Source organism: Seriola dumerili, unplaced genomic scaffold, assembly GCF_002260705.1.
Source record: "Seriola dumerili isolate Sdu_G_001 unplaced genomic scaffold, Sdu_1.0 BDQW01000050.1, whole genome shotgun sequence".
Lineage (NCBI taxonomy): Eukaryota > Metazoa > Chordata > Actinopteri > Carangiformes > Carangidae > Seriola > Seriola dumerili.
The window spans coordinates 2368838-2513016 of NW_019174305.1; the positions used below are offsets into that span (position 1 = coordinate 2368838).

The 144179-nt window shown below is 40.4% G+C and overlaps 5 protein-coding genes across 12 annotated transcripts; 4 read left to right on the forward strand and 1 right to left on the reverse strand.

Moving 5' to 3' along the window:
• Nucleotides 1–6968: 6968 nt before the first annotated feature.
• LOC111217908 (perforin-1-like) lies at nt 6969–29177 on the reverse strand. 4 transcript variants are annotated; one of them, XM_022739933.1, is made up of 5 exons: nt 29164–29173; nt 28422–28957; nt 27413–28187; nt 16182–16526; nt 6969–7236 (listed from the first exon to the last, which is right to left on the reverse strand). In XM_022739933.1, the coding sequence occupies exons 2-5, from the start codon at nt 28955–28957 to the stop codon at nt 7150–7152; spliced, it is 1743 nt and encodes a 580-aa protein (XP_022595654.1). In that variant the 5' UTR covers nt 29164–29173; the 3' UTR covers nt 6969–7149. The 4 variants fall into 4 exon arrangements, with proteins under 4 accessions (XP_022595654.1, XP_022595653.1, XP_022595652.1 ...); XM_022739932.1 differs by lacking the exon at nt 16182–16526 and having other exon boundaries at nt 6969–7581; nt 29169–29177; XM_022739931.1 differs by lacking the exon at nt 16182–16526 and having other exon boundaries at nt 6969–7581.
• A 6135-nt stretch (nt 29178–35312) lies between these two features.
• LOC111217969 (myeloid-associated differentiation marker-like) lies at nt 35313–36949 on the forward strand. The gene has a single exon (XM_022740035.1). The coding sequence runs from the start codon at nt 35555–35557 to the stop codon at nt 36452–36454; it is 900 nt and encodes a 299-aa protein (XP_022595756.1). The 5' UTR covers nt 35313–35554; the 3' UTR covers nt 36455–36949.
• Nucleotides 36950–37673: 724 nt separating this feature from the next.
• On the forward strand, nt 37674–69862 carry tex2 (testis expressed 2). 2 transcript variants are annotated; one of them, XM_022739944.1, is made up of 13 exons: nt 37674–37857; nt 38371–38462; nt 53725–55300; nt 57196–57396; nt 57702–58026; nt 58255–58493; nt 58795–58956; nt 59539–59638; nt 64210–64336; nt 65723–65836; nt 66125–66334; nt 66801–66921; nt 67671–69862. In XM_022739944.1, the coding sequence occupies exons 3-13, from the start codon at nt 53750–53752 to the stop codon at nt 67818–67820; spliced, it is 3300 nt and encodes a 1099-aa protein (XP_022595665.1). In that variant the 5' UTR covers nt 37674–37857; nt 38371–38462; nt 53725–53749; the 3' UTR covers nt 67821–69862. The 2 variants fall into 2 exon arrangements, with proteins under 2 accessions (XP_022595665.1, XP_022595666.1); XM_022739945.1 differs by having other exon boundaries at nt 38374–38462.
• A 778-nt stretch (nt 69863–70640) lies between these two features.
• On the forward strand, nt 70641–81454 carry ccdc40 (coiled-coil domain containing 40). 3 transcript variants are annotated; one of them, XM_022740004.1, is made up of 19 exons: nt 70641–70748; nt 70858–71006; nt 71365–71458; nt 71844–71977; nt 72325–72408; nt 72819–73038; nt 73638–73795; nt 73901–74023; nt 74964–75085; nt 75365–75608; nt 75748–75930; nt 76278–76523; nt 76712–76925; nt 77188–77357; nt 77439–77530; nt 77875–77995; nt 79040–79228; nt 80197–80355; nt 80869–81454. In XM_022740004.1, the coding sequence occupies exons 2-19, from the start codon at nt 70863–70865 to the stop codon at nt 81118–81120; spliced, it is 2949 nt and encodes a 982-aa protein (XP_022595725.1). In that variant the 5' UTR covers nt 70641–70748; nt 70858–70862; the 3' UTR covers nt 81121–81454. The 3 variants fall into 3 exon arrangements, with proteins under 3 accessions (XP_022595725.1, XP_022595726.1, XP_022595728.1); XM_022740005.1 differs by having other exon boundaries at nt 77875–77944; XM_022740007.1 differs by lacking the exon at nt 80197–80355.
• A 3595-nt stretch (nt 81455–85049) lies between these two features.
• Nucleotides 85050–100240, forward strand: card14 (caspase recruitment domain family member 14). Of its 2 annotated transcripts, none has more exons than XM_022739979.1 (20): nt 85050–85424; nt 85890–86027; nt 86121–86446; nt 88109–88267; nt 88410–88529; nt 88805–88930; nt 90951–91100; nt 91195–91317; nt 91972–92072; nt 92793–92848; nt 93051–93111; nt 93690–93906; nt 93985–94111; nt 95220–95460; nt 95625–95688; nt 95781–95901; nt 96015–96179; nt 96876–96994; nt 98130–98245; nt 99086–100240. In XM_022739979.1, exons 1-20 carry the CDS (start codon nt 85208–85210, stop codon nt 99291–99293), a joined length of 2955 nt encoding a protein of 984 aa, XP_022595700.1. In that variant the 5' UTR covers nt 85050–85207; the 3' UTR covers nt 99294–100240. The 2 variants fall into 2 exon arrangements, with proteins under 2 accessions (XP_022595700.1, XP_022595701.1); XM_022739980.1 differs by having other exon boundaries at nt 91198–91317.
• Nucleotides 100241–144179: the final 43939 nt, after the last annotated feature.

Sequence of the window (144179 nt, forward strand, 5' to 3'; positions counted from 1 at the left end):
AACCTGACACGCTGGCCTTTAGCCAATCACATGTAAGCCGTCAAAGTTTAAAAGTGTTGTCTCTCTCTCTCTCTCTGCTGTCATTTTAGCACGGCGAAGATTTGGTTGACTCACCTCCACCCCTTCACCACCTCACCTGTGGATGCCTGGCCATCTCCAAGTTTCCCTCTCACAAATACCTTCCCGCCCTCGAGCTCCATTCCTCATCACCGGCACCAGTGTCTCGGCCCAGGGGGAAGTTTCCTGTTATTGCGAGCATCTTATTCCTACGGACCGTTTCCCATGGTGATCAACTTCCTGCCGGGGTCTAAGGGCCAAAGTCTATTCCTCCTGTTCACAATAGAATCTATTTTACTTCAAATTTCTCATTGCCTTTGTTCCTCTTATTAGTCTCTCCTGATTGACATAGCGTTATCAGCCTGTTGAGATGTGAATGATATGATGTGCACTGAAATGTCTGTTTTCTATCTTAGGTAACATTTTCAAATCTGAACAAAACCTTTTATTCTATTGAAAGATTTGGAACATAATGTGTGACTGAAAGAAAAAAAAAAACCTGACTGATGCCAGTCTGCACAGCATCAACACATCACCAGCATATACTGCATTTGTATAACCAGTGCTGTATATAACAGTATAGTATGGTGACATTCTCTAAACAAGTACAGCGACACTTTTAGACACGAGGTACCTATTAGAGCTGATGTGTATCTTACTTCACTGGGGGACCACCTATAGGTTGAGAAAGATACTTTGTGCCGTATCCTTCACTTATTCACTCACACACACCCGCACGCTGTGTTGTTGTGCCCATCCGTGGTGGCTGAGTCTTAATAAAGCCTAATCCCTGCCGTGCATCCTCTCTCTGTTCCCCAACTCCTGCTGATCGTCTGTCTCAAGAGTGCCGTAATTTACTGTCACAGAACTCCTCAAACCGGCCACCACACAGTGCACTGAGGGGGACGGCAGACTTGGTAACACAGATCATCGTCAAAAAGAAGGGAGGAAAAAAAAACATTCCTATTTCCCTTTCTGGAAAAAAAAAAAGAATAAAGTCTTAAAAAAATAATGGAGTGGGGGGGGGGAGAAACAGTTTTTCACAGACTCAAACACACCCAGCAGTTCGCCCAGCTTTGTTTAGGTTTCCTATTTTTTTTCTGAGAAGAGAAAAGGAAGGGGGGGAAAAATTGCTAGGTGGTTGTCAACGGTTGAAGCTGCAGCCGCACCTGGCATCGCGCGACTGGTCTTTGATCACTTGTCGAGTGAAATTCCGCCACTGGATTAAAGTGAAGGAGGGGGCAACAGAGGGTGGGGGAGGACTGAAAGAGTGATAAAGAAGGGAAACAGAGAGAGGACGACTTGTCTGAAATGTAGCCTGTGTGTTTTGTGCCTTTAATGTCGCGTGCACCGCCCTGTTGGCTGTAATTAAAATCAGCATGAATTGTTGAATTTGTCTAAAGCCAGCCCACTCTATTCAGGCCCTACGTACTGCACGGGCTTTATGTTTGGACTCGCATGCAGAGTGATGAATGTCACCTTTGCGAATAAAGAACCAGACTATTTAAATACCTTTAGTTATTATTCTGTTTATGCTAGTATAAATGTTGTGCTCACTCACATACTGCAGAAGTAATTCACAAACTAATTCACAAATAAAGAGAAAAAGATGAAGATTTTGAAAAGAGCGAAACAGAGAGGGGATCAAATCCAGATGAGAAACTCCCCTTGAAAAGAATTTAAGAGGCCCAAGACAGAGCCGCTTCACATTGTATGATCATGCATGTGGAAGTACGAATATGTGAGTGCATCTGTAGATGTGTGCGCACTCATGTGGCTTCATTTCCAAGAAGTTAAAATCTTAACCCTGCAACACATGTTGTTGTTTTTTTCCTCCTTTCCCCTCTAAAGTAAAGTAAAACCCAAACCTACAAAACTTGCTTCATGGCTGCAAAATGTCTCAGATGGAAATATTCTAGATGTCTTCCGTGTCATTTAACACACATTTGTTCCTGCTGAAGATGTAATTCTGTATATCACAGCACAAATGTACAGTATAGTTTCAGTTTTTAAATGAGGCTGAATAATTTCCTTAAACATCTGGGTACAAATTGCTCAGACGTGAGTAACTAGTGAATTTGTTGAGCACTGTATTCAGCAGCGGATCAATACACATTTGGTGCTCTGGTACGTGCTCCAGTGCTTCAGGATGGTGTTTGTGGGGATGACTCACAGTAAACTACAGTGCTCATGTCCATGGTAATAAAGGAACATCTTAGCTAGTGCAATGATGTGACTCACTCTGTGGCACAGAGGTGGAAGCTTTATTAGGCTTTGACTATAAACAATACTTCAGTATTTATTGTTGGTTTTAGTATTTCATGGGACAATAACGAAAACATATAATAACAATATATCCAGCCTTGTGCACCGAGGGGTTACCTTGAGGACATCTGTGTTTAAAACTGTGTTCAACCAGCTTTTACCATTTTTCCTTAAATAGCAGTGTCTGTGTAGTGATGCTATTCCTCTCTCCCGGTTGCCTTCGCTGTGACCTCCTCATAAGACACTGTGTTGTGTGACAGGTGACGATCACACACTGCTGTGTGAATGTAAAGCACCAGTTAAGACCCTCTTTCAAACATGCCAGGACATCCAAGCTAAACTGTTAGCGATACCGAGTTAACACCTAGCGTGGGAGCCATGACTGAGCACCGTTGCTTTGAATGGTGGGAGCGACCTTGAGTGAAGCACTAGGAATTCCCTCCACTTGACAGCTGGCTCTGACGTACGCCCTTGACTTAGCATGCGTTAATGCTGTCAGAGATGTTTGGGGAGAGAACTGCTGGCATGCTAATCTGCTCTATGTTTGCCACAAGGCTAAGCTGAGCTGTCCGTGGCATGTACAGGGAGGTGTTGACAGTAGTGCTACCAGTTGTTCGATCCTCCACTGGGGTGGTACTGGAAGATGAAAGGGACCAGAAATTTCCCAGGTTGCTGTGGCTGTCCACGGCAACTGGGTGAGTCGAGGGTGGGAGGGGCAGTAGTCATGGCAGCTGCTTCGATGGCGATATCACCATGGGGCTCCACCAGCATAGGACATGCAAGCTACACTAATACACTCATATACCCACATGTACAATAATTCAGAATATGAGGGTTTCTGTATAACAGAAGTCCCATCCTTTTCTTCACAGTAACTTAATAAAGTTCACTCACACATGAGCTGCCACTAAGATGAATAGGCTTATGAAATAGGTGGTGGAATTTTTCTAAATCACAATACACGATACAATAATAAAAGAATGAAAGAATATGTGCTCCTGTATGCATACGTGATATACAGCCAGGTCTAGTAAAACACTTTCTGTCACAAAATGAGACAGTAACACATGCATGTTCCTAATATAATCTGAATTATTTCAGTTTGTTAAGTAGCACATCAGATACTGATGCTCCTTTAAATGAATAGTGCGGTTGCTGGTGAGCACAGGGTAAACACATTTTTTTGACTTTGAAAAGAACAAATCTAAAATGGTTACAATACCAAAAAGTTTGCCTCAAAGTTTGACCTTTAAATTGACCTGAACTACTTACTGGAAAATTGTGAGGGGATGTTTCACCAGTTTCTTATTTGATGCACAGATGATTGCACAGGATCAGCTCATCAAGGACTGAAGGCATGTTATTTATTCTGGTCTAAAGTTGTGTTGAAGAATGTTCGCTGTCGCCAGTCCTCAAACACATTAAACATCTTTGGGGATATCTGAAAAGAAAGAAAGGTAGTAGCCCATGTAACAGCTGTCAAATTCAGTGAAAACACATACAGTCAATAAAAGTTGTGGAGGAAAATTAACTGACATATTTAGAAATTTTTACTTTTATTGGAAATTTCAATTCAGTTTCAAAGATTTTGTCTTTACCTTTGATAAATAATAAAACATGTGAAGTTTGTAGCTTATAAACTCATGGTGAATCCTCCTCGACAGTTCAGTAGTTTTTTGGTTGGCCCAGCAGATGGCAGCAGCCACAGCTCATAAATCATTAGTGTCCTCATCCTCTTACTGTGTTCCTCTGAGAATAGCTGCTGTAAAATATTAGACAGAGCCCATGTGTAAATGAACATGTAATGTGAATCTTATGTTATCAATTAATACTGATTTGATAGTGGAATAATCATAGTAATAATGAGTTAGTGTGTTTGTCTGTTATCAGTGAGGTGACTGAGTAACTTCTGGTGTCTGTCATAGTAACTTAGCATCTAAGGTTGATGTAGGTGTGTGTGAAATAACAATTATTTTCATTATGGATTAATCTACAATTTATTTTCTCAATTCTTTGATCGATCAGTTGATCTACAAAATGTGAAACATGTCCATCCCAGTTTTAATAATTCGTTTTTTCCAACCAACATTCAAAAAAACAACGTAAACCCAATATTCACATTTGAGAAGTTGAAGCCAGAGATTATGGACATTTGCTTTTTCTTTTGAAATATTTTGATCATCAAAATAATTGCTGATTAATTTTCCGTCACAACAACTAATCAATTAATCGCCTAAGTGTTAAAGTTCTAGTGTGAAAGAGAAAAGAAAGGAGATCAAAGTGACAGTCGCCCTGACAGTGTGACTATGACAAATCCACAACCCTGAACCTGAGGCAGCTAAATTCAGCCATCTTGAATTTTCTTATTTATTTATTTTATTATTTTTATTTTATTTATTTATTTATTTCTTATTTAATTTATGTTTTATTTAATTTATACCAGTGCTGCACCCTCCATGAAAAAAGGCCACTGCTACCATGGAGACTTAAAACTCAAGTCAGCAAAAATGTATGTTATCCTCAGCCTTTCAAGAGTAGTCTCCAACCTTGTTTGTCATTTCAAATAAGGCAGGGACAACAGGCCTCACAGGCTGGATGAAGCAGTTTGAAATACAGAGCCATGCTAAAACTCACCAGTGTCTGTGAAATGATCTTTTCTACCACATCACTGGGTGGAGAGGTTTGCTCAGGAGGAATTTCTCCCGATCCACTGGAAACATGACATGTTAACAGATATAGCTCATCCTATCATCATACGTCACATTTTATCTTTTATAAATGTACGCGGGTGTTTATTCTCATCAGTGATATTTTACAGTTTGGTTTTTCGATGCATCAAAGTGTCTATATATTGTTGTGGTAAAATAAAATACTTAATTACCGCAGGATTTAGCTCAACCCACCTACTGTAATCTCAACATGTCTTCACCCATGAGAATATACTTTGAGGACAGGTGCATATTCCTGTGTGTGTTTACGTGTTCTGTGTACATACTTTTGTGCATGCGTGTTTACGTGCATGCATGTATGTGTAGTCATGTGGTAACCTCTAAAAGCCCTCTCCACCTCGCCTACGTTCCATGGGAACCTGTGTGCAGCTAATCCTCCTTTTGGCTGGAGACGGCTTCTCCAAACAAATCATCCAGCTCTAAGACCCACTGCTCCTCAAGTGGGCTCCTAGCTCTCTTTGCCAAGCCTCACCAAAAAAAACCTCTCTCCTTTCTTCTCTCTTTTCTCATATGCTTCACATAAAACAGCTACCTACCGTGAGGCAAATCCCCTTGTCTCTGTCTCTTTTCTTCTAGGAGTAAGAGAAGGAGAAAGGAATGGGGTGTGGATAAGCCAGGCCAGCAGGAGATTGTCAAGTTGAAGAACTAAGATGACCTGTTTTGGAAGAGGAGGTGAGTCTGAGTAACGGCTGCTGGTGAAGGGGTCATTGTTTGATAGCAGGCGAGAGGAAAGTGAGCATAAAGGGGTGGATCTCAATACTTTGATGTCGCTCCTCCCGCTTTCGTTTACTATGCATAACAGCATATATACAGGAGGCTTTGGATATGTATGTAGGCCTATCTATCTATCTATCAGGATAGCATTTCTTTTGCTTTGTGTTGTTTTTCACACTGGGACACCTTGGAGTGTATCAGTGACAGTATTAAACTGTAACCACTTTTAGGCCTAAAGATGAGCACCTTGATTTATTGCCATTTAAACACATGGTTAAGTCCGTGTCACCAGTGCCAGTTGATAATTAATATACATTTTAGAAAGAAGTCCTGTTAGTATGGTTACCTGTAGTTTACTGTCATATATACTGCATGTGTCATGATTTAGAACAGTGGTTGAACTATTGACCAGAATGAGTGACACAGGATGAGAGTCAGAAGTCTTTATCTTCTGTAATGTGACTTTATTTCCAAGTGAATAAGGAATGGGATATATGGGTGGGTGATAATCATTCATTAAAGTTTTTTTACTGTTTAACCTCCCACTTGAGATTGGATTTTTTTTTTTTTTTGTGCTATACCCTACCCCATGCAGGAGGGCATCATTTTCCTCTTTTACACTTCAAACATGATTCATTTTTCTTAATAAGTGAGCTTCAGAGGTACTGCATTGGTCAGTATATTTTTTTATCATTGCACAGATATTTACTGTACATGTGAGTGGTATCAATCTTTGCTTCTAACTCTACAAGTAGGCCCTGAGCATGCGTCTATTTCCCAAATGTCCCAAAAAAATATTTCTTTAAAAAGCTTACCGTCCCAGCAGCTACACTTTTCACTTCACTTCATTCGAAAAAAGAAATGTATGTATGATACCTGTATTGATGTCTTGGAGGAGTGCGTTGTTTGTGCATCAGTTTCAGTCACTTCTTTCTTAAATAAAACAGATGGTGGGATGGTGAAAATCCAGTATATGAACCCAAAAAATAATGTTTTGGATAACTGCGTGTTATGGTTAAAGGGCAGGTCATTGGTTTTCCCTCAACAGCAGTAACTTTAAATTGTTAATAAAGGCTGACCATGGTAAGTTCAGTTTGCACACCTCTCAAACATCATGTGTAGTTTTAAGTGTCGGTTTTTTGAGACTTAACTAGAAAAGTACACATTAAGTTTGAAAACAACAAAATCACACAGACGCCAGTGTTGTCTTTGTTGATGCTTTACTGGCAGATTTTATAACATACATGTTACAAGAGAGAGAGAAGCAGAAAAACTTGTCAAATTATTTTTGCACACAGAAGTCAAAGAAAAATGAAGAGTAACAATTTAAAAGCAAAACAGATACTAGCAACATATTCATTGTGAAATCACACCTTCCATCACCTCACATCAGTAGCTCTCCTCCACCTGACTGACTGACTGACTGACTGACTGATTTTGCATGCTTCTCCCCTGACTCTCCAGCGAGGACCCCATTTCTGGTGTAGAAGACCGTGGCCAGAGAGGCACTCATGGGGGAAGGTATATACTCTTGACATTGCTGACCACCAAGACTTGGTGCGCACTTTACTATGTAGGAGAAGAAGAGGGTACCATGATTTAACATGCAGCTGTCTGTCACATTTCCTCTACGCAGATCAAATGAACACTTACCAAGTGGATCGCTGTTCCAGTAAGTATCCTCATCATAAACACGGAACGTAAGTTTGCTTTTCTTGTCAATTTTGATGGGTCCGAATTCAAAGGTCTCTTTCCATTTAGGATTGTCATTGTTTAGTATAATAGCAGTGCGCTTTACCTGATCACCATATCTGACCTCCACTGAACCATCTGTCTGAGTCCACTTGTCACCATACAGACCCTGTGCATAAAGCTTGAACACCTTTAATGTTGCGAGACCTTTCCCAGCAGGACAGCAGTTTGACTTGATATTCTGATTACTGTTGCAGACACAAGCACAAGGATCCCTCTTGCCTGATCTCTGCCCGATCTTACAGGTTTCTGAACATTTCTTCAACACTGCATTTTTCTTAATGTACTTCTCCACCTCTCGCTTCAGTCCGGCTCTTGCGGGATGAGCACTTGGCAGTATGGTGTGCAGGGGCTTTAAGTTGTATCGGACCACATCAGGTATGTTCCTCAGTGAGTTAAGCCAGTTATTATAGACAGAAGGATTTGATTGGCCTTCAAACAGGATATCAGCTCCATCAATGTTTCCACCAATGACCTCTGTGTTACGCTCATTAAATGCACCGCTGAAACTTGGGATCGAAAGCTTCTTCCTCTTTGTCGCACAGTGTTGCATCATTGACTTAATGCTCTCAGGACATGCAAATCTAGCTGAGGCCTCAACTAACAAACAGTCATTGATTTCTGTTGCTGACAGGCCGTTCATGGTTGCCTCGCAGGTCTTGATAGCCGTGACTGCCTTCATTTCACCTCCCAGAAACACTTGTGTGATGTAATGTGTACCATAGGTGTCGATCACATTGCGATATAATGGTTCGGTTTTATGTGAATAGGAAGGAAGAGAGTTGACAGCGGTTTCAAAATCATGGCTCATTGGGGGATTTGCTGCCAGTCTGTAGCTGTAAAACACAGGGATCATATAGTTGAGTTAAAGCAAAATCACCATCCTCTTCATATGCTGTACTCTTAAAGTATATTAACAGTATTTGGGCACAGGTTCATACAACACAACATAATTAAAAGTGACCATCACTCAGAACTGAACCAAAAAATTCAGACTTAAAGAACCAATGTGTAAGATTTAGTGGCATCTAGTGGTGAGGTTGCAGACTGCAACCAACTTACCCCTCCCTTTCCAAGTGTGCACGTGAAAGGCTCTCTCTCTAGAGCCAGTGCTTGGTTTGACCATTCTGGGCTATCCCTGTATAGATATGTAGGACTCATTCTGAGCTAATGAAAACACATTAAGTTTTCATTTCCGGTGATTATACACTATTGAAAAAGTAATTCATTTCTGACAATAGAGCCCCCTAAATCCTACACACTGGTCCTTTAATGGCAATGAGCCAAACGTCTGTCCAGATACTCACCGGTAGAAGTTACAGTAGACAGAATGGTGACAGAAGGTGTAGCGGTCCTCTTTTGACTTTTTCATGGCAAAGGTTGCTTTTTTGGAGTGGGAACCTCCATAAATTGGCACAAAAACTGTGGTGGGGTCTACAGTAAAATTAAGGCCAATTTTCCAATCATTAGACACAAATGATGTGGAGTCATTGATAATAGATTCGACAGAGTCATAGACTTTACTGGAGACCTTTAAACTGCACTTAGGGAGGGTTCTCCAGTCCACCACAGTAACTGGGACTTTCTGTTTTTTCTTCATGTAGCTGTTTCTGTATAACTTGCAAGTGCCATTTTCAAGCTTCCATGTCTCAATATCGATCACATAGGCACCTTTCCGCTCCATTGTGACGATGTCGAAGCCTTCTCCACCCAGATTGTAACCGGGGACAAAGTGAGCCTTTTTACACTCTTCTGGTGTTCCAATGAAGCTTACACCTGATTGCTGAGACAGAGGACTCCATGCCCAGCACAGGAGCATGAGTTGCCACAGCACTGCCATCTGGATGGTGGATGGAAGAATAAAAAGCGACACAGTTAATTGTAAAGTTCCAGTAAAAACTGTCCATTACTTTTAGTCATGAAGAAGATGAAAACAAAAGCCTAATCAACACAAACAGCTGGTTAAGGAAAGGGGAAAGACTCAGGTGGATTACCTTGACTGTTGACGGCAAGCTCCAGTCGGCGGCTTTCAAAGTCTCACTGATGTTATGGTATAAATGTCCTGGGGGTGGAGTCTTTACTGCCAACCTCGTCTATTAGATTCTAACAAGTTTTATATTTAACCAACTACATTCACACATCACCTACTCAAGCGATGAGAGATAAGATGAAAAGGGTTTTTTGCAGTGACATGTTAATATTGTATGCCTAAGAAATAAAGCAATATAATTGAAAATGGAGCTAAAGAGGGCTGGTTAAAGGAGTTTTCAGCACTGATACGAAAGCCAAACCATCAGCACTATGTCATTACACCAAACCGTACATCATGAACGAAATGCTTTGCCCTCGTCTCTCTACAAATACAAAATACAAATAACTGGCCCCCTCTCAAAACACATATCAAACCTTTTACAAACATGCACCAATACGGTATCTGCAATGATGGTTGATAACTTGCAACTAATCATCTTCCTTTTCATCTCTCTTTAGCAGATGACTGAGTAATGTCAGCTAGCAGCAATGAAGAGATAAAACAAGAGATTTACCAATTCAAGCAAACCGTTTTCTGTTTTTGATAAGCCAAGCAAAAGCAGCACTACTTCAATCATCAGCTCAATGCACTGCTGTGGACAGCCACATAGAGCCACTAGCATGGCCACAGACACATGGTCTAAGTGACAGAAAGCCTATGTTACACACTGGAGAATGGAGTGTGACAGACAAGAACTTTTACCAGGCAGAGAGAGTCTAACAGAAGACAGTGGCATTATGGAAATTGTGGGTTCCAGTATTTTTGCTTGACCTGCTAGGAACTAACAGTCAGGATAAAGCCACTGCTTTACTGATTTTAGCCACCATTGTTTGATTTCTCTCTGTAATCTGTTTCTCGAAAGTTCCCCAGTTTTATGGAATATCACCCGGTTATCTTATCTATCAACAAAAGAAGATCACACAATATATATTGAATTGACTCAATTGCTGTTTCTGGCACAGGTGTGAGTAAGAGGATAAAGCTAGTAGATTTTATAGTGTGTGAATATGTTTGCAGTAGTAGAACTTATATGGCTGTGCTGCAATACTCTCTAATCCAACACATGCTGAGGTAGGCGCCAGCATTATTCTACAGAGTAAGTAAATACAGAAAATGGATGGATGCATTAAATATAGACCTTTTGGGAAGCTGCAGTTATGTAGTGAGTTTCTCAAAATTAAAGCTGGTAGTGAGGATATGCTGCATATGCAACTATCATAAACATGGTGTGTGAAAAAAAAGAAGAAAGATTTTCTCAGCCTGGCCTCACTACTCATCACTATATGAATATAATGTTATTATATGATATACTGTATCACACTGTATATAATAGTGACTATAATATCACTAGATTCTTATCATATTTTTGATGTATGTTCTATCACTATTGAATTGACAGGATGTCATATAAATGACATAAATTATGATATTTTTATTGTTCTCATATTGTTCTAGTATTACAGTCTTCTTACAATTATATTCAGGTTAGATCATTTACTATCATATCTATAATTTATTTTTCACTCATGCATGCCGCCATGCCAGCCTCTTTACCCCACACAGCACTCATGATCACAAAACACAGATACATATGATTACACCCCCACACACACACGCATGCATGCACGAACACACACACACACACACACACACACACACACACACACACACACACACACACACAGACTCATACCATACACATCATACTGTCATTTTTACTCAACATACATCTCTATATTTGTTTTTGTTGTCATCTGCATGTCCATTATGCCCTACGGATCCTTCATATCACACTTGTTTCTGTTACGTTATCTAGCATATAAAGGGAAATACAAGAAAAAAACATTTTACTGTTCGTTTGGAGGTTCTGCACTAACAGTGAGAGTTCACACCAACAACACCCTATTTACGATGAATGACAGGATGCTGTTCTTTTTCTGAAGATTATGTATAGGCGTGATACCACTTGCTACAAACTTGTTGCACGTCTGAACATCTATTGATGAAAAAAAAACATTTGTGTAAGTATATTTATGTGTAGATGTTCACAGGTTGCAGAGTGCCAATGTGCCATAGCTGAAGGTGCTAGTCCCACGCCCCAAGTTCCAAAAAGCTGATGAGAGCAAGTGAGCTCAGCTGAAAATATCCATAGTTTGAAATGACAATGTTTTTGGCAAGAAGTCATGATCTGAGTGCATATAAAAATAATGATTTTACAACACTGAGTTTTGCATTTCTGCTAGACTGGTAAGTAAACAGCTGTTAATGCTGACGTTGGCTATGTAGCGATAGCATGCCTCACAAATGTTCCTTTAAGTAAAGTACAAGTACCTCAAAAGTACAGTAGGTGAGTAAATGTAGGCTACTTTGCTACTTTCCTCCACCACTACTGACTAACAAAGCAAGCAACATCCAGTATTAACAAAAATCTTTCATTTTTTCATTTCCCCCATCAACAGTCTTCACAATCACAACATTACTACTACTACTGAGTGACTGGTTTTCCAAAATACCAACTATCAGGAAGTAAAATTAGTGGCCTTGTTTTTGTCTTGACAGTCATGCAATTAAAGATGATCTGAAAATCAACAATATTGTGCTTACAAGATTTTAAAGTGACAGGGAAAATTATAATAAAATGTATCAGATTTGTCCTACAAACAACATACTATTTGGTGGTTAAAGCAAACAAACATTTATGGAAGTACAGTAGCTACAGTACCTAAGTACAGTTATGAGGTACCTGTACTTAAGTATATCAATTTTATGGGACTTTCTACTTATGTTTCACCACATTTCCAGGAAACACTTTACTTTTTAATTCACTAAATTTATTTGACATATGTGGTTACATGTTACTGCAGATTAAGGCTTTACATACAAAACACACTCTCAGCTCATATAATACTACATACACTACTGGGAAACCGTCCATCTTCCTACTCCATATGTTCCATATAAATGACCTGGAAAGTTGCAGTTCATATTGCTACCACACGCAGGTGGTAGTTACATGCAAAAAATAACTACAAATGTCAAATTTTCATAGCAGCAGTTTTAAATTAGCCCTATTTTGTGTCAGAAAGCACATCTTATGATATGTATATCACAGAAAACTTTCATGTCAATTTTAATTATTTTGGAGAAATAATTAAAGATCAAATCAAAACTATAATAAACCATTAAAAGAGAAATTGTAATATCCCTAGTTTCTATTGGGGAAATCATTATTTTTGAATATCAGATGCTGATTGAAATAATCAGTTAGCAAATTAATATAAACAATGCACACATCACAGCCATGAGTCTGTAATGGCAGGCTACCACTGTTTATCAGCTGTCTTTGTGGAGTGTGTCTTCTCTTTCTGTCAAAACACAAGTTTTTGTACTTGAGCTGTGTGACACGAGGGAATTGATGTATCCACTGTCTATTTATAACACAGAGAGCAGGTGTGCCGATACACAGAGGGAAAGTGATTGGCTGGGATCCTCAGAGGACTCTTTGTGCTTGTGTAAATACGTACACACACACACACACACGGGGAACATACTTGTATCTGCCCTGTGAAAACACGTAGGCACACAAACATACACACATGCATTGATCTACTGTATATACATCAAACCTTATGAGAGTGTAGGCGCATATATGCAGGCCTGTATGCATACAAGTAGACAACTGTATCTACACGTATGTGCATGAACACATATACATTCAGACAATAAAAGATTTACAGCTTGCTGCTGGCCCCCACAAAAACAACCAAACACTCATTTTCATTCAAGCAACTCAAAGATATTTCTAAGTGTTATCATACGAAAAGGGAGACAAGATTCTCTTCACAATATCAGCTTCTTCTCCCCTGAGGGTAGAGCAGATCCACACCCACAAACAGATCAACTGAGCAACACTTCACTCATATAAAATATACAGCACTCCACAAATCAACAGATCTTGTCTTAACACAAATGCACCACACACAGCTTCAAACACCATGTAAACAACTATTCAGAGAACAGCCTGTGACCATATTTTATGCCTTCAACAGTGAGGTCAAAGTGGTTGAGAAGAAGTAGGCAGGAGGTGGTAAAGTAGTGCGTGTCGAGTCAGAAGAACCTGTACCCACACTGGTTTATTACTGGCACCACAGTAAAAAGTAAAATGGAACAGCCTTTCATGAGAATCAAAGGTGGGAGGAAGATAGCTTTGTTTGCATTTTATTTTTATTGTGGTCACTTGCACCTACCTTCAGTGAGACTCAAAGCACTGCTGCAAATTCAAAAAGGAAGTACACTACAAAACTTTTCACGTTTAATATTAAAAGAATGAAGCACTAATGAGAAATACAGAAACCTACTATTATGTGTGACTAGATGAAAATCAGGTTGTTCACAATTAGATAAGTTCTACATAATAGAGAAATGATAGACTCTGCATATTCTACCATAACCGGAGTTTTTGTTTTGAATGGAAGAAAATGTGGCAGGATGTTGAGAAGGGACATTAACTCTCACCTATATGTGGTGTTGGGGAATCTACCTTGAAAGCAGCTTTGGAAACTACCAATTACTTTACACTGGAAGAAGTTGAACTAGACTCTAGTTCAACTTCCTTTTCACAGCAAAGCTACTCTAGGGAGAAACTTGTTAGGTTAAGTAAAGCTACTTAGTTCAAACTTAGTTGAATTAGTTCAAACTACCTTGTAAGAAAAACAATGAAATTGACAATGTATATGTAATACGAAATTGTGCCCATACTTGATCACAGGTCATTCATAAACCAAAAAATAAAATATCCCACTATTTATGGAAAAGTGCTGGAATATCATCTCTGGTTTTGTTTACAATAATTGCCTATATATGGCCATGATGATTCTTCGTCAGGTTGAGATTCAGGAGGTGTATCCATGATGACGTAGCACTGAGCAACACCCACCTATGGCTTTTCCAAATACACTATGCAAAGGTCAAGTGTGTGGTGGTGGCGGCTGCCTGACAAGTGCATTTGTTGTTAATATAATTCGTACATTCGGCTGGTAAAAGGAGGTTCAATTGGAGTAGAGAGGCAATGGTAAAATAAACATAAAAAATCTTTCCTTTCCTTTCATGGCCCAAAATCGTTTGTAGTTTCAGTTAGTTAACTACACAAAGATGGGACAAAAAAAATCACTATGCACATATGAATGTAGTTGAACTACCAGGAAGCTACTGCAAAATGTAGTTATACTGTATCTAGCACTGCAAAACATACAGATGACTTATGCGAAGGATTATGGTTGACCCTTAAGTCGGATCAAGTGCAACAATTTACTTACAGACTTAAATCCCTGACGATACAATTTATATGTATTTACATATAAATTGTATATATGTATTTACATATAAATATATAAATTATAAAATATAAATGTTTTGAATACATTTCAACTTGTGATTTCTTACCCACACCTGTTCTCTCTCACACACAAACACACACATGCACACACACACACATTTAACACATACACACACACACACACACACACACACACACACACACACACACACACACACACACACACATATAGCCCTTCCTCTCTGTGCACACTCTGAAGACTGTAGCTGTAAGCACTCACACACTGTGTTTATCTAACCATCCAGCCCAAGATTTTACTTTGGGTTTGAGCCCCTATAACATTAATTACATGGCTACTAGTACCAGACTCATGACCAAGCCCCCATTAACTATTTACTCTTCGCTCTTTGTTTCTTGTTATGACCTTTTGACCTTGTGATGCATTGTTCTCTCTTTCTCCTCTATTAATCAAGAGGAGAAATTGGGTTTCAGTTCCCTCCTCTATTCCTTGGTTGACATGTGCCTTTCCTTCAGTTGCACCAATGTTACTATGTTGTGTTTAGCAAGAGAAACCGGAAACTCAGTTTCAGTCCTATTCATACTAATGCATCATCCCTTGAAGCAATATTTGGTCAACTGTTCCTCACAATATTCAGTTAAAGGGCAAGTCATTTGAGATAAAGCATGTGTTTAATGATGATGATGATGATTTTCTCTGAGCAGTAATCTATCAAGAGCTGTTAGTACAGATGAAATGCATCATTTATGATGATATCTGTGGTGTTATCTCACCATGAATCTCACCTTTACACCTCAGCCTACAGCAGAGGGAAGTCTACTAACTACTAAACAACTAAGTACTAAAATATCCTTCTCTGTAGTAAATACTTAAGCTGTATCTATAAAAATGTATATTTTCATTGGTGACTTTACTTGACAAACTTAAGCACACACACCTCAAATGCCTGAGCAATCTATGCATGCTTGTTCACCTTTGAGTATTATAGACAGTAGTTTTATTAAGCAACATTTTAATAACATACAGTCAGACACCAGTGTTGTTTTTGGAAATGCTTTATTTGCAGATTGTGTACAGACATACTTGTAATTCAATTTTGGAAATTAAGAAAAAAGAAAATTACAGTTGCACATGAAAGAGGCAACTACTACTACTGCTTTACTACTGGCAAAGTATGCATAATAAAATTAAATCTCTAAAACTCTAATTGCATGTCATATTACCTGCTGGCTTCAAACTGGCTGACTGATTTAGCACACCAGTTTCTCCAGCGAGGACCCCGTTTCTGGTGTAGAAGACCGTGGCCAGAGAGGCACTCATGGGGGAAGGTATATACTCTTGACATTGCTGACCACCAAGACTTGGTGCGCACTTTACTATGTAGGAGAAGAAGAGGGTACCATGATTTAACATGCAGCTGTTGCTCACTCTGCCTTTACGCAGACCAAATGAACACTCACCAAGTGGATCACTGTTCCAGTAAGTATCCTCATCATAAACACTGAAAGTAAGTTTGTTTCTCATGTTGATTTTGATGGGTCCAAAATTAAACTTTTCTCTCCATTTAGGATTGTCATTATCTTGTATAATAGCAGTGCGCTTTACCTGGTTACCATATCTGACCTCCACTGAACCATCTGTCTGAGTCCACTTGTCACCATACAGACCCTGTGCATAAAGCTTGAACACCTTTAATGTTGCGAGACCTTTCGCAGCAGGACAGCAGTTTGACTTGATATTCTGATTACTGTTGCAGACACAAGCACAAGGATCCCTCTTGCCTGATCTCTGCCCGATCTTACAGGTTTCTGAACATTTCTTCAACACTGCATTTTTCTTAATGTACTTCTCCACCTCTCGCTTCAGTCCGGCTCTTGCGGGATGAGCACTTGGCAGTATGGTGTGCAGGGGCTTTAAGTTGTATCGGACCACATCAGGTATGTTCCTCAGTGATTTAAGCCAGTTATTATAGACAGAAGGATTTGATTGGCCTTCAAACAGGATATCAGCTCCATTAATGTTTCCACCAATGACCTCTGTGTTACGCTCACTAAACATGCTGCTGAAACTCTGGCCAGAGCCCAACTTCCTCCTCTTTTGCTTACAGTGCTCTTTCATGGCCTTTATGCTGGCAGTACCTGCAAAGCCAGCTGAGGCCTCAACTGACAAACAGTCTTTCACCTCTGTTGCAGACAGTCCGTTCATGGTTGCTTGGCAGGTCTTGATAGCCGTGACTGTCTTCATTTCACCTCCCAGAAACACTTGTGTGATGTAATGTGTACCATAGGTGTCGATCACATTGCGATATAATGGTTCGGTTTTACATGAATAGGACGGAAGGGAGTTGACAGCTGATCCAAACTCATGACTCAGTGGAGGTTTTGCTGCCAGTCTGTAGCTGTGAAGCACAGGCATCAAAAGAGTAAGTTGCAGCCAAAAACAAAGTTTAGATGTTATAGTTCCGTGTATATTTTTCACTTCAAGCAAAGTTACGGTGATTGTATATAGTGAACTAATAAATTCTGACTTAATTACAAGAAGACAAATATTTGTCCACATACTCACCGGTAGAAGTTACAGTAGATAGAATGGCGAAAGAAGGTGTAGCGGTCTTCTTTTGACTTTTTCATGCCAAAGGTCGATTCCTTAGAGTGGGAACCTCCGAAGCCAACACCGACAGTAACACTGGCGTGTACAGGGATATCAAGGCCAAATCTCCAGTTGTTCGACACAGATGATGAAGAGTCATTGACAAGAGTTTCGACAGAATCATAGACTTTACTGGAGACTGTTAAACTGCACTTAGGGAGGGTTCTCCAGTCCACAACAGCAACTGGGATCTTCTGTTTTTCCTTCATGTAGCTGTTTCTGTATAACTTGCAAGTGCCATTGCCAAGCTTCCATGTTTCAGTGTCGATCACATAGGCACCTTTCCGCTCCATTGTGACGATGTCGAAGCCTTCTCCACCCAGATTGTAACCGGGGACAAAGTGAGCCTTTTTACACTCTTCTGGTGTTCCAATGAAGCTTACCCTGGCTGACAGACACAGAGGACTCCATGCCCAGCACAGGAGCATGAGCTGCCACAGCACTGCCATCTGAATGAAAAAGTTACAAAGTGAGAGGAGATAAAAAATGGCATGGACAAAAAATCAATCACAATGAAATACAAATATGCATTAATTCAAAGGCACTAAACAGCTGACTTCATGCTACTTTGAATACAATGAATATGATGCAAGAGACTACTCAACAAAAGCTTAGTGTCACAGTAGGAAGGTGTCAGGTGTTGTACCTCAATTTAAGTGTCAGCACCAAGCTCTGTTCAGTGGCTCACAAAGTTCAACTTAAAGTATTGATATTCAGGAGGTGGAGTCTTGTTTACATTCAACTAACGTCATTCACTCATTTTTATTCACTCTACACCCTAGATGAAATTTTCTCTACCAAATAAGGAAACAGGGCTTTTGCAGTTTCGTATTAACAAATGATATAATGATTTAACTGAAAAGAATTTTACTAAAGAGGACTGATTGGGAAACATCTGTCATTTGCAATTATAATATAACAATTGGAAATGTCAAAATTAATGTATTGCAATATTACAGTGTGGTACCAGAATTAACAAATCTTTTTGTAGCCTTTGACAATGTTTAATGTGTTTCATGTTTTATGTCACTCTTTTGTAGTGTTGACTACATATGCAAAACATATGACATCTTAAATCACAGAGATAAATCTAAACGAAAAAAGAAAAAATTGAGACATGAGACATCCAATGCTGCAATATTGGTATAATGTCGTGCTGTAGTTTTACACTGGACTTTAACACAGTTTTCAAGGCCCACAAAAACAGATCTTGTTTCAATCTTCTAAAAATGGGAAGCTCACGCTATCAGCAAACTATCTGTTCTAGTAATAAAAGAAAGTGCCAAATTCACACCAGTTCACACCAACACTTCACAACTTGCCCCTACAAGTTCACAAACCTCCTGTTTATGATCACAGTAGTTATGTGATGTGTGAATAAATGGAAATATGATGCTTTACAAATTTGTTGCACAGCAGAACATCTGCTGCAAAAATATGAATATCAACATAGTATGTACATTATAGCATGTTCACGGAAAGTCTGTCGTGGTGCTGTGTGCTGGATCCTTGTTGAAGGTCCAAAAGCAAAACCTGAGGATATCAATAATCTAGGTTGAAATGATATGTTTTTTGATACTAGATACAAGTATTCATGAAGTGTACTCACTTTTTCTTGTTTAACAACACACAGGATGTGGTATACATATTAAATAAAAGATCAGCAATGATACCACGGAACCAGAGATATTGTCTTTATTCCATGGGTCCTTCTTCCTTGTCAAAACTTGGTAGCTATATTACCCACAATGCAACTCCCTCAGGTACTAGACAAGGTTTTGTACAACATTTTTAACACATGCAGTTGTAGTGCCCAAGACCTGTGAACAGACTTTTATGTGTAAATAGTAATTAGTTCACATGGGTTAAAACACCAAATACACAGTTGCAATTCGTGAAAGAAGATGTGTCACAGAAAAAGGACATAAAGCATTACACAAATGGAGCAACAAATGACAGAAAAAATGGCTGGTGAAGAAATTTAAGCATTGAGGAGGTAAGGAGCCAGTTATTTCTCTCAACAGTGCAAAGAGACCAGAACAGACCTACAGGCAAAGAAGAGTTCCACTTAAATTGTCTACTGGGCAATGGTATGCATGAAGAAAATCAAGATTTAAAAGAAACATCACACTGGGCACTCCCTCAGTGTGTCATGGCAAGGATACACTGGAGACACCTCTTCTTTGCAACATAGATCACCTCTTTGGGTCCAATTGTCCACTTGGATGGCTTCTTATATAACTGCTATACAGACGACACCCAACTATACCTGTGAGATCTGGGCCTGTCTCTCTGACGTATCCACATGAAAGAATGCTCCCTTCAACTATTACATCCCTCTCTAAGACTAAACTCCTAGTCATCCTGGCCAATCAGTCTCTCCATCACGATATCAGAATCAAAATCACCTCTTCATCTTTTACCCCAATCAAGGTCACAAGAAACCTGGGTGTCATGTTTGATGACCAGCTCTCCTCTCTGACCATGTTGCATTTGTCTCTCGGTAGTGCTCTATATAACATAACATCAGAAAAATCAGGCCTTACCTGATTCAGTACGCCACCCAGCCCTTGGTCCAGGCCATGGGTGTCTTTCACCTCAACCACTGCAATGCCCTTCTGGCAGGCCTCCCTTCATGCACAATGAAACCTTTGCAGATCATCCAGAATGCAGCAGCCAATCTGGTCTTTGATGAGCCCAAAAAGGCACATGTCACTCCACTACTCATCGCCCTACACTGGCTACCCATGGCTGCCCGAAATTTCCAGTCAGTAATGCTTACCTTCCAAGTGACTTCCATCTTTAACATCCTAACATGCCGAACTAGCACTTACTCTGACCTTTGGTGCACTTCTTTACCTGACCTCCTTGCACTTATTAAATAGATGTAATACTTACACCAAGGTTTCCTATTGCACTGAAGCTTTAGTGATGTCCCTCAGTTGTAAGTCACTTTGGATAAAACCGTAAGTAAATGTAATGTAAATGTAATGTAAATGTAATTCAAGTAAAAATGATTGCCAAATAACTGATTACAAAATTTTCAAAATTAAGTAGAGAGCCTTGAGTCTGTAGTAGCTTTTAATATTTTCCCCGTTCTATTTATTAAAACTTCTCAAGATCTGTGATGCATACTACAAGTGAACAGCTTGAAGTCCTGATATCTTTGGTTTGTGGTCTTCCACGTCTTGCTACAAAATAACTTGGTTGTCGCCGTTATCATGCAGAAAGCTGCAGGTTTTTTCTCCACTTTTTGCCCCTCTACCTTCACAATCCTGGGCCTGTTGTAGAAAAACAACCCCGCAGCATGTTGCTGCCACCACCAGGCTTCATAGTGGGGATGGTTGTTTTCTGCTGATACACAGTGTTTGCATGTTTTCAAAAGAAAAAAGATGGCCAAAAGCATGATTTTAATGTCATCAGATCAGATAAACTTCTTCCACATTTTCTCGGTCTTCCAGATGCATTCCTGCAAACATTTGCCCCGATATGAGTCATGAATTTTTTGAACAGCTACAAGGCTGTGACAAATAAAACACCAACAGGAGTGCTCTTAAATGCACAATATGACCCATTTCAAATCCTGTAAAGTGTTGTTCTTTGATGTCCTCAATCATGGATACCCCTTTTACAGACACTCAGTTTTTGAAGACAGTCAGAAGCAGATTTACAGATATCATTTTTATGATATAGCTTACTGTACTGCTTACAAATACTTAGGGATATTCTTTGCTTTTGCCTTTATGTGACCCCTGATTAGTATGTTTCAATAAACACTTGTATTTGTGTTACTGCATGAGCTTAATACGTTTACTGTGCGGTAATTGATTTTTTGGCCACCTGAGGGCAGCTTAAATTTCTAATGAGAACTTCAATGGCAGACTGCTTTGCTGTCAGAGTTTTGCCTTCCAGGCTGCACTGCCCTCTGATTGGTGGAATTATATCCTCACCCTGACAGGGTGACCTGCTGGCAGTAGTCAGGGGTGTAAAAAATGCAATCTCCTTTAGTTTTTCAGGTAAAAATGATAGTTTATTGTATGTTATTAAGTACTTTCTAATAAGCTACTGAACCTCAGTTGAAATAAGACATTAAGGGACAGGGCTCTTTGAAGTAAAGAAACAAATATACTATTCATATAATGTATCAGGTCTCCATTAAAAATCACTTTGTGAATTCAATTTCTTTTCTTCTTAGACCACTACTAGACTACTTTTTAGACTACTGACATTCATTTTTAATAAATCCTGATACCAATTTCATTATTAGTTAGTTAGCTGCTAGATTGATAGACATAAGAAGTAGCATTCACATATTAATGTTCTCTACTAAATAACTGCATGTGTTCTGAAATACTTCTGACTCTCAAAAAGGTTTGTTGAAACTTCCAGTCACAGATATCTGCATGACATTTAGTTCATAAAGAGGTTTCTCTAATACACCTAGATTTCTCACAGTCCTTCTGTCATGTCATTAATTCCATGATTGATCTGTTTGCAGCCGCTGGTCAGAACGTAACAAACTGCTCTGAGCAGCCAGCTCAGCAAGCAACTGGAGTGAATGAATGCTCTTTATCTTTGAATTAAACAGACACAACATGCAGCACACAATCACATAAAAATGGTAGGTAGAATATCAATATCAAATCTGTGGGGTCCCACTTTGTCCAGAAGATGGTGCCATTGATGTGAGTATAGAAATTGAATTTCTGATCTTGATTCTCTATCTCTTCCATAACAGGAGGAAAACAGCAACTCCATGTTTTTCTTAAGGTCTCCTTTTAGCTGACTATATCCAACAGTTCATCTACAAATCCCCAGGGTTTAGCTCAGAGCTGGGAGAGTGTGAAATCCAAGTCTGGGGAGCTGAGTGTAGTGAGCTGGAAATGCCTCATTACTACTGTCCACTGGGCTTTTTGAATTCTCACAAACAAATGTGAGAAACTAAAAAGACTTGATTAGAAAAATTATGCTGTCACTGTCAAGTCATGGGAAAAGATTTGACCTCCACCTGACTGACAGTCTGATGCCCCTGATTCTTCAGCAAAGACCCCATTTCTGGTGTGGAAGACCTTGGCCAGGGAGGGACTCATGTACTATTGACATTTATCAAGACTTGTTACTCACTCTACTATGTAGGGGAAGAAGTTACCATGATTCAACATGCAGCTGTTTGTCACATTTCCTCTATGCAGATTAAATGAACACTTACCAAGCAGATCACGGTCCCGGTAAATATTTTCATTAGAACGTAAGTCTGTCTTTCATGTTGATGCTGATGGGTCTAAATCCAAAGGTCTCTGGCCATTTAGGATTGTCATTGTTACTTATGATGACAGTGCGTTTTACCTGGTCACCATATCTGACCTCCACTGAACCATCTGTCTGAGTCCACTTGTCACCATACAGACCCTGTGCATAAAGCTTGAACACCTTTAATGTTGCGAAAGCTTTCCCAGCAGGACAGCAGTTTGACTCTGATTACTGTTGCAGAAACAAGCACAAGGATCCCTTTTGCTGGATATCTGCCCAATCTTACAGCTTTCTGAACATTTCTTCAACACTGCATTTTTCTTGATGTACTTTTCCACCTCAGGTGGATGACCACTTGGCAGGAAGGTGCAGAGGGTGCTTTATGATGGTGTGTCAGCACCATGAATGTTTCCACAAGTGACCTTTATATTACATTCATTGAATGTGCTGCACAGAGTCAGGACTTTCAATCCTCACTGGGGCCTCAGTTGACACTCCCTGGCCTCTGCTACTGAAGAGTCGACTCATGTGTGAGGTTTTGTTGCCATTCTGTAGCTGCAAACATGTAAGTGTGAGAATATAATTAGTAGTATACAGTTATAGTCCATCAAAGCATTGTGTGAGTCCCCCCATAGCCAATATCAACAGTGTCAGAGGTGGTCAACAGAGAGGGGTCGGAGGGGTCATCCATTGAATACTGGGATGGGCTCCAGCCTCCTTTGACCATGACCAACATAAACCACTACAGAAAATCGATGAATGCATAAAGTGTATTCATGCCTATTTGAATAGCAAGTTCAGCAGTGAGGATGTGATTTGCATTGCTAGAACTGATAGGAACAATTCAATAATGTCTGCCTTAACTCAAACCTATTTTTTGACTTTGGGACATTTGGGAGAAGCACTGAGTTATAGTTCACACATATACTTCTCACTGCTCCATTACAAATTCACCAACAGTCTGTTTTTGATCACAGAGCACAGTTCTGTCAAAGACTGGGCAGAGATGTGATACTATGGCTGGCTGTGGTTTTAAAAACCTGTTGCATGACTGACTAACTGTTGCAATCCAGTATATCTGTTGCAATTCACAAATTTCTGTGCTATGGGCTGCTGCTGGCCGCATGGTCTGGACTGATAAGCAAATATAACTGGTGGGAAATGACATATATTTTACAGATGATTATTTGTAATACAAGTGACTATAAAAAATATTCCCTCCAACGAAGACCTAATAATAAGTAAGAGAAGAAGATTTCCGTACGTACTTTGTCCAACAATGCCACATTTCAAGTATGACTTCGCACATAAAGTACATGTAATCTTTAATAGCATTTAATGACATGGGATGTTTCCTATTTTAAGTGCACACATTGCACTAAATAACATCTGTCTTTACCAAGGGGCAGTGCTAGTCTAATGTATGTGTGTACAGAGCAAACCCTTCCTGTGAGTCCTTTGTGAGAGCAGTAACAGTGTGTTGAGTTGAGTGCTCATTTGCTTTTTAGTTGATCTCACTCTCAGGGCCATCATGTCCTAACTGTTCCTACTTTACCTATTTTTGCATTTTGAATAATTTGCTACATTTGTTCCTTACTTAAATCATCCACTGTTGCGCCTCACCCTTGGGCAGCACACAAACCAAATCAACCACAGAAGACACCTCAAAAACAACCAAAGTTTTTACGGTTTATTATCATGGATATATAAAACAACCAGGACACTAAATCAAGATGACAAAAGAGACAAAATCAGAACACAACAGCAACAGAGAAAGCCCAGGCTGAGAGGCAGCAAGACCAGCAGTCCCCATGCTATAAGTCTCTCCCTTTTGATCCTGGCACCAGAGCTTTTAAAGGTCACATATTTTACACTTTTCCAGAGTTTTATTTTAAGTGTCGATCCATAACAAGATGTATTTGTGGTTTGAAGGACCAAAAACCATCTCAGTGTAGTTTTACATCTCCTCTCTCAGGCTTCTCTCTGGAGCTCTAGTAACAACAGGTCGGTAAGCCAATCAGAAGAGAGGAGGCTCTGAGCCTCACCTCTGGATGATCAAATAAAAATGTAGCAGATTTCAGGTAAACACTCATAAACCAAATCTTGCAAGGTTAGACGCTGGGTCCTCGTGGGCGGGGCTTGGGGCATGGCTGAGAGCAGTGACTGCTGTGTTGTGACATCACAAAGTTACAGAAGTCCTGACAGCTCATTATCAGACACAGTTTCTGACTATGGGCTGTGTGCATTACTCCTGATACTTTCACATAGAACCTAGACCTGCTTCATAATCAAAAAAGACATGGAAATTTCACTTTAATTAAAATGGGACCTTTAAGCACTTAATTCCCAGGCCAGGTGCACCTCATGGAGGACTCATCAGGAAGCTACAGAGAAGACATGAGAAGAAAAGGAACTAACTAAACACCAGGAAATCATACAGCCATAATAACACACACTGTAAAATTGTTGGTGCTGTACACCTTGAGTCCTTCTGCTCCAGCCTCCTTTGACCATGACTAACATAAACCACTACAAATCGATGAATGCATAAAGTGTATTCATGCCTATTTGAATAGCAAGTTCAGCAGTGTAAAAACAACACACACTGTAAATCGTTTCATTTTAGTGTTATTCATATTTCCTTCATATAAGTAGGGAAATATTTATTTCCATAATACAGTGGCAAGACATTACTTGGTTGTGTAAACCAGCCACCACATTTATCTTTTGTTATTTACACAGACACGTAACAATGTCTCCTCTGATATTCAAGGTGAAGGTCAGTTACTCCAACTAAAAACGTATAGAAGAAATTACACTTTGTTTCTCTCAAGACAAGGGTATAAAAACTGACATGTGATTACAGTATGAAGAACATGTGGTAAACTCTAGAACCAATGTTGTACTATAATTCATAGGAATATTATATGTATTGTTTTGGAAGTATAGAGATTAATATCAGTGTGCTTATTAACATGAAATGTGTGTGTGTGTGTGTGTGTGTGTGTGTGTGTGTGTGTGTGTGTGTGTGTGTGTGTGTGTGTGTGTGTGTGTGTGTGTGTGTGTGTGTGTGTGCGTACTTGTTTTTATGTCTTTATATTTAAGTTTAAAGTTAACACTCCTTTGTGGGTCATACTTTCAAATTATGCCCATCAACCAAAGGACAGCACAGTGTGAGCACACATAAAACATGCCGCTACTGTACACTGTAACAAAGCCGTAATGACCAAGCTGACAGTATGCACACACAGAAACGCACACAGCTGTATACATACAATTTTATCAGTGGGTGTATCATCAGTGGGTTTTAATCTGGGGGGGGCGGGGGGGGCTGAAAGTCTGCAAGCTTTAACTTTAAATTAGGGAGCTGGAATGCTTTGATGGTGCAGCCACTGATACCAGCATGAGGAGCAAGGCCCACCAAAAACAACCTACTCGTTATTCTGTCTTTCTTGTTTTGACTTATTTTTTCTTGTTTATTGTCCTTACTCTTTGCCCTCCTTCTTTTATGCAAATGTGTCTCTCTTCCTTTATTTTGGGTTTCAGTTCCTCCCACTCTAACACATTTTATGACTCCCGTGGTTGTCATGTGCATTAACTTTAGACACAGCAGTGTCACCATGATAATGTATTGTTGGTTAGTAGAAGCTTCTTCATTGTAACAGTGTAGGATCAGTTTTAGTGCCTTTCTTCCTAGCTTTAATAATTCAAAATTTATTAGAGAACAAAAATACTGTGCAAAATAGTGCATGACGACTTTGTGGTGTCTCATTTAAGACACTATAGTTACTCTTAGTAAAGTAAGTATCTAAAAAGATATATTTTAATTGGTTCATACTCTTGACAAACTCCTCCATTCTAATACATCACTGAATACACATTTTAGTATTACATCTTAAACACAAAACCAAACTTTTTTAACACACATTTTTATAAAACATAAAATCAGACAACACCTGTTTTGTCTTTGTTGATGCTTTATTGGCAGGTTTTGTAACTAACAAGGGAGAGGCATACACAGTGGATTATGTGTCCATATTTGGATTCAATTTGAGAAACTCACATGTCTAATTCTTTTTTCACAAAAAAGTCAGAGAAAGAAAGATAAGTAATAGTAACAGTGTAAAATATGCTATTGACTACAAGCAAAATAACGGTTATCCTGTCATCACCTTATGTCATATCAGTAGCTCTCCTCCACCTGACTGACTGACTGACTGACTGACTGATTTTGCATGCTTCTCCCCTGACTCTCCAGCGAGGACCCCATTTCTGGTGTAGAAGACCGTGGCCAGAGAGGCACTCATGGGGGAAGGTATATACTCTTGACATTGCTGACCACCAAGACTTGGTGCGCACTTTACTATGTAGGAGAAGAAGAGGGTACCATGATCTAACATGCAGCTGTCGCTCACTGTCCCTTGATGCAGATCAAATGAACACTCACCAAGTAGATCACTGTTCCAGTAAGTATCCTCATCATAAACACTGAATGTAAGTTTGTTTTTCATGTTGATGCTGATCGCTCCAAATTCAAAGGTCTCTGGCCAAATCGGATTGTCGTTGTTACTTATGATGACAGTGCGCTTTACCTGGTCGCCATATCTGACCTCCACTGAACCATCTGTCTGAGTCCACTTGTCACCATACAGACCCTGTGCATAAAGCTTGAACACCTTTAATGTTGCGAGACCTTTCCCAGCAGGACAGCAGTTTGACTTGATATTCTGATTACTGTTGCAGACACAAGCACAAGGATCCCTCTTGCCTGATCTCTGCCCGATCTTACAGGTTTCTGAACATTTCTTCAACACTGCATTTTTCTTAATGTACTTCTCCACCTCTCGCTTCAGTCCGGCTCTTGCGGGATGAGCACTTGGCAGTATGGTGTGCAGGGGCTTTAAGTTGTATCGGACCACATCAGGTATGTTCCTCAGTGATTTAAGCCAGTTATTATAGACAGAAGGATTTGATTGGCCTTCAAACAGGATATCAGCTCCATCAATGTTTCCACCAATGACCTCTGTGTTACGCTCATTGAATGAGCTGCTGAAACTTTGGCCATGATTTAACGTCTTCTTTTTTTTCTGACAGTGTTCATACATGGCCTTTATGCTGGCTGTGTCGGCAAAGCTAGCTGAGGCCTCAACTGACAAACAGTCCTTCATCTCTGTCGCTGACAGGCCGTTCATGGTTGTCTTACAGGTACTGGCAGCAGTGATTGCTTTTATCTCCCCTCCCAGAAACACTTGTATGATGTAATGTGTGCCGTAGGTGTCAATTAGATTGTCATACAGTAGCTCAGCTTCATGTGAATAGGAAGGAAGAGAGTTGACAGCAGTTTCAAAATCGTGACTCAGTGGAGGATTTGTGGTCAGTCTGTAGCTGTGAAACAGAGAAAGTATATAAAAAGTTAAAAGCAAGTGCATCATACTCTGATTTTAATCACTTGTTAACATTCATGTTGTTTGTTTTAAGTAAAAATGATTCTTGATCATTATTGTCAGCTACCAAAAACCATTGCAAAACAAAGCATTTGTCTGTTAACTGGTGGTTACCAAGTCGACAAGTAACTTCACAATTAATGACAAGAAGACAAATATTTGTCCAGATACTCACCGGTAGAAGTTACAGTTGACAGAATGGCGAAAGAAGGTGTAGCGGTCTTCTTTTGACTTTTTCATGCCAAAGGTCGATTCCTTAGAGTGGGAACCTCCGAAGCCAACACCGACAGTAACACTTGCATGTACAGGGATTTCCAGGCCGAGTTTCCAGTCATTGGTCACAGATGATGTGGAGTCATTGACAAGAGTTTCGACAGAATCGTAAACTGTACCGGAGACCTTTAAACTGCACTTAGGGAGGGTTCTCCAGTCCACAACTGCAACTGGGATCTTCTGATTTTCGTTATTCATGTAGCTGTTTCTGTATAACTTGCAAGTGCCATTGCCAAGCTTCCATGTTTCAGTGTCGATCACATAGGCACCTTTCCGCTCCATTGTGACGATGTCGAAGCCTTCTCCACCCAGATTGTAACCGGGGACAAAGTGAGCCTTTTTACACTCTTCTGGTGTTCCAATGAAGCTTACCCTGGCTGACAGACACAGAGGACTCCATGCCCAGCACAGGAGCATGAGCTGCCACAGCACTGCCATCTGAATGAAAAAGAGCAAATTATTAATAGTAATTATTTTATGTATAATTATAACTATAACTAATAATACAATTTTTTATAAAATAATGCAAATTTCTAATATACTGTATAATTTCAATATAAATTTGCTGGAACTAAGGTAATGACAAAGATAAGGAAGAATATGATGTTAAAGATTACTCAGACGGGGGAGCTCAGAGGTCTTACCTTACCTTGACTGTTGATAGCATGCTCTGTCCAGTATCTCATAACATCTGAGCTCTGTTATAGTTTTCATGTGGAGGTGGAGTCTTGAATGTCAATGTAATTGTCACACCTTAAACTATTGTGTTAAAGTTTGTGTGAGGGTGGCGTGATATGACATACTGTATTCTCATGTCACTTGTTAATGCTACTTTAATGTAAAGCACATTGTGTTTACCTGTAATTAAACTATAAAATAACTATAACTATATCATGAATTTACCTTGCCTTGCCCAAATCTCAAAACACAGGGACATCAATATATAATGATTAATCTAAAACTGTAATTTGAACTCAACATATTATGAATTGATATTTGTGAACTTTTTGAAGTATGATTGCCCAGTTTCCCATTACTGCATATTATAATAGAGAGAAATAATTCTGACGTTAACGTAAAATGAACTTCAAAATGCTACACTTTCTACCTATATATACAGTTAAGGCTTAGTAATTTTGGCTAACATATGCACTTCATAAGATTTCTAATTCAATTTGTAACAATTTGTAATTCTAAGTTCCCACCTATCCATCCCTTTTCCACTGCTGTCTATGGCAACAGTGACAGCAGTCTATGGAAAGTGGCTTTAATGTCATTCTCCCCTGCCATATTCTCCAATTCCTCCAGGTAGATTCCGAGGTGTGGCCAGATGAAATACAGTTTATAATCACACCAGTATGTTCTGGGTGCGCCTCTGGGTCTCCCAGTCGCACATGCCTCAAGACTACCCTCAAAGGCTTTCACAAGGAGTAAAGTAATGTTAATTGCATTAGTTATGTAGTACTGTAGGACTGTAGATGAAAATTAGCCAGTAGCTAATCTGCTACAATAAGTCTTTTCTTTTTGTATGAGATTGACTGCCTCACAGTTGTATGCCTCCACCAACTAGCCAAGTTGCAGGAAATATGGTCACCTCCCCTTCCTGAGTTACAGCATTGAATACTAGCCAGAAGTGCTTTTGCAGTATGTTATAATGTAAAAGTGAAGTTGACCTTTGACCTTTTGGATCCAAAATGTTTACTTACACGACAGTCACTGCAGTTCTAGAGGGACCGATTGTGTTAATGGCTCCATATTCCTGCAGTACCACCAAAACATTACCCAGAGTTGCATGTGTAGCAGGATGGTCTTCTGTCTGTCCCTTCCCCCTCCTTCTTGCTTGATCCACATCAGGTGCTGTTGGCCCGTCCTGTTTGGTTCACTCTCCTCAGCGTTTAACCGCGGCCTGCTGCTCTCCCTCTCCTCTCTGGCGGGAGCTGTGTTGATGCTCCGTGGCACGTTTGGGCCTGGCTGTGCGCGCGGTGCTCCATTCACTGTGCGCTGCGGTGCGCCATTCCCTGGCTCTACGCCCTGGTGCACCGGGACTCTACTGCTGTCTTGTCTGTTTCTTGTGAAGTTTGCTCCCATCTGGTCGTGGCTGTGATATCGCCACAGGTCTGTTTTATTCCCCTGTCTCGTTGATGATCACCTTCAGTGACGCGCTATAATTTTACTGTTTTTCATTGTCACTGTTTCTTCAGCCTATGATAACTTTTATTATCTTAACTGGTAGGTGGTAGGTGTCTGCAGATGTGTGACTGATGGTCTGTCCTTGCAGGGAGTAAACACATGTAGTTACTTTCCAAAGGCTGATAAGCAGCCGCTGAGTTCTTTCAAATTAAACTGGTATATTCATGCTAATTAAAATAATGGAACTTGTCACCTGAGTGCAGAGGTATAGCTCTTGTTGACAGTAATAAAAAGATAAAATGATGCCTTACTTATCCTTTAAGTTTGGGAGTAAACAGCATGCTTCAGCCATGCATTGATTTACCTGTCAAGATTACTCACACTTGGCTAACACACCCTGTTAACACCAGCGATCTTGATTGACTTAATGTAGTTGCATTTTCAGAGATTTGTTTTTTTTTTTTTTTTTGGCTGTTCCTAGCTTCACCCACTGTGATTCAGTGCAAACCAACAAAACATGAACTCCAAGACGGTCAATAATTTATAGGCACTGTAAATACCTGGTGACTGGATAGGCACTATATTGGATTCTAGGCCTTAAAGCACATGCAGTAGAAATAGTGATTGTGGGTAAAGAACAGTGACACTCATCTCCAGAGATGAGCAAACTTCCTGTGTCACACGTGGTCGTTGTTTTGTGCTGCAAGTTTGCAGATGCATCCCACCCTAAAATACTACAAAACTATTTCCAGATTTATATATTGAATGATAGCAAACTAGGTTTACAAAATCTTTCAAGATATCACCACGAGAAGATAATTTTTTGTGTAAACTTGTTTCATGTTGGATTGATCATAGCTGTGACATTTCAGCTGAATGAGAACAGAACACATCGTTTTACTGTTTGAACGCTGCTCGATCACAGCTACCCCATCACACCTCGTTTGACAAAAATGTCACACGTTTGTCTTTGTTCCCTTTTGTTCATCTGATGTATTTAAGACTGTGTCTCATGTGGTCAAACTCCTTTCCTTGAATGAAGAAGCTTCATTTTGCAGATTTATTGTAATAATATATCTCTCATCAGCATTCAAGGTTCATCTGAGAAACACACAATAATGAGACACCCAGAAATGAGCTGTCTAATCATTTTTACCCTTTCCAGGTAAAGACTTATGCACTAATCCACTTTTATCTCCAAGGCCATTCTGCAAGTTGTAAAATATACGGAATAGGCTTTGTAGATATTTAGATAAATAACCAAGTCATTAAGTTGCAGGATGCCTTTTCAAGTTCAGCACTTTAAAGCATACTACATATATATTTTCACATATACTGTATGTATAATTGTCATTGGTTTCCATTCATTTTTTTCTGTGTTACACTTACAGTTTATGGGAAGATTTATATGAAAATGAAAAATGGATCATATGACTTCCCCACTCCTACATCCATCAGTCCTCAACAACTAAATGCTACAGCCACTTCATTATAACTTTATAGTGTGTGTAAAACAATTTAACATGAACACTTATAAGTGGGGTGAATGTTTTGACTTTGTGCTTCAACAAATGTCTCACTGAATTGTAATGACAACTGATGACAGTGACAGTCACCTCAAGAGGTGCAAGACTTCCTGTGTCACATGATGGGACTGTGCTCTCTATCAGCGCTGCAAGTTTGCGGAAGCATCCCACCTTAAAATACAACAAAACAATCTCTAAAAGTATATACTTACTGATGAATGTGAAATGACCATAAAATCTTATTTTGCAAAGTTTACCATGTTGGATTAACCATAGCATTTTAGTAAACAGGGCGTGATCAGAGCCACCCTGCTACACCACATTAACCAGAATGTCACACATGTGGTCTTTATTCAGTTTTGCTTATCTGATGTGTTTCACACTTTGTTCCAGTGGTCAAACAGGACTTTGCTTGGAATGAGGAAGCATCATTTTGAGAAGACTTTTTTCTATCTTTATTGATTAATCTATTTAATTTAAAGTTTCATGTGTTAAAGTTGGTCCTGTCACTTTAATTCCAAAGGCCACACTACATGTGCTTCCTTTTTATTTCTACCATGGCTCCATTATTGCAATTGTATTTGCTGGTTTTTATTTTGTTTTTATCTTTTAAATTGCTCCTTATTTTCTTCTTTTTTATTTGTTTTTTATTGCAGTACACATCTGTTGGTTTTATGTCTTTTGTGAAGCATTTTGTAACTTGTTTTTGGAAAGTATTATATAAACAATGCTATTATTGTCATTATTCTTATTATTTAGTCGTAGTAGTAGTATTCAGCTAGTATATTATCATATTATTATATTATATGATTTTTAGATATAAATGAAAAGTTACAGAATATGATGCAGAGAATAATAAGGTATTCAAAGTACAGTAAGTCAATTTGTTAATGAAAACCTCAAAGCGTTTTTGCGCTACTGTAGCTCATTTAACAGTTTTAGCTATTTATTCGGGAGAGTAGCACATCTTTGTTCCTACTGAGTTTGAATGCCACTTACAGCATCTGCTATGGAATGCAATGACACAAAAACAGTTTTAGTACTTTTTCTTTCTGTTTCAATGCGGCAGCAGAGGAAAGCCACATGTTTGTGTCTGGAGAAGTGAATGTGTATGTGTAGACTAACTAGACTGACTAGACTTTGAGTAGCCATCATATGCCAACATTGTTTTATGTTTCAGTGAGTTGATATTTAATTAACAGGACAGTTAAAACAGCTGGGTTTAAGTATCCTAATTACTACACTGCTATCAGAGATGCATTTAAAAAAAATGTGATTGGGTTATCTTAGGGCCTAGTTTTAGTGATCTTTACAGCAACATTCGATTTTAAAAAATCTAATTTGATTGCAGTATTTAACAGCATTACTGCAGTGGGTACAAATCTTTTAGTTTTTCCAAAATTAAAGCTTAGAAGCCTCAAACTGTCAACACAGAGAAAATAATATGTATAACATACACTATTACACAAAACAGAACCAGATTTTTGTCAGTACATGGGTGAATGAAACTAAGAGGCACTTGTAGTACAGATGGGGTTTCCTTCTACTGTATGTTTGTTCATAACTTGAAGACGTTCAACCTCTGCCGCTGCTCTCCCAGTGCTACAGGCAGCCTACTCCACTATTTTGGTACCTCTGAAAAGCTGCAGTTTATGTGTTTTACCACAGAGGGGCACTAGTTTCAAGGAGAAATGACTAGAAATGTGAGCTATTCATAACAATTATAAATACATTCATTCCAGAAAATCTGTAAGCTTATCAGTCAGAAACATCCTGTACAAGAATTACTAAATTATTATCAGTAATGAGGGTTACAGGGTTGCTGTCTGGCAATTTGGTCATAAAAATCAGATAGAAATACTGTCCCAATAATGTAGTTTTGGGGATTTTAATTTCTTGTAAATTACATTGGTAAGTAAATAAAAATCTTGTCCCAAGGAAAAAATGAAATGATTGACTGAATGAAATTAATCTAATTTTCTCTCAGTGTTCGATGACTGAAAGAATCTGTTAACACAACTGAATCTTACCATGGTGAACTGATAAGGTTACATTTTAACTTTTATAAAGCAATATACAGATGAATACAAAACCCTTATACACACATCACAGCCATGAGTCTGTAATGGCAGACTACCACTGTTTATCAGCTGTCTTTGTGGAGTGTGTCTTCTCTTTCTGTCAAAACACAAGTTTTTGTACTTGAGCTGTGTGACACGAGGGAATTGATGTATCCACTGTCTATTTATAACACAGAGAGCAGGTGTGCCGATACACAGAGGGAAAGTGATTGGCTGGGATCCTCAGAGGACTCTTTGTGCTTGTGTAAATACGTACACACACACACATGGGGAACATACTTGTATCTGCCCTGTGAAAACACATAGGCACACAAACATACACACATGCATTTTTTTATTAATTGGAAACCTTCTTACAGTGTATGTGCATGTGCATTCCCATATATATGCAAGACGAAATTATTCACATGCAAGCATTAAGACAATAAAAGATTCAAAGCTTGCCACCGGCACACACACAGATAACCAAAATCTCATTTCCATTCAAGAAACTCAAACATATTTCCATTCGTTGTCAGTTGCAAGAGGAAAAAAAAAGATCTTCACAATATCAGATTTTAGTGTAGAGCAGATCCACACCCACACACACAGATCCTCTGAGTAACACTTCACTCAAATGATCTACAGCACACCACAAATCAACAGATGTTATCCTGATACAAATGTACCACACACAGCTTCAAACACAATGTAAACAACTATTCAGAGAACAGCCTGTGACCATATTTTATCCCTTCAACAGTGAGGTCAAAGCAGTCAAGAGGAGGCAGGCATGTGGCGGCAAAGTAACGCCTGCAAAGTTGGAAGAACCTGCACCTTTTGTAGTTTATTACCTCAGAAAAAGGAACAACATTTCATGAGAATCGAGAGTGGGAGGAAGATAGCTTTGTTTGCATATGCTTTTTAATGTGGTCATTTGCACCTACCTTCAGCGAGACTGAAAGCACTGCTGCAAATTCTAAAAGGAAGTAGGCGAGGCCTATTTTGACAGCAGCAGTGCTCCAAAATATATATATATGAGTTACTATTTTGAACTTCCTTTGTATGTAAAAAGGATGAAGCACTAGTGAACAGAATATAGAGGAGGGGTGTTGTCAAAGTTTTGTCTGAGGTGGCTGTTTCCATGGACTCTACTGGACTGTTCTTCAGAACTCAACATTAAGTGGATTGACAAGCTTTTGGGACAACAAGATTGTTTAAACATAAATCTAGAGGAACTGAGACTGAGGTGTAATTTGACACATCTAAGGATATCTTGCCTTTTGGATACTGGATCACTCAGATTCAACTCTGTGACAATGCCTGTGATTGTACTGGAGGCCAAAGACTTCACCAGTCCTCTTTTTGTGGTGCGGACATGGGAAGTCTTATCCAGTTGTACCACCTTCAGTCTCGTGGCTTCGCTGGACTCTTCGGAGTTAAACAAAAATCTGTCTTACCTAAACACATTCAGGATCTTCTGCATGTTTACCTGGTGCTTCTTCTTCACCCTCACTCTCCTCATCCACATCCTCAGCGTCATCCAGTTTCACAGCCTCATCCCTATATCATGGAAGAACCTGACTATGACAGTGGCAGTGTTGGGTGCTCTGATGTGTCTCAGCACCTCTGTAGTTTTCCCTTGGATCATCATGGATCACCAAAAGCTGTCGACACACACTGTGGCAGCTGCAGTGCTCTCCTGTCTCACCTTCTTGGCCTACACTTCAGAGTCCTACGTTCTTCGCACCCAGGCCCATGAACAAAGAGGGTACATGGGCAGCATGCCTGGTCTCCTCAAGATACTCCAACTGTGGGGAGGCTGTCAGATGATACCCCTGGTTATGGATGTGGTCTGTGGACCGCCTAGCGGAGTACACTGTTGGCAGCGATGGGTTTCCTGCATGTCATACGGTGTTTGTATCTTCATGTCTCTAGTCACACTGGTGGTAATATTAGGTGACTTTGCTGGGCGATGTCTCCTACCTTTTGACAGATTTTTGGCTGGCTTCAGTCTGATTGGGGTGTTGTTTTACATGGTGGCCACAGTGATTTGTTTTACCAAGATTCTGCAGCTGAGAGACATCAGACACAGCATTCCCAACAAAGGTGTAGAGCTGATTATTGCAGAAACAGTTGTTGCCAGTATCACACTTTTAGCTTATACAGTGGACCTTGCCTTCTCAATTAAACTGTTGTGTGACAGGAGTCATGCATGAAATAACACATCACATTAAACGAATTATGTGTGTGAAGTGTATATGTATAGTCCTGAAAATTTTAGGAGAAAATCATGTCTTTGGCAAATATGTAAATTCAAACTGAATAGATGTTTTTGCTGTTAATCATTGCTGTGTAATCAAACTTTCTCTCTCTCCTATATAAGTTGTTTAAATATTAAACTTGAAGCCAGAAAAATGTATGCAACTGATCACCTTGATCGCACTGTATTGCGGTTTTACTGACATGTGAAAGTATGTATGACATTTACAGACCTATTCACTATGACTCACGTATTGAACAAGCACTAGACCTGAGTTATGTGACAGGTGCACTGACTCATAAGCACACATCATCGTTTAGGGACGTAATAACGTGGTGTGAAAACTGTAGTGGTAGCTGAACAGCAGCCATCACTGATACAAACTCAATTACAAACTGTGAGCATATCATTTTGAATATAAGGTCTACAAAAGTGAAGAAAATTTATATCAAATATGCAAACTTATAATAAAAATATTTGTCTTATCACTGAAACATCGTGAACATTTCAAGTCTAATGTTTTCTCCCAGATCATACACTGTAATGCCTACAAACGGAGCCTCAATTTGATATAGAAGAGTTGCCATTCACTAACACTAGATGGCAGCATTCTCATTACCACCCCTATTTAAATCAGAGGACTGGACTTAATGTGTAAAATATACTGAATGTTTTCCTATGGCAGAAAAGCATCCGTTTCAACAGTGTTTTGTTGTGAATGTCTTTAACCGGATAAACAAGCTTCAACATATAGTGTGACTAAATATTCCAAGGACCAGCTAGGCCTCACAATAATTAACCTATTTAAACGTGATAAGGTCAAACCAGGGTAAACATCTAGTTTGTTTATTTGTTTGTTTGTTTGTTTGTTTGTTTTGCAGGGCAAGCTCATTAGCTCTCTTAAATTTTAGCACCTTTTGTCTTTTGGAAATATGAACTAACTTTGCTGTTGCTGTTGCTGTTGTTTCCTACATTGATAAGCCAGAAAACGCTGTTTAACATTGTAATAATTTATTTGCATTTTACACTGTTTACCTTCTCACATCTGCCTCATCTGCTCCAGGCCTGTTCAGCAGCTCCATCGAAAAATCGATCGTCAACCCCTGCCCGCATAGCAGGCCCGTCCTCCTGCTGCTCGCTCTCGATTACTCTGGCCTTGATAGACTAGCGTTTTTTCTTTAAGGAACTGAGTCCAGTTAGTCAGTTGTCAACAGGCTGAGCAAGAAAAGGAGCGAAACAACTTGGTACGTGGAGCTGAAAAGACAGACGTTACTGTACGTCCCAGTGTCGAGGGAAAGCCGTTGTGGAAGTTCAGTTTTGTTCGGTGTGTCCTGACAAAAATGAAGTCTCCGTAACACGGTAAGCTATCGTTGATTTGTCTCTTTTTGAACAGTCTGTGAGTTTGGTGAGATGACCTCGTCCAGCACAGTCTTTAAAACAAATTTGTGATTCAGTTTGTAGCAAGCGAATTTTTCTTTTCTATGAATCCTTTTAAATCGCTTAATATGGAGTCGCATTTCAGCTAATAAAGGCTGAGAAAGTGTCTCAGTTAACGTTGTTAGCTTGTGATGTTACCTGCAACACATAACAGGCTGGTTTCACTAGTTGTTGCTGTTTAAGCTTGACAAATCTCTGTTTATAGCCGTTAGCATGTTTATTAGCCAACTCCTTACAACAACACCCATATGTTTACTACTACAGCAAAAGGTTTTTATTGTTCGCCATATGATTAGGTCACAGTCCACATCCAATCTACACAAAGACTACCAATGTAGAAGGAAATACTCCCTTTGTATTGTTTGCCTATGTGTTTCTATATGTACATCTTTAATGATTAAATAGCATTTCTCTTCCTGATGGTGTGTTTCTCAGAAGCCCCCTGAGCATCATGGACATGTGAAACTTGACTCTTCAGTAGGCAGATGCAAGTCCCAGGCTGGATTGAATGGCACTGAGGATACAAGGTAAGCACTTTGCCAGTAAATCTGAACTCATTATTGATCCGATTCTTGAGCTACAGATGACCTTAGTGGAGGCAAAGTCCAGATAGACAGAGAGAGGAGGGAGAGGGAAGGGCAAGCATAGCTCAGGAGAATGATGATCAGAGTAGAAAGACCCAAAGCATAAATGGGAACCTTTGCATCCATTTTTATCATATATTAAGTAGCCTTACATTTCTAATCCAATGAAACACAGAGAAACAGGTGGCAGACAGCAAAATATTGCAAATAACGGCTCTGACATCTTTATCAATCACCTGCAATGATGCAGGTGCATAAAACTCAAATTGTAGTTGGCTGATTAGTTGTCAAGAAACCTGGCCTCCAGATGGCTGACCATCTTAATGGCTTTTAGAAGCCTGAGTGAGCGAGTGGTGAGACTTGTTTTGTATTCAAACATTTTAAAAAATGTTGTCAATGTTGACATATGTTGTCAAATACCACCCCCCACCCCCCCAAGCCTTCAAGTGAAGGCCCTGAGGTGTGTTGATGGTTAAAGTCAATAGCAGCAAGGTGTTTTACAGGTTTCTTTGCACACAATGACCTCAAGGTATATTTTAAATGTTAAGCAACTTGCTCTGCATACTGACCCCCCACCCATTTAACCAATTTAAGACTGACAGTGGTCTGTCTCTAGTTTTCTTTTTTTCAGTTTTTTTTTTTCTTCACATTTTGTTATAATGAGTAAGTGAAAACAGAATTTTACAAGTTTTTGGAAATTTATTAAAAATTAAAAACTGAAATATCACAGACCCTTTGCTATGGCACCTGAAATTTAGCTTAGGTTCCTCCCATTTCTCTCATGTTTCTATGTTTGTGAGTCCACCTGTGATAAATTCAATTAATTGGACATGATTTCGAAAGACTCAACAGTCTGTATAAGGTCTCACAGCTGACAATGCTTATCAGAGCAAAAAACAAGCCATGGTGTGAAGCCACCTGCAAAGCTCAGAGACAGAATTGTCTGAGCCTCTCAGTGAAAGTTTGCAAAAAGGACCTAAAGGACTGCGAGAAACAAGACTGGTCTGATGACAACTGTTTGGCCTCAGTTCTAAGCATCACGTTTGGAGCAAACCAGACTAGGAAGCCTAAAGTTCAGCCCGAGTGACCATCAAGTTCTTGGTCACCTCTTTTACCAAGGCCCCTCTCCTCCCGATTGTCAGCTGTGAGACAGGTTTTTGTCTTTCCAAATCATGTCCAATCAGCTGAATTTACCACAGGTGGACTCCAATCAAGGTGTAGAAACATCTCAAAGATGATCAAGAGAAATGGGAGGAACCTGAGCAAAATTTCAAGTGTCATAGCAAAGAGTCTGAATATTTATGTCAATGTGATATTTGAGTTTTTCCTTTTTATAAATTTGCAAAATTTCAAAAATATCTGTTTTCACTTTGTCATTATGAAAATATAATATTTTTTATTCTAGCATAAGGTTGCAACATAGCAAAATTTCAAAAAAATGAAGGGGTATGAACACTTTCTGAACACAGTCTATGCCTACAAACACATTAAAAAGCCATACCTGTACATTGGCGGACATACTCATTACAATCAACACGAAATAAATGAGTGCATTTTTGGACTCAGTCATCGATCATTGCATATACTTTGAGACATTCTTCCATATTTACATGGACAATGGTTTGATAGTTTTTTTAATTCTCAAAAAAGGTTTGTATTTAGTGGATGCATAGTGTTGTATGAGCCAAAGTATTCAGAGGAAGAAATACAACAATTATGAACTGAAAGAAAAAAATATGTCCAAAATATGCCATTCAGCTGTAATGGTTCAGAGTTCCCTGTCAGGCTTTGGCCAAACAGAAAAGACTTGTTAATAGCCTACTTTTATTGTTATTTGATCATAATAAAGAATAAATGTTAGTTTTACCTGACATCTGTCACAGATAAGACACAGCAGCGATACACTGTGTGTGCTTAGCTGCCATGTTAGAGAGGGTGAGTGAGAGGGGAAGGTGTCATTTTGTCTGCAAAAGGAAAAGCAAAAAAAATAGGATTCTAACACCTGCAAGAGACAGAAGGAGGTTTAGGGTTTGAGCAGCAGGTGTGGTGAAGGGAGATGTCACACTTCTGCAGCACAGCCGGCAGCATATCGAAATTATTTGGAGAGGATCAGGCCTTCATTTCCTGTCTGTGAAAGCATGTTAAAAATAAATGTGTGCTGAATGTCAGCTTAAGGAATCTCAATGAATTTCACCTTTGGCATTGATGGAAATGCCTAATCTTTCACTGACTGTTCATAGCCTGTTTGAGTTGAGGATGTAGTGTCATTTGTCATTGCTTTGAAGAAGCCAAACATTTCTGTCTGCACTTTTTGCCAGGCAGTAAAACAGGTAGTGGCAGAGCTTTTTATCTTTTCACCTGTGTTATTTTCCTCAAACGGAATTTGTTGTGTTCATCTCTCACTGTGAAAAGAACCTGTGCTGCTTATCATTGTCGGCGTAGGAATTGGCCGACACCCCTGTTGACTGTGCACCTGTTCATAGCTTTGACTCATTCTGTGGCTTCCAAGTTCTCACCAGGTCTAATCTATTTTTATACAACCGAAATTTTCATGTTTTGATCGAGGCTGAGTGATGGCTCAGACCAGCTGAGATGCAGACAATCTAGTATGTTTCTCATAAAGTGAAAATGTTAAAATAAAGATGGTAATAATAATGAAAATAATAGGAGGTTTGCTTTCTGTTTAGCCCTCAGATGATTGCAATTAACATGCTAATTGCACTACTTGTACTTACAGCATGGTCTCATCTTTTCTGAAATTGATATCATTCCTCCACAGTGGCCCTTGACAATTCAGTACAATGGCCCCATATGATATCATTTAATTTTAGCTTACTCTGGGAGATCATTTAGCTAATTGATAAAAAAAATAATAAAATAAAATAAAATAAAGCTTGTACATATTGGTAAAAATCTGAACATTATTTTTCCACTGTCGTTAATTTTTTACCTCTGACTGAGTCCTACAGGATAAGGAACTTTTAGGCATTTTTAGTTGAGTTTGTTTTCTGTCTTATGCTGCTCTATTTGGCTTTCAGCTCTTAAATGTGTCACAGTTTTCAGGCTCATAACTCAAGGCTTATTTGGTTTAAAAGAAATACAAACCGAGCCTCCTCTTCTAATATGATCTAATCTTTGGTTAACGTGGCTCTTTGATTGAATTAATAAGGGGTGGTTAGTGTCTTGCTTCAGGGCTCCGTGCTCACTGCTTGTTCAACCATCTTATCACGCTCCCTTTGACAAGTTTCCCAGTCTACATGTATACAGAGCTGTTCGATTAAGAGAATTCATCCTTCATTTTTTTTTTTTTGGTGAAATGATGGAAAGGACAGATAGGTGAATGTGTTTGTCCCTGAACACTGGCCCAGCTTGACATAGTTTGCAATCTTTGCAACAATGCAAAGGCATTAAGAACCAGCCTATTGTCACATGAGCGTGTGCTTGTGGAGGCAACCTGGGTTTTATCAGAACAACGTCTAAGGCTTTGTTGGACATGTGATCTTTTCAGAATTCCACATAGGGGTGTGTCTTTGTTGATTTTCAATACACCACTGTAGATCTCTATAGACAATAGTGGTCAGTAAAATACTGGTAGTGGACAGAGCAGAGTTACGTATACAAAATCAAGATAACTACATTATATTTGTTGTACTAATAAACAACTCCAGAACCAAATCTGTGTTGACATTATCAGTTTCCCACATCAATAATAAGATCTGCCATTCAGTGTTGAAGGATGTTGTTATGCGGCTGAGCATTGCCTCTCCTTAGCTCCCTCCTCATTCATGCAGGTGCAAGCAAACATCACTGTTGTTACAGACAGGTACTGCTCCCTCACCTGTCCAACCAATGAAATAATGACCATTATTGAGACATCAGGAGAATGTGCCTGCCTGCCAGGCAGCAGCGCCTACAGGCCTGTTTCAGGTGCTGTCTCCATTCTCCACTGACAGTACCATTCATCTCACTGCCGTCATAATAATCACTTGTTACTAGAAAAGAAGGATAGGGAGGAGGTGGGAGGTGGGAAGATGCATAAATATAGCTTGCCTATAAATATTACTTCAGAGTTTCTCGCTTGAAAGGGAGACATTCACAAAGCTACAGTGCTTTCACAAGCAGCATTTTGTGGGAGAGCAAAAATGCTGGAATGGAATAAAAATTAGATATCTGAGCATCCGTGCATTCATTTTCAGTTTTAAATTGAGCCCTGAGGAATAGTGCAGCTGTCTTTTATAAGATTAAAGCCACTCCTTTCAAATTTCAAGCAGCCATTCACCATGATCTGCAGATTAGTCTGGAACACAATGATATAACACAAACCATTTCAGTCTCCCATGAGCTGCTCTCACTCTTGATAACAATGTAGTCTTTTGTCATTAGAGTTTGGTTGAGAAATACTTTCCTCAATTCCTTTCACTTTGTCCCGCACTGATAACAATACATGTACGATTATTGCATTCCAGACTTTTAGTTAAGTTGCCGTTTGACTTATTGTTGGATAGGGAGTCAAAACTATTGCAAGAATTGAGAATCCTGATTAATTTGAGAGATGCATTTGAGAAATTGTGTTGCTACACTTTACATTTTATTTTAATTACTTCAAATATTGTAAATGAAATCTTTCAGTTCTGTAAAATCTGTTTTACTTAACTATAAATGTGCAGCTCTGTCTGTAATATGTAATTCTTTGATTTTGTTTTATCTTTTATGACCGTGTGAAGTAGCTTCTCATCAGTGTTTGATGTCGTGTGTGTGTCTCAGAGGCCTGCTGTTGTGGAACAGTGTTGAGTGCCATGAAAATTTTACTTACTCCAGACATGACAGATAAAGCAGTTAGTTACAGATGTGGTGAATGTCATCACAAAGGGGAAAAGCCACAGCTCCAATTATACAGAGGAAAACTCCTCCAGTTCAATTGTGCTCTGAGACAATCACATAAACCGTGGTAGTTTATGTCATTGTTTTTTTTTTTTTTCATTCTGTGTTTGTGGATATTAATGAATGTAGTATGTTGACATTTGGCAAGGTCTGCAAACTATTTGGGGAAACAGAAGAGTCTTTGTGGAAGCAAAGCAGGAAGTTGGTCTCCTAGGTTCAACCAGATGTGGCTAGCTGGGCAGATGGCTGCCCCAAATTCCTGTACCAGTCATCTCCCTACTGAGGCCCGGCTCTCTGTGCCATTGGCATGTTCTCGTGTTGGTTAGAAGGCTTTGTGATTTGTTTTTGGATACATATTTTGGTACCTGCTCGGCTTTTGATAATGTGAACTTGTGCAAAGTCCCAGCTGACTGACGCTATCAGTTTTCTTAGAAATATAAACCATAACTAAACCAAGCACTGGGTCAAGGCCTTATGAAAAGAGCTCTGGTTTGTGTTGATAGGCTGTCTGCAAAACATGATTACATGGATGACCTCTTGCTCTCAATAAAAACAGAGATCTTTGTTTCTCTAACTAGTGCCTTCTTTTTAATAGGAAGGACTGCACATGTGACCAGCTGCTACAAGGTTACTGAATAGTAACTGCGGAGGCTAATGGTTAACTTTGTACTTTGTAATTAGAAGAAAATAAACTAACTAGAAAAGTTAATATTTCTGGGTAATGTGCTGTTAAAAAGACGAATCAAAATTCCTTAGTTTAGAATGATTAAAACACACATCTCCTGTGGGAGCCGGTTTTGAAGCTGAGTCGGTCTCTGTAACTCGAGCAGCGAGGCAGATCTCTGCCTGATTTATGTCACGGTTTTGTCACCACTGCAGCCAAGGAGCTCATTCAAAAATAATGGGGGCTTGTTGATGAGGTTAAGCAGTTAAGTGAGGAGTGCATTATTTAACATGAACAACTTCTGGGTCAGTGAACTGACATGGAGTGAGATGGGCTGAACTTTACAGAGTATTAACTGCATTCTGAAACACAAGGCTTCTTTATGTTCTTTGTAAGTAAAAGCAAGTAGTAGTGTATTGTCGGGGTAGTTGTGGTTGTGTAAAGCCAGGGTCACAGTGTTATGAACGCCAACTGTTACAGTCTCTTTTTCTGTCTTTCTCTCTCTTTCTCTGTTTCTAAATACAAGCTTCTTCTTTTCTTCCTACTCTTGGTGGACTCTCTGTCACATGCTCTCCATGAGCCAACGCGTTCTCACTGTTGTGATCCACATCTGCTGCGTCATTGCAGGCACTAATTGAGCAATCCATCCATCCTGATGACCATTTGACAACAAATATTAACTTTTCCAAATCTGTTATAACTACTACAGCGTGTCAGGGCCACTGTAGATAAAATAAAATAAAAAACACGTGTCAGGGCCACTGTAGATAAAATAAAATAAAAAACAAACAACCAAATTGCAGTGCAGAGTGGGACATATGAGAAAAAACTCACAAATTATTATTTTTTTTCTGATACACCCTCATACATAACTTTGTCACAAGAAATTTAAAGATGTCTCCATGGCCTCTAGGACTCACACCATTAGATAGCACCATATAGTCATCAGAAACATGAGCCATCTCTATTTGATTTTTCAGTTATGTATTAAAAGCAGGCTTAATGTATCATGCTTTATTTCAAATATCATTTACATTTGTCCCATTAAATTCACCTTTAGATAAATACATGGACATAAAGATTTTGAATATTAAGCCGAATGGCAGCGTTTAGTAAATCAACAGTTCAGTAACAATCCCTCATTCAAAGGTGTGTTTATAATGAATTCACACTTGTAAACAATAGGCCAATCTTTTGGACAGTATCTCTTACTGTCACACAGCATTGTCTATTCAAATCCTATCTTGGGAGAGAGTTGATTGTCTGTCATGTATTGTGTTTTTTCCTCATCCATTGTCTCAGCATGAGGCAGCAGATGTTCCCTGATAAAGCACTGTCATGGGACAGAACCTTGTATCTCTAAGTCATTTTTATGGACATTATATTTTGGCAAATTATGCACTTATGCATCAGTTTATCAGTGTTAATGAGCCCAAGTGTCACAAGATTCACTCACACATTTGCAACTATGAAATTTCAATTCAAGGAAGAAGAAGCGGCACAAGACGAGCCGTGAGGTGGTATCAGCAGCGATAGTGACAGAGGCCTGAGCAAAAGACAACGCCGCCGGCTTTTGTTTTCACGCTATGGAAAATAAAAGTGGCACCTGGTGGTGAACTCCCAAAAACAATTACATAATTTTGTCGGCGAACTATGTTGTTTATCCTGTTTCAGTGGCAATGTGTGCTCTAGTTGGCAGAGGAAGACTGGGAGATAGTTGATACCCATGATGATCTCACTGCCTAACATTTCAGTCCCTGCCTGTCTCACCAGTTTGTCAGCATTCTTGAGAACAGTTTCAGTTCTGTTGGGCTGCTATTGTTTATTTGTCCCAGAACCTGAAATCTGAAAGGATTCTGTTGAACACATTTATCAGTTCACCACAGCCCCTTAGTCACACACACATATACACACAAACACAAACAGGCTCTCACACACCTTGGTTTCAGCTAATTCAGTTAGCCACATTAAGCACTACTATACTTCTCTGCTTACTCATCTACTCTGTGTATGTTTCTATTGTAAGAGAGACAGAGGGAGTGTCATTGTATAAGAAACTTGACAGCATTTTGAAAAGGTCACTGCTTTAAGCACATGAGGAGCAATCGAAGTGTTACCATCTTGAGAGAAAGCTCAAACAGGATGTTCTCCAGAAATGTGGTCAATCATGTTAAGCTTTCGTTTCTCCCACCTCAACATCTGCATCTTAAAAACAACCCTACACAATGGGGCATATTGTGAAGCTGCCTATGTATCTGTAAATCATCCTTGCCTATAGGGTTGTTAACTGTCTGCTACTACAGATGCACTGTTGGCTGGGGCATTAATGTGAGAACTGGGCCGTGTGACAGTTTGCAAGTCATTAGGTAAATTGTCAGTGTAAACACAGGGAAAGCCATTACTGCTGCAAATAAACAGCAGGATTTAAAGTGGGACTTCTTCTAATCCCTTCCTAGGCAACCTGGTTAAGGTATAGTGGTCTGGGATTTGATTAGGCCTCTAATGGGAAAATGTGTGAGGCGTGTATGCATCTCTTTTTTACAGTCTTTTTCTCTCGTAGTTTAATCTCTGTCCCTCTGTGAGTATCTTCTTAATGCCACTCATCATCTGAAACAGTAGAGTATGACATTTGAGATACTCTGAAGGGGCTGGCATGTGGTGATGTATTGGCAGGAAGCAACTGGCAAGATGACTTGCAAAAATACCCTCAGAGTGATGTTGTGCTCTGGTAGGAACAGCTTTGTTTATGAGCAAATTAATAACAAAAATAGGTATAATTACTCATAAAAAAGGGTATGAATCTGAGCACTGACCATCACGATCCAGCTGTTATCACAGGGAGTATCCACAAAAATTTGCAAACGACTGCTTAAAGTATAACACAACAATAGTAATATTAATCAACAATCAGTTAATTAACGAACCTCTGTCATCCAACTACAGCTACAACAACAAGAGACTGTGAGCACAAGCTACTATACTACCAAACAATCAGAGGTAAACCCACAGATGTCATGCATGTGATGTGTGTGTGTGTGTGTGTGTGTGTGTGTGTGTGTGTGAATGAGTGTGTGTGTGTGTGTGTGTGTGTGTGAATGAGTGTGTGTGTGTGAATGAGTGTGTTTGTAGAGAGGGAGGAAGGGTGAGAGAGTGTTATGCCACACTGTCTGTGCACCAAGGGTGTTTGTGAATGTGTGTGAATGTGTGTAGGTTGGCCTAGTAAAAATCATAGAGCAAAACAGCAAAGAAGATTCTAATCGCCACAAAGAGATGCAATCAAGTGTCCTATTTTACCACAGTAATAACACGGCAGGTGAACTAGTGTTCCTCAGGCATGGCACTGGTCTTTTAACCGGCAAAACTGCCATGGGAAAAATAGCTCATTGTCTTTACTCGCAGTGGTGAGACAACCACAAGCCGCCCACAATGTGAGAGAACAAAAAACAGCAACCTCACCTCCCCTGAACTTCTTCAAATGACCACTTGAGGCTGGCTCCAAAACCAAGTCAATCCCCATAAAATCCCATGTTAATATGTTCAACTTTACAGCAGAAATAAACATGTGTCCTGTATGGGGCGTGAATTTTTATAAAATTTGCCCGTTTAAATTTTATTAAGGCTTAAAGTTCCGCATAATTGAGGGCGTGCCGCTTTGAGGGACAGGTGGGTGAGCGTATGCTTGCCAAAAGCCGGCATGAACCAAAGTCTCAGCTCCACACGCAGCCCTCCTCTTTTCCCATTATCGTATTAGACAGGAGTTCAGCACAGTCAGGTACTGGCAAGACGGCGACGGCAGAGCAGCCCACTCTGAGCTTCATAACTGCTCTTCAGAAACCCATGGGTGACATCAGGGACGCTACATCCATCTTCATTTAAAGTCTATGGAAAAAACAAACCAACTGTAATGCACTAAGCACAGTCAAAACAAGGAACAAACAATGGTAAATATTCCACAGTATTTCACACAATCGCAGGACAAGGCGTTCCGTCCTTCACAACATTAGCAATACAGCTTACAAACCATGGCGCTTACAATACACAATAGTAATAACTAAAGTCTCTGCCCAGACACAGGTCTCTTACTTTTAGCTGCTTCAGAAAGCAGTCGAAGTGTGTGTTCATCTGTCCAGTGTGACTTTAGTGTCCTTAGCTGAACACTGGTGGGGCCGTTTACCTCGCTCAGTCGGTCATGGCGAGCTGCTTTCTTCAGTGGCTGTGGTAAAACAGTGGAGTCAACTCAGTTGTTTCAATGTATTTTTTCTAAAATAATAGATTAATAATTATAGAACGGAATTTTAAAAGGTGCATTCTACAGTGTTGTGAGTCCACATTGCAGGGCAATACGCCTTCTGTCATACATGGGGGCAAACGGAATAGTCAAATGGAATAATAATCAAATGGGTTTACCAACACACGGTTGTGCCCAACCGTAAACACAAGAAGTGATGGAAGTTGTTATGTGAGGACTGAAAGTGCTTGAGGGAGAAGTTTGAATGTTCTCACATCCTCACACCTGGCCAATCACTACATGAAGTAGGTCTGCTTTCCGACACAGGTTTCACGAATTCCAATAGCGGAAAGATGTGGAGGGAGGGGCTTTAAGACGATGTTCAACAGTCCGACAAGCCTTTGCCAAGTTCTTTTTTTTTTTTTTTTTCCTTTGGCTCGCTCAGTGGTCAATGTGACTTCTGTTGATTAGGATTTAATGGTGGATCCAGGAGTCAGTATTTCCCCATTGTTGGATACAAAACGAATGCAGAGCACTAACATGAGTACAGCTCTCTGAGTTGATTTCTTACCAGACTACTCTCTTCACTAATGTGTTACGAGGAGGTGAAGTGTCATAATGACACATGACGGGGTATGAGGGAGGGTTTCTTTCCTTCCTGACAGTCACGTCCGTGGTTCCAGACTGGCTGACAAAGTGTGATTTGGAGCATGAGGTCATTGGGGAGGTGGTGCCACTGTGGGATGATGAGTCATGCTATTTGGAGAACTGTGGTTATTTAAGGAACCCAAAGTTTCTCGAACAGCACGGTAATATTTATTACAAGGAAATAAGAGATAATAGAAGAATTTCTCTTGTACACGTGTCCAATGTTACAACATTATTCTATGATGGTTTAAGTGTTTCACTGAACTTGATAAATTTTGTAAATTCATTTCTTTTTTTGTTGGACTCACTTTTACTCATCTGCCTGGATTTAGCTACTTCTACTTCAGTTAGGAACTTCCTACATTTCTTATTGTGACACAGTGAAATCCCTGGAAAATGGATGTGAACAGCAAGAGGTCATCTAGTCAAGAAAAAAATTACACTTGCACTACTGATTAATAAGCCAAATGGCCTTGCTGTGGCGCTGTCGTTGTTGAATCTTCAGTAATTTATGTTAAATAATTAATCAGCAATACATAAAAAATAGCAGAACACTTAGCATTTCATCTTAACTAATGTTAATTTAAGTTGTGTATTCATGTTGGCTTGATTTGTTTGCTCTGTTTTCAAATATTTGTTATATATATTGAGTTATAGCATGGATAAAGATAGGATGGCTAAACTATTTTATATCTTAGCCGACAAATGAAAACATTGAAGACACTAGGACTCCCTGTGGAGTTTTGGACCTGTCATAGTGCTATGGGGCTGTTTTCATACTAGTGGGTCCAAGTTTTGTTTATCTCTTGCACACACATGGGCACACACATGCATATACACCCCTTTAAGAATTTATACAGGCTATGTTAAGTTGTGAAGGTTTGAAATGTTCCCATTCAAATTCATAATATTGTGCGTATACAGATGATACTGGAAGTCTTCTTTTTCTATAGATTTGCACCTTGATTTTCCACTGTAATATGTTTTACTGCTGAGACATTGCTTTAAAATACCACACACATTTTATTTATAATAATATAATAATATATAATTCAGAAATTTAACTTTACTCTGGATTAATCCATTTTAGGCTAGTCCACATTTTTCTTTATAAGACATCAGTGTGTCAAAATAGATTTTATACAAAATGACAGCTTTTAATTGCAGCCGCTGTGTTCTCACATCACCGGCGAGTCCTTCTCCAGTTCATTTGAACAATACATTGAACAGCTAAACCAGGTACCACGTATAGCATCTCAGTTCATTGGCGTGGACACATCTTCGTGTGTAATAGCTCTGTGAGTCTCTTCTCATTACCAGTGTGTGCTGCTTGATACAGCAGAAGAAAGCTGTGAACACTTCCCTAATGAGTGCAAAGCATGAGGGTTAATGAGGCTGGCTTGCTTCTGTAATTAGCTTCATCAGCATCAATGGTAGGATATCATTCTGCGCTGTCCTCTTAAGTCTGTTCACCGACTCAGGGATACAAGACAAACAGGGAACTTCGCTGTCAGTGTGTACATATACACAAGTATGGACAGCCAAATCCAATAAACCTGTAGATATACATGCCCAGTCGTTTATTCCATTTCCATAGTGTTTAAATGGAAGACAGAATCATCTTTCAGACCACTCACACAAACACATATATACTTCCCCACCTCATCACTAATCCTAATTTGCTGCTGGCAAATACTGCTGGGTCCTATGAGTTTTGTATGTTAAAATGAAATCTGTGTCCAACTGGCCATCCACTAGAATGGCTTCATTGTGTTGCTGCTGACCGAAGGCTGGATAGCTAGGGACAGAGGTGGCTGGCAGACTGCCTGGCTGGGGTTTGCTCACTTGTGACCCATGTGACAATGAGTGGCCAAGTTGAGTCTGTATATGAGTGAGCCAGCATGACCTCATGCCACCTTTGTTGTCGGGACAAGGCACGAGGACACCAGTGCCAAATGTCAACAAGACATTATCATAATTCTATTTTAAGTACCAGAGGATTTCACATACAGTAAATTCAAAGAAGAAATCATGTTGCGCTGCCAGATGTTCGGTATGAATTTACCAAAAAATGTTTTTGACAGTCGATTCACCAAACATTTATTTGAGTGTGTTTGGAATGGGGAAGTATGAACTGAGTATGTAGAGAAGGAAAAATTCAGCTTAAGAATGACTGTGCATTATTCTGCATTGCACTTGGCAGCTTAATCCAAATGCTGCACAGATTTTCTTGTGTATTTGCTCCAAGGCTTTTGTTTTTATTGACATCAGCAGCTTTGATGAAGTTGCATTACTTGGGCTGAACTGATATTTTTCAGGTATCTCTAAAAGTAGCTGCACTTTCCACTGAAAGCTGTTTGTTTCTATAAGATCATTATGGTTTGGTTCTAAACTATCTTAAAAAAAAAAAAAACAAGCATAAAACTATAAAGTTACTAACATACTGTTCAGCATAAGCATGTGGAATAAACTCAGAATGTAATTACCTAATTAATTTGTTGACTTTTGGACTTTATTAATGTTCCCATTATAAAGTAGAATCCTTTTTGTTATCCCATACAATTACACCTGATACTGTGGTCAGTTGTGGTCACCCAAACTACTTCAGGCATTAGGATACAATATTACATCATAACAACCTGAGGTAATTATCTGGACTTTGTCTGATGTCCGTCATCTCTGGACATACGCCCTCGATGCCTCTGTTGCAATACAGTTTTGAATATACGACGCACAGTGTAATTAAGTGATAAATATTTGTGAAGACTGTGGGAATATTGTGGCAGGTGATGAATGCTTGTTAGCAAAGCTTTAGAACAGGACTCACAGTGACAAGACAAGTCTGTTTTTATGTGGTTAAAATATTCACAATCTAATATGCAAGAGCTAGAGCTTTCATCTACCTGTGTAAAGTCCCGTCCAGATGTCAGTGACGCCAGGTGTGTGGTTTGTTTTCACAAGGCAGCTGTATATTTCATTTACCTAGTTAGTGTTGATTCTTGTTGGTGGCCTTGCTATCTCTGTTTGTGAATGCTCCATATTGGGCTCTTTGATTTTGCTAAATATTTAGGTGTAGTTTGTGGCGGGTATTTGCAATCCCACTCACTGCCTGCTAACGAGGTGGTGAGCGGGACTGGGGGATCTAATCACTAGGTGTGTGTTTGTCAGTGTCTGATTTAAGATGCTTGATTTCTGCTGGACTAAAGTCTGACACAACCTGGTTGAGCAATACAGCACCGCATTTGTGAACACCCACACAGTCACACATGCAAATACATTTTGTGGAAAGAGATGGTTAGTGACTCACTGTTGTATTGACATCAATGATTATCTGTCTCTGCTTATTTGTAATTTTGGATTTTTCATCGTTTTTCCCTTCAAGTGGGAATGCCAAATTCTCCTTTTGGGGGACAGTGTAGACAGCGATTTGCTTCCTCTGAGATACATGGTGTTGTCAGTCAGTAAAGTAAGGGGAAGCAGTCCCAGTCCCCCTGTGTGCAAATGCTCAGACTAACCAGTGGGATTTGCTGGTGCAGGAACAAGGATGTGCTACCTCACTGGCTTCCCACCAGGGAATGCTACCACCTATGTTTGTGTGTGCCCTTTTGAATTCTTCTTGCACTTTCTTGGTGGGGTTGGAGATGTTGATTTCGAGAGACTGTGAGCCCTGTATTGTAGGCTGTTTGTAGTCTACCACCAAATACTACGAGCAGCAGTAGTTCTCTGCACATTTTCTGTTACAAATCACAAAGAAGACAGATCCACAGCTACCACAGATGCTTTCACTAATTTAAATGGCAGATTTTATGGTTTCTTTCTAAATATAACAAACAATCCAAATGATGGATTATCACATGACACAGTGATTTGATTAGATGACTTCCTTAACCAACTGCCAAAACAGTTTCAGCATTAGGTTGGACTGTCGGTGAAAACTTATTTGAATCTAGGGTTATTATTATTATTTGAACCATACCAGCTTTTCGCAGCTTTCAATAGCAACCCATGGTCCAACACTGTAACCAAAACTGATGTTGGCTAGTTGCCTGTTGTCTGTAAGCCTGTTACACATGAAATAAGAAGTCCAATTTTGGCCTTCCTAATTTTTTTACTTCAGAAAATGACTGATTACTTTCTACCTTCTTATTCAAATTTATAGTACCTGAAAACATTTTTTTCTTTATAATGTGAAATAATATCACAACAGCATTTGTAATAATTTCAACAAATAATGTTCACCACAGCATGAAGAACATATAGCTTCAGAGTTATAGGAGACTAGAGTCAATATTGCTCCCAGACATCTTCAGACATCTTGTTTTGTCCAACAGTCCAAAATCCAGAGATATTTACTATCAAATAACATATTGTTTAACATATATTATTTACTTATTTACTTACTTATTTATTTATTTAAAAGGGATCATGTACAGCTTTAAAATGTCTCCATTTGATGCGCTGCACCAGATCATAGCTTCAAGCTAATTTGTATCTGCAAGTATACACAGTACTCTTTACAGAGTAAAGACAACACACAAAGCTATGCAATCACAGTGTTTCCAACTATCACACATTAATTATGAAACAACATAACAACCTCGATGTTGTTTACAACATACTGTAGTTGGCTAGTGTCCCGGGTCATGCACATGCATACATGCACTGCTGTATCGCTACGTGGCGGTCAAAGTCACCAATGTAGCAGGTCTCCACAAATAAATCAATGTATGGGAAACACTGTATCATATGTGATTAAGAATGTCATCTCTTCTCCGTCTTTGCAGACTGTGACTGAGTGGGAGTACTGCAATGACCAGCCGGCATCCTAGCCATGCAGAGAGCGCTCACTCCACAGACAAACAACCACCTGCCGTGGCCCCCAAGCTCCATGTGCAGCGATCGCTGTCAAAGGAGACAGTCACCATCCACTTCTCAGCTTTTGGGAAGGAGGAAGAGGAGGAGGAAGAAGAGCTGTACACTACAACTGCCTCCACTACCTCAGCTGCTCAGGATGACTCAAACATTGTGACAGCCTTAGAAGCAAGCGAGGAAATGTTTGAAGGGGTGCCATTGGACTCTGCAGCCGAGGTTGCTGTCATTCCTGAATCATCCAGACTTTCTCCCATTTCTAGACATCACACTAACAGTTCTTCCACACAAACTCTGTCATCACGTATTGCTGAGCAGAAAAGCTCAACTTCCAGCTCCTCTCCTACTAAATCTTTGAGCTTTCCCTCCAGCGACAAACCTTTTCTAAGTCTGGTGAAGTCTCTTTCCTCTGACACCGAGTCTCGTGACGGGGTCTCTTCTGTTCCTGCTCCGTCAGTAAGGCATAGGCATCTCATGAAGAATCTCGTCAAATCCTTATCTTCAGATACATCCCAGGACTCATCCTCATCCTCCTCCTCCACACCCTACCGTCTTCCAGAGTCCCGCCTTAACCTACAACTCTTCAAACAATTCACACAGTCCCGAATGCCGTCTGCTACTATGTCGTCGGCTGGTGACTCTAAAACGGCCCCTTCCTCTCCGTTAACCTCGCCAGATAACCGCAGCTTCTTCAAAGTCTCAGATGTCGAGGCACGAATTGAGGACACCAAGCGTCGTCTCTCTGAAGTCATCTCCGAGCCACTCCAGCTGCTGAGTAAGATCATGGATGAAAAGAGTGGCAGCTTAGTTAGCAGCGGCATTTACCGACCAAAGGCCCTCTCTGTCAGTGCCTCAGAACTCTCCAACATTACTTCTATAAATGGTCACCTGGAGAGCAACAACAATTACTGCATCAAGGAGGAAGAGGGAGGTGACTGGGAGGCTGAGAGCCCCAACAGTGCGGCCTCAGGTCCACCTGAATCACCAGTTTCCTCTGCTGTTGACACTAAGAGCCCCAACAGATCATCTTTACTTTCCATGTCACTGGACAAATGCTCTATGTCTGCTCTTGCTAAACAGGAGGATGAGGACTTCTGCATCTTGTACAGTGATGACTTTGACACTTGTACTGACACCGATGGTGGTGGTGATAGAACTGATGAGACAGGAACTGGTAGTCAAACTAAAGTGCCACTAAGTGGTAGTACTGAACCATGCAGTGAAGATGAATCTGAAAGTATTAACCCGGTATCCAGTGTTCCACACTATACTCTCATCATCCTCACTGTACTGGTCTATGGCTATTTTGTATTACCTCTGCCCAGTTACATTGGAGGAATGCTGCTTGGGATTGGGCTTGGATTCCTTTTAGCCATCGGTGTTGTGTGGCTGACGGGACCAAAACCTTCTGGTGGCTTTAGACATTCCAGAATCAACGGGAAGCTGTGGAGTCTGACCAAGTTGGACATTAAGGAACCAGAAATTTATAAGGTCAGTGACTCTTTCTTCCTTTTTGGGTTCATTTCAGACTTCCTTGGGTTTATTCTGTCATGTAGACTTTAGCTCCTTTAAAAATGTGTCTGTTTGATTACATCTGTCTTTGGACTTCTAAAGCACTGATCATTTAGATGATTTCATAAGATGAAACATAATGACCCGTTTATAAAAACTGATTTGAAGTGTTTTAAATCCTGTCCAAATTTTTCTGACCCTACAGATAGACAGTGAAATTACAAGTGTCTTCATCGACAATATTATAGGCCACTGTTGAAAATAATATAGGAAACCAATGAGGGAAATGTGTGATGTAGGCTATATTTTACAGTTTTACTAATTTGTACTAATTTAGGCATTGTGGAATTGTATGTAGGAATCAGTTTAAACTAGATTAAATAGGACCAGGATCAGGGGCCAAACAGACTTGATCAAAACATAGGGCAATGTGAGTAAAACGAATTCAACAAGAAATTCATTTTTAAGGACATCAAATAAGGTTGTCACTTCTCCATATTTTTTTACTTTGATCCAAGTTTGGAAATATTAGTTTGGGTTGTATTTTAAAGACGCAACCTGTTGCCCTTGTTCCTGAAGAATCTGTCCATCTGACCCTCAACAGCCACAACACAACAGTGGGCTGGTCTTCCAGGAGTCAGTGGCCGCCTTCCTACTGATGCCACTTTTGGTTAATAGCAATTAATCGATTAGTTGAAGATATATAACAACATATAAATGTAGTATGATTTATAAATGTGTCAAAGGCACTTGTTTTTATTTGGATAAAAGTTAAGCAAATTTGAAAAAAGGAAGCGTCCCCACATGTTGGTGCGCACAATTAATACTATGCAGTATATATTGGTATTGTGTGTGCGCAGACTGTAAATGTTGAAATCGGTTCATGTCCAGAACTATAGGGCCCTATGTAAAAATGTGTTTTGTCAGAATGTTTTGTTTGTTTTTAAGATTTTTTTCTTGCATTTCATCTTTATTAGACGGGACAATGTAGAGGTGGACATGAACTGTGGACATTGTGCCTTAACTATTAGGTCATTGGGACCCTCCGTGATGTTGAAATGTTTAAAAGAATCACGCAATATTGAATTTATACATCCATCAGTCCATTCATTATTTACCCAGTTTTCCTCTACAGGGTCATGGTGGGCTGGAGGTGGAGTACACACAGGACAGGTCACCAGTCACAGAGCCAACACATGTAGACAAACGACCATTCACCCTCGCATTTACACCACCGCAACTGTAAATGTTGATATACAGTACCAACAGTGAAAATATATTACCTGCATTTTATCATAAGAAGTAGGATTTTTTTTTTTTTTTCTTATTTAATTTATGGCTCTGTGTACAGCTGCATCTGTGGGATGCTGACTAGAAAGGCGTACATGCAGTTTAAAAGGTGCGTTTCCTTGACAGTTTTCCCATTGAAGTGACAAAGCGGCAGATAAGTTAGATGTGGATCCTCAATATAGCCAGATGCACTTGAAAGCTCACCACAGAAAGCAAATGACAACAAACTGTTTATGACTCGACTTGAAAAAAGACAGTGAATACAAGACACTTTCTTATCCATGTGAAGTTCATAGAAAGAGACAACTAACCTTTTCTGTCACTGCAGAAGCATGTTAACATGGGTGACAACACACTGTGAGCCGATATTTACGGTGTCCTCATTTTCCAGGCACCGTGTCAGATTGTTGTCATCTCTATGTTTGCAGTTGTTCAAACGTGTTTCTCTCTTCATATGCTCAGAAGCAGACACAGTACATAAGAACTGAATTTTTCAAAGAGAGAATCGTCTTGTTTTAGACATCAAACCTTGAAATGTAATCTACATTACGTAAAATGGTTTTCCATTTTGGTCTTCCTTCCAGGGCTGGATGAATGAGATATCGAACTATGACCCAGAGACGTACCATGCCACGCTGACACACTCTGTGTATGTCCGGTTGGAGGGCGCCATCATTCGTCTGTCTAAGCCCAACCACAACATCGCCCGCCGTGCTGCACACAACGAACCAAAACCTGATGTCAACTACGTCAGTCAGAAGATCTATGACCTGACCAACAGCAAAGTATGTTGTTACATAACTGACCTGTTAACGTAGAATTATATATATCTTTCAAAATTTTATAGAAATGTGTTCCTGAAATTTCTGTAACTTGAGTAAGCGTTGAATGTCAACACAATTTCTCAATATTTATGTATAGACTTCACTATTTCATTAATATACTGAATGCTATTCACCAAACAGTGGTACATGTCTAAAGGGAAATCATAAAAAACTGTCCTCTTCTTCTTGAATATGGTTGTGAAAAAGTTCTGAAATAAATGGAAACCAAACTTTATTCAAAGTGTTTTTCCTAAATCTTCCCTCAGGTGTATCTAATGCCTCAGAGCCTGGCCAGGAAGCGTGTATGGAACAAAAAATACCCAATCTGCATCGAGCTCGGCAAACAGGATGACTTCATGTCGAAGGCCGAAGGTGACAGGTGTGAGGCCGGTGAGGGCATGAGCATAAGGGACAGAGGAGAGGCGAGTGGAGGAGTGCAGGAGCGAGGGTCTTCGTCCAGTAGAGACCTGACCCTTTATCTATTTGGAAGGACTGGGAGGGAGAAGGAGGAGTGGTTCCAGCGGTTTCTTTCAGCTTCCAGGCTCAAGGCAGACTTGAAGAAAACCTCCAGTGTTCCTGGGAGTAAGAGCGGTGAGCAAAACTGATGTTTGTGTCCACCTCCTCTGCAGTTGTAGAAGGCAGGGATTTCTTTTCTTTTTCCTTTGTTGTGTCTTTTGTCCAAGACTGAAATTGTGAAATTACTTTTTTCTAAGGATAGAAAAGTGGCTCTTCCAAAATAAAGTTTGGGTACTTTGGAAACAGTAAAAACTTCTGCATCTAATTCCTCACCTCTTTTCTGATGTTTGCTGTGGCCCACAGCTCTGAGCTCTCACAGTCGCAGCAGCAGCCGAAGCAGTCTGGACGAGGCGCTGCTATCTCAGCCCAGGTCAAAGGACTCGTCGGTCTCCTCGACAGCAGCAGGCGGTGCCAAAACCAAGCCGCTACTGGACTACAGTGTCTATATGGCCTCTTTACTGCCAGAGCAGGTGACAGTCAGCCCTACAGCTGCCAGCCCTGTTCTCCAGAGTCCTCAGAGCAGCCCTGGAGCTGACAAGAAGGTAGTGCATGCTCATCTTCCATTTACACTATTAAAACCTTTTCTTTCTTATTTCCTCATTATGATTACAAACTCATCTCATTTGCAATTTTAACCTCATGGTGTTACAAGCAGTGGAATTATAAACAACAACAACAACAACAACAAAAAAATAGCTGATGTTGTGGCTCAACCTTGTAAAGATTTAGTCAGAGGGGTGGAATTAGTTTTATTGTTGTGGGGTTAAATATCTCCTGTACAGATAAATTAGATTTACAGTATTTCCTTGTAATGTTTTGTGACCTTGTCTGTTGTGTCTTTAGCTCCAGAGCACCACTTCAGCTCAGGTGCAGCCCAGGGGGGAGGAGGAGGCCGTTGCCTGGGTGAATGCGGCTCTTGGTCGGGTCTTCTGGGACTTTCTGAGTGAGCCCTACTGGGCTGAACTGGTCTCTAAGAAGATTCAGATGAAGCTCAGCAAGATACGGGTGAGTGGAGCAAGGCCCATGGCAACCTTTCCCTTTAGAATTGGTTGAAATTTAAAAGTAGAGGAGAAGTAATGTCATGCTCATCTTCTTGCTAAAAACAGTGTGTCCACACACACACACACACATACACACAAGTAAGCTCTCCAAATATCAGTGTGTATCTGTATGCAGCTCTTTAAAGGCCCCAGCAGCCCCACACTGGGTTTCGAAGCAGAGGGAGAGAGAGAGAAACACCTCATCCTTCATTTCTATCTCTTCATCCCACTGTTTCTGTCTGATCCTGTCTCTCAGGCCAGACTATTTTGCTTCATCTTTTCATATGTTCTGGTTGCTGTGACTGTTCACATTATACTCTGTTCTATAGTACAATGGTGGAAAAAGCACTATTCAATCCACGAGGGACAGAGACAAAAGCTGTTGTTTATAAGTCGTGTTTAAGGGCAGAGTGTATCACCAATGCTCAAGTGTGTATAGTATGTGTGTATTGTAAATGCTTTTGCAATTTGCTTTTATCATATTCTGCAGATTAATTATTCATGTGCGATGTGCTCTGCTCAGTTGTATGCTTGTCTCTTTTTCCAGTTGCCTTACTTCATGAATGAGCTAACCCTGACAGAACTGGACATGGGCTCAGCCACTCCCAGAATCCTTGGGGCATCCAAACCTTCAATTGACTACAGAGGCAAGAGAGAAATCAATTTCAAACAGTAACACACACAAACACAGTGTGATACTGGCATGTCTAGCCAGTAACATTAACTGCTTCATCCACTGAGCTCTATACACTATGAAGTGGGAAGTCTCCATTTGTTGTGCAGTATTTGCTGAGCTTCGTCACCAGTCAGTGTGCCATGTCCCTATGAGAGATAACAAAGATAAACAATGTAAGCCAGTTATCTATCAGGATACATTTTGCCATTGAGTTTCCTCTTACTAAGTAGATACAGTGTCAGCTTTCCCCAAGAAATTAGTTGGTGCAGGTCATAAGGCTGCACCCTGTTTCCTGAGTCAGTGCATTAGCTAAAGTGCATATGCATGTATGCCGTCAAATACACACACATACAACCAAAAGAACTAGCTAGAAAAACAAGTATGTAAAATTATTAAACTTCCATGGTCATTTTCTGAGCCTTTTTGATAATTCAACAGAGACACAGAAATGCAGCAACTTCAGTTTGCCTATTGCAGCTATAAAATATGAATCAATCCCTTTCTTAAATATCTTAATATCCTACAAAGGTAAACATGGACTAAATAAGTTTACTGTGGAAGCAACATTGTCATGTAAGTTTTTACTAGTTCTCTCTATGTAGGTTGTTGTTGTTAGGCCAATCAACCGCCATCACTTGGACTTTCTCATGAACACAGATGAGTTGCATATGTTGTACCCTTGCACATGCATGAAGTCTAGTTGTGGTTACATAAACATTCACAGGAGAATGTGGCTAACCACCACTGGAGTATAGATTCATATACTGTAGCTTTGCATGCAGCGTAAACAAGACTAAGCTCCTCACAAGAGTAATACCACATTTCACAATTTCACAATTAAACCTACTGTCTCCACGGACTGCTTTAATGCCCTGCTTAGAGGCGCGAATATGGGTGAAAAAAAAAAAGAATTTGAACTTGTGTAACAGTGCAAATGGTTATTAGCGAGTATCAGTATCAACATTACATCACTTTACAAACACTTTGAAACTAATAAAAATGCATAATGCATTTTTAAATACAGCAATGGGGATGTCAAGATAAATGTTTTTTCTCTAGCTACAAGAAGTGGGTAATAGTTGGAACCATAGCCAATAACAACAATAAAACAACAATTTCATTCAGTAAGCATACAGGCAAAATGAGGTTTATTGTGCTTCACACTGTGGCGTAACGTGCACTTACACCCACTCAGCTTGTCAGGCAGCTGTATCCTCGAGGTTAGAGAGACATGCTTGTTTCTTGTAGGCTCTCATCTGGTTAAATAAAGTACAAACCTTTCCCATCCTCTACAGCTGCTGCCAGAGTGTCTGACCGATGATAACACTGCTCAGAGTTCAGCACGGTCTTGTTGTTAACTGGACAATTTGAAGCGTTACGAACAGGCACGTGTGCTGAATTAATATAAAGAAATCATCTTTACCAAAGATGTTGTTTACTATAGATCCTGCAGAGGTCTGATAGAATTAGACTGGTTAGGGAACTCTTAGCCTAAGCACTTTAGCAGGTCTTATGGTTTTCTGTGGATCAGAAAAAAACGAGGCTTAGCTACAGTATGTGAGGTCTTAGCATTGTGAACGCTGAAGTTTTCAGCTAACTCTGCTCCAGTTTTGATCAGGAGGAGCATTGTACATCATTTTTAGAGGAATCCTTCTATGTTCTTTCAGACATGCATCAGCAGTGAGCTCTCCATCCCTTTCTACCATGTTGCTTTTCTCATCCTCCCTCAGACTCTGTGACAGGTCTGTCTCTTCATCTGTTTCACATGTACAGTCTCCTGCTCTCTTCCTCCTTTTCTCTTCCCCTCACATTCTCTTTCATATCATCTTTCTCTTTGTGTCCTTACTCACTCTTTAGTTGCAGTATCTCTTTTCCTCCCTCCTGTTCCATGAGTCACAGCCTCATTTTTATCACTGCATCCTCACATAACCCTGTAATGAGAGCAGGAATTGATTGCTTCTTCAACTGAGATGGCAACAGCATCTCTCAGATCAGTTCCAGGCAAAACACACCTCAATAGCCACTCCAAACACAATCAGTGTGCATGGGACAACATTTTGATGAAAGGTCATCTGCTTTAATTGCTCTTTAATTTGGAAACTGCTACATGTTTTGACTTCTCTCTAACAGTTTGCAAGTGAATTGATCCACTGTCAATCTAAAACAGCACAGTGCCTTGTTTTTAATTGTATTTCTTGGAAGTGAGAGACAGTAGGAAGCTGGAAAGAGGTGCATGCTTCAAACAAAAGATTGGACTAAAGATAACAGAAGGCGTTTACTGATTATTGTTCATGCTTCCATTTTCTACATCTGATACTTCCGCAGTGAATGTTTCATTCCTCTTTTCTGCTGTGTGTTTCCATGATCAATGCCCTTTTTAATTTAAAGTGGTAGTCCTAAAACTTGCAGTGGATACAGTCAGTTTAGTTTCCCCTTTTGAAATTTCCAGTGATGGTACAATGGATGTATCCTCCATGCATCTCAAGTTCTGCTTTTACCTCGTCTCACCCTGCTCCTTCCTGGAACAAGCATGCTGAGTACAGTGGATCGATGAACCTCTCCAACTGTGTGTGTGTGTGTGTGTGTGTGTGTGTTATTGTGTGTGTTATTGTGTGTGCGTGTGTGTGTGTGCGTGGTTTCGCCACATATGTCCACAAACAAAACCAGCTTTTCCCATACATTGATTTATTTGTGGCGGCCGACCACAATATGGATTGATCGCCACATATTGATTTTCTATTGACAATGGCCCTGTCAATGCCCCCCCCCCAACCCACTCAGACATAGAATGTAATTCTGTGGGAAGCATTGTATTGTCTCTGTATGCTTGTACATTTGTGTCCATGCATGTTAGTTTTTGCACGCACGCTGCCTTATGCTCATGCGTTTCTACACTGTAATGTCAATTTTAGGATGCATACAAGCGGTCACCTTGCATATGTGAAGGCATTTCTTTGCAGTATGTGCGACACACTGTCCCGACTTTTTGCCATGTGGCTTCACCCCAATTAAGGAAGCAGTGCCCTGATCCCGCAGCTTGCACGGAGGCTCTTCTCTCCTCTCCCCAAACTAACAAAGCACAGTGCCCTGCATAAATCCCTGACCCAGCCAGACACAGTCCTATTATCCACCACGCCTCTCAGGACAGGCGGGTGAAGCAAGGCCCACTGGGCTCAGCAGACCCAGCATGTTCACTCTGCCTCTGTCTTTCTGATTGCCTAACAGTCTATTTTTACTTGGTGCTTTCTCAAACCTTCTCTGACTTTCTAACCTTCTGTTCTTTCTTTTGCCGAAAGTTTTTTTTTTTTTTTTTTTTTTACTGCCTTCATTTTTTCCCGACTTTTTCTCATTCTCTGAATGTTTTTCTCTCTGGTGCACTAGACTCATTACATTATCACGTCATTTAGCACAGCCAGCTGGTGTTCAGGCAACACAGCAGTGAGGAAAGGGCACCTAGTCTCAGTGCTGTTTATCTCTGCAGTGTTTGCCTTCCCACACAACTTCTCTTGATCTTAACTAAAAAAAAAAAACTTTCTCTTTTTCACTTTACCCACCCATATCCCCATTGTCAGGAATGCTATCTAAATCTAATTATAAGGACTTGCTGTGCTTTAAATGTCACACCGTCTATTTGTACACACTTTATGGACTTAAGCATTGCATACATGCAAATGTGTTGCATGGTTGCAGCTAAGTGCCGTGTGTTTTGGTTTAGAATCTCTTAATGGCTTTCATCATCTGACTGGCTCACTCCTCACATAATTCATCTTTCCTGCATCATCTCTTGTCCTTTGCTGCCTCCCAGTGCTGTACAGAGAAACCACACCCATGGTTATGGTTAGCTGTTGCTCTTTGTACACAGGAACATGTGATCTGTATTGTAAAGGGAGAAAAAAAAAAAGAGAACTAGAGAACACATTTGTTTGCCCCATACAAGCCAGGCTTTCGATGGAGGCTTTTGAGGAGTTTGTATAATCCAGATTACAGCAGGTATATCAGAGCAGAGGTAAAGGGAATAGAGGGAGAGCCCTGTTTATGCATCCAGTCCCTCCTGCTGATATCAAACGGGGGCTAGAGGGGGAAGATTGTGTGCTCTCCAACTGTTTGTCCTCTGTTGAAAAGACCTTGTGATCTCTCCTCCTTTCTTTTCCCTCCCCTCATCGGGTGTTTCTCTGTGTCTTTCCCGTCTAAGCAGAGGGATCGAGAAAATAAAATCTGTCGGGGTCCCCATTTGTGTGAGATAGCGAGGGAAGATATGAGAAGATGGGAAACAAAGGAGAGAGAGAAAGATGGAGACAGGAGGCAGCTTGGGTGACTTCGGTGTTCTCCATGTCTTGTCTAGATTCAATTTATCCTCTCATAAATAGGGGTTTTGACAATAGTTATATTTAAGATGAGATAATGAAGCTGGTACTTTTTGACTTAAACACCACTGCGTATGTGTTCTCCTTGGTGAAGGATTTATCTCATATCCCCAAATCATACACTCATACACAGTTTCACTTCTTTCATTCTAACCCTAACTGACTTTGCATCCCTCAGGTCTGTGGTTTGACCTGGAGATTTCCTACAGTGGCTCCTTCCTGATGACCCTGGAGACCAAGATGAACCTCATTCGCCTGGGCAAGGAGGGAGAAAACCTCCGCTTAGGGGAATTTGGCAAAGATGGGTAAGACAGTTAAGCTCCATCATACCACATACACATTTTAGAAAAGCCCTAAGATATTTCCTGGTTGGATTATTCGCTGTTTCCCCTTTACTTGACATTAAAAAGTATAGTTGTCTCTGTCATCTGTCTGCCACAATCTGTCTGGCACCTCACCTGTCTCACTCTGCGTTTTATATCTTTTCTGCCTTTTATATCTGCTTCTTTCTTTTCAATGTTGTTCCTTCTCTGCCCTCTGGATTCTACCTTTATGCGGCTGTTAAAATCGGATGTATTTCTGCTCCTGGTGAGTGCTGCTTGATTTTCAACAATCGTCTCTTCTGTTCAACTCTCATTTTCTTAGTTTTGTATGTTGACAGTTTTGGGGTCTCATTTCATAATACCACCCTTGCTTAATCTAATTAACTATTGATTTCTTAGTGTGTTCGGTGTCTTTTTCAATGTTTTCATCCTCTTTTAATCTCCAAAATCCATTCTCAGCAATGAAGAGGAACACAATATGTTAATATACTGTATGTCCGGGGAAATACAGTAGAGATGCACCAGTCAAACTTTTTCTCTCCTAATCCTGATTCTGATACCTCAAATCAGAGTATGTGCAGATACTCAGTACCAATGCAATACTGAATTAAACATACTTGTACCTCACTGGAATTAATTGGAATCATTTTTATGTAACATGAGGAAATGGATTATTGTGGCATTAAAACTCAACCATTAGTTCACTGTGACTGAATGAGTCCACTGATAATGTATGACACTTACGAAGAAACTGTATAGATGGCTGATACTGCTCCACTTAACATGGTTAATATTGGCGTCAGTACTTGTGTGGCGCATTGATTCGGTGCATTCCTTACATACAGTGTGTGTGAACAGCATCTCCCTCTCAGGCCTAGACTGGTTGCCAGAAAATGAGAAGTGGGTGCACTCATAACGAAACAAGTTTAGATCCAGTTTCATATCACATAACATCTGAAAGTTCAAAACATTGAGACAAACATATGGCACTAGTAACAGCAGTTTTTCAGGTTAACTGACAGAATTCTTTTTCACAACATTGACATTTCCAACTGTTTACCAGCTGTGCATGTGAGCAACATTTGTGTCTACAACTCATTTGTGTCTGGTTCTGTTGGTACAGTAGAATTCAGCTACTAAGAGCAATGAAACACAGAATGCACATGGCATGTCTTAGTGCATGGGTGCAGACGTGTGTGTGTGTGTGTGTGTGTGTGTGTGTGTGTGTGCGTGCGTGCGTGCGTGCGTGCGTGCGTGCGTGCGTGCGTGCGTGCGTGCGTGCGTGCGTGCGTGCGTGCGTGCGTATGCGTATGCGTATGCGTGCGCTCACTCACCCTAATCCATTTGTGTTTGTTCATGTGTTTCCAGATACAGGCCACGGACTTACTGCCTGGCTGATAGTGATGAAGAGTCATCCAGTGCAGGCTCATCAGATGAGGAAGACTCCTCAGACGTCTCGAATGACTCTGCTGGAGCAGAGGGGTTAGAATATGTTTATATACATTCCTTGTTTCACTGCTCACCTAATCCATAATCACAAAATTTTTTTACTAGGTTTAAACATAGTTTTTCATAAACTTATTTTTAATGTGAAAGAAATTGCAATAATCTTTTAAGAAAAAGTAGAGACAAAAGGAGTAAATCATTAAACCAGACAAAAAATGTGTCACTGATATATATATATATATATATAGTATCAGCGATACATTTTTTGTCTCTGTATATATAATATGTTTTGTATGTGACTAACCCTCCTTTTGCTAAACACAGTTTTGTTGGAGGCCACAAGCCGAGCAAGATCATGCGCTTCGTGGATAAGATTACCAAGTCCAAATATTTCCAAAAGGCCACGGAGACAGAGTTCATCAAAAAGAAGATGGAGGAAGTGTCCAATACACCCCTCCTGCTCACTGTAGAGTTGCAGGAACTCCAGGGAACCTTGGCTGTCAACATACCCCCTCCACCCACTGACAGGATATGGTGCGTGAAGAAAGTGTTGTTGTTTATCTCCTATGTAATGTGTGGAATGCTGTGCATAGTGCGTTTCCATGTTTGTCAGAGTGACAAATAATCACATTTTCCTTAGACATGAAACTTTCCCACAGACTGGAAAACACAGGCGAGTCTGTTGATAACAAAGGTCTTCAGATGACCCTTAATTAGCCAATTTCCTCTCTCATGTCAACAGTGACTTAGTTAAAAAACATACTGATGGATAATTCATGTGAAACATACACACTAAGACGCACGCTCCACTCAGACCACCTGAAACTCACTTTACCTTGAAACTGCATGTTTTATTGAGTAAAGTTAATTGAGAACTTGATATATCTTTGTTCAGTACATCACTGCCCTCTGCTGGTGCATAACTATAATCTCCTGCTGCCACCATTGTTCATTTGTCAGCTGTTAAATGAGTAACACGGTTGATTATCTTCTGTTGCAGGTATGGCTTTAGGACACCACCTCGCCTCGAACTGAAGGCACGACCCAAACTGGGAGAAAGAGAGGTCACTCTGGCTCATGTCACAGACTGGATAGAGAAAAAACTGGACCAGGAATTCCAGGTACGGATAGACACATTTCACTTTTCATGTTCATGAAATCTTAAGAACTTTAGGCTACATCCACACTAATGCGTTTTAGTTTTACCATGCATTATTTTTGCTTTGTTCATGCCATGACCCCTAAAACTGAATGGAAACAATGACGTAAACACCTACGTTCACTCCCTGATTGGAACTGATCACCCTCGACTACCAGTGGTGAATGCAATGTGGATAATAAAGTGCAAGTGTTACTGACCTTGTTGTCCTTGCTAGCTACTGCTGTGCAGTTAAATTCTGCAATTTATTAAGTTACAACTGCCTTTGCTGTTCCTCATTTGTAGTATTTTCTGAACTTACCAACTGCAAAATAGACAATCTGCTTCCTGTTTACGCTGGCAGACACATGCCCAGTGTACAACAATGGTCATGTGATATGTGTTTTCAGCTGTGTTTGTATGGACAGAGATTATTTGTGATACCGAGCTAAAACGCTTGTCTGGACGGTCAATGTTTTTGTTTTAAAACTAAAACATATCAGTGTGGACATAGTCTTAGAGGGACATCAGCAGGTCAGTTACATTTAAAGTCCAAATGCACAAATTTTACAAATAGTTACTTAGAACTGCATAGATTTGAACCATCACGTTTATGAAACTTGTTTAACCTCAGATTCATTGCTGCAGGATCTCTATTATTAGTGCTTACTACTTGTTTTAAAGGGAGTTAGCATTGTTCAGAAAAAGTAAATTCTTTTTCTCCTCTATTAGAAAATCTTTGTAATGCCAAACATGGACGATGTGTGGCTGACTATCATGCATTCTGCCACGGACCCGCGCACAGCCAGCGGATCGTTTGTCGTTCCTGCAGTGGACCCAGAACCTTCCCAGCCAGACAGGGAAAACTCCAGCCAGCCATGAAGAATGTTTACAGTATTTCCTCGAGCTTATGAATTCTCAAAATGGGAACTGGAGCCAAAGTCGATAGGTTGTAAACACTACTGTAATACAAACACATTCCCGTAGTGAGTGAGTCTCTCACTTACCATAGAGGACAATTTTAAAGGAACAAACAGTGAAAACAAACTGTTGCTTGCTGCTCTGTTCAGTAGTATTTATGGTGCCAGAGGAAAAGGTGATTTCTCTTTGAAGGATTTATATGACAATATGGACCTATTGAATAGGGACTAATATGTGAAGAGAGTCATGTTTGGCTCAGAATTGGGGGTGATTTAAGTAAATATATGGGGATATATATACATAAGTTTATAATGTCCTATGAACATTGATGTTGGAGCATTCACCAGATACCTTACAGCCTGCAGATGACAAGTCTCTGCTGAGGCTTGAGAGTGAGATAGAGCACGGTAGCCCCCCTTTTATAGTGGAAATACAGCAAGTGGTGATTTACAGTATGATAGTATGTTGAAATTAGAGGTTTTTCATAGTGAATGGTCGGCATGTGAAGGAGAGTTGTCGTTTCCACTGTTGAGAAATAAAAGTAAGCAGATAAAAAAAAAAAAAAAAGTGTATTGGAAAAGCTCAGATACTTGATGTTATGTTGATTTACCATAAACAATAATCCTTTAAGTGGCTTTATGCGAGCGGTTTTTGATCAGGTGTTAACTAAAAGTATTTATTTGTTCTGTGACCACACCCTGAACACCCCGTTCATTTGCCAAACTCCTCTTTCTATGCCAATGATGCGGTTATCTATGTCTATATGGAAGTAATGCTGAAGAGCAGACATGCGTTATGTAGAAGAAATGTCACACTATGTAAATTCCATACTAATGACAAATACAGAAACACAGTAAGTGCAATGATAGAAACACTACACAGGCTTTAGTATGATTTTGTATAGATATTATATTAAAGTATATGTCTGATGAGAAGTACAAGGCCTCTAACACGTCTATTGAATGTATGTATGGATCGTTTTGGTTTCTTTTGTTATTGTATGAAAAATGTTTTTACCCAGCCACATTTTGACTGGGGTATGCAAGTTATTGCACAAAAACAAGTGAAATTCCTCTTTCTGTTTTCTTTTGACAAACACTATCTCAAATTGCATATGTTTTTCCAGGTGTGTGATTCAATCGTTATGTTTATGGAGCACCAGGTGTTGTATTTTGCAGTTCATCATTTATACTTTAATGGTGTAGATGAAAATTTGTGACGATATGTGACTGTGCTTTAAAAAGACTCTACTCGCCATACTGTATGAAGAAAGACACACAATGTAGGAAAAAGTTAAGGTACGTACTATGTAGTAGAGCATCTATTGCCAAGAATGTATAGTCCCATTAACAAGTTCCCTTTCTGAGAAAACCTTTTTTAACCATCTTTCTAATGTTAACCAAAGTCCCTCAATTAGGCCTATAGTGCCAGATCTCTCTCTGCTCAAAGGTACACATCCTGTATTGATATAGCATTGTGAGGTAATATTTACATATATGCTACAATCTCTGCATTAACATGTTTACAGGAATTCTTACCTAGTTTTCATTTTTGCTCTTAGCACTATAACATGAATTATTATTATTATTATTATTATTATTATTATTATTATTATTATTATTATTATTATTATTATTTTCGGTATGATCTTCTTTCCTGTTATGCCTTGGTTACTTTATGTTAAGTATGTGTTTTGAATGACTACATGAAGTGGGCTATGGTTGTATTTTTTTTGTCTATGTCTTTGGAATAAACAGAATGAAATAAGATTTTTGAGGATATATGAAGATTATCTTATGATTTGTATCTGTGAATTATTAATGACTTTTTAGAATTAATTAAGGCCAAATTCAGTGATGATGTGTATCTGCCTTATTTATAGAGCAAAATAAATCCTGTCAGTGAAAGCCTTTTTGATTTCAAATTTTGTATCCTGAATTGTTGACACAAATCTTGCTTGCTATGTATTTATTTCTCTAGATCTAAATAAAGCTGTTTCTAGTAAAGCCTGTAGGCAAATGCCATGTGTTAAGAATCTCATCACACTATCACACTAAGTATGCGCCAGTGAAAGTCTTAAATTCAAAGCTTTTACTTCATTAAAATAATTTAAGCACTAGCAATGATATGAATTTAAACATAAAAAAAAATAAAAGTATTCATTAGAAGAAGGATGGCTTATTATGACTATTAATACGTTAATATAGTGTTAGCAATGTAGAACAATGCAGTGTAGAACAATGCTTTTGACTTTTTTATGTAAAATCTTAATTTATTCACTAACTGTAAAATAAGTGTGATGTAATTTGCTCTGCTCGGCTCCTGCATTAGATTCAACTGGGAAGGTTAAGATGTGACCTAGAATTAGGCACTAAAGTAAATTGATGTGGCTTTGATGAGCGTAAGGATGAGAGCCATGTCAATGACGACTGGTAATAATTTATATTATATGCACACACACACACACACACATCCATGGGGACGGTGAGAACTGCGCCCTCTCCTCTGACGGAAGTTTACGGTTGCCTAGCAACGTTCGTGTGCTAGTTTATCCGTGCCAGTGCTAGGGTGGTAAGTAACGGATAGCTTTAAGTGGTGTCAGAATTAAAGGAAATTGTTACTGAAAAGTTATTCAGAAATACGCTGTATTTGTTTTATTTATTCTATAGCTAAGGTTAGCTGTCCACTATTGCAACTATGAGTTAACGTTTTCCTGAAATTTGTGCATATGCTCCTTGACCGCTATACGCTCAGGCTACTAACCTTGGTCCATGGCTAACAAGTTACCACTAAGCTAGCATTGGGAAATGACGTTAATGCTGGCGTCGATGGGTTTGTGTTTTCTGTGTGGAAAGCTGGCTAACATAAAACAAAAATAACACAAGCAAAGTACGTCTATTTATTAATTATGCATAAACTTTTAAACAAGAGAATATTCTGTATTAAGATGCAAATATGCTAACGTAACTATCTTCAGACCACTTGTTTGTCATCACAGGTCCAATGCAGAGCGCTGAAGGTGAGAGAGGTGAAGGAGGAGAAGGAGGCTGGGAGGATGGAAGGCCCAACCAAGATGAGGAATTCAACAAGCTACAGGAAGGACTTGATAAAACAGCAGAGGACGAGGGAGCGACTACCCCACCTGTGGTATGCCATTTGAGGAAGAGTCAACCAGCTTTTTTTTGCTTTTTTGTTTAATTTCATCTGTTTTTATTCATTAATCAGCTTCTTATGAATGCATATTATTATATATATTTGTTTCTTCTTTTGTCCTGATGCTGTGATGTCACACTCGTGGTCTTTACTGTTAGATTCACAAAATATAATTTAACAAGGAACTCAAGCCTATTATACTATTGCATACGGTGTTACTCCTATGGGACAACAATTGCCAGCTACTGTAAAAGTCTAAAATGTGTGTCTAACAGTATACAATGTCTAAATCATAATCAGTATCAAGGACCTGTATACATGTTTTCTGTCTGTATCCCAATGCTGCTTACAGGATCAGACAGAACCAGAGCCTGCTGACTCAGCCCGTCAGCCTCACCCTGGCCTTATAGATGCAGATGAAGACTCCCTTGTGGCCACAAATTCAGGTAAGACAGTCACACACTAACCATGGTGGAAATTTACAATTCAGTACAAAGCAGCACAGTATGACACAGAATTTAAATTGGCAAATGTAACAGAAATCTGTGCAAATTACAATACGTAAAACAGTTTAATTTAGGTTCGTTTGCTTAGGATCTGTTAGTTCAAAGGTACTACCTTTTATTAATTTAGCTTGAATACAGGAAACTTTATTGCCCAAGAGCGAGATACTGTGTCTAAGATTACAGCACCATTGTTAACTTAAACTTTATACCTGCATTGAACGAAGAGAATAACTTGACAGCAAGTGTAGGTCAGTACATAGAGAAAATTTTTCACATCTTAATTTGTCAATAAGCTAAAGAATGACTTTCCTTTTTTATGTTTTAGTGCAACACAATGTTGCTCAGTTGCTGGTGATTCCTCACTTCTCAAACCTTCACACATCAGAAGACATGGAGGATCAGGAGCCACTGCCAGAGGATGAGGAAGAGGAGGAGTTCATTGTTCTTGACCCTGAACATGTCTGTAGCTCCTCATTCAATATTTATGCGATCAGTATTTATTAAATGAATAGATTTTGTGTTACTGCTCCTCAAAGAGAAAAATGTTTATCAATGTGTCATCTGTGTGCCCAGTATATTTGTGTATTAAGTGTATCGGTAACACTTAAAAGTTAGCTTGGGCTTTCCAATAGATATACAGTGTGTTCAACTATCAGCACAGTTCTCCAGAAGCTATGTTGATGCTGAACATGAGATAAAGTTGCCTTCATTCATAGCCATCTGTAGCAGTTAGTTTGTAAACATTATACTAGATATCTTTCATTGCCACTGTCATGTCATTGATGTTACATTTGCTCTGTTTGCAGCCCCTGGTCAGAAGGCAACAAACTGCTCTGAACAGCCAGCTGAGCAAGCAGCTGGAGAGGATCAACCTGGGACTGAAGGAAAAGGTTGTCTATTTTTCTGCCAACAACAAATATTTTCCCCATCTTGGCTCTACTAGTTCTGACACACACAGATATACAGATGTGTGCAGAAACAACATATAGTACACATGCACATACAGGTAAAATTTCCCTGATCTGACATCGGTGATGTCCACAAGATGGTGCTGTTGACCTGTATAGAAATTTGATTAGCATTTTTCTAATTGGATTATTTTCCTTTGTACAATGTGGACATTTTAAGACACAGAATAAAAATTATAACAATAATAAAATGATTAAATCACAAATGTATCTTTGACAAAGAATGTGATGTGTGCGGGACAAATGACAACCAGAGTAAAACAGAGGCTACTTGAGACTAGACAACTTGTTCTCTGATTCCTGTCTGTGCTCTCTCTTTCCCACTGCTACAGCTGGCAGTAGAGAAGGCAGATGCCAGCCACTTGCAGGATATAGGTTGTGAGATGTATACAATTCAGGAGCAGCTGGCCAGGCTCTATACCAGGCTGGAGGACCGTCATCACACCAAGGTACAGGCAGAAGCCAAACATCGGCAGGCACAGGATCAACTGGAGGCAACAAAGAGCTACTATTCCAGTACTACCAGCCAGTGCAGCAAAGCCAAAGCCAATGGTGAGGGTGCTTTGCCATTTGGTGGTCTTGTCATGGTGCTGATTAGGATTATATTTTTGATTCTCACTGTGTTGCACTATTTGTTTTAAACCCATATGAACAAGTCTAAGGTTAATGATTAAATCCATTATGATACTTATGTTTGGAAATACAAGCAAAACATAACATAGTAAAGTTGGGCTTGGCCTATAATTTCTGTAAATTGTGAATTAATGTGAATTAAATTGTAGTTATTATCTTGTTTAAAAATCAGAAACCACAATCTGGAGCCTCTCACACAGATAAATTAGACAACAACATGCTTTTGTCTGTGCAGGTATGTCTGAGCCCAGGCAAAGAAGTACAGATACAACCACGAGAGAATAAAATATTAGGCTTATCAGAGGTTTGATCTAAATGTGGAGTTGGATTCTACTGTAACTAACCTTGTTCTGCTTATGGTAATAACTCAATCCTCTGAAAAGTGATACAGCTTCAGATGTTAAATGTCTTTGTTGAAGCCATGCGGATTGAAACACATGGGGTACGTGATTTGATTTTATATCAGTTAAAACTGCAATATATAGCTTAATTAAATCCCTAAATTAATTACTCCATAGTGTCCCAGCTACAGGCGGAGATTGACAACCTGATGCTGCACCTCGTCTTCACACAAGGAGTCAGTGAAGATCTGCGTTCTAATGTCAAAGCCATGAAGAATGCTAGACGCAAAGCAGGAGCTGAGAAGGACCAGGCCGAAGAGCAGAAATTAAAGCAGGTGGACAAGATGAATTCAGACACATTAAAAACCTCAGCTCTCCAAAGTTTTGACTGTATTTGGCATTGATTCATTTACTGATTGAAAATACTCTTGTGTCATCAGGATTTGTATGTGGAGCGTCTAACAAAGGACATGGAGAAGCTGACGCAGCAGATGGCCATGTATGAGGCCCAGGCTAGTGCTCAAGCAGAGGAGACACAGGCAGCTAAAGAGGCCCACTCTGAGGTAACTACAGCACGACATTAGACAGTATAATATGAAAATGCTTTTAATAATCTAACAAGTACTGTAAACTAGTGCAGCTGTTGACAGGAAGTTTTACGGATTGAAGCTTCATTAATATATTTGTCAGCCATTTGGGAGCAGCGATACTGGCTGTAAAGAACACAATGAATAATTAAGTTGTTACAGTGTTGGAAAACACTATTAAACTATGTATGCATCCAGTGGATAAAAAGCAGCAATGACATTAATTTGGAGTTGTGTTTCTGGCCATATATTGAATGTAAGTCCAGTATTTATCCTTCTTTTGGTCTCCTCCAACTTCTGAGATAAATATCTGGCTCCTTAGCAGCTCAATGCTGCACTATGTTCACTATTACACTATTAGCACATTAGCGTCATGTTTATGTTTTTGCTTACAAATGGGCCAGAAAACCAAAATGGTGTAGATGCTAAAATTCTCTGTTAAGCTGCAGCATCAGGTCAATTTTATCTGTGAATTCATCATTATAAGTGACACCTTTTACATTATACATCATGTAATCAGTTGTTAATGTAAAGATATAAGTCACTCTACTTTCAAACTTTAAAATATTAATTAAGTTGCTTATTAATGCAATCAACAATTGAAAATTGGTCATTGGTATAAAAAGTATTTCTTGCACTAACTAATAACAGACAGTATGTGATTATTGTGACAAAACAGTATTGGCTTGATTTGATGGAGTTTCATCATGAGTCTCACATGGCAAAATTTTAACAGAAAAAGGCAGGGTATGTCATTGACCCCATTCACTGATACCCATCAGAACAACATATTTCTTTATTTGTTGAACCTTCTAACATACGATACACAGTATATTCTCATATTCTAAGTTTTGGTGAAATATCTATGCAACATTGGTCCAGCTACATGTCCAGTCATGTTTGTGTCTGTGTGCAGGCAGAGATGGAAATGGAGTCTCTGGTGATGGCACGTAAACAGCTGCTACAGCAGTGGAACAGCAGCCTGGTGGGCATGAGGAGACGAGATGAGGCCTTCAATGCGATGCAGGAGGCTGTGCGGTGAGAATTGGGGCAAGGGAGGGCTGAATATTAAAATGCTACTGATCCACTTTAAATGAGCAAATGCATTTCAAATGTACATGGGACTAGCAATGTCCCTGCCGGAGACATGCAGGTTCCCATTCTTTTCAACATATGCAGATATATGTAGAAAATACAACTACATATTTGTAGGACACACAATAATATTAATGACCTGAGATTTGAATGGAAAGGTCACAAATGTCAAAACGAAAGCATGCATTCACGCATTCCTTCCTACTGCACATGTTCCCTCAGTGCTGTCGAGCACCAGGCAATCTTACTGGAAAGAGAGAAAGAAGGCTACAAGAAATCCACCACTGAGGAGCAGGAGCAAAATGAGACACTGACTTTGCAGCTGAATTGGTCCCAGATGGATGTAGCCACCTCTAAAAAGCTGATCAGTCAAAAGCTGTCCCAGCAAGAGGCTCTGCAGGCTCACTACAGCACCAACCTCCGTACTCTGAGGGAGACAGAGTGCACCCTTGCCAGGCTCACAAAGGTAACAGAGGGCAAAGGCTTCTGTGTTTGTCCAGAGAGTGTTTGTCACACTGTCCTCCTACCCCCTCTATGCCTCTAACTATTTCACACACTGATTGTGCTTTCTGTTTTTACTCATTTCCTTTCCAACATCATTCTAGGAAACCAGTGCCAACCAGGTTGAAGTCAACGATCAGAGGAGGCAGTTGGAGAAAGAAAGTGCTGTGCGTCTGGAGTTGGAGGAGAAGATCATGACGCACATGCAGCAGAAGCTCACACACAACAAGGCTGCCAAGTACTCCCAATGGCTCACCAGCAAGATAGCCACACTCAAGAAAGAAAAGGTGAAGATGCGATTTAGAAGAACAGAAAAAGTCAGAACGCTCTGACAGCAGAGTCCTTCCATATACTCATAAGAAATCATGTTGTCAATATCATCATTATATTATTTAATATATAGTATTGTCAGACCTTCCGTTTCTAACTGGGGTGTTTTAGTTAAAAGGGGTATTTGAGCAATTTAGTATTACACTTTTGTTAAGAAACTCACAAGAGACAATAACAGAACAGAAAAAGAATAGTCAGAAGTGAAGCAGTAGAACTAAGATTACAAAAACAACACATGCACGATATGCTGAGGATAAAGATACATGAAGGTATGTCTTACTCATTGTCTCTTTCTCCCCTTTAGATATCTCAGTTGTGGCAGTTGGAGAACGAGGTGGTGGCGGTGGGACTGGAGAGCGGCGAGGTCAGCCAACATCTGGACAGCCTGGCCCTCACTCAGGATGCCCTCGATGAGGAGATTGCAAATTACAACAAGTTACTCACATCCAACCAGGCTAAGATTTCTTCCTTCATTACAATCATCGGGCAGAAGCAGGCCATCATCACAAACTACAATAGAAAGATCTGTCATATCGCAGCCAGCACTGGGGTGAGAGATTCTGCGGAAGAGATGACCCTTGGTTGTCTGTTGTTTATGTGGATGAATTAATGAAAAGCTTTTTGAATGTTTAATATAATAGCTAAATAAGTGCATTGTGCATTAGAAACAATCTTTACAATCAGATATATAGTAAAAATTACATCCTGTCTGTGTGATTTGTGTGCCTCCTTTCCCAGAATGAAGACCTGAGTCCTCTGCAGATCAAAGTAGAGGCATTGATGGCTCAGATTGAGGAGCTTGCAGCAAATATCAAGAGTGACCAGCAGCTCTGGATGAAACAGCAGGGGATTCTAGTAGGACTGAGCCAGGAGATAGAGGCCAACAGGAAGAACATGCTCAAACTGCAGACAGAGTACACTGGCATGCAGCAAAAGAAAATACGCCTGGAGAGTATGTAATGTTGTTATTAAGAAGCACATGCACAAATAGGTAAACAGGTCACTCAATGAATGTCAGTTGTCAGTCAGTTATAAACAGGATACTAGTGATCTTGTAACCACTTAAGAACTATAAGAAGTATTTAGTAACTTCAGCATCTGATAAAAACAGTAAAACCAAATATTAAAACCATTCACATGTACTACAGTCAATCTGTCCTCTTCCATCTGCACTCATACTCAAATGCCTTTGACACCAACTCCAACCCCACCAGGTCAGATTGAAGCAGAAAACCAAGAGCAGACAGAGATGGAGAAGAACATGAAGATGTTGAGGGGAGACTTGCTGAAGCTCAACACCTTGCTCAGCAAGAACGGACAGCTCAGCCAGGCGCTGGAGCAGGAGAATGCACTGATTGAGACAGATTTCCTTCACAGACTGAAGGTACAGTATAATTGTTCAATTCATCTTTAACTTTCTGATATTCTACAGTTCTAATAGTAAATTATTACAAAATGTGTTTAGGAGGCAGAGTGGGAGTCAGTTGAGATGCAGATGAAACACGAGAAGACCCAGGAGGAAAAAGAGAGACTCCTCAACAGTCTGGTGGAAGCTGAGTCAGTCACATAATCATATTTTGCTTGTTCAGTATGAGTTAGTATTTATGTGTTTCTATTCCAATCAACAAGATGAATTATTCAATTACGAGATATTAAGAGATATTATAAATGATTGTTGGCTTTATGCAAAAAAAAGATAAAGATATTGGTATATTGCTATGGTTAAAAGTTAATTTAAGATGACATCTAGAGTATATGATAATGTTTAAATATACTGATTCACAAATATCAAGACATTTTGCTAATAAGTAGCACATACTCATTGGATTGAAATCATTCAGTAATTGACAGCTCATGTCAGCATCCTTTGTTGGGTGCATGTGTTTGCGTGTGTTCTGCAGGCGGCAGATCATGCTGTGGGAGAAGAAAACCCAGCTTATAAAAGAGACGCGTTCAGCTGTGGATTCTGAGGTGGGCCAGGGAGACATCCAGATGATGAAGGCTGAGATCCACCGTATGGAGGTAAACACAGTGCCCACAATAAGATCATATGGAGAGACACTAAACAGTAATACTGAGTTGTCATCCAGCTTTTTGCCTTTGTATTTACATACATTTATGTACATTGAGGCAGTAATATTTTAAGAGCAGTTTGAGAAATGTGTCTTCAACATCCCTCTGAGCTCTTGTTGCTGATAGATCCTTGGTTCATCTGTCACCTCTCCTGTAATTATAAGCTCTGTGATCTCTAATTGAACTATTTAAGCACACTTTGAATAAAAATACATTGCAAATATTTATTTTATTTAATTAATTGATTCAGAAGTACAATAAATCCTGACACCACCAGAGCAAATGGCTGGTACTCACCAGGAGTGGCCTAACACTGAGGACCATTTAGATATCAGCATCAACCAGTCAACAGAGGCAGTATCACAACTAAAATAAAGGCTCTAGGCTCAAAGTCAGATGTTGGGTTGCACACGACATCCCTCATACCTCCTCTGTAAAAAACCCTCATGCTCTCTTAGTCTCTCAATATTTTCATCCTTAATTCATTTTAACTCATTTGTATCAACAGCAATAGTAACAGAGCATACAGAGATTAAGTAGCAAGGTTACGGATTGATTACCCCAGGAACTGATGACCTAAATTAGATAAAAATCTCTTCTTGCTAGGGTCAACAAGAGAGTGTAGAGGAAAGATGCAGCAGACCCAGACTGCATCAAGGTCAATGTTAATAACTCAACAAAAAAATTGGTGTAATAGTTATTCAATTTTAAGCTACAGTGCGTATTTTGAATCATGTAATGCTGACTGCAAAATCAAAGCTTACATGTAACATATTTCAATATGCTGCTTCTTTGGAGATCTGTCAATGTTCATCTTCTTCAAAAACAGTTATTTTAAACTTCCTCATTACCAGGAGGTCTTTAAGGTAATATGGTAAATTCAGTAGATGAGATCAATAAGTAGTTATGATCTCACCTACTGAATTATTTTATGTTTTGTGCGCTTGTGTTGATATTTGTGTACTCTCACTCAATATGTGTGTGTCTGTGCAGGTGCGACTCAACCAGCTGATGAAGCAGCAGGAACTGCTGCTGAGGGAGAGTGAAGCAACAGTGGCGAGGAGGGAGACCATCGTTCTCCGCAGGGAGGCCATGGTCAACAGCTCCCACAAACAAACTACGAAGGGCGAGTTGAGCCGCTTCATACAGGGCCTGCAGCGCAAGATTCAGGACACACATAAGGTACACACAGAGAAATAGGAGTTTTTGTACTGTACTGAAATGGTCCTTAGGGTGATAATTCTGGAAGGCATGTGTGAAGGAACAAAATCATTGCTGACAGCATAATTGTACTTTTAATAAGATTAAGGTACAGGCAGATGATGCTGCAAAGTAGTGATTGCAAAATCTTGAATTAAATAGAGAGTTGGGTTTATTGTAATAAAATATGCTACATTTCCATTCATTTCAATTCACATTTTTATATTAAACCAAATTAAAATTTGTCTCGGTTGCCCTTGTGATTAGAGAATTTTTTAAGGACAACTCAGTTCCATCAGAACAATACACTGAAATGCACTGTAAATGGATTAGTTTACATCTAAACTGTTGATTTTGTTAAAAGATGTAAACTAATTGTCAGTTTTTTAAAATAGATTTTAGTCAATAACTGTAAACGACTTTGTCTCTGAATTTAGGGGCATGTTTCTGCCTCACAAGGTACCAATTCTGGGGGCGCCTTGGTGGCTCACCTGGTAGAGCACGTACCACATGTGTTTAGTCCTAACTGCAGTGGTCATGGGTTTGAGTCCGATCTGTGGCCCTTTGCTGCATGTCATCCCCTCTCTCTCTTTCCCTGACTTTCCTGTCTCTCTCTGTCACTACACCAATCAAAATAAAGGCAAAAATGTAAAAAAAAGAAAGAAAAAAAAACTTTAAAAAAACTCAAAAAAAAACGAGGTATATTCTTGTACCAGGATATAAAAGGTAAATTTTTGTCACTAGGGGTACAGAAATGTTCTTTTAGAGGTACAGACAAGAAGGTATGAAAATGTACCGATGTTCAAAGGTACAGTGCTGTACCCTGCTAGGCTGAAGCTGGAGTGACAAAGCCTTTGTACCTTTTTAGGTGTGTGAGGAGACGTGGATTTTCCATATCTGCATATGTACCTGAATCACAGTTATCTTATATGCAGTATTCATGTCTTTAGCATGTGACAGAGTGTGAACAGGTGATCAGGGAGCTACAGGAGAGCCAGGTGAGTCTGAGTGACAGACTTGCACAGCAAAAGCAGCAGCTGATAGAACTGTGCGGCACCAGCTACGCCCTTGAACCTGACTTCATAAGTCTCCAGGATACCAAAGACAGGGTAAGGAGCACATAATGTTCTGTGTTAAAACACATAAATACATGCTACCATGGGAATATACTGTAACTCTTAAAAATCTTGTTCTGCCGGTTTGAATTTGTGTATTATACTGGTTTGTACCTACTTTGTGTGTGACTGACTCTTCACTATCTTGAAATCTAATGCACAACCGTCTTCATTGTTTAAGTAGCTGGTATGTGTCAATCAAGTCTCCATTCAGAACTGAAATATGCACCCTCAGTCTTCTGCCAGTAACTGTTGAATAACGCTAATGATCTAATGAGGGTGCGGTGACAGTGTTTATTAAAGCATTTTCTGGCTCATGTAGATGTGGGCTTTTCATTTACTGTCTTGAGTGTCACAGTTTCCACTCATGGAAACCACACCCACTAACCAAGAACACGTGATATAGCTACTCAGTGTTTTCAACCTTCTGTGATCAGTTGTACATTTTCTAACAAGTGAAAGCATAAAACATTTACACACCCATTCTTTATTTATCCCTCCCTCTAGAACCTGCTGCACCTGGTGTCTCTACAGAGCCGAACCAAGAAGCTGCAGGGGGTGTGTGAGGGCAACTACCAAGCCTCATCCACCAGCGAGTCAGTAGGAGCCGCTCTGCAAAGCCAGATGGAGCGGGTTCACTCTACCAGCACCATCCTGCACCGTGTGTGTGAGGAGTTTCCCCAGCACCAGGGGGCGCTCCGCAGGTTGTCATTAGCATTGGCAGCACGCACACAGGCCCTGGATCAGCAGGCATCCTGAGAGTGAGGGAAGAATATAGGCATGACAGTGAGTGCAGGAGAAGAAATGCAGAGGATGGAAAGTGAGTACAAATGAGGTTAAGATAAGAGAGAAAGATTACATGTACTAGATAGATTTGTGAAGAACAACAGGCGATTTATTTTGGTGTTTGTATTGTGTTATGCTTTGAATGAAAAAATGATTGTGAAACAATGAAACAAAATAAACACTCATGAAACCAGAAGAAAAAACAGCTAAATCTGTCATAGTGTTTGGCTTTTTCAATCCAGCTGCGAGGTTGGAAAGTAACTGAGGTTTGTGGCTCAGTAGTACTGTACCATTTAAATGATGAAGGGGTAATAACAAACATAAAGTGCTAGGAGCAACAACTGTTAATCCATCAGTGACAAAAAAATATTCTAGTGGATAACCTAAACCATTTAGTATAAGCATAATGTTGAGCTCATACACCATTGATTTGTTTTGTTATTGGAAAAAAAAGGCCAGACAGCAGCACCCTTGTACTCAGTTTCCTTATTTACTGCCTCATTTGCAATTTTAAAACACCATTATCAGTGTTGGTATTTGGAGGCTGAGTGATTGTACAAAGTCCTGATTATTTCTGTTGACTGTGGATGAAAAGGCACCTTTTTTTAATACAGTATTCTGTAGCATCAGCCATCAGTCATATAAATTACGTATTTCCTTCTATTTAGGTAACTCTCAAATTGATTTTCATGTGCTGTAAACATTTAACAAAACTACAAAATTACATACTTATTTTGTAAAAACTCAGTTCTGCTTTGCCTATAAATACTCATTGTTGTCCAGAACTTATCTGACATAAATCGCTCTGTACTGACTTATACTGACTTTGTACACAAAGGTTTTGTACACACACAAAAACATACAGTTCACCTGTCATTATGGTCAAACAAAAATACAGTTTGCTATAAAGAAAAAAACGTTCAGTTTTGACTGTACTGTTTACATACACCAGTGTCCCACAATGCAATGCACAAAGGAAATGGAATCTGAAAAACATCCAGAGAAATTGTGGATGGTGTTGTGGCAGCTCCTGTAAGATCTTACAAAATAAAAAAGGATTAAACCTTTGGAATAACACTTTGCTTTCTCTCACACACATTCTACAGACTTTGCTGTGAGCACACAAAAAGTTAGTTACTGTAGTGTTAGTTATCTGTGTGGCAGCACCTGCTTATTTACCCTGGGCAGAGAGGTATCTTCATAATCTGCTATTGAAGTACTCACACCTGTCCTTAAGTCTGTTCACAATAAGACCAGGATTGTGTGTGTTTCATAAAATGTCTGTAATTTCAAGCATTGAAATGCACATCATGTGCTGCCCAGAGCTAACCAAATTAGCTGCAGGCCTTCCTTGTCAGCAGCAGATCTGTATGTGACAGTGACGCCAAGTGATTTCAACACTTGCAAATTTGACTCTTCTGTGTGGGTGAACACTCATACATTGCTGTGGAACAGGCTCATCAGATTGTGTTATTCCAGTGAACACCATATTGTACTGTGTCTTAAAGACAGGACTTTCCACAGCACCTGGAGGTGCCCTGTAGATCACCAGAAGTAGCAGCATGCATGCACATGCACGCAGGGAAAACAAGCAGCTAATACAACACTCGCAATTTCCTCTTACTTATCTGAACCTAAATCTAAACTCACACACTCCAAACACATATGTGGAGGAGAGGACTTATACCTGACTTATAGTACTTGTTAGCAAGAGATATCTTTAGTGTAAAGTACAGTGACGCAGCAGCAAAAATAATGCATTAGGTTAACAGCACTTTCAGAATGGATCTCTCATAAATAGTTATTATTATAGCCATTATTATACATGAATGGCATTTCCTTGTAGTTAGTTTCCTCTTGAGAAGTAAATGTCTTACTTTCATTAGTCATTATTATTAGTCAAGTCACTTTCATTATTTGAACACTGATTTGTTTGCCAGCATGACAGTCTTTAAATTCTTATGTCAAGGCCTGTAAACTGTTAAGCCACATAATTATGCCAAACCAGCTCCCATTCATCAGGTATAATTAGATAATACTATCATTAGACGGTTGTTTTCCACTTTTCCACTTGTTTTTCACTTCGTCTGAGCTACAGTAACCTTGGAGCAAGACTTGTTAAGGTTAGATACAAACTTACAAACTTTAGATAGATACTGCTGTACATCAGACATTACTGAGTCAATTCACTGACTTTACTTGTATTACTGTTAAACTATACTTTTTAACATTATTTTATAATGGCTGCTTTTCCATAGTCTCACTTCAAGATTCTAACCTAATATGAACATACTCCACTTTATGCAGAAAATCTTTGTAACTTTATAAACTGCAAATACTGCTAGTATGAAATAGTCTTTTATACTTACAAGGAATGTCTCTGCTTGTCTTAAAAACAAGTATCTGATTATAGGTTAGTGTTATCACTCTGTTATATTTCAACCCTCTCAGTCACTCTGAGGTCAAAATCAACCATTCTCTAGAGAGCTTTGGTATTCATGAAACATGTAGCATGTCAAGAGAATGTATTATTTATTTGTGTTGTGGATAACCTTTGAGTGTAATTTCTAATTTCCTACTTCTTCTGCAGCTAATTATGTGGGATTGTAACATATCATACTTTAGAAGAGAAGAAGAGATAGAAGTTTGGTTGCTACACCACTTCACTTTTATCACAGTTCCGTTTTCCTTGTATATTCCCATGAATGTTCTGTGGGGAAATCCCTAATGCTGTTCAGTTGCCCTCACTGTATGAAGTGATATGAGAGAGATAAGAAAGCTTTGTGCTGCTAACGGGTGGTGCTCACATTACAGAAAATTGCCACAGCAGCTTCGTTTGAGTGTTGTATATGCGATGGGAGGGCGAGAGGATCATATTTTGTTGTTGATATGAATTTAGTCGAGCGTGGACTGCAGTGCTGAGCAGTAGGGTGTAAGTTTTATGAACTTTGCAATTTGGCTTGTCTTGTCAAGGTCCAGTGAGCTTAATGTTGTCCAAAGGAAGACTGCCATATCGGTGCACCGCAGGGTTCTGTGTCTTTTGATTAGCCACGCTCTACCCAATTTTTTTTCCATCCTTAAATGATTTTATTTCAAATGATTTCTTTAAATTTCCATTTTTCCTGTAACTGATGAGTTCCCTAGATGTCCTATACCCTCCAAAGTCTTTATGTCACTATACCATTTACGGTAGGTTGCCTTTACAGCTTCCATTTGTTTGGATAAACCCTTTACAGTACAGTTAACAGTTAATTCACACATGATGGTGGTAAATTAGCAAACAGTATGAGAAATCCTTTGACCTTGCAGAGACAGTCCATGCCAGCCGCTCCCCAACCTTATTTCCTGCCTAAACGGAGGACTTTGAACTTCACCTTTCAGTGTTTGCTCCCGTCAGTGGTGTGGTATGTATGTTTGCTTTACTGTGTTATCAAGGCAAACGTGCGTGTTTTCTAATGTTTCTGTTATGACAGGCTTTGTTAATTTACGCCATAGGCTGCAGCATGACTCCCTTCAACAAACAAATCTGGCTTCATTCATTAATAAAGCAAGGCAGAGGTTTATGGTGTGATTAGATATTGAATTCGCTGTTTAAAGCAAACAAATGTTACAAGACCACCAAGAATATGAATGGAAGAGAAGTGTGGCTCACTAGACTAATGGTTTGTAATGTGTCTTTGTGCACGTGTGCATGCAATATGTGATCGTGTGTGAGAGCTTGTGTTTCAGCTGTGTTTACACCAGTGTGTACCAGCACTCACAGAGTCAGTCCTCTGCTGCATCACAGAGCGCCTGTCTTACAGGTTTTCCTACACGCCCACACATAAACACACACTTTTACAAAAACACCCACAGGGCGTGGAAAGCAGCCGGCCCTTTTATACTGCTTTTCTGCTTTTCTGCTTGGTAATGTTTGCTGTTCTGTCTGCTTCCAGGAATGAGTCTGTGACAAGTGTCTTTGCAGCTTAGGGTGTGTTCATTCTGTCTGCTCCAGCTGTGTCTATCGTCTCAGCAACAGCAGACAAGCACCACTCTTTCAAGCCTACCCCACACAGTCAGGATGGCAGGGGAGTGTGTTCCCTGTGAGGGTCCAGACCTGAAGAACATGGGCGAGGAGGAACTGTGGGAACTGATTAACGACAACCGCCACCGGATCTCCTTAGGGGTGCGGCCATGCATCGTGATCCCGTACCTGAGGCAGGCCAGGGTGCTCACGGAGATGGATGAAGACGAGATTGTCAGCTGCCACAACCTCACCAACCGTTGCATGAGAACCAGTGAGATTTATGACTTGACTTGTTGCTCTTTGGATTTTAAAGAAAGTTAAAAACCTGTCCATGGGTTTATGGAGTGCTGTAGTCCACCTCAGTTTGTAGATGACATGTAGATTCTGTTTACTCTCCATTATTTGTTTACATTCCTGTTGAGAGCATGGCCAAAAGACAGAGGAAATTCCAGCAACATCTGCAGCACTGATTACATTTACTAGTAAGACCACCATGTTGTGCCAGCTGAAAGATTTTGGCCTGCCTTACCAACAAATTATCACATATTTTGATGTGATTGTTTTAGAGAACTATTGTTAGCTTTATTTCTCTCTGACAATACAGGGCTTTTATTTCTGAAATAAATCAGCAGTAATCAATAACCTCATGACCTTCACTGCTTGAGATTAAATCTGTTGATTCAAAGTTTATGGTTGGAGCTAGAGATAGAATTACTTTCTCCTCTGCTGTTTACAGGCTACATGTTGGATCTACTGAGGACTCAGGGGAGGAATGGTGCCGTAGCTTTGCTGGAGAGCTTGATGATCCACTACCCCACACTGTACACCCAAGTCACTGGACGCAAACCCAGCACTGAGCCTTCAAGATTCAGCGGTCAGTGATTTGAAGTGTTCCTATGTTTTAGAGGAATCTTAGTCTCTTTGTTTTTATTTGCTGTATGACTGACTTGCACTGCTGTCCTCACAGGCTTGATAAAGTACTCAGAACTGACAGAGTATCTGGTCAGAGCGGTAACAGGGATGCAGAGGGAGCTCCAGGAGGCGCATCGTGAGGCTAGCAGAATGACTGCACGCTGCGCCTCGCTGGAGTCAGAGATTGGGCAGATAATGGAACAGGAGGAGAAGTCGAGATCCCTTCAGGCTGACAACGAACACATGCGGAGACATTTGTGTTCTTTGCAACGTGAAGTCACCAAGCTGAAGGATGAGAAGTGTGACTTGTATGTGCGCTACACAGCAGCCATTGAGGAGAAATCCGCTGTGAATAAGCGCCTCCATGACCTCAACTTGCAGGTCAGTGATGCTCATTACAGTCTGTGACTTAGCTGAGGAAACTCAAAAATACGTAGCCTGAGTTTCTCCTCCCTGAAACACAAAGCCGTGATCTCAGGGGAAAGTCCTCAGAAGGTCAGTGTTAAAGATCTGAAATCTGAGCATTGTAGTTTGAACACAGCCTGTGAAAACAGTATAATGTCTTTTGTGGCAGTGAGGGCACTTTGTCTGAGATATCGCTTGTGTAATCTAGGAGACAGGTTTTGAGCTGAAAGCCTGTGTTACAAACTGGGGGCATGGAGTTTAAAAGGCCAGGCAGATAGGGTTTAACATGAGACGCTCAAGGGAATTTTGGGGTGCTAAAATTCAGGAAATCCCAGCTTGTGTTGCAACTATTTCGGCCATTCTGTAGTACACTTGTGATTTAGCATTGCACAACTGATAACATTGCGGGATATAGAATGGGCAGTTAAAAAAGGGAATGAAAACTGATGCAGCTGAACCAGAGATATCAGAGATGTCTTTTTCATGCCACCTATTCTTCTTCCATGTCAAAACCTGCCATCTACATTACCCACAATGTAGGCTGACCGCTAAGCAGAGATGCTGATATGCTAGTAACGACTAATGTAGGTTTGATCTGCTAGCCTCCAGCAGATATGAGGAGCAGTCTACAGAGGTCTGGTAAACCCCCTTCTTTGTAACTCCACACCCCCAGATTTATCCATTTTCAAACTTGTAGTGTTGAGGCCCAACTGACGCTGACTCAAGTAATATCACATGAGAACATTTATCTGATTTCTCAGTTTCCTCAGGAGCCAAAAAAGGCTTCATGCAACTTTTTTCACATATGCTGTACTATTCCTCGAGACCTGTAAACAGACTTTGATGTGTAAAATTGGTGGAGTACTCCTTTCTTTAACTTGTCTTTTACAAGTTCCTCAACTGCTAAACTGAGTACTCTATCATCATGTGGGGTCATGTTAGTGGGTTTTTTTTGTTTTGTTTTGTTTTTTGAGTCATGAGCGCTACGAACACTTTGGTTTTATACCTCAGATGCATTGTATCTGAATTGTATAGTTTAAAAGCATTAAATACTGGAACAATTAGTTGCCTAAAGGAGCTATTTTTAAGTTTTGATATTGCTACATAGCCAGTAAAGCATTAACAGCTGTTTACCAGTCTAGAAGAAATGTTGTTGTTATTCACCAAGAGCTGTCTTCAGCGGTGGAAAGCTAGCCTCCACATGTCTCGTGACTTTCCAAAAGAGTCTCACTGTAGCCTCCAAAAACAGCCCCTTTAAAGAGTATTTTTCTTAAACAGTAAACACTGATGACAAAAAAAACAATGATTAATCTAAAAGTCTGGAGTTAAATGAGGGAACTGTGTCAGTGTGGTTTCATCAGACCTTTAACTAATTCAGGGTATAATCATAAGAAAATAACTGTATAAGTCATTTATGGAGCAAAAATGCTTAAACTTTTCAGTTCCATTATTTAGTTGTAAATTTAAAACTTTTTGAGATTGGGGGATTGAAGTTTATAAATTGATTGAGCCAAACAATGCAAACAATTTGAGGCGATCCCCTTGGGCTCTGGTAAATAGCGATGAGCATTTTTTGGCATTTGACAGACAAAAAGATGAATTTATTAATCAATAAATATCTGCCTTCTGTTGTGACAGGTGTACCAGCTGCAAACTGAGCTGCAGAAAGCCCAAATGGAGAATGAGTTCCAGAGGCAGCGCTCGTTTAGATGTGCATCTCTTGCCGAGACACCGCAGCTGCAAGAAGAAGTCCGGAGACTGCGCTGCCAGCTGGTGAAAGCAGAAAAATTGGACCCAGTGAGAGCAATCATTCTGTCTTATTAGCTTATTTATGTAGAATGGTGACAGTTTTCATTCTCAGTCTTTACACAGTGGAATAGGCAGTAACTTCTTGTGCCTTTTTCTGTGCCTCATCTGTTGTCCGCTGTGTCTTCGTCAGGCTCGTCAGGACATCCTGGCCCAGGACCTGGCTGAGGCTATAGACAGCCAGGTGGAGCTAGCGGAGCAGCTCAGGTGTTACAGAGAAGAGAATGAACAGCTTCTCAGTGAGAAACAAGGGGTGAGTGTGTGTGTGTGTGTGTGTGTGTGTGTGTGTGTGTGTGTGTGTGTGTGTGTGTGTGTGTGTCTGTTTGTGTGTGTGTGTGTGTCTTTCTTGTGTCATGCAAACAGCATGATGGAAAAAACATCTATGATGGAAAGAGCCATATTGACTATTCCATTGCTACATAGTGCACATGATGTACAAGAGTCTAAATCTATTTAGAGCAGGAGTTTTCCACGTGTAGCTTAACAAACCATTTACCACAATGGTGTATTTTTTGTATTTGTGTTCAGCTCATGGATCAGAAGGAGTGCCTGAGCCTCCAGGTGCAGCAGCTAACCCTGGACTGTAACATGCACAAGCAGAAGATTACCATGATCCACAATCAGCTGAGAGAGCTGCAGGCAGAGAGAGATAAGGTACTGTAAGAAGCTAAGAACCTTCCTATCACTCAAACTTTCCTGCCTTTGGTAAACATGAAATATAATTTTATCAAATATCAAGCATATACTGGCTCATACTGTCTGTAACTCCTTGTTGTGTGACTAGGTGTGAGGTAATTTATGTCACTTTGACAAAGAGAAAAATAATTCTTTGTCTCATGCTGAAGTATGCTTGCCTTGCAATTTACCTTATAAACATCACTGAGGCTTTTCCTCCAAGACAAATGGAATGAGCAATCCATAACAAGTGTCAGGTAGCCACAAGCAAGTCACTTAGCTGCTAGCTGCTCCATTGGAGCTGTGCAGTAACTGAAAACGCAGCACTGTGATGTTACTTGACAGCTCCTGGGTATAATTAGTGGTTCATGCTTGCTGCATGATGGATGACGTACTGTATCTGCATTCACACAACCGTGGTGTTGGCATGCTTTGTGTCTCTCGCTCTGTCGTAAACAAGATTAGGAATAAACCTGTGACGTTTAACTTTTCATTCTGGACCTAAAAGCAGTTTGGGGAATTGGGGCTGTGGGGATGGAGCTGGCGAGCTGGTGCACGGGGAGCTAATGAAAGGGTTGAGTAGCCAAGAAGGTCTAGTGACAATGAAATGGGATGATGGAGGGCGTATGGCGTGGCGTGGAGGAGCTGAACTTGAGGTTGGAGAGGGGATCGGGATAGTGAGGGGAACTGGGATCTGAATGCAGATGAAGGCTGATTAATGGAGAGTGGTTGAAGAAGCAGGCAGCTGGGCTGAGATACACAGGAGAATCAGGCATGAGCAAAAGTTCACCAAGGAGAAATAATTCTATAAAATATTTCTGACACAAGAAATAGGCCAAGAGCTTGTTACTACTTGGTTGCAGAACAATCTGGCGATGAGTACTACTTGTACTGTGGCTGATGAAGTAATGGAATGCAGCTGTGGATACTCTCCAGAGGCAGGTAGAGGGAGCCACGCCCACAGCACCTATACACACGAACAAGACAAACCCAGGGGGGAGGACAGAAGGCAACACATGGAGAAAAACTGGCTCACGGAGGAACTTTGACATAACCTAGTATTGGGCTGGATTGTGTATAGGTGTGTATATGGGTGTGTGCATTTCTTTCCCAATTTGACCATGTGCCTTGTCCTTTCCTCATGTAGACACATGGGGGATGAGATCATACACAACAAAATAAAAGGTTAAATCCTAATTTAGCATGGCAGAATTAAATCCACCTTTCAGAATCGTTTATAGCACCACCAGGCGTTTATTTATAAACTTCAATATTTAATAGAAAATAATCTCAGAGTGCAATGACACAATGTGCTCTCAATGTAAAAATAACTAAGCTATTAAAGCAGGAGCTGTAACAGTGAAAGTCCATTTCTGATTTTATAGTTTTTTGCACTATAGACTGTTCCATAGTCTGACTGACCACACATCGGTGTCAAAAAATCACAAAAGCCAGCAACCAGAAGTCAGACAATACGCTCAGTGCAGCTCATCAGCACTGCTATAAAAGCCCTGTTAAGAAAAAAGTTCTGTCGACTGAAACGCTAGAGGGCTTTAAATTTGAAAAGGTTACAGGAAGTGTTGAATTTGTATTCACACGTAATGCTGCAACTTTAACAGGGCAAATGGGGGCGGATCAAAATGAGGCTTTGTATTAAAACACCAGTATGACCAATTGTACCTATCAAACAGAGGGAATTAGAAATCAGTTCCTGAGTTGCTGCGTTCATAAGAATGTGTCAAGAGCTAGATAGCTGCCAGACAGAACTCCTACTCACATGCCTTGGTGGCATGTAATCCATACATTTAATACTTCTTCATTCAAGCATTCTCTCACTGAGACATAACCACATCCACGTTTTAAATTACAGATGGCACGTGATAAGTATAGACATTGTGGTTGTCATGACGTTGCTGTTTCTACATGTGACATAGACGTGGTGGATTCTGTGCAAAATATGTTGGGTGTTGATTAAACGTGACTGTTCCCATGCTTGTAGGCGTACCTGTCCAGAGACGAGGCGCAGGCCATGATTGCACAAACCCTGGCTGAGAAGGATGCCCTGAGGTGCCAGCTGATGGAGCTCCAGGAAAGGGTCTTCAGCCTGCGAGCCAAACACAGCTCCACAGCACAACAGCAGAGCTCTGATGTAATTTCTCACACAAACACATATAAGCGCACACGTAAATACAACACATACTCAAATAATGATGTTAATACACTGCCTTATGTTTATGTCAAAGGAGACGGAGGTCAGCTGGGAGAGCCCGAACTCCAGTTGTGAAGAATCTCCATTCTCAAACAGACGCAGACTTTGCCGCATGGATGCACTTAATCCCATGTCACTGAGTTCCTTCAATTTAGAGGTGTGTATATGTGTGAGATCAGTTACAATGATTTTATATGGGCAGGTTATCGATCCTCACTAGTTTTGGAATACATGAAAGTACCACCCCATTCTCAAGTACCACAAGTTGGCTCAAATACTAGCAAAATCCATCAAATCAAGTCTTGTATAACTTTTTCTTTGATCAGAAACTTCCTGATCTAAACATAATTTTTATTTTTTATGTCGGTTAGGTTTATTTAAGTTCTTGCTGCTGCCTGTCAGCATAACGACTTGAAAACAGAGTACATGTCTCTGTCTAAAGGTCCTCCACAAACAGGTTTAAAGTTCACCAGTTAACAGGTTGTATCCTGCATAGTGTGTAAAATTCAAGAAAGTGGCCAAGAAATCATCCAGCACATAAACCCACCACAAGACCACAACTTGTTTTCACTCTTCAGTCCATTTCATATGGATAAAACAAGCTAGAAATAACATTTAAATTTTGAACCTTTGTGGTATTGGTAAGCTGGCTAGCTGTTTACCCCTGTTCCCAGTCTTTGTGCCAAGCTAATCCAACCAGCTGCTCTCAGTACAGATACAAGTGATACCAGTTTTCAGATCTGACTCTTGTGTTGATCTTTTATTGATTATATATGAAAAGCTTTTTTGGTTTGTTTGCGTGTGTATGTAGAGTGAAGATGCTGCAGCAAGTAGCGTCCGATCCCGAAATGCAGAGCCACCCAGTTCAGACTCCCTCCGCAGAAGGGAGGAAGCACTACATGCAGACAGCAGGTTTGTGTGTGTGTGTGTGTGTGCGTGTGTGTGTGTGTGTGTGTGTGTGTGTGTGTGTGTGTGTAGATGTTCATGTACATTATATATCACTTGTGCTTGTGTTCATGCTAGTAGTAGTAGTGCATTATTAGTTGCATTTGACAAGGCTGTTGGCATTTTATTACCACCCATCACCACCAGTAAGGATGGTTTCAAGGTGTTATTGAGCTTCGCATTCCTCTCTGTTGTTGTAACATCACATGGTATCCAGTTTCAGGTGGATTATAAATTTACAGGAATAAGAGGGTCTTAACTACATGTCACATGATTCCAAGAAAAACATGAATGAGTGTGATCATGAGTAAACTGCAGAACACAGAAATCTGCAAGCAGAGTGTGTTGATGAGCTAAATTAACCCTCAGTGGGGGTACATTATGAATAGGTCCTCACATTCCTCAGTTCTTGTGTTACTGTTCAAGGAACTTTTGTGCTTCCATATTCAAAGTGTTGACAAGAGGCTATCATTATTCCAACCCCCCAACCAGTGTCTACGTTCCAGCATGGCATGAATTATCTCACACTCAGCATACAGTTCTTTATTGAACTATAGTCAGTCTACAGTACTAACCTTAGCTCTATTATTTTGTGTGTTCATGTTTGTTTGTTTGTTCATGACACAGACAGACAGAGAGGAATCTGACACTGGTTTTCATGTAGCTGTTGTCTTTTTTCTCTTGCAGTTCGGAAACAGCAGAGACTGATTCTTTACATGACGACTTTGTGTTCCTGCCTAATGGTATATATAGAAAACATAACTTTTCTTTTTCGAAGTGAGTGTTTGTCTTCCTGTGTGGAACAGGGTTGTTTGTTGTTTGGCAAGACTTTCATTATCTATTGTTCAATGGTGGACGTTTGCCAGGGCTGTAAAGTTACACATTAACTCTGGCACATTATTTGACACACTTTCCAAAGTATTCAACAACCTCTCTTTTGTTTAGTGGGGAGTGAAGACATGCAGACACCCAGGCTATGCTCTTCTAGTGACTCCAGCTCTATCGGGTGAGGCGGTCTACTGGACCAACATTGTTAAAAATAAAGAGTTTTCATAATTTCAAGTAGATGGCAGTGCATTTCCTTAAGGTAATAAATTTAAGAAGAGGGTTATAAATGTATTTAAGATTAATCATTAGTAATCAGCACTAGTGACTCAAACACAACATACCCACCTATATACTAAATTAGATGTACTACATTTTCCGAGATATTTAACTCCAACCAAATGACATGGCCATCCCTATAGCCCCCAACACCAGTGTGGCTAAAAAGGCCACAGTCCATACACTTCATCTAATGTGTCTAATGTAAGCATCCTCAAATTTAAGTTGAGCTTCAGCAGCTTAAACTCATAGACATTGTTTTTAGAAAATCCAGTTTGTGTGTACTGAGCCATCACTATTAAGAATGTATTACTGCCCGACCTGTTACAGACAGCATTGGGCGTGGCTCATTTTGTGTAATAGCTTGAAAGGATTTTCTCTGTGTTGAGTGTGACGTAACATTTTTTTCTTTCCTATGATCCTGACAATAATCAAAATTGTTGCTGAACCGTGTATTTTATTTCCCTCACCTCTCACCAGCCTGTCAAGAACCTCAGCCCCTCCTTTCCTGATGCGTTCCCGTCCAAAAGCTATTCGCATCAATGGCCGTGTTCTTAGCATCTCCTTCCAGGGGGGGGCACTTCTCAGCCAGCTGGCAGTGGTGGGGGGAAATAAGACAGGAGTGTTTGTGCACCAGGTGACAGAAGGGAGCACTGCACATACTGTTGGCATTAGCCCAGGGGCACAGATAGTGGAGGTAGGTGCAAGTGTGCGTGAAAACAGTTACTCTTCTGCCTGTGGTGATGGTGTTTCTCATCGTACTGTTTCTTTGCAGGTAAAGTATGAGCAGAACCAGAAGGCTCTGAGGATGGTGCTGGAGGATTCCACTTTAGAGGAAGCTATGTGGGCTCTGGGCCAGGTTACAGGCCTCTGCCACCTCTCCCTGCGCCCCAGGCAAGATGGTATGTCCCACAGCATGTACATAAAACAGCTTTTGTTCTTTGTAACCAACACAGTAACCAAAACAGAGCAACAGGGAAAACACAGATAAGGAAAAGATAATTCTGTGGTAGGTTGTGTTGGGGATAGGTAGAGCATTAACCAACCAGGGACATTTGTGTCTGAAGCAATACATCCATGAGCAAGCATTCTAAAGCTATTAGAAACAACTGGCCGACCAGTTAGTCAAGTCAGACATTCTAGTTTCCGCAATGGTCAGTTCCATTCATGGCCTGATATACCAGATTCCTGTGTGCATGCCAGGGAACTAAGTGTGCCAGCAGGAATGTGCTAAAAGAAAATCTGCCTAAAAGATTTCTTGCAAGGTTCTCATTACTAACTTACTACTTCCTAACTGAGTTGAGTTCTAATGTTAATACAGCAGCACTGATATATTATTCAGTTTTGTTTAAGATTTTTCAAAATATTAACAAAATAAATCTCAAATATCATTTTACTACTAACAAACTGGGGTGTTAGTGTTAGTGTTGTTTGAGATTAAACACCCAAAGGTCTCCTGGTGATTAATCACCAGTATATGCAGACCTAATGTGATGGATGTTCAAATTGCCTCAAATCCGATAAAGCATTGACCTAAAATGTGATTTCTCTTATGTAAATTGAATACATCAATGAAGCACATTGAAGAAAACAAAATAAGAGACACAGACATAAGCAGTTATTGATGGAGGATGAAGTCATGCGGCTTCTTTACATGCACAAACTTGATGACTTGACTTGGTGACTTGATGACTGACGGTTGGCTATTTAAAGGAATAACCCCCAAGATACAGTGTTTTAAAACTTCAAACAATGGAAAATAACATTAGTGTTTGCCAAGCACTGAGGAGCTTAGAAAACAGATACTGGTGGTGTACATTACATTTCTTGGCCTTTTTGTTTTATTTGTTGCCATAAGGGGATGGTAATGTTTGTCTGCTGCTTGGTTCAACAACCAACAATTCTGAACAGATTACATCATATGTAGACAATGTACAGTACAAGCTACAAAATTACCCCATAATGTTACTGTGGTGGTTTTAGTTAACGTGTCCTCTGTCTGTTGCTCAGATTATGAGGCACTGCTTCAACAGCTGCAGAGCAGTGAGATATCATCAGGAGATTCTTTCTACGTACGTGTCAATATGTCTCTGCCTGCCGGCCCCAACGGGACCCTGGCTGTGTCCTGCAACGACATCCTGCATGTGACCAACACGCGACCCGCTGGCACTGAGGACTCGTGGCACGCCAGCCAAGTTCACCCGTGTCAGCTACTGGACCTCCAGAGCGGAACCTTACCCAACTATTACAGGTCAGTACACTGATGGGGAAAACACTGTAGACAGGTGGGGATGAGGAAAAGTTCAGGTTAATGTTAGTCAACGTAGGAAAGGAATCAGAATCATTAGAATACTTGAAAGTAAAATTAAGTCACCGCTCACAGTGTTTGAGACTGAAACTTTTCTGACATCACAGGGCACAGCGACTTCTGATTCGAGCAATTGAGGACATGAGCTTTCAAACAAAGAAGTCTCTCAAGGTAAGAATAATCTAATTGCTCCAAAAACAGTGATCCTATCCAAAATTACACTCCCCTTAATCTATCCTTGGAATATTCCTCTCCCTCCCCAGGCTGGGCGAGTGGTGGCCCAGAATAAACAGAATGCAGTGAGGATTGTGAGCACCGGGCGTCAGGGCAGGAACCCACTGTGGGTCAGCGTGGAGGATGAAAAGACCAAGAGCACAGACTCAAGTATGAGATCCTGTAGCAGCACGCAAGCATACAAGTACAATATCTGTTCATTTGTGTGATACACACTTTCTCGATTTACACTTTGCTTACAGTGTATATCCTTTCTCCTGTAGGTGATACATCTGCACCCAAAAGTTGTGTAACCCTCATGCCCTACACCCTGGTCACCCCCCACTACCCACCCATCTGCAGACCCATCCTGCTGCTGCCCACCGTCCTGGGACGCATTCTGGACAAGAAGCTGGCAGGGTGGCAGGGCTTTCAGCTCTGTGAACCTGGTAAGAAATACTGTGTTGTTATATTGTGTTTTTGTATGTTGACCTGCTGGAGCATATGCCATTGAAAACAAATGATTAGATACAGAAGGGGGACACAGTTTACTGCGCTGACAGATACGTCTGTTTGACTTGGAAGATCACATGTTTTATTGGTGAGACTATTGATGTATTTCCTCCTCTAATTTCATGCTGTAATGGAAGTATATTTTGCTGGCTTAGTAAACAGTGAATCTCATACTGTACAGTGGTAAATATTTTAGGGTTTGTCTGTTGCGATAAACCAGGAAGGAAATAAACTTTGTGAATGAATAGTAATAAAAAGCTATAAAGACAATAAATGCTTGCCAGTGTACCCTGCAATGATACGGTAAAATGAAAGTTTAATGACGTTTGTGAGAAAACATGATCATCAAAATAACAAAGGACAATTACAAGGATGTTTAGAAGAAACAGAACACAGGATATTCAAAAGACAATAAAATAATAATACAACAAATAAAATATTAACGAGAATGCAACAACTTAAGGTAAAAGTACTTTATCTTCATGTAGAGCTCAAAAGAAAATGATGAAGACGTATATGATTCTTCTTTCATTGCCTTATTTTATCAGCTAATATACATGTACTCTCTTCTTCTCATCCCTGCCTGTTTCTATCTCCACCCCTTCTCTTGTTTTCACTCTCCTGCTCTACAGAGGTCCTGAGCTCCTGTGAACACGCAACCCGGCTACAGAGGTCTGAGATCCTGGAGGAGTGTGAGCAAGGGAGAAACTGCTGCTACACTCTGCAGAGTGTCGAGAAAGTCATGAAGAAGGTCAGAACATGAACACAAAAGCAGAGCTTATATTTGGACACTTTCAGCACTCAAGACTTTCTTGGAAATGTGGAAAGGTGCCCCCAGGCTAGCAGTGGGGATGGCAGTGTCAGGTGGTGGGCTGGTCCACCACTTTGGTCCAGATTGCAATATCATAACAAATTGAAATTGAAATTTTATACAGACATTCGTGGTCCCCAGAGGATTAATTTTATTATACTATTACTATGGCGACCCCAGCTTTTTCTTAAGTGCCATGATTTTATGTGAAATGTATTAGATTACAATCAAATTTGGTAGAGACATTCATGTAACTCATGAACAGACAACATTCATTTTATACAAACATTCAAATTTTGATAATCCAATAATTTGATATCTGCTGCCATCATCCTGTTAAAAGTTGAATTCTTCCAGTACTTTGTTTTATGACCAAATAACTGAAAAAAAATGACATTCCCATCAGCTTCAGTTGCCCTTTCTTTTTAGTACTAATAAGCAAATGTTCAATTCAATTTTATTAGTATAGCATCAAATCATAACATACATTATCTCAAGGCACTTTGTAAAGTGAGGGTCAAAACCTTAGAATTTTATAGCGAGAAACCCAACAGTTCCCACTATGAGCAAGGACTTGGCGACAGTGGAGAGGAAAAACTCCCTTTTAACAGAACCAGACTCAGGGTGGGCGGCTGTCTGCCTTGACCTGTTGGGTTGTCGCTAACATGTAAAGTACAATCATTATGATATTATGATAAAGCAAAGCTGTGCCTAAGTACAGATTTACAGGGATGCTGCCGTGGCTGTACACTCTGTAGAGCTATCATTTTCTCATCATTTTCACTAACATTCAATAATGTTATGCTAGTATCATCACTTCTTTCTTACCCCAACCTGACAAGCAGCGATTATACTGAAACTATAATTTACAGCCTCATTTTTGTAGATTATTTCTGTTTCCTTTGACATACAGGTTCATTTTGCTGCCATTTTACAACTATGTTCTTCATAAAATTAAAAAGTTAAAATGCAGATTTTTTCATAGATGTTGCATTAAAATATGTTTCACTACATAACACTGTCCTTACATCATGCTGATTTATCCCCATATTTCATCTTCCCCTTCATCCTACAGGGGATTCACTGTGTGCTGCCGTTGGGCCTGGACTGTGTGCGACGGCTGCACCGGGCCGCGATCTTTCCCATCATCATCTTTATCAGCCAGACTGCAAGGAGTGCACGTAAACTGAGGTAAACTGTTCTTTCTTCTTCATAAAAACACTGACAGATAGCTGCACCTGTCTGATATCACGTACAGGAATGTGTACTGTTGACCTCATTGATATCTGCCACAGTTTCAACAGATAAGTTTTGTCCTTAAATTGACATTAGCTTTCCAGTTAGAGGTCCCAAAATAGATACTCTCTTTGGTCACTCGTTTCCTCCATCTCCTCTGTTTTATTTGATGCTGTAATGGAAGTTTGTTTTGCCCTATCCCTGCCACCGTCTTGTACATTTATGGGGTTTGTCTGATAGTGCAAACCAGGAAGTAAATAAACCTCATGAATGAATGTTATAAATGAATAACACATTAAAAATGACAGAAGCTCCTTTTTCATTCACTAAAATGATTTCCACTAAACGCCCTACTTCATAACATTAATGCACTGTTGCGCTGTTACATGTCATCCGTTTGTGATTAACTAGTTTTTTAATTCTATCCATGCAGTTTAAGGTCATTAAATTGTCCAAAAGACAAGAAAGACACAGATTTTCCATTGAAGGAAAGAACAAAAATCAGTTATGTCCTCTTGTGGCTGTAATGTGTTCTGCTCTATTAATGCTGCTGTCACTGGAAAACTGGTATCACTGCTTCTATGAGGATTTCTCTTCCAATTGTTGACAATTCAAATAACATAACAGAGCGAAACCTGTTTTATCATTCTGAGGGACTGACATCCAAACCTGACGACAGTGTTGATGTTTTAGGGAACTGAATAATTTAGATATGTGAAATTCAATTATTCAGAAAATAGCAATTTCGATTGAAAATGATCTTGTTTATTTCCTTCATCCCTCCATCACTTCCAGGTCAAAGCTGCAGCGCCACGGCCAGTCAGAGGAGCAACTGCTGGCATGTTCAAAGAGTGAGGAGCCGCTGCTGGACAAGCTGCCGTGCCTGTATCACAGTGTCGCTTCAGACTCCTGGTGTGACCAGACCTCCTTGCTCACCAGCTTGCGCACCATTATCTGGGAGGAGCAGAAGAAGATCGTCTGGGTGGAGCCTGACTTGTGGTGAAAGAGAGAGTAGGAAAGAAAACAGAAAATATAAAAATAATAGGAAGCATTTCTCAAAGGGCTATTTTGTTAAGATGATAAAGAATTGAGAATATGATAGACAAACTTTACAAGAGATATTTTTATAAATGTGAGTATGTATCTATGATACTTATGAGTAACTGTGAGTGAAGGACTTCATGATGATGCAATAAAATGCATTTTAAAAGTGTATTAAGCTGTATCATTATTTACTTTACCCAAAACATTTTCGATGATTTAGTTGCCTCCTGTTTTGAGGCTTTTGTTTAAAACAAACCCAGGTATGAAGTGTTTGCTACAAACACAAACACTGATAAAACATACTGTGATGATTTGTATGTACTGTATCTCTACAATATGTTGTAGATAATTTCCCACTATGAGGGATTTTCTTTTATTGCCAGTGTTTCATTGGGATGCTACAGCTTGTTGAGTTATTTGACTTTTAATTTTGATTCATTACTATGAGATGAGATTCATGTTAGGAGAAAAAACATCAGTCACCATTTCTGTTCTTTAACAATAGGTTCACAAGATTTTAGAATGATCCTCAAGTGCATGTGATTGAGGGTCTACATCATGAGAGATCTGTATCTTGTTTGTTTGGATCATGACGGATGTTACTTAAATTCTTCTTTTACTGGGCTCCTCTCCCTCTCTCACTCTCTCCCTCTCCCTCTCTGCTCTTATTCGTCACTCTGTCCTTTTCTTCTTCTTCATGGTGCTGCCATGCATCCATAAGCGTTAAGTCTTAGGATTTAACTGTCAGCTTGTACGAAACTTGACAGAACATCCCTATGAATTTCTGTGAATTTTGTTGTCAGATTCTGTAATGGAGTTAGGCTCTGCTGGGTCTCACTGTCAACATAATAAAAATTTAAATATTTGATGGTTTATGTTCAGGTTTGAAGATCATCGTTTTCATATAGCACCATGTTGTATTTACTCCATTGCTATTTTCATTTTGTTTATTTTATTGTCATTGTTTTGATTAAGTATGAAACATCGTACAAGAGGTTAGAGGAATCAACTCATCTTTTGTTGTAATTTTAAATACATGTTTTATTTATTTTAAGTTAAATTAGTGTAAAATGTCTAGATTTCATTTCATACAGTTTCAGAACATATAAAAATGACTTAAAGTGATTTGACTTGGTTGAAACTATGTGTCTATGTAAACATAAATCATGGTTGTTTCCTTAATAATAATGAAAACCATGATGAAGGTTAGTATGTACTTTAGTCCCCCTTCATATTTTCATCTCTTAGAGGTGCTGGGAGCAGCCTCTTATGTTGTCTTGTTAATGACTTTGGCCCAAAACAGCAGCACCCACAGCTGTAAGGAATTTGTGTCAAATGAAGAACTGACTACAGTTCAGTTAATTTAAAAGATTACATGTTATTATTTAAACTGCCTAACTACTTATACTGCCCATCTATCTATCTATCTATCTATCTATCTATCTATCTATCTATCTATGGGATGAGGGCAAGAATATGTTGTTTCCTGAACAACTGGGTGCCTACTTGCTACTGGATGTCTTTGAGGCAGAGCAGGAGACCTCCAAATCCCCTTTCCCTACAGAGGAATTAAGAAAACACTGCAGCAGAACCACAGCACTCTGAAACTGAAACACTCCAAGAGAACCACAAAGAGGTCACACAGAAACCAACAGAGTTTCTGCAGATAGTGCAACTGTTGTAATCAAAGCAGCGGTGCGGAGGACAAGAGGCCAGAGAGATCCAAGCTGCTTCACCATCACAAGCCCCACTTCACACCCAAAAAGAGGAGCTTTCAGAGTCCTCCAAGACCCACAACACAACAGTAATATATTAAAACAAAAATCTGTGCCAACATGCATATTTCTCTTTGAAATAAATCAGTAGGCCTATATTTGATATGGGGAGTTTGTATGCTTGTTTTAAAGAGGCATATTAATTTGTTTTAATTATGTAGAAATATGAACTTTGTATGAATTACGTAAATTAATTGGTATAAGACTGTAATCAGGACATGAGAAAATATGTGTGATGTTCACGTTTGTAGAAAAATGATATTTGAAAAAGTGACACCTGGTCTAATACAGGATGCTAACTGTCTCTAGAACATGTAGTTACTTTCCTGATGATAGACCTCGTCTTCAAAATCCCGTTTGATAATACGATAAATTGAGGTTAGTAAACATAGACTATAGAGGCATTCTTTAGGCAAAGTCCTGTCTTCTATCCTCATATTTTAGTGTCGTAAATGTCTCAGGTGAAATCATTTTAGACTTTAATGAATAGAGTCAGCGGCGCGTGCGCAAGAAAGGATCATTTTCCAAACCGTCAGCTGTAAGACCACAAGAGGGAGCAGGACAGAAATGTAGCCGAGTATTTCACATTTCTACAGCAGGCCGCTGATAAAATGTCTAAACCAAAGGTTTGGTTTGTTTCAATGACAATATTATTAACTTAATACAAGAACCATGAAACCCGCGGGGTTTTCGCTTGGCTGGAATTGCCGTAGTAGCTTCACGCGGGAGATACGCTAACAGGTGGGTTGTCTGCTAGCTTAACTGAGTTTGCTCTACAAACTAGCTGAACGTGTTTTAAGTGAATTTGTGGAAGGGATTAAGTATTGTGAAGTGAAAGCCAGTAATGTGTTTCCCCCCACTCCTTCGGTTTAACCTGTAGCTCTGCAGGTGAGTGACATTTTGCCCTTGTATTTAGTTGTATATTTGGAAACTGAAGAGCAAAACCTCATAATAAAAAAACAGCCATCATAAACATAATATAATTTTACCTTTAATGTCAAATTAACTGAATATTTATGTTTGATACTCTACTCTCATTTACTATGTAATCATGTTCATATTTTCTTCACAAATTTACATACATTTTTTATCAGGTTATTCACTCATTCATAACCCTAACGTTAAAGGAAAAACCCTCTTCAGTCATAAATAAATCATGGATGCATAATAAAAAGATATTTACTCATTCAGTTTAATTCCTCACAGGAATATTATATCCCGTACAGTAGACTTAAAAGGTAGACCTACACTTCATTACACTTCCCAAGATCAAGATATATACAATTGGGAGAACCACTTGAGAATTTGGCACAGTTAGATTTTATAAATTGTCAGTACTTTTACTACCATTTACTAATGCTTTACAGGTGCTTTTCAATGAAAAAGAGCACAAATTAAAAGGTGTTTGGTTGCCTGATTATTAGGCACTTAATCGTTTATGTTAGGATCCTTCATTAAACGGTACAATTTGGCAATCCAATGGTTTGTTTAATTTGTACATAGAGATTATTGCTATTCTGCAAGTGATTAATATTAATTAGAAATCATTAGATAATTTTATCAACCTTGTAAGTAGGCCTTATTGTGAAGTGGTATCACATGGTGGAAATAATTCGTCATTGGATGTTAGAAAGCCAAAGACTCCTTCTAATCAGTAGTAGTTGATGTTTAGGGATTGAGAATTATTTTGCAGTTAAAAGCCATGACCTGTAGCTGCCACAAGGGGGAGGCAGAGAGAAATTAATGTGGATTGGAGGGAGTGGTTTGGAGAAGAAAACATGGATCCTACTGAGTGAGGGAAGAGCAGGGAGGAATGAGAGGGGACACTTTGATTTCTGAACACAAGCCCCAAGCACCACTGTCTTTCATCAGACTGTCATGCTGTTCCGTTGGCTGTTTCCCAGGTCTTGATTTTACAGCCTGTGTGTACTGGGCAGCAGAAAACATGGGTAATCAATGGCCCCCACCCCCTATACCCGTACTCTTTTTTTTTATCTAGTGGTGATTATTGACTGGATCTGAAGGATTTTTTAAGACTTCCACTGAATCAATTTCCTCTCCTGGAAGACGTTTTTGGCTCCATCAGGGTCCAAAACCCCAACCCTCCCTCCTGTTGCTGGGAAACCACTCCAGTGATTTGTGTGTTGTCAGAGTGCATTATAGACAGTGACATGGAGAGAGAGAAACAGAGAGAAAGCGAGTGAGAGAGAAACCTTGGCTGTTGAAGGGAAGAAGAAAGGGAGAAAAAGAGGAGGGCGTTCAAAAAGAAAAAATATTACATGCACATCTACTCTGGCTCCCTCCCTTTCTTTTACCGTTTCTCTCCAAAACACACACACATCTACACACACACTGCATACTGCACTGTAGGGTTCGATTAACATGCTTTGATTCCCTCTTTCCGTCTCTCTCTCGTTCTCCCTCTCCCTCTCTCTCTCTCTCTCCCCCTCCTGTCGCTCGCTCTCCGTTGGCATGTTAACTGGGTTGAGTTTTAGCTTTTGGGATTAAAGGGATGAAGAATGTGTTTGGCAGAAAAACTGTTGGGTAGAATATTTGATGTTTAATTGATAGAGTTTGGATGTCAGAGCAAGGCTTGTTATTTGCAATTATCCTAAATCAGTGTGTGTGTGTGTGTGTGTGTGTGTGCGCGCACAGTATGTCTCTGAGTTTACTGCCAGGAGTCCTACTATGGTCAGAAACGCCTTTCACTGCCCATTAAGAATTTGAAAAGAAAGCTGTGATTAACTGATGGCAATGTGGTTTGCAATACATGTGAATATGAGTTTGCTCAGAAAAAAATACTTATTCCTTATTGTGTTATACTCTAGGTGTTTCTAATATTTTGTCCACCCCATTTATATAAATGAGGGTAGAGTGAACATTAGAAACACCACAAAAACTTCAGCCTCAAAACGACGATAAAGTTGACTCAACACATCCCTGAAACAGATGCAATAAAAACTGAACACTGCAACGTTCATAGTGTGTGTGCTGCAATTATGGGGACAGAACTGCAGGCTAATAAAAAAAAAACAAAAAAAAACACACCCACTCATTATAGGCTCTTACATCAAAATTTGTAACATTTTACAACATTTACACTTCAGGTTTTATTGCATAATAATTAGTTTATAATCATTTTGCCTTCTACCATTGGTAAGCAATAAACACTTTTCTGCTTCTGTCAACCCATGGCCACGGTCCAGACACACAGGTGTTTTTACTTACTTAGCTTGATTAGACCATGTGGGTGTGTGCAGGCTGTGCATGAGAGACATGTTCATGGCTTTGTCCGAAACTACTTGTGTTAATTGCGAACAGGCCTTTTTACAGCCAACATTTTGACTTGTCATAGTTGAAAAATTACAAGTTCTACTAAGAACATTAATGATGGCTCCACAGCAGGACCCTGACACTGAAGCAGCTAAATGAAATTCAGCAATCATTAGTTTTATTATTTACACCTGTGATTTTTCTACTATGAAAAAGAACTATTTAGTTGCACTATTTAGTGCCTTCAGAAATTTCTACAATGGAACAAAAAAGGTGTGTTCAAGGAATGTGCACTAGTTTCTGCTCACAGTACAACGCATTTCATCGACACAAATATTACAGTTGTTGCAATACGACACCTGTCAGTGACAACACAAAATGATGGTGATTCATCGGTGTTCGACATCTGAATATACTGCTCACAGTAGTGCAAACAATTGACTTCAATTTATTTATAGAGAAATAAATGAAGGGAGTGTTTATTCCTTATCATTGGTATCCTAATTACCACTTTCTGGCTTGTAAATACAGTTCATGTCAACATTCAAGTTGTAATTAAAGAAACTGGGAAGTGTCTGAAAACGAAACATCAGGCAAAGTCCATCATTCAGTTTAATCAAACCCATATTTAATGGATATAGTGTTATACTGTCTTTCCCACCTCTACCATGCACAGCATGAGCAGTGGCCTGGTCAGTCAGAATGATTAAACATTCCTGTGTTTAAGTTCAAGGTCATATATTGTCCTTATCCTCCAATTTGTTTCACTATAGCTGTAGTATTCTTGTGATTGTAATGGTATTACATGTGCCTTACTTACTCAAAAAAGTTTATATAGTGTTAAGTCACTCTTTTAAAAACTGAAATAGCAATGTCTTTCTCTATCATTGCAGAGCGGTGACCCTCTGATGACCTAGCATGGTGTGAAACATGTCACATAGGAGTGGCTGCAAACTCGGGTGAGTCTCTCCAGGCAGTCATCTGTCTGTCTCCCACACACTCACACTCAGAGCTCACCTTGAGGGCAGCCCTGCCTCGCTGTGTACCAGCATGGATTAAGCCCTCATGGGAACTCTGGTCAGTCAACAGTTTCTCAGTACACAACTGCAGTATCAACAGCTAATCCAGCATCTGTCATCAGTGGTTTCTTCTTGAACCCTGAAAGACATGCACATAACCTCATGGCACAGACACAAGGTCTCAGTTTGTAACACGTTAACCGTTGTGTATGATGAGAAAGGCAAATGTCAAATGTGAAATTATAGTGACCAAAAATTAACACCAAATGTGTAATTATACAATAAAGCACTTGAAATATTGATATGAAGATCAAAGAACTGAGGTAAGAGCATCATTCTACATGATTCTACTATTAGTTGTACTTATCAGAGTAATACTATACATGGTACTAAAGTGATAACCTCATATTAGAATAACACCAGAAAGAACACTAGTCACAACATGTATACACCTTAGACACATTATGTAGGATGTCTCCTAAGGACATGAGACATGCACTGAAAATGTAAAAGTGCAAACAAGAGTGCAAGCAAATATTCCACTAAAAATTAGATATGTGACAAATATCAGAACATAAACAACAGAAATATGAGAGGAGAGACAACCGATATGGTGTTTTGATATTTGCAGTATTTCCTGATTTATCTCATTTCTGTTGATGTTTGTGCTTTTTCTCTTATGTTTTTTGTCCTTAGGGACCCTCTATAATTATAGCATAGTGAAGTTGGTTACTTCTTATTCAGTCACTTTTTCATTATTTCCATTCACCACCCATCGTCTTGTGCCACATGTAAAATGGATTATCAGGGGAGTGCATTATTGTTGTAATTGCCAATAACATGATTATTGTAGTGTACCACTTTATAAAAGTAATAATAGTGTCATTTGGGAATGTGTGCTCCATTTAAAAAAAGGTGCATGGATCATCACCTAGACATATACAAACAGATAGTAGCTTTGATACATAGGCTAAAACATTGATTGCAGTTACACTATTGTTTCACCTTACTAGTATAAAACAAATCTGTGTTCTGGTGTTAAAGCAATTATAGGCTTAATTTACCATCAAGAATGCATATTATATCTTATTAAAACTGAAAGGTGGAACTTTCAGCATGTCACAAAAATTTGTAAAATAGAGATAGCACTGTGTGACACTGGGATTACTGTCCGTTTAATATCTGTATGTGTATACATAGTGTGAAATGTAGCCTCTAGTGCACTGCATTGTTTAAATGGATTTTATTTGAATATTCACCTTGGACTTGCCATAACAAGCTGCTCAGCTTTCCTTAGTAACGGACAGGTAATAAAGGTCCTGGTTTGTTTGCTATATAATACTCCAGGACACAGGTAAATAATGATGATTAAAACCCCCTGAACATAAATCTCATGAATGCAAATTTTTCTAGTATTCTAAAATGAAAGGTTAATAAAACATGAGAACGGGCAGATGCAGGATGTTTCACCACAGATCATTTGCTACAAACTTGTCTGCACTCGTTCTTGAGAACATTATTTTAAATTTTAGTCATGATCCCAACATAGGAAAGCACTCACTCACACTCGCACTAGCAGATATATCGCACTGAATTACAGGGAAATGTTTATAGAATTATGCACAATTTGTAAATGACATTAATAATTTTCCATTTGATGTATAGGAGCTTCCATAGAAAGTGCTGTCTGGTATTGTAGTGCGCATATATATATATATATATATGTGTGTGTGTGTGTGTGTGTGTGTGTGTGTGTGTTGTGTAGTGGTGTGTGTGTGTGTGTGTGTGTGTGTATTCAGTGGAGAGCAGAGGGTGGATGGGATCTGATATATATATGATGTTGTCAAACAGTGAGCTAAGCATTTTCTTAAATATTTAGAACATTTTCATGTGATGTGCATTTTACAATAGAAGCAATAGAACTGCTGTCACACACATACTTCCACTCCCCCTCTATCACCCACTCTCTTCTCCCCCTTTCTTCACTGGCTGGCAGTGAGGGTTGAGGCTGGGAGATTGTGAGTGGAGCCATTGTACCAAGAGGTCAGAAGCCTCTTTTAAACAGAGATCCCACTATATTGCCCTTAAGAAGACCCCTCATTATTCCAGCTTTGCTTGTTTACACTGAACCAAACAAAACTTGGATGACGCTCCCCCAGTGTGTGATTTTTAGATATGATGTCGGCATTCCACAGAGCGTTAGTGACTGTCGTGCCATGCTGGATCTCCCTTTTACACAGACGCCGATCCGGCTCTGTGACTACCTCTGTTGACAGCTTATTGCCAGAACAACAATGCCTCCTCATTTTGTGTTCGTACCTTTTATACAGAACAGCGAGGTGGAGTAAGGCAAAACATTCCTGCCAGGCTTTATAAAATGGGCTAGAGATGCACAGTGCCGGGGTTGGAGTCACTATGGTGATGACTGAGCTGGATAAACCACAGTAAGGAAAAGAATGATTAAGGGAAAGAGAGAGGGATGAGGAAAGAGGAGTGGGTAAAGAGAGAAAAGGAGAAATAGTTAATAGACACAGAATGATAGCCAAAAATAAAATTTCAGTGTAGCTCTCTTTTACACAGTGGAGTGATGAGACTAGAACGAAGAAGAAAGAAGAAGGGTTTATAAAAAATGTATGCAGCAGTCATGGGTTGATGAAATAGAGGGATGGTGTGGAGGAAACACGTTAAGGTGAGACTAGCAGATGAAGATTGACAGTCAAATACTCCTGGAAATGACAGGGTCTGTTGGTCATGTAACAAAAAATAATGGAATTTAAAAATGGCTATGTTGTTAGCTTAGAAAATATTTCCAAAGGCTGCTTTTGATGGAGTAAATTTGAGGAACTGTAGTGAGTAACAAAATACCTAGGACATTAGAGACATTCATTACATTACATTTTTTTGTTTTTTTTTTTTGTCTTTTTTTTTTAAATGGAAAATCTTTTGCTGTGTCTCAAATCACTACTTCCACACTCACTCTTGCTGTTTAACTACATAGCTGTCTACTTGTTTACCACAAGAGCAACACAACAGCAGGAACCACAGGGAGGTGAATTGTGTTAAAATATCCTGTTCTATGGCAAAGAAGGTCCATGTCTAAATGTAGAATGTGTGGGTATATACAGTATGTGTGTGTGTAGAGACATGTGGTTGAGTACGGGTATGTCTTTATTTGTGTGCACATGCAGGCTGAGGCTTTCTCAGAAATAACTGAATTGCACTGTAATGCAGCCACACACGTCTTAATATCTTCAGAAGGTCTTTATATAAATAAGAGACATTATATCAATGTTATGTTCAATAATCACTCTTTTTGTTTACTGCCCATCTCCACTGAATTGCTAATGTGTTGGTCTTAAACTCTCTCCAGTCCATAAACGTAGCCTTGGCTAGAATAACCACCATCTATTAGCTGACCTGCTGTCACCCAGCCAGAAGACAATCAATACCCCTTGATAATGATGTCATTTACTCACAGTAACCCACAGATAATGACGAGACTGGAGGTCTCCTGTTATTACCTCATTTCATGGGTTTTGTCTCATTGCAAGGATCAAACATTACATGAACCCTCTTTGTAGCATGTAGAGGAGTCTGTTACAGAATCAGCTTGAATTGAACCCTTCAGACAAAGACGTTAGTATTGCATGTACAAGCAGTTAATTGATGAGTCTTGTTAAATCTAATTATCTTAATAGCAACTACAGGCTTATTGAGATCCACAGACAAACTGAGGTTGTATATTGGATATTTGGGTTTTATCATGATCTTGATACTTTTTTTTCTTGTAATACATTATCTGTGCATTGATATACTCTGACCAAGAGAATATTTGAATGTAGAACAGTTAATATATGACTCCACTTGATCTGCACATCAGTGACATGCAATTAACATGCTGACGAGTTCTGTAAATAATGGAGCTCTGGATACTTTAAACTAACCTCAAGCATTTTCTTGAGTCAAGTACCAAACTAAAGTACATTCCAGCTAACACTGTGTTCTTCTAGGTTCAGGGATACTGCCTGTTTATCTACCCTGTGTGAACGCTTTAGTTAAACTGATTTTTAGATGTATTTTACAACATTGGTTTGGTTTGTGGCTTTTGATTGATGATTTGAGATGTATTTTTGTGTTTTATGAACTCAGCTAAATAGCTTCCTGTTAAATAACAAAGATAAAGGAGCATTAAGTTTACAATCTTGATTATAGCCTCACCAGTATTTCTGTAATCAATAGGCCCCCTGATACATTAACCTAGCTCTACACAAAACAAAGTTTAACCTCCACCTGTTTAGGTCTAAACTGATCTATAGTCATTGCAATGATTCACAAAAAACATCCTATTACATTTTTAGTCTGAAGGTAGTTTTTACTTTGATGACTTGTTTGTAAGTCTGTTCAGACCAAGTCAAGAAGAAATGTAGCAGTGTGTGTAGTGGTGGTGTTTACAGTATATATGTGTGTGTGCAGGTGTGCAGTTGTGTTGTAAATTCATGCTGAGGTGAGGTCTGAGCCTGAGGTTGATCCACGGTCGATCTGACAAGAAGCACAGGGAGTCAGAGTCCGCCTGCAGCCAACTGCCCCCCCAACACACATGCACATTTTCTCTTCCTCACGTACACATCCACCCCTGCTCCTTCGTTTACTACCTACACAGCCTCCCCCTGCGTCGTCCACCCCCCATCCCCTCCTCTCTCCTCCCTCCAGGATGCGGGTAAAGACAGCCAGGCTGAAGTGGATGTCGGGGGGAATTAGATGCTAGCAGACAATTTGATTTCTTCGTCTTCAAGGCTTCCTTCTCCTCCACAGACACAGGCAGCAGAGGGTTTGATGCACGCAGACAGCAGACAAGCAGTTCTGGGAGCAGGAGGAGACACAGATAGAAACAGACAGAGAGAGAAGCAGATGAAGGTAAACAGTGATAAAGACGGAAAGAGAAAGAAGGTGAAAGATAGAGGTAGAATTAAAGAGGGCAGTTTGAAATATAAAAGAAATAAAGGCCAGGTAATCAAGAAAAAAATGGCAATGAAAAGAAGAAACCAGAGTGGGAAATAACAAAGCAGGTGAAAGGCTGAGTGTGTCAGTGGGAGAGAAACAAAGAAAGACAATAGGAGAGGCCATCAAGGCAGCCACTTAATAGTCCACCCACTCTCTGCTGTCCAAATGGGCAGATTGACGCCTGTTAGCTCTTTTAATAGCTCCTATAATGGACCACAGTTTAGGTGGGCGGCAGGAAAAGGGAGCCATCCTGTCCAAAGTAACTCAATTCCTCGGTTCTGTTCTCCAGTTTCAGTCCCTTTCAGCACATCAGCGGCGGCGAGCAGATACTGTGCTCTTACCTCGCTGTGATCATGCACACAGATAGATTTACAGAGGACTCTGGGAAGGTGAATTGTGGCGAGAGTGGCCGACCTTGTGGTAACGTAAAATAAATCTGTTGGTACTGTACATTTTGTGCATTATGAACATAACACATAATGAAGGCGTGTGTGTGTGTGTGTGTGTGTGTGTATGTGTGTGTGTCTTTTGTGTGTGTGTGTCTTTTGTGTGTGTCTGTCTTTGTGAAGGTCCATGAGTGTGTATGGTGTACACATGATGCTGTGTGTTTGTGTGTGTGTGTGTATGTGCTTTACTATGAGGGGATATGGAAGTGAAGAGCTACATTATTATACTATATTTGGAAATCTTGATAAATCTACTGATGTTTTCACTTCAATTTATTGTAACACACATTTTAAAACCCTAAACACTCACTCACCTGCTGGTGGGTCAGTCATCACACATACACATGCTGTGTAGCCAAACATTGTTCTTAATTTTAAATTCCATTTGAACACAGATTCTCACAGAAATATATACAGCACACATATCTATACATAGTGGTCAACAGGGTGTTTTATGTGTTTTATTCAGTAGCTTTAATGGATCATAGAGGTTTAATGGAGAATTGGAAGAAGCTGAAAAAGAAAATACCTAATACTGTCAGACAGTGTGGAATAAGACCGTTTAATCAGTGTTAAATCTACAGGTTAAAAAAGGGATGGGGAAAGGGGGATGACTGGATTTTTTTTTCTTAGGCTTAACCGTTTTAAAGTGTTATAAACCTGATAGGTGATAGCCAAACTTTTGAATTTATGTTCACGTATTATACGCCTTCCACTGCATTAAGTCTGTATCTTTAAGCTTCCTGAATGTCTTCAAATAAAGACATTTTATCAGTTCAATAATTAGAATAAATAAATAAATAATATACAAGTAATTGTTAAGAAATACTGTGAAAATATAGAAAGATACTTGCTGAATGTGTTCCCCAGTTTTGAAATGATTCAGTATTGAAAATTAATAGTTCAGTATTGTCAGTTACAAAATGCACATTTGTCAGACCTTAAGAAAAATACACATTGAATAATTGTATATATTGTGACCTGATAATATTTTGATATTGACAGTGTGTGGAGTTGCAGCAGTCTGCCAATGAAGCACTTGCTGAAAATGAAAAAAACATACACTCAATCTCTTCACCTGTGCACCACTCTCCACCCTTTATGACTTCCCCTCACACACTCTCAGCCTTGGTCCACCTTGTGTTCATAGCAGCACTATGGTTGCATGTTGGCTTCTCCACTGGTTTACAGTCCCTGTTGTTTGGAAAACATCCCCCTCAGCTGCAGGCAGAGCTGCTCCGTCAGCTGTACAGTTACTGTGGCTGTCGGCATCGTAGCAGGGGAGGAAACTGTATATCCGCTCCAGTTGTGGGCTGCCAGACCCTGAACACATCCAGAGTTGCTTGTTAACTGTTCATTGTTGGTGCCCCCCAGCCAAGCGGCTACGCTTTGCATGTCTCCAACACCCCCACCCTCTCCTCTCCCCACCATCCCAACCACCCCCAGCTGCGGGTTGCCAGGTCCTCAGTCCTCCCCCCCAGATGCAGGTTGCCAGATCGTAGTAAGCCCATGCAGGGTGGAGGGGGTCTGCGATGCTGGCTGTGGCCCGCTGCCACGCTGGGCCTGGTTATTATCTCCAGATGACATCAGCATGAGCAGCAGATGGCCACAGGGGCCGAACAGAGAGAGAGACGGAGTAAGAGAGGAAAGGAAAGAGTGTGTGCGTGTGTGTGGGTGGATGTCTCCCTGCATGCTGTTCGCGAGGGGATCAGGCTATTTATTACCTCCCCACTTATCAGGCCATCTCCCTCACTCAGCTGGGAAGGAGTGTCTGTTTCATTCCAAAACGACCGTTTCTCCTCACGATGATAATGTAATCATGCAAAGACACACACACATACACACACACACATACGGAGATGAGCCATTTAATAATAGTAATCGCTATCTATTTGCTGTGGCAGTGATGCTAACGTACACATGAAAAATGACATGATAATTAGCCTCATGAATAATTATGATGATACTAATTGATAGCAACAGTCACAGTAATAGCAATGAGAGAAAAGTACTTGATGTCAAAAAGGAATAAATTTCACAATGCAATCATGTCAGTGACAGTGTGAATACATGAATAGTGTTGTAATTTACACTGAAAGAAAATACCAGAGGATGCTGGAGCTAATGATGGTGTTCAGGTTTGTTATGTAGGTCAACTGATGTGCATGTGTGGCCACCTGTGCGTGCGTGTGTGTGCTGGTGTTGTGTGTGTGTGTGTGTGTGTGTGTGTGTGTGTGTGTGTGTGTGTGTGTGTGTGTGTGTGTGTGTGTGTGTGTGTGTGTGTGTGTGTGGGGGGTACTGCTGAGAGCTGCTGTTTTATTTATGCCTGTGTTTTCTTTGAGGGATAGGCCAAAGAGATTAAACTCAGGAAGAAAATCAGAGCACAGGCACACGATTTAGATTAAAGTGCCTGCACCTCACCAAGTATAGCAAGTGTACAGCTGTGTGTGCGTGTGCGTGTGTGTAAGTGTGTGTGTGTGTGTGTGTAAGTGTGTGTAAGTGTGTGTGTGTGTGTGGGGCAGTGCAGCCGTTCCTGTCTATAACCTCAGTTATTTTACAGTCCTCCTTCCCTGCAAATTATTATATACAGTCTATCCCTGCTCAGCTCTGACCAATTTAATGGAGGGAAAAAGATGGGCATCAGGAAATGATATTTCTAATCAGACAACGGCAAAGGGCCCCTTTTATTAAAGTGGGGGTGCTCTCTCTTTCTGTCTCTCTGTCTGTGTTCAGAGCAGTCTACAGGGCTGATAATGGCCTCGGCCAGCCTTGTGTCATCATATTAAAGCGCTGAACACACACACACACACACTCCCTCTCGTCTCTCTGTCCAATCCCCCCCATATTCTTCCAGCGTCATTCTTTTCTAGTGAAAATAGACACTTTTGTTGTTCTTTCTTTTATTGCCAGATACCGGTGTGTATTATAGCTTTGAAAAAATATTGAATTCCCCCGAGTTCTCAGGGCCAGGCAATCGCACCTCATAAAAGCAGCCAAGGATTTGTAAAGCGGTAATGTGCTGGTGATCTAATGCACTGTGGCAGGTGGATGATGTGGCAGAGCAAACAGTGTGCACGCCTGCAGAATATACTGTAGTGTTAGTATAGCGATAGAAATGGAATTGAATTAATATTTTAGTATTTTACTTGATGTGCAAAATGTTGCACTGTAATTGAGAGCTTATGAAGGAGTGATTGTAGCAGCCTTTTATTCATTTAAACAGAATGAGATCAGATAATTGGGTTTATGTAATTTATTTTTTGTCTACTGTGATCAGTGTGGTGGCTATGACACCTGAATTAAAGGGATTTGTCTCTGTCTTTTACATTCAAAGTTTTTTTTCTCACAAAGTTCCCCTCTTTTTGTGGTTAAATAAACTACATTATTGTAGCGTGTGAAGCTGTTACTGGTAACAAAGAGCTTCAGAGGTTTCTGCCAGAATGTCTCCATGGACTCCATGGACTGTGATTAAAATCATAACGTTTGAAGGTCAGTCATTCTCATGGCAAGAAAGTAGATTTGTCAAATGGGAAATGATTCTTCTCAGGCCACAAAAGACACTCTTAGCCTTTTTGCAAAACCTCCTGCTTAAGCTGTTACTGCTTTGGGGAAAGGGATTTAATCTAACAAGGACACTGTAATTAGCCTGCTAAGACAAAACCTTTAAAATACTTTAAAATATTTCTGCTAGCCAACCAACCTTCATCTATTCCTGGTGCTGCATTAAACCTGCAGAAATACTGTTTATCTGAGATAAGTGCAACAAACTCAAAGCAGTCGTCAAACGTTTTGTCAGTCGTTTTGTGACAGCTGAGTCCAAAGGTTTAATTTTTAGTCACGTTTCACAGCGACAATGCCTTGTTTGTTTGAAAGTTCATAATAAAACTGGGATTTCCACAGTGGCTCCGTCTGTACTTTGTGCTTTGCAAAGCAATGATGACACACGGGGTAAACTCCTCAGCAGCTGATGGACTGATGGCCTTAAACTGATGTTGTAATCACATAGTAACACCCTGTTGTGAGGAAGCATTTTACAGTGCATTTCTGTTTACATGAACGGTATGTATGAGAAAAACACTTCACGTAAATGGTTATAAAAAGGTAAAAGGAAAATCAATACGAAAACACTTAATGAAATAAGTCATAGTCTGTGAGACTGTTCAAGCAGTGTTGACATTAGTTCAATAGTATGTATCTATAGGCTGTCAAACGCAGGTTATCTTATGTTACTCAGCATGTTACCAGACTAGTGGCTGTGTGTGTGTATGAACATACACACGCGTGGAAGCAAGGCTGGTTTCAGTCATGTAATGTAGACAGTGTCTGAACAGTGAGAGACTAAACAGTTGCTCTGGGTTGCATCAGTTGTGTTTTTCTAACTCTGCGCCATATCATCACAGTGGTGCTAAATCAAACTAAAGTCCTAATTACAGGCCACTGATGGCTACGTGGGAGTTGTCCCAGAGATAGTCAGTGGTTAGTGTTGAAACAGAGGAAACAGAAAGTATCACAAAGGTAACAAAGCCTGGTTGGTCAACTCTGGATTTTTGTTGATCTTTCCTTACTTTTCCTCTCCTTTTTTTTATTCTTTAGTTACAAAAAATAAACTGCCACTAATAACACCTCTCTGTCCGTTTCTCTTGCCCTCCAGTCAGTGTGCCTTCATCCAGAGGCCCCTGCACTGTCCTGGAAGTTGACTGGTGACCACAGGTGACGGCTCAGCTCTGGAAAACCACCGGTATGTTGTCACCCAAACTCAGACACCACCTCCAGGCTTCAGCTCAAGGTAAACATGAATGTCGCCAACACACACACACACACACACACACACACACACACACACACACACACACACACACACACACAGTCCACAAGCATACACGAATACATAGCACACAGTCACGCACAGTCGGTCTGCTGACATGTCCAGTAAGCTCATAAATTAGGGTTTCTGACATGGCTGCTCACATGCACTGACACACACTCACGTGGGCATATGGACACAAAGCAAATATGTCATCCCAACTCATTGACACACACACTCATCCCCACTGCGACCTCTGACACACACACACACACATACATTCATACACAGCATATTTACCAAACAGTTTATAGTGGCTGCTGAATACTTGGCTTGTCTCTTGGTGGTGTGTCACTCCATCTTAATCCCTCTGGTATTTACAGCATGTGACAAGTGCACACAGTGACCAACACGGAGCGATCCACCCAGGATTCACAGGGTGTGGTTTTTGCGTTTTCTCTTTGTTTTCTGAGCCAACAAACATCCTCTTTGCGTGCAGCCACGTTACAAATTTCAGTGTATGACATTGTTTTAGTCAGCTGACCCTTTGTTATTATGTGAATACCAGACATATGTGTGCCAACCTGATGGAAACAAATGTCAATAGAACGCTGAACAGCTACAGATTGATGCTTGTGTTGACGTGTGAATTATAAGTGGAAGGTTACTGATATCTTTAACAACAGCAGAAGCATTTCTACATGCAAAATATATTGTTTTTTCTGTGAATATTCTGCAGAGTAACAGAGTAAAATTAATCTGGTTTACTGTAATGCAGACTAATGCAGGTGTGTGATGTACAGATAACTCTGTACAGTTTTATGTACATTGTCTGCTTTTTAACTCACCCTGCCCTTCTAGCTATTCATTGAGTTTCATTACAACATTAAACTGGTTCGAATGCCATAAAAGACAATGGCTTTGAGTCAATGGCCTTGCCTGTACAGCCACAGCTGAGGCAGCCATTTTAATAGGTATTGACGCCAGGTTTTAGCCACGTTTTCCCACCACGCTTAAAAGCCCATGTTCCACTGATTAGCTAATTAAAACCTAGAGCAAGGGCTATCGATTCAGGGGAAGGGCAGTTGGGAGTCATCTGTCCCTCAGCTTGTGATGGCCATGGTACTCTCCCACCCAACACACCCACCCACACACACACACACACACACGCACACACACTTCCACAGTTAGGGCCTAAAAGCATTATCAAGGCCTTTTACACTTCACTAGATCTATATATTGGCTTTAAGTAGAAGTTATCACTTCTATTTTGTGATTTGTGATTACCAGTCGAGTATGTGATATTCTTGTGTGTGTGTTTGTGTGTGTGAGGGGGAGAGGAGGGCCACAGCCCCAGCCTGCGTTCGATCGGTCCCCTGCCATGCTCTCAGTAATGGTGGGTATTTATATCCAGAGCTATCAGACACCTGATGGCGGCAGATTACAGGCTTGTAGCTGGACAGGTAGCTATAGAGGTGTCAGCCCTCTCTTTTACAGAATCAAGACTCTTTCCCTTTTCTGCCACCTCACATTACAGCTAATACTTGATATCAGCAGACCAGTTTGAGACAAGCTTATTTTTCTGGTAAAAGACAGACATAAATAAATACAGTGTTGCGGGCTCAGAGAGGTTGAAAGTCACAGAAGCGATTGGTGTCACACTCTGGGGGAATTTTTGGAAACGGATCACAGCAGCAACACAGAATAGAGATAATGAACAGTGAATTGACAGTGAAATTAGATGTGGAACATAGCAACAATGGATATTATGAAGGTTAATTTAATTTAAAGATACTTAGTAAAGTGCTCATTCATTTTCTATAATTTAAATAGCACTGGCTCCATCACAGACTGAAGCTTTACAGATTTATGCATATCATTAGTTATTTTATTACAACTTCTTTTCTTACAGATATGTCATTTTGGCTGTATATGTTGGTATTTTGTTCATTTATTTAGTCTTCCATGCATTGAAAATACATGCAAGCTGTCAAGCTTGTTTTTAGTCAGTATTCAGTGAATTCCACAGCCTTGCGTTCTGTCCCTCTGTCTTGGAAAAACAAAAATAGAAAAGTAAAGATTATAATGTTATGAAACAGTGCTTGGATTTATGGAATTTATGTAAGAAATGTTTCACTTTTCACTTGATGTAAACAAAACACAAACAAAAAAAAAAGTTTCTTGGTGGGAAAAATCAGTGTGTTTGAGCCCCTGCCTGCATAACAGCATGAGGTTAGCTGAGGCTGATGAACAGTGAATATTTCATTGGCTTGGTTATGCAACTTACACACACATTCTCACCTGTGTGGAAAATAAGCTGCCATAATCACACTATCTCATAATGAGCAGTTCCCCCGTACAGTTAAGCTTCTGACCAAGATGTATGCAGTGATGCAGCGCTGTAAATGTGTGGATGTGTTGATGCATCATGAATCTATCCAAACAAAGTGTGTATGTGTGTATAGAAACGGTGTGTGTTTGAAGGTGTGGCGCATGCAGCGCCTTGCAGACTCACATTTCCTCCTCTGTATTCATTAGCCTCCCGCTCATCTCTCCTGGGATGGAGGATTAGACCGAGAAGGGAAATGAATGCTTTCTGGGTAGACAGCGTTCTCCCTGCCTGCAGCAGGAGGTCCATTGTCTGGTTTGATATCCGCGCAGGACACGGGACATCTGATCTGGCAGCCTTGACACACATGACACAGCCGTTAGCACAGGGGAACCGGAGAGGAAGCTGAAACATGTTGACAGGAAGTGCTGCCGATTCCATCTGGGGACTACTGTTTGATCACAGCATTGAAATGCACTTGTTATTGACTACGTGTTAAAAAAGTGGTTGACACAAATGTTGGCTTTTTGTTGACAATTAGGGACGCAGTTGATTTGCACTTGTGATGTGAATCATTAAAACATGTTGAGGATTGATTTTACTTTGTAGCTGGAGGAGGAGAGTCAGCGGTTAAGCTTTTATTGGGTTACTTAGTTGGAGAGCAAACAAAAGGAAATAGTTTGACTTATGGAATATGCTGGCATTAGCATTAAAAGCAAGTATGTGAGACGAGGCGGCTCTATGTTGAACCACTCTTGGACAGGGGGGGAGTTCAAATTTTGATGCAATCAATGGCAGTGTGCAAAAATGCAAAGAGGTTTTCATAATGCATTAGCAGCTTCTTGTATTATTCTGCCTCATTACTGAATAATGCTATATCAGGAAATAGATTTTTTTTTCCAACCAATCTTAAAAAATATATCTAGGACAAAATAAGTTGCTGCAAATGGCAGCATTAAGCTTCAGACGATAGAGCATGTCTTTCACCACACCGCCCCCTTCCCCTCTCTCCTCTGTCCACAAAATCCATCAAGGGAATTTAAGTAGCTGTTAATTACTTCCCCGTCCCTATTGAAAAGAGGAAGAGAGTGAGAGAGAAATCAAGAGAGGGAGAGGGACTTTAAAAGAGCTAAAGCTTCACTGCGGTGCAAATCCTCTCTGCCTAACAAAACCAAATCAATCTATACCCCTCTAACATCCACAGACCGCTCTGCGCTCACACATACACACACATGGGAAGATGATCCTGTAAATCTGCGGTCTCGAGGGGCTGTTTGAGTGCTACTCCAGGGGTTTTTGGGAGGGGGTGACCATGGGGGTTCAGGGATTGAAGGAAAAGCGTAAATATCCCCAAATTGCAGATAAAATGTAACATTAGGATTGGTAAGCCCCACTCTCACCCATAATGTTCCAGAGCACTAAACCACAGCACTAAATGACCTCTATTACAGAGCCTGAACCCATTAAGTCAATACAGGAGAGATTACCTGTGAAATAGAGGTGACCAACTGCCTGCTCTGACAGACGTGGCCCCCAAAAAAAGCCTGGGGCAAAATTAGATTTGGGGCCGGGCGTGGTGTGTGCCTGTGGGCTAGAATTAGAGGATGTAGTATCGACCTCCGCTTGCTTGTTGGGAAGGAATGTGTGTACGGGGGCACGAGGGTTGATCACAGTGCAAATGGCAGAAATCTAAACCAGGGCAATGTGGTGTGATTTAAGACCAAGTGAGATCCTGAAAGCTGAACTAGAACAGCTGGGTGGTCAGGCAGTTAGCAAGGAAGTCCTTTACTCTGAATGTCACATGTGGCCGTGATGAAAACCAGTTGTTGGATAAAATCTGCAAAATACCATAATTACAAACATGGTAAAGGGCTATTTTACGACATTATTAGACAGAAATTATGCCAGAATTCCTTTCTGGGCTGTCACTGCGGTGAGTGTGATTTATTGCTATAAAAAGAAAGGTCGTCAGCACCGGTTTGTTTTAACCCGTGTCAGTTTTGAATGTTTGCGTACAGTAGGTGTGTTTATTAAATAAACTGATATATAAAGAGTAGGTGGCCCACACTCTCATGAAATCTTCAATCAGCTTCACATAATAGATTTCAAGACATTACAGCTGAGATTATGATATTAATACTGATTTATCCCCTTTTGGCATCATGTAGGCTACAATAAAGTCCATAGCAATCCTTTGTGTTTTACAGGGTCACCCAAATTGAAACAAATTAAAAATGTTTTCATTTAACTAATATCTGGTATGTGGCCACGTCTTTTGTTTTGAATGTGTCCTACCACAGGTGTTGAGAAGGTGTTCAGCTTCTTTGTAGTATTGACAGCGTCAAAAGATTACAATTTAAAAAATCTTTTTTAAAGAGGAAATGGTCCCACAAAAACTGTCAACACTGTGGATTATCCAGATCAACAGGGACACTGTTTCTGGAAAGATGTGGAATTAATTTAAATATCATTTTTAGTGCAGTGTTACACCATAAATAAAATTCCATTGACCTCCACTGTTTTGAGGCAAAAATCTTGGATAGAGAAATTCAACAAATAGCTTCTTGCATGGCTAGATACCACGACAGGTAAATGAATTTGTGTAATTTGGGTGAACAAACCCTTTAAAACACTTGAGTAATTTAATTGCCAGTGGATAACATGAGTAGAAATACAGCACTGCCTGTCTCATTTTTCCACCTTGTCTGTTGTCCACATCCTCACCTACTGACTGAAAACCAACATCCTGAAACTTCTCTCTTCTTGCCTGAATTTCTTCCTTAAACCTCTCTCTTTTGATCTCTCTCCCTCTCTTGGCCACACTTAATTTTCTACCAAAAAAAAAACTGTAATCATTTCAGTGATTACTCCACATGTTCGCTATCATGTATTCAAAGCTGAAAGTGAAGTTGGATCTTCTTTTGTGTGCGTGTGTATTTTCCTGTCAGTTGTTATATGATCAGAACGCAGTGATTTCAGTGCTGTGGTCACGCACGGTGACGCTGTTCTTTGTGTGATGCGTGTTTAGATTCATGCATGCAAGGACTGAAAGTAAGGAGTGTGTGTGTGTGTGTGTGTGTGTGTGTGTGTGGTGTTTGTTGCCAGGCAGACATCCCACAGGGAGCGGATAGCGGTGGAGATGGAGGGAGGACGTTTTTAAGCACTTCAAAGTGTCCTCATTCCACATGTGTGTGTGTGTGTGTGTGTGTGTGTGTGTGTGTGTGTGTGTGTGTGTGTGTGTGTGTGTGGTGTTTGTTGCCAGGCAGACATCCCACAGGGAGCGGATAGCGGTGGAGATGGAGGGAGGACGTTTTTAAGCACTTCAAAGTGGCCTCATTCCACACAGCTGAGTGCAGAGGTGTGTGTGTGTGTGTGTGTGTGTGTGTGTGTGTGTCTTCTCTTTGTGTAAACCTGTGTGTTTGTCTGTCAGTATGTGTGAATGTAAATTTGTTTGCATCCCTACACATAGCACATGTGTGTTTATACTTTATACTTCTCTTTATCTGAGTGTGTTTTCTATGTTATGCATGTGTGGATGTGTGATGGACTCCTTTACTTGGCTTTTTTATGCCCTCTTCCAATCTAGGCTCCTGTGGGGAATGAACTACAGAGAGCTCTGCAGTGCTTTGGGTCTGTCTTTGAGGTGTGTGTGTGTGTGTGTGTGTGTGTGTGTGTGTGTGTGTGTGTGTGTGTGTGTGTGTGTGTGTGTGTGTGTTGGAAGCTGTTTCCTGTGTGTATATAAAAAAAGCTGTTGCTGTGTCTCTATTTGTGTCCCTCCAAACTCACACTTGCTATTTTGAGTGCATAAGTGCGTTCACATTGACAAGTACGGCAACACGCAGTGCATTGTAAGTACCCGGCTGGTGCAAGCGGTCAAAATATTGAGTGTGAAACGCTGGACACTTCTCACTGTCAACAATCGCCATCTTGGCTACTGAGTAGAGAGGGAGGGGCCACCAGTGAATTTTCAAACCTGTGAAAATGGTGACCAAGGAGGGAGGGCACGTCGTCGGTGGCAGTGTCATTTCCTTGTCACACGATACAGGGGGCACACACAGAAAAGTAAAATGTTAATTTTCAAGTCAAGTGAGCAAAGCAGACAGCAGATGATTTTTTTGGGCGTCAATCGCAGTCATGTGTTGTGATCGTCATTTCTGATGAGTGCACAACAGCAGTGTTTGATTTGGGACAATTCACGCGCTACACCAGTGAGTATACTGTGCCCAAAGTGTACTACATGTGAGCGTACTGACTGAAGTGTACGATTTGAGACACAGCATATCGAGTGGAAGAGCAAGGGAAAATGGAAGAAGTGAAAAGAGAGTGCCACAGTGACTGATGTGTTACTGGTGTCAGCCTTGGCTGTGGTGAAAGTGAAATCCACTTTCTATTGCTTTGTCTCCTCTTTCCCCGCAGGACAAAATGGAAATAGCCAACATTGAACCGATGCAGTCAATACCACTCTCCAGAAAAGGGCTGAGAGGGACACTCTCCGCCAAAGAGCAAGACTGATGTAGGGAGGAGTGGGCGATAGCCGGAGTATGTCAGGTTTCATCTGCCCTGTGTGACACACAGCGCTCTGACAGCTCTGCTACACTCGATCTAGTCTATCTCTGATACACTTTCACATGCTCTTTCTCTTCTTATGTTGTTCTCTGTTTCTCACATGTACACACTCCTCCTCTTTCTTTCAGGTTCTCTCTCACCCCATCTGAGCTGCCATTTTGCAGCATATGGCTCTCCCACACAAGTGCTTATACATGCATTGCCATATGCATTTGCTCATACACCCTCTCATGCACTTTCTTTCTCTCTCTTCTCCAGTGTATACACTCTTCTTCCATCTCTGTGTGTCTTTACAAAAATAGCACCTAGCCAAGTCAGATGCATTTAAAGCTAATTATGAAGAAGTAACCAGATAGAGAAGCATGACTATGAATCTCTCTGGGACGAATAAGAAGTGAAAGTAGGTGAAAAATCCTCTCTACTCTTTAAAACATCAAGATGCCATTGAGGAAGGTTTTTAGCTGAGCGAGGCCAGGCTGGGAAGTTTTCATCTCTGTCTTTTGTTGTTGCCACTGACCTTTTGATTGGCTGAACTGGCTGTCAGTCAGGGATTCCTCAGCTGTCAGTCACTGTAAAATGTCATGTCACTACACATTATTTGATTTGATTTGTCAACCTCTTTCACTTTCTCTGCCCAGTCTTGTCTCAAACAAGTGGAGCATTCAGCTGCTGGTACAGTTCGGTCATTCAGCCTCGAGGTGTTTGAGTTGTTTGATGAAACACTGGTTGCACTGGGCAGGTGTGAATCCATATAACCATGTGTGTGAAACAGGGCATTGTGTCAGGGCTGAAACATGCTCAAAGTAACATGTCACATCTTGCACTCATCGAGGAGCTGATCCACACATTTCCACAATCTGAAACACATGGAATCCTTATCACACAGATAGGTAAACATTGTACATGGTCATGCAGACTCATGATTTAGGCACCACTGCTGGTTTAATTGAAGTTAAAACTATAGGCGAAGCTTAATTGCAGTGTGTTTTTCTCAACAGAAAAGGATTATTAATGTGTCAATTCTGAAACCAAGGGATTAATATGGTGAGGTCTGCAGGTATATTTTAATAAGGTGCAGTAACTAATGTTTTGACAAACATCCTCATTAAAGAAGACATGCCTTGGAGGTCATGCACCTGTGAGACAGGAAGAAGTGCTTAATACCAGCCAAATCAAATGTGCCCTTAAAGGAAGAATTTCATTTATGTAAAATCACAAATCAAAGATTTACCTCCATGGGCTTCACAGGCTGGGCAGCGTATGATTCCCTCCTGTCTTAAGGCAGCTATTCACACCAGGAAACTAGAGTATCCAATAACCTGTCATTAAGTAAAGGAAAATCGCGTATCTCGTATTCTGGGGTGGGGAAAACTTCACTTGTTCCTCAGATTAGGTGATATTGGTAAAGATAAAGGAACTGGATATATTGAACACAATTGAACCATATCGACTACATGAAGAAACCATCTTATATTCTACAATAATTGCCCTGTTTTTATAAAATACAATATATTTAAATGCATATGCTACGGTAACATAGTATTAGATGTAAGCAATGTCCAGTAGCTGTGCAACGCTTAGTCAGAAATAGGCCTCTTAAACATGTATACTGTCATTGCCTCCTGTTTCTCTGATTAAGACATGCTTTTTGTCCAAAGATTACTTTCTGCACCTTATTTAAAGCTTCAGTCATTAACCATATGCTCCAGATCGTATCTTATCTCATTGTCCTGTTTGTTTAGACACCAGGTATAATCTACAAGTCAGCTGTTGCGTGGAAGTTCCTGTTACAAAAGACTGATGTGGTGTTGGTCCTTAACAAAAAAACTGACTCCATCAGCATAAACGAGTACAGCTGCATAATTGAAGGTGGCAGACTCAGGAACACAAGGAGCTTTTAACTGACCTGCTATAAAGGAAAAAGAACATTTCTATAGGCTATAGAAGCACAAAGACAATGCTCACAAGCTGATCTAAAGTATGTTTTATCATTTTCCATGAGACAGAACTGCACAGTGTTCATACTGCAGAGGAAATGTCACCTGTGTCTCTCCCACACAGACACGTACAGTACATACATAACCATTAGTTCTCCCTCTCTCTCTCTAATCAGTTGAATCTCTGCCTTATTCTTTCCTTCTGTAATTACATCCCACGTACTGCATCAAGCGGCAGATTGAATCCTCATCGTTGCGCTAAACGAGTTTCAAGAAGAAAGACTTGGAGAGAGAGAGAGACCTCACCCTCTGTGATGAAATGAATTCTGTCTGTCTCTCATCCCCTGTCGTCTGTCACTGTGTGTGTGTGTGTGTGTGTGTGTGTGTGTGTGTGTGTGTGTGTGTGTGTGTGTGAGAGTGTGAGACAGTGACAGAATGGGGTTCTTATATGACGGCTTGATCAAACAAACACACACACACACACACACACACACACACACGCTGACATGTACACTCACACCTTCAACACCAAAATGTACACAGACATTATGTTTGATCGCAACGTTGTTGTGTCTGTGTTTTTATTGCCTTTGACAAAAATGCAGTCTTGGATGTTTTGTTGTGTCCTGAATGGATGCGAGCAGCACTTTAATTAGCAGCAATTGTTGGAGGTATTTGTGGCTCATGAAATATGCTGACTAACGAGATGTTAATGAGCTCTACACAGGCACTGGCACTGCCAGTGGAGGAGAATAGTCCCCATTCATAATCAATAGTGCTGCGGCTTTGCTTCCATGTCTTTGTATTGATCTGCCTGCGCTGCTAAATTAACATGTGTGTCTTTGTTTTTGTCTTTTTTTTTGCTCTTCAGTGCTCCCCTGCTTTTTTCTGCTCTGTGTGTATGCGTGTGTTTTTATGTGTGTGATCATGGGTTTGAATATGGCCACAGGGTGCGAGCGTAGGCGTGTGTTTATTTGCATTCACATGTAAACTTGTGCACAGATGTTTTCTTGTGTTTTCAGCATTAGTGCCAAGAGATTACATATTTGTGTGTGTTTGTGTGTGTGTTTGTGTGTGTGTTTGTGTGTTTGTGTGTGTGTGTGTGTGTGTGTGTGTGTGTGTGTGTGTGTATGTGTGTGTGTATGTGTGTGTGTTTCTTTGTCTGAACATATACAGGTCGTCTGGGTTAACCACAATGATTAGTGCAACCTTTTTCTTATGTTTTCTGTGTGTGTGTGTGTGTGTGTGTGTGTGTGTGTGTGTGTGTGTTGGGGGTCTCAGGCGCTCCTACGGTGAGATTGCATTGACCGCTGTGTTATTGCTCTTTAATTATCAATTACGGCAGCCCCCCATCCTGGGCACAGTTGAGGGGGGTGGAGGCGTATGTGGAGGTGATAATGAATACAGAGCTGCCATTAGGACAGTAACCGGGCTCTCCGTCTGGGGCTGGGGAGCCAGCGAGGAGGAGGAGGAGGAGGAGGAGGAGGGGAGCTAGCTGGTGTGCTAATGAAACAGGCTGCAGCTCAAGACAAAAGAAAGCCACCATCCCTCCCTCTTCTTCTCTCTCCTCCCTCGTCTCCATCCCATCGTGATCCACTCATCATCGTTTTTTTTATCGCTCATGTATTTTCTTGCTCACTTTGCATCCCACGCCTTAAACATGCACATCAGCCTCAACCCAATAGACACAACATTCACACACTGATACACACTCACACTCAAGGGACCGTGGTCTCACAGACAAACAGTGTCTGTATTTACTGAGGGGGTCATCTTTGAAGCTGTCACATAATCCATTTGAAAGTGTGCCCGTTCTTTCACAGCATCTTAGTATTCTGAATATTTCACATCTTCTTTTTTTTTCCTGTGCTCTTCCTTTTATGGCCACTGCAGTGTGTTTAATATAACTGGTGCAAAAATGAAAAAAAGACATTTTTATTTCTAAATCTGAATCAAATAAAAGCAATAATTGATGATTTTCAAGTTAAATTGTGGACAAGAATCCAGCTCTGTGTGCTTGCTTATTGGTTATTCCAGCTGCAGTAGGTAGGTGGGTGTCCCGTTGATTTCGGAGAGAATTGAAGGTGTCTGTTAATGAGACTGGAGCTGTTAGCCAGCGAGCTCTAATAGCTTCCTGCCAGGATACACCAGTTTTTTCATATCTTATTGCTAAGGTTACCTTAAAGAATAGAAGTGGTGGGAGTTCAGTGTTCTTCTTTCCTCATAAAACAAGCTTCAGGTCTTTATAAAAGATGTTTTTGATGATGAAAAAATTCAGCTGCATTTGGATAATTTTTTTGTGAAAATAAAAAAAAAACTTGGTTTGCATTAATGGATGATAAAAACTTAATGTGTTACGATTACCCTGCATGAAATAGAGATTTCAATGCACTGCCTCTCAAGACATGCAGTCAATAAATCACTGTGCCGTCCTACTGTGCCTATAAAGAGATGCCACATGACATTATGTCAGCAGTGCTCACATGTAAATAGCCTGTTTTATTTGGCTGACATGTAAATGCCATCAGAGTAAAGCACAACGGGACAGACAGTGAGGGGCTTCCCTTTGTCCTTTCACCACATGACAGATGAGAGCTGCTCCTAAAATGCAGCCAGCAATCACATCTTATTTTCCCTTTTAGGAGATGAGACACATTAAACGTCTCCTGGAGGGGAAATGTGAAAAATAAACCGAAATGCGCGTGTCCTCTGCACCGGTATACAAGTCAATTACTGAATTAGAAAAAGGCTATAACAGCCACGGGGCAATATGATGGCACATTTTCATGTAGGGGTATATTATCAGGGTGACACCATCCAGAAGTAATGAGCAGACACAAAGTAGCTCTGATAAAAATTTTCACCAACTCGGCAAATTGAAACGTGGTGCAGGAAACGTGACTGAGAGGCAGCTGCACCCTGTTTGTCACATGTGTCATCAACCTGACCAGGCACTGTGCCAGGCCGAGACAAGCCGCTCCACCTGTTGTAAATCTGCTCTGCTGCAGTGATACAGTGGCAGATAAAGAGGTGGGTAAACCCTGACCTCCAGTCTGTAGAAATCCTTAGAATAAACCGCTGCCGGGAGAAACAGAAGTGAGTTAGATTTAGATGAGTTTCTATGTGTCTCCACGTCCTAGGGGCCTGAAATAAAGTTGTGTGTTCTTTCTATAGCCTGTATTCAGATTCGCTCTCAAAAGGCGTCGTAGCTGCCACATTATAAAGCACTAAATGACAAAGATATTCCCCAACCTCAGACTGAGAATAAATGAGCTCTGTGGGAAAACTGGGTTAAGGTGGTTTTACCCTTCAATTTGTATTAACTGAATTAATTTCCAGCATCTTTGTCAGTGTCATATTCAGGCTGATTTTAGAAGATGTCCACTCAAGTCTATAGAAGAAGAGAAAGATTATTTATTTATTTATTATACTTTGCTTTGATATTGCAGTTTTCATCTAAACCTTACATTTTGTACTATGTATTTAAACAGGACCAACGCTTATTTATGTTTGGACATTTCCTTAGTTTGCTCTGTTTTTATTGCAGCTGTAATACAGCTACACACAGGTCAAAATAGAAATCCAATGAAATGATTGTCTTATTATTGTATTTTATTAGAGAATGTGGAGAATCACTATCAGTATCAGATGTTATCCATCTCCACTCTGTATTAAAGTTTAGGTATTCATTAGAGGATTTGGAAAATAATAATTTTAATAATTAATAATAGATCCATCTTGGTCATAAATTAAACCAAAAATGTTTTTACTTTACAGATTTAAAAAAAAAAAATGTAGTAAGTATTTTAAGGGAATTCCATGCTGTGCAATTACGGACAAATATAAGGAAATGGACTGTGTTAAGCTGTTGTATTATTTTATGAGTTTATCTGCACTTCTCTTTGTCCAACCTTTATAGGCCTGTTGTCTAACAAAGCTGAGTATATTCCCGACACACTGATTTAAATTTCCTGCTGAGTCACCAGGACGTGGCAGCATGTGAGGTGTCGGTTACACTTTATACTTAATCTGATTTATCTCAGTCTCTATCATAGCAGCATTTAACCTCTTCAGCATCAGAATAGTCTATCATCAAGTTCAGGTTTGTTTGGAAGGAGTCTCATTGTGAAATGTCAGGTATGTTGGGGCAGAAACAACATTGCTGCCCTTTGAAATAAAGGACACATAATTGATGCTCTGTGTCTGTGAACTGTGAGAGCATTTACAGATTCCAAAGGACAAAGAAGAAATGTTATTGTAGGGAAAATAGGACAATAATACAGACCTTCATGCCATTTTTGGCTTCCTAATTTAGCTTGCAAAAATAGAAGCTCTTCAGGCTATAAAAGTCCACTGGGCTTTCAGTCAGTGTGTTCTCTGAGAGCAGCAGGAGAAGCTGCAGCCATGTTAAAGGTCGTGTTTTCTTCTCTGAAAGTGAACCTTTAGAAACCCCGCAAACAAAGGGCAACACTTGGTGCACCCGAGAGGATTTTCAAATCTTAACCACACTGTAGGATATCACGTCTGAGAGACTCTGATCCAGTCAGTAACATTAAGATTAAGTCTGTAAACCCCTCACACTACAGGGTCATGTGGGCAGATAATTGGTTCAGACAAGCCTCGAATCGGGAATGCAGCCGTGAATCAGACCCAAGATCTGCCCATTCATCATCCAGTCAGCATCATCAGAATGTATCTTTACGGGGTCATACTGCATATATGACATTATAGAGTAAAATTGTTACTGTGGTCCTAAAAAAGAGAAAAGATGAACGCAGGTGTGTGAGGAGTGTTTACCTGACTGTGGGGAGCACCTGAGCTGCAGTGAGACTTCAATTCTCACAGACCCTCCCCTTCTCTCCTCTGAGACCCCCCCCCCTTCCCCCCCCGGCCCCCCCCCCCCCCCCCAACCTCACAACACACAGAAACATGACCACATTTACACTCCAGTGGGAGTTCCAATTGCAAAGGAGGACCACTCAGAGGATGTTTGAGCTTATGTCGCTCCCTAAATCCCATGCCAAGGCCCAGACGGACATACAGGCAGACAGATAGGACGTCCAGGGGGAGAGGGGTGAGGACGGAGTACCAGCCTCAGCCAGCTGTGCAGGGAGAGGAAGAAGAGACCCGCCCTCCCTGTCCCCATCTGTCTATCTGTGCATCTCCATCTTTACTCTCCTGACTGTATCCCTGTCTCTTTTCTATGTTGATTGATTAGCTGTTTACGTCTCTTTCTCCTACAATCACCCCACCCCACCCCACCCGCCCCGCTCCCACATTACTGCATCGTCTGCTTCTTTTCTCTCTAACCTACCTCCCTCTTTCTCTCTATCCACCCCTCTAATTTCTCCCCTCCTCCTCCTTCCCTCTCACACAGGCAGACAAAAACACCACCCTTGCCACCACCACCACCTCCTCCTCCTCCCCCCCCCCCCCCCCCCCCCCCCCCCCCCCCCCCTCCTTATCTGAGAAAAATAGACTGGATGCTCATGCTTGCCAAAGTGCCTGCGGAAAGCCTGGCCGGGGCTTTCACAGAGCTCTATGAGCAGTAATAGGCAGGCAGAGGAGGAAAAAAACACGGCCCAATTTGGTCCATGTGTCTTGTTTCAGGAAATTGCATTTTAAAGGGCAGCAGGTCTTTTTTGCTCTCAAGTGAAGGGTGAGAAACCTTCACCTACACTTGTTTGTTTGGGAATATCCTGTGTCTGTGTACATGTATGTTATTACAGAACATCCTTGTCTTTTTTTAAACGCTTATGAAAGACAGAGTTTAGACATTTGAAAAGATAACATCTCCAGACATTTCAAAATACCAAGGGGATGTTACAAGATACTCATTGTGCAGACACACAGTTTAGTATCTGATCATCTCCCCCCTGAAGTCATTCTGCAACACAGATTTATGTTATTTCACAGAGGCTTTTTGTTTTTCAGATTGCTGCAGACTTCGGTTACAATGTCACGTACTGTTCTTGTTTTTGTGCACCGACGCCCGTGAGGCACGAAGACATAAAGAGAGGAGGAAAAGATGGGAAAAAACAGATTAATGTGCAGCTAATTGTAACGGAAACACCATCTCCCTCACACCATTGTCTCACCCTGTGCCTGTTTGGACGGTGCATAAAGACATAATTCCCCTAATGTGAGGTATTTGTAACGCTGCCTTTGTTGGCAGTGGGTCGGCTGGCATATCGCTCCACCGTGAGGAGCCTCTGCCAGCCTCACACTATGCATCACCAGCATAGGTGCCAGGCAGGCCTCAGCACTCATGATCCTACACTCAGGCACAGGCCTGGTCCTCTTGGACGGCGTCGTGGTGTTGTGTGTGTAGTGTGTGCGTGAATGTGTGTGTGGAGCTCAGTAACCCTGTTAGTTAGTCATCTCATTGTCACTGTAAACAGCACTCTTTTTGTCCTCCCACAAGCCACGGTTGTGTGTGTTTTCACAGGTCAGCAAGTGCTCATTACTGTTGCAACTTAAACCTTCTCCAATCCAGCTCTTCAGTCTTTTTTTAAAATGTCTAGTTTCTTCAATGCTTCAACCAGCCATACCCAAAAACTCAAGTGTATTTTGTTCAGTTTTGTCAGATATTTCAAACACAGCTCGATTAGTATCAATATCCACTGTATCAAAAGCTAAACCAATTAATTTCATAGCGAAGAAAACCTCAATCTCTCTTATAAAACGCTACAAAAGAGTTTATTGTGTCAGATCACATCATGCATACGGCTTCAATCTTTCATTTTAACTGCCTCTGTCCTCTGAATGGCTCATTTAACCCGGCGCTGAGCTCACTGGCATTGTTCACATTTTTTGGCACCGTCCGTCTGCCACTCGGTCCGCAGAGTTCAGGAAGAGACGGAGTTAAGCCTGAAACACTTTTGCCATTCAGCCGCTCTGAAGGCAGTCAAACAATCCCGAGGCTGTTGTTGGCTCTTGGTTTCTGTTAGATCGGCTTTTGTCTTCTGAAATCCCGTCAGAGATAAATAAGACGCAGAGAGAGATGTTGGGACAAGTGAGGGCACTCAGTCACAAAAACACACAATCATTGAGTAACAATCAGCATCAGCCTGAACGTGTCACTGACAAACGACCGTCCGTGTATATGTTGCTTTTATTTACTGTGTCAACATCAGCTTTAGTTTTCCCTCCCTTCCTGCCCTGCCTACTGCTGTCTGCACCATAAATGCCAGCAGTCAGGAATTCATCTAATTCACAGCGCCAGCCGCAGTATTTCCCATCCCCCTGTCAAAACAGAGAGCTGTATCCAGCCTCATGCGTCTCCTTGTTTACTCTGCTGCTTTATTCTTCCTCCTCAACGTACACATGCGGCCCTGACCACAGCGGAGACAAACACCAATCCATGGAGGAACACAGTGTACTAAATGTTAACACCACCTTTTTAATACTGAGCTGAAACTCATTTAGCATAATGTTTGTCTCAGCTGCCTTGAAGCTTCTGCAGACAGTTGAGGCAAGATTGCATGAGTTCAAATTATCCTCTTTGACTGTCTGAGGAAAGCCTTTATTTTGTTGTCAAGTATAAAGACCCAGTGTTTTAGTGTAACTTCAGTTGAAGAAAGTTTTAATGTAATGAGAGTTTATCGTTAGCTCATTCAGAATATCGTAAATCGTAAATATAACTTGTAAAAAAAGAAACGCACAGTCATTAATTAAAACATAAGGTTCTGATTTGACATTTGAAATGGGGATCTAACAGCATTGAAAATTAAATACTTTTGAACCCAAAGGTAAAGATATTTCATTTTATTCGATCAAAACAAGACAAACTATCAGCTTTCATAGCCAGAGACATCTCGTCTCAGCCTTCAATTCTGCCTCTTCCCCAAAGGAAATTAACCGACAGATTCCTCCTGACAGACAGCTGTTCCTCCCACAGTGGGTCTTCTTCATAACCTGCACCTCCGCATGACACACACACACACACATACACACTATTCCGAGTTACTCCCTCCCAGGAGAATAAATCTGCAATCAACTGGGCCTATAAATAGCTGTGGCACACTTCACTGCTGCTGAGGCCCCCCTGCCCTTCCCAGAGAGCTCCTAAAACACACACACACACACACACACACACACACACACACACACACACACACACTCTGAGGCTCTCCACCCCTAATCCAAAGCAGGGCACCCAGCCTTTCCTTGCAACTCTGCGTCTCCTCTTGCTGACGTTATGTGTTAATATTTCTGCGAGCAAACACATTAACACAGGCTAATTAAAGTAATTTGTCCTTCACATATCTGCACATTAGTTCTAATAGCTTTCAGGCAATTAAAAGCCTGAACCACCAGCCATATTAGCCATTCCATCTGAATCACTGTGCTTAAATCCTCGGAGAGAGCCGCTAACGCTACGCTAGGCTAGTGCTAGTTATTGGTAGCAGAGGCTAATCACCTCATTAGTCAGCAGGCTTAATGAGATGTGTTATTTAAGTAGATACTGTATGAGAAGGGGGGACCTGCTCCTCCTGAGTCAATATACAACAGAGAGAGAGAGACAGAGAGAGAGAGAGAGAGAGAGAGATTTTTATCATCATTACTCTCACACACACTCACACACCCTAATGGTTTCACAGAGCAAAACTGCAGAGATAGATTTTACAATCAACACTTTAAATAACTGTACATCACAGTGTGGAAGAAATTCATGTACATACTACAAGCACTAAAAAGCTCCACAGAGAGACGAGGCTTGTTTATGCCACTGAAATATAGAAACATTATATGGATGCAAAAGGCCAACATGATACTGGTAATCATAGAATATTCAACTTCATTATATTCAATGGATTTTATTGTATGTAAGTCATAAACAGTCAAAACCAATGACCAGCTCCTTCCAAGCTCCTCTCACACTCCAAAGTCATAAGTCTAGAATTGCTAATGGAAAATGCTCATATCCCAGCGGTTCCCTGGGGGAACCGCTGGGATATGAGGCGCAGGTTTTACAAACCAGTTCAGTCCATCCTGATTTGTCCATTTTAAATTACTGCTGTGTTTTCCCCTGGGTATGATCATACAGCACACGGATTTTCACTGTAAAGTGATGATTTTTCTGGGCTTTTATTGAGAGGTTGAACCCTCATGACTTAGTAAGTAATTGTCTTGGTTGACATCTGCTTAAAGAGATACTGGAGACTTAGTCTCCAGTTACACAGCTAGGGATCTGAAAAATATATACCTAGCAATTTTGAAAAAGGGGTAAAACACACTGCCGCTTGACGAGCCGCTCATATTCCTTTCTATGTACAACCCCGAAACTGCGGCGGAGAGGTGCGACAGTTCGCACCACTGTCCTGTTTCCAGCTTTTCTGCTCCTGAAAAAACACATTTGTTTTTCCAGAGAAATGGCTGTCACTGTCTCTCATGTGTGCGCAATGGATGAGGAGAGTCTCCACTCTTGAGGTCGAGAAATATAAAGAGCTATATGACCCACAATCATGTTATTACAAACACAATGGCAAAAAAGATATTGGTGGTGGTGAGCCACAGCTGTGTTGATTGGCTCCTCAGGTGAGAAATCCTGTAGCGGGTGACTATGATGATTTTAAGTTAACTCCTGCATGTTGTCCCCCTCTGTGTGTGGTCCTGCTCCTGTTGGTGTCATGCAGCACAACGCTTCCCATTGGTGCTAGGGGAGACACTTGAGGCGTATCATATGACGTGCCGTGGCGCTGCGGTGGTAGTTTGTTTTCAGCTGAACTCTGCTGTTCTGAAGGCATTCTGACCTTCTCTACTACCCATCCGGAAAAAAATCAGTAGGGGAAAAAAAAAAAAAAGATTTCTCATACTTTTTCAAACTTCAGATCTGTTTCCTCATCCAAACAATGTTTTGCTCAGTTTGTTCAAAATAAGATCTTTCTATCTTTTTCTTGTGTTGTACAAAACGAGCGAGGGGAGAGTCCAACTCTGGACGCCTGGAGAAAGAAAAAATGTTAAAAATGTTTTTTTATCGTGCAGTGGGTGGAATATTTTTTTCGTCCTGACAGTTACAAGAGACTTTGAGGATCTGGAACTACTTTCGGAACGGTTGTTAAATTACCCACTGGACTTTACAAACACTGCTGGGTATTTACACTATTTCTCAGCTAAATAGACGTTTAATTCTGTGAGTGGAACGTAATGGTAATTCATGAAGCCTGAGCATTGACCCACTGTTCTGTTTCTAGTAATGTTAATCAAACTCAGGATTAGACCGGATACAAACACATACCAGTTACATTATTAAAGGATTTAAGGACTTATTTTTTTCATTCCAAAAAAACTTTAGAATAAACTTAGTGTTTTGTTTTTAAAAGTGGTCGAGGTGAATTGAGTTTTGTTTGGAGACAACATCTTCCACTGTAAAGCAGATAAGAGGAAAACGTGAAAATGATGTCAATAATGGTGTTTCCATTAGTGAAAGATTGAGGAAACAAAACCACAGTTTCAGTTTTTTTATTGATCATTCAAAAACACCGACGATTGTGTTTGTCTGCAGGTGCTTTGTGTGAGCAAGTGGATCTGTGTGACAGTGTGTGTGTGTGTGTGACAGTGTGTGTGTGTGTGTGGGGAGGGGGGGGTTACTGCGGTGCTACCAGACCCCTGACCTTTCCATGTCCTGATAGCGTCCCTCGGGATGGAGGGATGGGGGGAGAGGGAGAGGGAGAGTGATGGGGGAGGCCTTTGTTTTCTTTCTGGAAGCCTTAATGTCACTGTGGCCTGAGCTTTGATGAAGCAAACAGGCTGGTTTTTCTAACCCCAGCTTGACAGGGTTTGTTTTTGGCGCCGGGGAGAAAAAACTGCATCATGATACAGTTTAATGAGACACATGTGGTTTATGTTTTATGCCACTGCACATCACTTTGAGCCTTACAACCCTGTCTTTTGTTCAAGAATGTTCCTCAAAATGGAGGCTGCAAACACAAACAGTTAACAAAGGCAGATTTTCTGTCTTTTTGACAGACACACACTCCTCCACCAGGGGAGGAAGAAGCATCATGTGCACCAACACAGTGAAAGCAGTCCAGTGAGTTGATGCCAGATTTAATTGTCTGGGGCAAAGGCGAGTGTAAACTGCACGCCTCACAGACAATAAGTGCTAGTGTTACCAGGCTGCAGTGTGTTAATGGAGAAGCAGGGAGGGGAGGTTTGAGGTGGGGTTTTTTTTTTTTTTTTTTTTTTTTTTTTTTCTGGTGCTTCCGACCCGCAAATCACATCGCCTCCCCTCATCCCCCATTACGCGCCCACCATTTGCTCATCCATCACCATCGCCTCTCACTCTCTTCTACTTTCCATCTTCCATCACTCCACCCAGGCAATTTAGTCCTCACTCATTTTTCTCTCCTCCACAGAGCACCATGCTTTTGTCCTCCATCCTGACCGCTCTTTCATTCCTTTCTCCTCGCCGGCGTCTGATCACAAAATTTGAGCAGTCTGTTGTCGGAGAGGAGAATTGAGTGACAGTGCTGAGTTTTGTTTTTGTTGCTTTTAATTTTTGCCCGTTTGTTTTCAGTCTGTCACTGGTGTGTTGTGAATACATGTAAAAAGTGAGTATGTGTGTACTGGCACATGTTTGTGTGTGTTTCTGGATTCTGTCTGTAACAAGAACCAATGACAACCAAACAAAAAACCAAAACTACACCCAGGCTTCGCCATCTGTCTCCTCCTAAACCTGATACTCCTGAACCACCTCTGTCTCTTTCTGTCTCCCTCTCCACATTACACACACCTATCACACACACACAATCCCAAACGACGCACCACTAATGCTGCCATTCGGCCATTTTCCAGGAGTTCCTGTGTGAGCCAGAACATCCCGACTCAGAATTAAAGAGCATAAGTTATGACTGCAGGGCACAGCACCCTGGCCTCAGCCTGTCATGTTAACACCATCCCTACAACAAACACACACAAATATTATACCCACTAACCCTCAAACACACACACTACCTCCCCATCTACACACACACACACACACCCTCTACCCCCCACCCACCCCTCCTTGGTCCCCAGGCTCTCTTTGCCACTCATTAACCCTGTCACGTTTACGGTATGAATTAAACGATTCCAGTGATGCATCCCCACGCACCGAGGGAGCCACAGCCAGACCCCCCACCCCCCAAACCCCTCCAAGGCTGGAGGGACAGCCTGAGGCACCACTCTGCACCCTCATTAATATCAGCATGGTGGTCGCTAGCTGCCACACTGTTGTTTTAGCATGTACATGTCAGAGTGTGTGTGGTGTGCATCTAGTGTGTGTGTGTGTGTGTGTGTGTGTGTCTCATGCCTCAGAATTTAAAACATCAAACACCCACACCATGAGACAGGTTTGTTTGTGCTCAGAGCTGTAAAAAGTGATTAAGTATATTTGTTTTCACTCAAAGAAGCGGCAACTGCCACTTTGTAAAGGTGCAAAATTCTACATTTTTTTTATATTTATAAGTACTAATCCAAAACCCTTTACATGTCAATGGGTGTATGGAGTTCATGGAAGCTTTACATTTGTAGGTTCCAAGTACAGGAGCTTTCCAGGAAAGCTTCTTTGGCGTCACAGGAAGCGATGCATTTACTTTACTAGTTTCTACCAGCAGCAGTTAGGTTAAGAAAAGATGAGAAAAACCGGGTGAACAACCAAAGAAGAGAGCGACATCCAGACGTATCAACAAATACAGCAGAGACAACACATACTAGCTTTTAGAATACTTATCAGTCTTGCATCTTTCATTCTGATGATATGTGTGAAGAAAACAGCCGCGCTACAGGAAATGCAGAGAAGTTCATTGAGTTGAACAGCTGTTTCTCTCTTATAGCTGAGATACACGTCAGAGAGTCACGTCCTGCTGTATGGTACTTTTACTGAGAAGTTGAAAATGTGGTTCCCTGGAGAAATAAAAGTGGCAACATGACATTTAATAATATTTTCATTTTCCTCTGTCCATTAATGTATATCAAGTGTACTTAAAATCTGCATATGTGCTGTGTAATGCCCTGCTTACTGTAAAGTGCATGTGCTTCGATCTTGCTAATATAAGATAAAATACATAAAATGGTAGAAATGACAAAAATAAAAATATAATGATAAGCCTTGGCAATGAGATAATAAGTAAAACTTGTCGTCAGGTCTCCTTTCCAAAGGAGGTCTTGATCTTCCTGAATAGATCAAACTTAACTAATTATTTACCAAATCAAAATAATGGATGTGTCAGAATGAAGCCTTTCTAACTCATACTAACTTATGATAACAAATCAAGATTATGACGTAAGTAAATACTCTGACTTTTTAAATCTAACTTAGGAGATGACAAAATTTTCATACAATATTTTTTATTTTCCTTTCCTAGATTTTCATCATTATTTTCTTTTCCTGACAGAAATGAACGTCCATGTGTTATCTGCTTTCCCTGCTTTTTGCTTCTTGTAAGTCTTCATTTAATCCACCTGCCTGGAGTCTGTAGATGAAAATTGGCCTTTCGGCTAAACATGGTGCATTTCCATCACACTGATGTTAATTAATGTGCACTGTTACTGATAAATAAATGACTTTACATTGCCGTAGACCATCTGCGGATCAAAAACAGTGCAGCAAAACACCTCTTCACATTAAAAATCATACAAAAACCACAAGGATCCACTTGCCACTTTAAAGAGTAGTATGTTAACAGGTCCACTGTTAAATAATGAGGAAGCGTCTTTATATTTTGGACATACAGTATATAATGATGTCGAGCCACAATGCATGAGCATTTCTCACACCGGTGAAACCAGTGTAATCCTGGGCCTGGTTCTTTTACAGTAATTGAGACTTTACAGTACATTCCACTTGCATTATGTTCAGTTCAATGTTGCCAAAGTCGGTCTGCCAGCACAAACACAAATAGGTGTTTAAAAATATAGAAATAACCTTAATAAGTAGCATATTGTTTGCCTTTTTACAACCGAGCCACCATCGATCCTAATAAAAACGCCATTCCTGCTTTTTTTCATTCTCTCTCCCCAACTGCTGTGGTGTGTGTAGGTGTGCGTTTTCTTGTGTGTCCACATATATATGTAAGTGCAGTCAAACGTGACCCTCCGCCTCCTTAGTAAAAAAGCGCCTTGACATGTGTTCAGGTAATGGCGCTAATACGCTCGTAAATCGAAATCAGCCGAGCAGTGTCAAATAAAAATGAGAGGGGCTGTGTGTGTGTGTTTGTGTGTGTGTGTGTGTGTGTGTGTGTGTGTGTGTGTGTGTGTGTGTGTGTGTGTGTGTGTGTGTGTAAAGTCTCAAGTTGCCACAGTTCAACCAGACTTATCAGCTGAATCATCCTGTCCTGCTGCCAGTGTTTATGGCTTTAAGCTAACACATACACCTCCTTGATTTCTCTCTGATAACATGCTGCTGTGTGTGTGTCTGTGTGTCTGTGTCTGTCTGTGTGTGCGCACACATGAAGGACATGTCAACTACACCCATTCAGACAGCTCAGTGCTGTTAACCTGTGTGTCCTCCTCATTACGGCCCATATCCATGTTGCTATGGACGATATGAGAGCAGGCAGATAAAGCAGTAGGAGGGATTTGCATGTTAAAGCCCCCTTCTCACTCCTTCTCATTTTTTTTCTCACTGAAAGCAGAGTGGCTCACCGTGCACACACATACACACACACACACACACAAACACACACCGTATCCCACTCTTTACAGGGCTTGAATGCATAATCGCACTCTTTTGGAGTGAAGCAGACCTGTAGTCCAAGTACATGAAGCACCAGTTTGAAACAAACGGCTGAAAGCCTGCAGGGTGAGGTGGAAATAATAGAGAGAGAGCAGAGGGGAGACACTTCAGAAGGGGAATTTCTGGTGTAGGATGAGAACCATCCATCTTCAATATCCTTTCAGGAATTAAGAAACAGATTTCATTTCAGACTCGAAATTGTATCATTACTCTCACTGAGGCTCCTGCCAAGACCTTGACGCTCGCTTTATTCAGCCAACATGTGAACCCTCAAATAAAATATGCAAATAACCAGAGTTGCAGTTTTTTGTGTTGTGTTCAAAATGATGATCACACCACGTAACTGCTTTTGTGTGAGATTTACTTTGAGGTTAAAGTCCCTCAGCATGTCTGTGATATACGGCTGTTTGGTGCGGTGGATTTGATTAAAATGGTTTGCACATTATGATTACCCCAACATTTTTGAGGTTTGTGGTCAAACCGATGGTCTCTCGAGGAAGTGTTGGCTGATTGTCTGGTGTTCATGGTTGAAGTGATTTAACTCTGGAAACCAGGCTGTTTTAGCTATCTCATGTTTTTCCAACAGAGAGCACTGTTTTTTTTTTTTATCATACTGCAGATAGTTTCATGATGGAGTTTCCAAGGTGGAAAATGTTAAGACCAAAGATTTCTGAAAAGTCATCTCTCAAAAAAGGGGAAAAATTTTGCAGCAGAACAGCTGCTGCACTGGTGTGAGTGTTGACCATGCTGGCTACAAGACAACCACTCAACTGTGGTTGACAGAGTTTACACCTTCTGTCTGGCAGCTCGGCCAGAAAATGTCAAAAATGCCTAAAAGACTGGAAATTATTAAATCTTTTCTTTATTTATCAGGATTGAGTCTTAAAAGATGGAACACAGAGGAAAAGGCAGGCATAGATCTAGAGGTAGAAGAGTTCTGATGTGTATTAACCTAAAAAGGCTGAAGGAGTTTGAGTTTGAACTTTGATAAAATGACTTTAATAAAGTTTTAACAAACATAAATAGTTGAGCTGTTTTACACTTTACACAACGACTGATCTGAACTGTCCCAAAGCAGTAAATCACACTCACATGGTACTTACAGTGGGTTAAAACATGTAGGGTGTGTGTGTGTGTGTGTGTGTGTGTGTGTGTGTGTGTGTGTGTGTGTGTGTGTGTGTGTGTGTGTGTGTGTGTGTGTGTGTGTGTGTGTTCGCGCGCTGTCTGCATGTGACTGTGTGTCTGCCTGTTTACTTTATCCAACAGCCTTTGGCAGCTCACTCCTCTAAAGCTCTCCTCCCAACTTTAATTAACTACAAACACACACATGCATACACACAGACAGAGCTGCACACAGACACATACACACATGCACGCACTCACAGACGCACAAAAACATACACAACACCCCAGAGAGTCCAGGGGAGCAAAGGGAACCAGGGAAGGAAAACAAAAATATTTCTCTGACTGAAAAGGGAAACCTGCTTCCAGTAAAAGGCAAGAAGGGTGTTAAAGTGTGTGTGTGTGTGTGTGTGTGTGTGTGTGTGTGTGTGGGGACCAGGAAGATGCAGTGACTCACCGCTCCTGAGTCATCACTAACAACGATGGAGGGAGAAGAGAAAGAAATGCGATTTAGAGAAGGAGTCAAACACAAAAACACAACTCCCTTCACACAACAGTGTTGTTTCAGAAAACAGTGGAGAGTGTGAGAGTGCACATGTGATTCTGCACCGACCGCAGTCTGGAGGGTGTGTTTATGTGTTTGAATATGATTTCCCACTAAGCACGCACTGTGTGTTTGTTTGTGCAGTGCTTCAGTGAGTATGAAGACTGTCCTTCAACCAGATGTCTCAGTCTCAGTGTCACTGAGCTCATTGTGTGTTAACTGTGTGTAAAGTCCAAAAGTTTCTGTATCATGTGCTTTTTCTTTGCTAAGTTCAATCTTTATATGCAGACTTACATGTAATGTGAAAGGTGTTGCTCATAGCGATGACCCACAGAGAATAGGTCTGCAGCACTACAGAGCTTTATGGCCTCTCTTAACCCACACACTCCACTCTAATCAACCTTGTTTCCAGCCACAGCAAACAAGCTGTGATAAACCCACAACTCATGCTAACATGCACGACAGCAAACGGCAGACAGAGCTAGTGGTGAAGAAATTCGAACAAATGAGCAGCTAAAGACCCAGATGTTTTTCTCAGGAGTTGGTGAACACCAAAATAAAGCTAAAACAGAAACACTACTCCAAATGATGCTACTGTTGCTATGTGTATTCTGGATGTGTAAATGAGCCTGCCTACTGTTTGCCATTACAACTTTATAAGGCCAAAAAATGTAGTGAATACGTTAAAACAAACCATCTTTACTATGCTTAATTCAGTTTGTTGAAATAGTTGTGTAGGATCCACAGCTCAGCGTGTAAACTTTAACCTGACATGTTTCTTATTGTATATCCACACAGATCACTCTGACTCCTCTTTGAAAAGAAAGCTAAATTGATTTTTTCTTTTAAATCCATTTAACTTCATACAAAAATAAACTTGCTGAAAACAAAAAAAAATATTTCAGCAGAAAAGGCAACCACTCATCTCTGTATACAAAATTATCCTTACTTCCCAACACAGTCAGAAAACTGGCTCCATGTTGCACCTGCAGCTACTAATCCCTGAACCATAAGTGCTCATTCAGCGTCAGCAGTCAGTTCTGAAGAGACGTGTGTATTCCTGCGCAATACCAGTAACACACAACTAAAATATAATTACTGTTTAATACATCAGAGTAGAAAAGGTTGAAACATAATATATGAAAAATAAAAGCAAAGACTAAATGTCAACATGTACTTCTTCTTTTCTTACTTGTTTGTGAAGCACTTTGTAGCGGCTGTTTTGAAAAGTGCTACATAAACATGATATTATTATTATATTCAGCTGTATAATATGAATTTGGTTGTTTGAAAGTTCAGCACCGTGACATGACACCAGTTTTCCAACATCATCCAGCTTCAAAGCCACATTTTAACAACGTGATCACATGCTGGAATATAATATTTCTCTTTTTATGTTTCTGTGCCGGTGACAGTCGCAGCTGGAGGCATTTTATTTTCGGTTGTCCGCCCGTCCCATTCTTGTGAACATGATATCTCATGTGCCTTGAGGGAATTTCTTCAAATTTGGTACAAACATTCACTTGGACTCAAAGATGAAATGATTAGATTGTGGTGGCAAAAGGTCAAAGGTCACTTAGACCTCACAAAACATGTTTTTGTACGTAACTCAATAATTCATACACTAATTATGACACAATTTAACACAAATGTCTAATAGAATAAAATGATAAATTGATGACATTTTATATCCAAATGGTCACAGGTCAACTTCACTGTGACATCATAAAGTTCTGCAAAAGCACGTCTGGCCATTATTCAACACTGTAACTCAAGAACAAAAGTGGAGGTTGTGACCATATTTACATGTATTGAGGTTCAGGGTCCAATAGAATAAATAAATAAATATTCAAATGACCATCACTTCTCCCATCCAAAACTTAAAATCTCATCATGTCTCATCAAGTCTCATCATGTGAAATATGTTATTCCAATATAAACGACATTGATAATAATATATATGATAATATGATATTCAAAATGTGAAATGTGCTCATATGTGAATTTACCATACAGGAACTTTATCACATTAGAGATATTCAAAAATGTTTTTTGCGAATTTCTCTCGTGAATAATTCCACGCATTTTTGAAAAAAGGTGAATTTCACAGATGCTATTTTTAATAATAGAAATAAATAAAAAATAGTAATAAAAAAATTTTGTTTTATTTGAAGTTTTATTTTTTGGAAGGATGAAAGCAGACAGACTTCCTGTGGCACTGCCACACCCTCTGACCTCTGCGTGGCAGGTGCCATGTGAAAACATTTCCTCACCATGATCAATAAATGATCACATTATGGCTTATTTTGACAAATTAAATCATAAACCCACCGCTGTGTTGCTGTGACCCCGCTCACCTTTACACCTGCAGCTAACACAAAGTGCCGTCAGCAGGTTTGCTCTCAGTATCAGGATGAGGCGTGGTGTGCATAAAAGTCTTATCGAAGCAGATTTATTGAGATAAGAATCCGCTGCACGAGGTTCATTTAACAGTCACTGTTGACTCGCTGTGGACTCAAACCAGCACAGTCATGTGGCTCCAGCTCTGTGGATGATGTGTTGGTCCACAGAGAGAAGTAAACAAAGCAGAGAGGAAGGAGGGAGGACACATGTGAATCATGCACACGGATGTCCGTGTGCACACACCAACACACACACACACACACCTGTCCAATATTTTCCCCAGCTGTGAGTACAGTCTGTTTCTCCCAGGGACTCTGACAGAGAGATGAACGCCACTCACACTCCTCTCCACCTCCCCCCGTCATCTCCACACACACACAAACACACACACACAGTCAGACACACACATGTACACACTTTTCTCTGTGGTTTAGAGATGTCACGTCTGGCTGAGTTTGAAGTGTATCTAAGGGGCTATGATTATTATTCTCCACTACACATGCACACACACACACATGCAGGCACAAGCACAAACCACACACTCTTCTCTGGAGAGCCTCAGTCGAGCTGGGGACTCATCCAGTATGAAGGCTGCAGTCAATGACTCTTCTCAGTGTGGTTTAACATTGCCTCGGGTCAGTTTGATCCAGACCTGTGCTTACTCTCTGCATGCTCCACTGGTCGTTCTACCTGCTACACACACACACACACACACACACACACACACACTCACACCAAAGCTCTGCTCGCTTCAAGGACTCATGGGAGAAGGAAAGCTATGTCTTTGATGGTTTTGTGTGTGACAAATACAAGTTGTGTACTGTACAGTCTGTTTGTTTTGTGGTGGTTGCTTTTCTGTGACATTCAGGTTCTTGTTGTTATTGATAATCCATCCTATAGTTTCTTC

Excerpts from the sequence above, each read along its gene's own strand:
- card14 (XM_022739979.1), top strand. The coding sequence starts at position 85,208 with ATGGCAGGGGAGTGTGTTCCCTGTGAGGGTCCAGACCTGAAGAACATG. Across the intron at positions 85,425-85,889 it reads CAACCGTTGCATGAGAACCA|GCTACATGTTGGATCTACTG; the intron begins GTGAGATTTATG and ends TGCTGTTTACAG. Across the intron at positions 91,318-91,971 it reads TGAGTTCCTTCAATTTAGAG|AGTGAAGATGCTGCAGCAAG; the intron begins GTGTGTATATGT and ends GTGTGTATGTAG.
- ccdc40 (XM_022740004.1), top strand. The coding sequence starts at position 70,863 with ATGCAGAGCGCTGAAGGTGAGAGAGGTGAAGGAGGAGAAGGAGGCTGG. Across the intron at positions 72,409-72,818 it reads ACCTGGGACTGAAGGAAAAG|CTGGCAGTAGAGAAGGCAGA; the intron begins GTTGTCTATTTT and ends CCACTGCTACAG. Across the intron at positions 73,796-73,900 it reads AAGAGCAGAAATTAAAGCAG|GATTTGTATGTGGAGCGTCT; the intron begins GTGGACAAGATG and ends TTGTGTCATCAG.
- LOC111217908 (XM_022739932.1), bottom strand. The coding sequence starts at position 28,957 with ATGGCAGTGCTGTGGCAGCTCATGCTCCTGTGCTGGGCATGGAGTCCT. Across the intron at positions 28,188-28,421 it reads GTCAACTGTAACTTCTACCG|CTACAGACTGACCACAAATC; the intron begins GTGAGTATCTGG and ends TCTGTTTCACAG. Across the intron at positions 7,582-27,412 it reads AGACAGATGGTTCAGTGGAG|GTCAGATATGGTGATCAGGT; the intron begins GTCAGATATGGC and ends GGTTCAGTGGAG.
- tex2 (XM_022739944.1), top strand. The coding sequence starts at position 53,750 with ATGACCAGCCGGCATCCTAGCCATGCAGAGAGCGCTCACTCCACAGAC. Across the intron at positions 55,301-57,195 it reads AGGAACCAGAAATTTATAAG|GGCTGGATGAATGAGATATC; the intron begins GTCAGTGACTCT and ends TCTTCCTTCCAG. Across the intron at positions 59,639-64,209 it reads ACCTTCAATTGACTACAGAG|GTCTGTGGTTTGACCTGGAG; the intron begins GCAAGAGAGAAA and ends TGCATCCCTCAG.
- LOC111217969 (XM_022740035.1), top strand. The coding sequence starts at position 35,555 with ATGCCTGTGATTGTACTGGAGGCCAAAGACTTCACCAGTCCTCTTTTT.